This window comes from Acinonyx jubatus, chromosome D4 (assembly GCF_027475565.1).
Source record: "Acinonyx jubatus isolate Ajub_Pintada_27869175 chromosome D4, VMU_Ajub_asm_v1.0, whole genome shotgun sequence".
Lineage (NCBI taxonomy): Eukaryota > Metazoa > Chordata > Mammalia > Carnivora > Felidae > Acinonyx > Acinonyx jubatus.
Window position 1 is genome coordinate 40,097,294 of NC_069391.1, and position 144,179 is coordinate 40,241,472.

A 144,179-nucleotide genomic window follows, 5' to 3' on the forward strand; every position below is an offset into this window, starting at 1 on the left:
TTTGTTTCAGGTATACCATTTTTTTTGTTTGTTTGGTTTTCATTTTTTGATCCCGTAGTATGCACCAGTCACTACAATAAGCCCTGGGAATGAAGGAGAGTAAGAAAAATGTTCAGTGTCTTCCCCATGTCAGAAATGCCTACAGATTTTCCCTTTCTGTCCCATTTTGTAGTCACTGCTGTAGTATTATGTTAACATCACGTGTTTATAGAATTATTTTGACTAGCAGTTTTTTAGACTTTCCCACTTTATTTTTTTAGTGTTTATTTATTTATTTTGAAAGAGAGAGAAAGGAGGAGAGCATGAGCAGGGGAGTTGCCGAGGGAGAGAGAGAATCCCTAGCAGGCTCCACTCTGTTAGCACAAGCTGAATGTGGTGCACAAACTCATGAACCCTGAGATTATGACCTGAGTCTAAATCAACAGTTGGATTCTTGGGGTGCCTGGGTGGCTCAGTTGGTTAAGCATCCGATTTCAACTCAGGTCATGATCACATGGTTTGAGCCCTGCATCAGGCTCTGTGCTGACAGCTCAGAGCCTGGAGCCTGCTTTGGATTCTGTGTCTCCCTCTCTCTCTGCCCCTCCCACTCTCATGCTCTGTCTCTCTCTCAAAAATGAATTTAAAAAAAAAAAACATTAAAAAAAAAAGAGTTGGGCACTTAACCAATTGTACCACCGAGGTGCCCCTAGACTTTTCCCACTTAAAACCAAAGTGCACATTGTTGCAAATCATCTTAGGCTCACTCTGTTGGCAGGAGTAGAAATCAAGCAAGATTACTGAAGTCAGGATATCACCAAAAAATGAACCAAAATGTAGACAACAGTTATGTACATAAATGAATAATGGAATATGTGCAAAAATATCCATGCTATAATGGTCATCTCAGAACTGTTTATAATAGTGAAACAAAAGACATTAAGTCTCTATCGATATTATGGCAATGCAATAAACAGTATATATTATTCAAAATGATGTATCTATAATTTCTGACCTTTGTGCGTGTGTGTGTGTATGTGTGAGTGAGACAGAGAGAGAGAGACAGAACCCTGAAGAGATATGTATCAAACTGCTCAGATTGATTATTTCTGTGTCGAAGAAGTATGGTCAGCAACTGAAAATTTTTTCCCAAGATCGTTGATTATAAAATTTATCAAAATACTAATATAAATACATCTATGATTACAATTTAAATACAAATGAATAAGCTCGTATTGTAAAATGGGGTTTTCACATAAATGAAAACATTACTATTTGGTATAGTCAACAATATAAAAATGGATGTTACGAATACCTAGGAACATATACTTAGCAGTTTTCCCGTTGACATGTCTGTTTTATAAAATAAAATTTTTCTGCCACTGTTTTTCATTAGGTTATCATGATTTCACATTAAACTTTTAACATAGAGATGGCACAAAGTACCCAACAATTTGTAGGCGTTATTATTTAGTCAGGAAATCCACTAGGCGTAGAAAATATATTTGTTGGACAAGTTTATAATTTTGTGCAAGTGAATTTACCTTTTACCATTCCTTCAACTAAAAAAAATGAGTTTTTACGTTTTAAGCTCTTAACTGTGAAGATCTCTTTATTGTTTCTAAGTGTCTTATAAATATTTAGAGAAAGAAAGGTTCTTTAGTATAACTGATGAATTTGGTATAATATTTGAAAAAAATTTACATGATTACATTTTTCTGACAGTAATATTAGGTTGCATATAACCACGGTGAAAAATTAGTGTTCATCAGAAGTGTAGACAATAATATGGGATCAGTCTGAATATCCCTATGGATGATTTTTCTGAATTGTGTTATATTTTATCCAGGTCCTTTTATCACAGAGCTTAAAAGTCTCATTTGCAAAGAAATCATCATGAAGTATTGGGAGGCTTAAAGAATCAAAACTCTGATATAGGAAAGAACCCAACAAGATCTATATGAATTTGTATCAACCCTCCCATCCTCTTTGTAAATTGTTGGATGTTTTGTTATTTTCGCCTTGTGTGATTCACCTGAACTCTGGAGTGTGTTTGGGCTTACGATTTTTCTACTGGTTAGGTTCTTATTCAACAGAATTAAAGTTTCCTTTCACATCTTCCTTCTGCTTACAACCCATCAGTTTCCAAGTTCAATTGTCTTCCATAACAGCCCCCTTCCTTTCTTTTATGATGTTTGCCTCTGTCATAACAAAACTTCTCTCTTTTCTTTCCTTTAGGGACTCTAGTTTCCCATGTTAGATCACTTGAAGTTGTCTTACAGTTCAGTACATTTCTTTTTTCCTTTCTGTGTGTCACTTTAAATCATTTGAATTTTATTTTCAACTTTAGTAATCTTTTTCTGCAGTGTCTAATTACATATTTTAACAGATGGAACACAGTTACAATAATAATTGTTTTAATGTCCTTGTCTACTGATCTAATACCTGTGTCAGTCCTAGATTGGGTTTAATTGATTGCTGGTGTCTTCATTATGGTTGTAATTATGGGTAAAATAGGGAATATATTCTTCCAAATAAATCTGAACCATGGATAAATGAAGAGATGTGTTGGATTGGTAGAGCATTAAAGAATACAATTCCATGAAAGACATATCAGGAGTTCTGTGTAATCTTGGAGTAGTTGAGGAAGACTTTTTGATTGAAGGAAGATGAGTTGGTTCTTAAAGTTTGGAGTACTTACTTACCTTGATGATAGGGCATGTACCATTTGCAGAAAAAAAGCAGAAGGAAATGTTTACTTCCCTGTCAGATTTTTAGGACCATAAAAACTTGAGGGGAGAGGCAGAACAATGTTCATTTAAAACCATCAAAACAATAAAAAGTTAATTTCTAGCTAAAATAGAACTGAATTATATGCATAAAGATAATTGTAATGTTGCAGTTCCTTGGCAGGTGAGAAAAGGAAAGGACTTCATACTTTCTGAAGAAGTGTCCATCATTTGTCTTTGCACATTTATTTCTTACCTGCATGTTGCCGACAGAATGCATCAGGGATATAATCATCTTTCTGGTGTTTGCTCTGATGTTAACCTTACCAACAGAAATGATGGTGTATGTTTCTGTATAAAACAGGCCAAAGGTGGTCCAGAAATGAGTTCATGTTGTGCTTTCACTTACCTCATGTGACAAGATTCTTATGGTAACTAAGGCCTAAGCATTGATGTGGACTCATTATGTCCGTTTTATGATTGTTGGATATAAAGTTTAGAAAGGTTAAGTGTTGAGTCATAAAATAAGTCTATGAAGCATTCACAGAAAACCCCAGTTTCTGGTTTTATATCCATTACTCTGCCCTCTGCCTCAAATGCATTTAAGCTTGTGGTTAGAGGCAGTAGAAATTTTGCTGTTTTAGATAGCATCTGTGAAATACCATAATTTACACCTAATTATGTTTAAGGTACAAAGAAACTTTATTCTACTTTCATGTTTTTTAACTAAAAACTTTAGCTTGAATATTTCATTTAAAGAATGTTCATAGAAAATTTAGAGAAAATTAGAGTCTTTACTTGCAGAATACAAATCTGCATTTGCTTTGACAACTAATTAATTTACATATGTAAAGTAAGTACCTTTCTGTACAGTATATAATTAAGATGCAAGGCTAAGATAGCAATGACTATTTAATTAAGGCAATTAGGTTGTTAGTGGGTCATGGCACAATTTACCTTAAGCGGTGTGAGCAGAATACATCATAGATGATGATACAATAATCATTGGGTTCAAACTACTTCCCATGCAGTAAAACAAAGGATATTTGAATGCTTTGTTTCCTTCATTCTTAACACTGTAGATACATTAAGGTGAAGAGAGAACTTTACAGCTTTCCTGCTTTTCAAGACTTGGTACACATCGTGTTAAAGGACTTCCATACGCTGTGACCTATTATTCAAGGCAATGGAGTCCCTTGTAGAAAGCACTTGTTTGCCTGGTGTGTACTCTAAAGTATCTGTATTAGGAATCTTAACCAGTAATTGGTAGCTGGCTAAGGGTACAGAGGGACAAACCCTGCCTGTGTTTCTGTCTTTCCATTAGAGAACTATGGAGAAGAGTGGTGACATTATCATGGGCTTTGAAATGACTTAATCCTGGATTCAAATTCCAGCCTCAGTCATTATTTCCTGGTAAATTGGGTTCGGATGCATAATTTTTTTGTCTCAGTAATTGATACTGTTATATCTGCTTCATAGATAGAGACAGATCCAGGTTTTGTGGGACCTAAAGTTACACTTCTGGGAGTACTTTTTAAGGGAAACTATACAAAATAAAGGTGATTGTGAACATTTATTTAGAATTAAAGAGGTCACAGTGAAATTTAAATTTGAAGAACCTGACAAATTACACACACATGAACAAACTAAACTATTTCAGTAAACTGATACACGCTTTATTATACTTTTTCTTTGGGTGTGTATTCTCTGATAACTTCTTTATATTGTAACAGGTTTGAATTATTCTTTAGTGAAAATGGAAATATAATTTCATCTTTCCACTGGCATGGTTGATTATTTTTAAACTAATAATGACAATTTAAAAGTGTTCTTTCAGTTCACAAATAAGGATTGATTATGTAATGTGAATTTTGAAGATTATTTTCAAACTTGGGAACTCCCATTGAGTTTCTTTTGTATACAAAATGTTTCAGATATACTTTCTATAGTACTGATCCAGGTCTGTGTCCTGTCAACACAGCAATTTTAATAAATACTATTTCATGTATTTATTCTCATTTTTTAGAATGCATGATGCCTTTATAGTCCTAAAGGCCTGATTGAGTTATATGCCTGATTGACTATATGCCTGACAAATTTCTTGTGATTGGGTGCTGATGACAACGGAATACTCCTCTTCCAATTTTACACTTAACACTCCAAGAATATTCCAACAACAACAAAAAAACCATGTTTGAGCCTTGTACTTTCATGCCTCCATTATTTGCATATATCTGTTGACAAATTTATATACTATCATACATGGCCTTAAGCCTTGGTGACATGATGATTGGGTGACTCAACACAGTGGCCCTTCAGAGTATCCACCATTCTTATACAGTGTATTCAAAATGTCTTAACCATACATGAAAGGGATTTCATCTACTAAATACACATTTTATGTACCCCCAACTCAACTTCTGCTAGCCAGATGACAAAATTGCCCATGGCTGCTCCAATTTTCCCTGATAGAAGAAGAGATATGACAGATATGAGGTTTCTTGTTTAAAGAGACCATGAGTCTTAACTAACTGTGGTTAAAATATTTAAATTGTATAGACTTAACATAATTATAGGGCCATGGGAAGCAATTGCTAGTGTCTCACATTTGGAAGAAGCTCTGTAAGCAAATGACCCTGGGCTTAAGGTTCATTACATATATGGCATAATTGCTTCTGTTTAATGTTTACTGAATGTATAAATAAGAGTATATTTCACTTTACATATTTTTTATTTTATCCCCACAAAACTTACTGACATATAATACCTTAGAAAGAAAACCACCTATTATTTTCTATTTCAAATTCAGACATTCTTATGCATTCTACATAATATCTCAGTAAGATGTTTTTGGTCCTTACCAATGAAGAATTAATAAAATACTTCCAGTTTAATTTTTGTAAGTAAGCAAGTAGCACTTTATTAAAATACCACACTGTGTATTTTAATTACAAACCTCCAACTAATCATTGATTAAAATACACAAACATTTTGGTAAAATTAAGTACTTTCCTACTTATCTTGAAGTTTCTTTTTTACAATTTTGATTATTTTACATGATATAAAGACAGTGATTTAATAAAAATATTAGGACATTGTTAAATTTTTTATTGTCCTATCATAATCCCTTAATAATGAAAATGTCCTCTTTAGAAGAATCTGTTGTTCTCATTTTTAAAAGGCTTATCTCTGCTGGTTAATAGTTTTGCATGTAATTCTGGAAGTTCTCCAACATTTTTGTCAGTTTCCTGAAATCCGGTATGTTAGAATTTGCCATGTCACTTGATAATCAAGTTTCACTTCTTTTCCATTATATTTTGTGGTATTGAACATACAGTAAAAATTAGACAGGCTAAGCAGGCAGGGATACACATTACTACAAACTAGAGATGGCTGATTTGGGGAAGACTATATTAGTCTGCTTAGGCTGCCATGACAGAATACCACCAACTGGGTCGTTTAAACAACAGAAATGCATTTTGTGACAGTTTTAGAGGTTGAAGGTCCAAGATCAAGTGACAGCAGAGTTGGTTTCTGGTGAGACTTTTCTTCCTGACATTTAGATAGATAACTACCTTCTTTTTGGGTCGTCCCATGGCTTTTTCTCTGTGCATGCATGGAGAGAAAGAGAGAGAGGTCTTTGCTGTCCCTTCCTCTATAAGGTGGCAGTCCTATCATATCAGGTACCCACTTTTATGACTTCAGTTAATACTAATTATTTAAAGGTCTTACCTCTAAATACAGTCACATTGAGGGTTAAGGCACCAACATATGAATTTTGAGAAAATAGGTCAGTCTACAACAGGAACTAACATTATGAATGCTCATATTATTAATAAACATGTTCATGTTGTGATTATTTTTGCTTCTTAGTTCTGCATAATGAATACTTAGAAAGAAATACCCATTGTTTCAACATTGGGTAACATTAATGTTTGTTTCAACACCTGATTTCACTCTGCTGTCTTTTTGTTTTCATGTGTTCTGAAGAGAAATCCAGTAAAACTCCTATCTTTGTTCCCCCATAAGCATGGTTCCATTTTTTGTTTTTGATTTATCCTCTGCCTTATTTTAATATTTTTCACTTTTAAATTTTCTGTTATTTGATCATGATATGCCCAGGTGTATGTTCTTCTTGGTATTTATCCTGCTTGGTGTCTTTGAACTTTTTGGAACTATGGTTTTAGAAAGATCTCTGTCATTATTACTTCAAATATTTCATCTTCTCCTTCTCATTGTCTTCTTTTAGTACTTCCATTATGTATATGTTATATTTATTGACATTGGCTTGGAGTTCTTACAAATCCTGTTTTGTTTTTGGTTTTATTTTTGTTTTGAGAGAGAAAGAGGGCAACTCTGTGTGCATGAGGGGGCAGGGGCAGAGGGAGAGGGACTGGGAGAATCTTAAGCAGACTCCATGCCCAGCACATGGGGAAGGAGGGAGCCTGATGAGGGGCTTGATCTCAGGACTGTGAGATCCTGACCTGAGCCCAAATCAAGAGTCCGGTGGTCAATAGACTGAGTGACAGAGGTGCCCTCAAATTCTGTTTTTGTTGTTTATTCTTTTCTCTTTGCATTTCACTTTTTTTTAATGTTTATTTGCTTTTGTGGGGGGCGGGCAGAAAGAGAGGGAGACAGAGAATCCGAAGCAGGCTCCAGGCTCTGAGCTGTCAGCACAGAGCCTGACGCGGGGCTCGAACTCCCAGACCACGAGATCATGACCTGAGCCAAAGTGGGACACTTAACTGAGCCCCAGGGCTTATTTCCAGGGTTACTTTTCCCCTGCCCAGCCAGCATCTTTAGGAGATCTTTCTTGGTTGTTTACTTTGAGAATCTGTTGGAGTCAGAGGTAAAAGGCGGGACTAAGTGGGGGCCTCCTTCAATCCCCAGGGGTTTCTCACTTTCCAGTCTGTGTACACTAATCTCTAGCAATTCATTAAAATTGCTATTCACATATTCCTACCAGCTTATGACTCCAGGGGCTTCTCTTCTGGTAAACAGACCTTTGCTGTGACTCTGTTGATTTCCAGGCCTCTCCAGGTTTCAGGGAAACCCTCTGCTCTGTGACCTCAGTTCTCTGATGAGTCCAGGAAAACATTGAATTTCAGGGACTTTTTCTTTTTCATCGTGTCTTACTGTAAGGGTAGGTCTGATGATGACTTCTAAGTTCTTTACATCAATGTTGGAGCTGAAACTAGTAGCTGTGTTGAAATTTGACTTCTCTAAAAGTTATACCAAATTAAACATCATAGTGTATTAATTTTTTTAAAAATTTTTTAACGTTTATTTTATGTTTGAGACAGAGAGAGACAGAGCATGAACGGGGGAGGGGCAGAGAGAGAGGGAGACACAGAATCGGAAGCAGGCCCCAGGCTCTGAGCCGTCAGCCCAGAGCCCGACGCGGGGCTCGAACTCACGGACCGCGAGATCATGACCTGAGCTGAAGTCGGATGCTTAACCGACTGAGCCACCCAGGCGCCCCTATTAATTTTTAATAATAATGGATATCACTTGAGAGCATACTTTGTGAGAATCATTGTGCTAAGCAATCTTATGCCCAATTTGATAGAAGTAACATGCATAGTAGATGCAGATACCTAGTTTGGAGTTAGACTAACTGCATTTACATCAGGCTATATCACTTATTACAGGATCTTGGAAAGTTATTTAACTTTTCTAAGTCTCAATTTTATCATCTTTTCATGGGAACAATAATAAAACCTACCTCATAGAGTTGCTGTGAGGTTTTAATGAAGTAACACACCAACAGTGCATGACACATTATGAGTGTTATGTGTTCGCTATTATTATATCATGTAAGCGTATGATAATCCCCTGAAATAGGGATTCTTTTCACAGAGGGGGAAGTCATAGATAGTTTAAAAATCTTGACTAAATGCTATTAAATGACCAGTACAGTTTCCTAAATTATACTGGTGACTTGGAGATAATATAGAAGAAAAGTCTCCCATCCTAATTCCCACAATTGGCCACACAAGTTTTATAACTTAATGTAATACTCTTAGCCTGTAGTAATGGGGGAATGCTATTTAGAAATTAACTTTTATGTATGTGTAACCTAAATATTGTGGGTTAATTACATGTATCTTAGGGCCTGGCTTTACTCTGCACATGTTTTGCTTCATAAACATACGGTTTTACGTAAAAAAGAAAATCTGAAAGACTCCTGCAGAGTCTCCATAATTTTCATTACCTGGTTAAATATCCGGTTTTCACAAGGCCACTCATTACATATTGATAGGATGTTTTCAACTAGCAAGATCATGCAGGCTTAGAGGGCTAAGTATTCTCTAGTCCCTCCATGCACCCCTTTTCAGTTCCCTGGAGGACCAAAATGTGTATTGTTCTCTGAGTTATCTCTTTTTCATTGTGATTTTCTTTGCCATTAAAAAAAAAAACTTTCTATTTGGGTAAAGACAGTCCTTCACTTCAGTCACGTCTTTTTAATAACGTTTGCTTATACCAGCACTGAGGGCAAGAGTCACCAATAGGGTTTATACAGTGTGTATAAGTAATCAGTGTTTGTACCACAAAAAGCTTCTGGCTTTCTGATGTCGTTGTTACTGACATGATGCCTCTTTACCAATTTTTGTGCTTGTTGGAAGATTTTGGACATTGCTCCACTTTCCCTAATACAGCAGAAGCTGAAAAGTATGGTTTTCATTCTCAGGCAAACTGTAAAACCTACTGTAAGGGAAAATGAAACGGCCAAACTCTTCTGAGGGGGGTTCCCACGTGGTGAATCTTTAAAAGCCCATAAATCCAGAATTATATTGCCTTTGATGCAGTTGTCTTTCAGGGGATTCACCACCTTCCTCAGTCTGTTAAGTATTGTATTAACCTTTTCAGATATACTGCACCCTAGTAGGATTTCACTGAACTTTGGTAAAATCCCAACATATTAATAGCTCTTTTATTTCAGTGGGTATTCAGACCTCCTTCCTGAGCATTCACTTCATCAGAATGGAGCCTCCAATCTATTACTGCTTCAATATATGTTTCATAATAACTTGAAGGAGACATAGCACTTAAGCAGTTTTACCTTCCTGCTTTTTTTTTTCTTCCAGAAAGCATTACTACCATTCAAAAAAAAAAAAAAAAAAGAAAGAAAAAACTAACTTAAATAAAAAATTAGAGGGGCGCCTGGGTGGCTCAATTGGTTAAGCATCCCACTTCGGCTCAGGTCATGATGTCCCGGTTTGTGAGTTTGAGCCCGGAGTCAGGCTCTGTGCTGACAGCTCAGAGCCTGGAGCCTGCTTCGGATTCTGCGTTTCCCTCTCTCTCTGCCCCTCCCCCCGCTTGCACTCGGTCTCTTTCTGTCTCTCAAAAATAAATAAACATTTAAAAACTTTTAAAAATGAGATACTGTAGTGTGTGTGGAAGGTGGGATCCACGTACTTTCAATAGCACGCACACACACACACACGTGTGTGTGTGTGTGTGTGTGTGTGCACCAAACTCGATATTTTAGCTGAGCAGAGGAATGAGGTTTTTATTTCATTGGTGTGTTGAGTTAGGTACCATCCTTCTTCCAATTTGTCAGCTTGAGTCAGAGATTTTGTTAAAGCTAATGTGTCACAAGGCAACACATTTTTCCTAGATAGACATTTGAATTCATTGGTTCCTATAGTGGAGTAAAGGGTCTTAAACCTTTGTCTGGTAACATTAAAACTTATGCAAAGAAATAAAAATTCTTGCTATGGACAAAGGAAGGTAGGCCCTGTGGGTGGAGTTGATGGGTGTCTCCTTGAAGAAAATGACAGTGAGATTTCCTGAGAGTGAACCCAGCATATTCTAAGGGAAGGTAGCTCCTGGGAGTAAACAGGATTCAGCATTAGGACTTCGGTGTCAACGTATAACCAAACTCAAAGGGTTTGCTGCTTGGGATGCGTTCAAATTGAACGTAACCCAAGGAAATTTTGAAAGCAAAGGATTTTTTTGTTACTTGTTATAAGGAGACAGATAACTCTCAAAGTACTGTCTCCCCATGGGGTCAGTGCAAAAGGCTTTTATTCAGTGTATTAAGGGGTGGGGGCAGGGAGCTTATTGAGCTACTTTTGGTGCAGTTGCACATGACCTAACCTGTCAACAGGCTAGGGCATACATTGTATCATCAAGAAATGATGGAAAACCCTGCCCACAGGAGGAGATCTTGGTATTATGAGCTAAAGGTAACTTGAGGACAACTTGGGTCCATGTCCTCAGTTCCAGTCTGGCTCAAACTGGCTCATATAAGGGGCTATCAGGCAAGGCCACCTAGCAAGGGGCTATTAGGTGAAACACCTAGTTGGTCGCATCCCTGGCTAGAACAGTTGGTTCTACAAGACAAAACATATCCCTTTTCTGCTTTTGTCGATTCCCCTTCTCCCTTCTGCTGGTAGTAGCTTTTTTAACTCTCTTATTTGAGTAACTTCCTACTGCAACCTAGCTAACAAAAGGTTGGGTTTATTGTTGTTTGTTTTTTTGCTACCATAACTGTTTCTTTTGTGACCTGGTCACTGGGAAGACGTGTGTGTGTGTGTTTGTGTGTGTATGTGTGTGAATTAAAAGAGCACAGTGGGACATTTTTAGAGTTTCAACTGGTATCTTAAGTGATGGTGGTGATGGCTACCCACTTCCCTCAGTATCGAATGGTATATATTTCAATGTATCAATTCTTTACCTTTGAATTTGTTTGGCACTTGAATGTACCCTTAGGAATTCTTCCGAAATATGTGAAGATGGGTATTTCAGAAAAAAATAGAGAGTGTGGGATAACCAATTAGGAGAGAAGCCTGGAGCAATTGGAAATGGAGGTTTTAATGAAGAGGTAATCTCAAGTTTATGCCTGGAGTTAGGAAGCCTTTTCAAAGCAGTTGTATACTGGTAATATTTGAAACTATCATCAAAAGTGCCATTACAAGAAAAAAAATTGAGTTCAGTATTATAGATGTCACATTTCTGTTTGCTCTAGCTGACTCCTAGCAATGTAGTAAATCCATTGGGTGTATTTTTGTATATAAGTTCACTGATACCACTGTCATACAAGCAGTGACAACTGGACAGTTTATTCTTTTGTCATTGTTGCTGGAAAGTAATTCCTTTATCTACAAGAGATTATAATTCAGAAAGTCATCTCTCTCATCTTCGGCCTTGGCTTGTGTTGTCAAAGTACCCGTTTTCATGTCGACCAGACTTGAATTTAAATCTATGTACTAGTTCAGCAATTGGATATGTTATGGAACATTTCTGGCATGCCTGTTTCTTTATCCATATATAAAGATCATAGTGGGATAAAAATTTCTAGAATGCAAGGTTATCATTGAAGAACGAGCTTTAGTAAATTGTGATGCAGTGATTGGAATATGATGCTATTTAAATTACTTGCCTCTCTCTTGTATACACCATTCCCAAGGGTTATGAAGTGACATCTTCTAGCGACACTCTGAGTCTTAATAAAACAAAGCTGTCTTGGCTGCATATTAGTCATTGGAATAGGGCACCAGGAAGATTTTTTTGTTCATTTATGAAAATAGATAAATCGTTTTACTTTAGAGTTTTTTGGACATACTGGAACATTTTAGCATTAACTCTACATACTCTGATAGCTTGTACATCATTTGTGTCCTCCTCATTTTTCTGCTATATCGTTTAGAAAACGTTGAAACTGGCTTCATTCAACCACAGATGAATTGGCCAGAACTGCCAGGGATCTGATGTGTGGGGGCATATAATACAAGTATGACAAAGAAACCATAAAATTCATATAGGTAATGAGAGTTAAAAAATAGAATTCATCAGTTAAGGTGTTTCATAGAATGATCAGGATATGAAATACTGTATCAACGGATGAATTACTTTGAGCTATCATTTAATGAGAGTAATTTTTCATAAGGATTACAGTTATGAAGAGATTTACATAAACAGGGTTTCAAATAATGAACTATTTGGATGTCTCATAGTATCATTTTACTAATTGAACTTCCCTTTTTTTTTTCTTTCTGAGAACGATTCCTTAGATATAGAGGCTGTAGTGATAGTTACTTTTTAACACATGATATTGATCTTTATTTGGTCCCTGGTACTTATTAAACACTAGGTGAATACAAAGCAAATCTACTAGATATTGGTTGATGATCTAAAGAGATAATAATATAAGTTAGATTTTATTTATTTAATGTTTATTTTTCAGAGAGAGAGAGACAGGTTAGATTTTAATTTGCGATATGAAAGTGACTGTGAACTTGGCAGTGGCCAAGTTTGGACTATGGATCGACTGTGGAATTATAAATTGTAAACTTGCACAATCATATACTACCATTTTTAATATGGGAATATAATTAGAATTAGATTTTGCTACATGCTTTTAAAAAATGATAGAGGCTTAAATGAAAGCAGTTGATTTTTGTCATGCCTAAAATATTGTTGGTCAAGAGTTGTTATGGTAGTTGGGATATCATCAGGGACTATGGTTTCTTTGTTTCTGTTCCTTAGTCATAACTGACACATGGCTTCAATTCTCCAAAGTTACTATCTAAAGAGGGGTCACTGTATATAGGCCCATAGGTCAAATCTGCTGTTTACCATATTTTTGTATAGAAAGTTGTTTTGTAGCATAGATACTCCCATTAGTATGTGTTGTCAAGGGCTCCTCTCATGCTACAATGACAGCTGGCATAGTTATGACAGAGACTATGTGCCTGATAAAACCAAATAGGTTTGCTATCTGGCCCTTTATAAAAACACAGTTTGGTGACTCATGGTCTAAGAAAGTTTTATCCATTAGAAATATAATGTGAGTCACGTGTAAATTTTCTAGTAGCCACATTAAAAAGTAAAAAAAGAAAAAGAAAATTCAACTTTAATGCGATTCATTTAAGCCTTTAAAAATTATTTCAATGTGTAATGAATTTAGAAAATGAGATATTTTACTTTTTTTCAAAGTCTTTGATATTTGGAATATATTTTTATTTGAATTTCTCTCACTTCAGTATTCACATGGCCACATGTCTCAAGTGGCTACCATATAGAACAGGAGAGAACTAGTATGTCAAAATGAGTACAATTTGGGACGACTGGGTGGCTCAATCAGTTAAGCTTCCAACTTTGGCTCAGGTCATGATCTCCCAGTTTGTGGGTTCGAGCCCCTGCATAGATCTCTGTGCTGACAGCTCAGATCCTAGAGCCTGCTTCAGATTCTGTGTCTCTGTGTCTCTATGCCCCTCCCCTGCTTGCGCTCTGTTCTTCTCTGTCTCTCAAAAATAAACATTAAAAAAATTTAAACGAGTACTACCTATATCCTTTGTGTTATTGATAGTAAGAAGGAGGAAGGGGAGAAATTGGGAGAACAAATAAGGTAAATATAAACCAAGTAATATTATATATTAGTTATATATATTATATAATATAGTAATATTACATATATATATATAATAACAGAATCATTAATATTAACATTAAAGGTACATGATTTAAAGATATCAGTTAAAAGGCAGAGGTTGTCCAGTGCGTAAAAAGGAAGAACAAACTATATGCTGCTAAAAGGAAAACAACTTTAAATCTAAATACACAAATAGGTTATAAGTAAAAGAAGGGAAAAGATAGTATTCTGCTAACACTACTCAAAAAAGGCTGGAGTGAGTATATTATATCAGACAAAATAGATTTCATAGCAAAAATATTACCAAGTATAAAGAGGTACATTTAATTTTGATGAGCCAGGTTTTATCATGAGAATATAATAATGATAAATGTTTTGTTGTCTAATAACAGTATTTTGACCTTTGTAGATACTCCACCTGATAACAACAGAACAAACTCTTCTGTTTGTTGTATACAAAGAAAGTTTACCAAGATGGATAATTTCCTGGATCATAAAAGCAAATCTAAATAAAGGTCCATGCAGTCTAATCACAGGAAGGATGTTCTAACACCATAAAAGTAATAATTTTAAATGAATAACAAATAAATTTGAAAAATTCTCAAATATTTGTAAATAATACAATTTTAAATGTATTGGTCAGAATAGCAATCATAATGGTGATTAGAATATATTTTTTAACTGAAAGAAAGTGTAAATAAAAGGTACCATAATGTATAGGATGCAGGTAAAGCATTACTTTGAGGTAAATTTATAGCATTGAATGCCTGTATAAGAGAATACTGAATACAATAGAAAACAGAAAAATAATAAGTAAATCAATAAAACCCAAAGTGTGTTCTTCCAGAAAATAATTTAAATTAATGAACCTATCATTAGACTAACCAGGAAAAATGAGAGAAGACACATGTTACTAACATGAAAAATGAGAAAAGTGACATTGCTGCAAATTCTACTGATAATAAAAAGATACAAATAGAATATTGTCAATAACTTTATGTCAACAAGTTGAATTGTATAAAATGGACAGATTTTTCAAAAATGACAATTCCAAAGCTCACTTAAAAATAGATCAGCTGAGGGGCGCCTGGGTGGCTCAGTTGGTTAAGCAGCCGACTTCAGCTCAGGTCATGATCTCGTGGTCCATGAGTTCGAGCCCTGCGTCGGGCTGTGTGCTGACAGCTCAGAGCCTGGAGCCTGTTTCAGATTCTGTGTCTCCCTCTCTCTGACCCTCCCCCGTTCATGCTCTGTCTCTCTCTCTCTCAAAAATAAACAAACATTAAAAAAAATTTAAAAAAATAGATCAGCTGAGGGGTGCCGGGGTGGCTCAGTTGGTTAAGTGTCCGAGTTCGGCTCAGGGCATGAACTTACAGTCCGTGAGTTCGAGCCCTGCGTCAGGCTTTGTGCTGTCATTTCAGAGCCTGGAGCCTGCTTTGGATTCTGTGTCTTCCCCTTTCTCTGCCCTTGGTCCACACACACTCTCTCTCTCCCTCTCTCTCTCTGTCTCTCAAACAGTGAATACATGTTAAAAGACATTAAAAAAATAAATCAGCTGAATACGCCACTCTATATTAAATAAGTCATGTGTGTTTAAAAATATAGGTCCAGATGGGTTCACTTGTGACATCCATGACATTTTAAAGAAGAATTAGCATCAATTCTGTATAAACTTTCCCAGATAATTGAAGAGGAAAAAGTAATTCCCAACTTTTTCCATGAAGTCACCAGTTCTTGGATAAGACAAACTTTTCCACAATTGCTGGACCTAATATAGGTAGATAGACAAGTATATAGATTGATACATACATCCATATATACATGCATACATACAGAGATAAATAACTTTTGATCCATGCTGTGTATCATATGCAAACTCTTAACATAGGGCTAAGTGCAAAACCTAAAACTTTAAAACTTCTAGAAGATGATATAGAGGAATATTTTTGTAATATATGTGAATATTTTGTGATATTTGTAAGTCTAAAAATTCTTGGATACAGTATCATGAGCATGATTCCTCAAAAATTATAATTTGAATTTCATCAAAATGAATAATGCCTGCTCTTCCAGAGATATGTTTAAAAAAATGAAATGGCCAGGCATAGACCGGAAGAAAATACTTGTGAATCCAATGTCTGAAAAATGACTTCTATTTGGCAAAATCACTAAAAATAAAGACTTAAACGTACATTATATAGAAGATATGTACATAATAAAGTACGTGATAATATCTGCATGAGTATAGTATTTAGGGAAATGCAAATTAAAACTACAAGAAGATACCACAGCACATCTAATAGATTGTCTAAAATTGAAAACCACTGAGTGTATGGAGTGTTAGAGGTGTATATGGTACAAGTATTTGGAAAAGGCGTTTAATATTTCTTTAAAAGTTATATATGCCTTCCATACTACTTAACAGTTACACTCCTAAATATCAACTAAGGGACATGAAGGCATATATTCACATAAATATTTATATACAAAAGTTCATAGCATCTGTATTTGCTAAAAAAAATGATACAACAAATGTCTATCAATAGGTGAATTGATAATTAAATTGTGGTATGACTATGAGTGAAAAAACTACTGAAGAATAAAAAGGAATGAACTAAGGTGCACTGAGAATAATGGATGAGGTTCTGAGTAATTTTATTTACTAAAAAGAAGCCAAACCCCCCCCCCAAAAAAAGTATATCCTCTACATTTGTATAAAATTTTATAAAAATGCATCTATACTGACAGAAAGAAGATTAGCAGTTGTCTTGGGGTGAGAAAGGACAGAAATGATACAGAGCCATGAGAAGTTAAGGGTGATATATATATTAATTATGTTTTTTGTGATGATGGTTTCTCAGGGATATATATACACACATGGGTATGTTAAAACTTAGTAGATGGCCCACTAAAACTGCTGAGAAAATATGCAGTCTCTTTGACTCCACTATTCTAAATGAAATGCATTTGAAATAAAACATTTCCCATGTAAAATGTCTTGATCCTTCTTTCAAAATATATCTTTAAGCCTCCAATCCACTTTTCTCCCTCCCTGCCCCATAAACCCTAGTTGAGATCACAGCCTAACCTAGCAACCCTGCTAAGTCTCCTCCAAATTTTCCCTTCTTTTGTACTCACCTCCACCTAGAATCCTTTTCCCCCTGGCAGCTTCAGAGATCTTTTTAAAAGAAAAGAGATCATATCACTCCTCTAGTTTCAATCTGGCAATAGATACCACCTTAAATAAAGTGTTTGTAAGTTATTCTGTGCAATGAGTGTCTAGGAAGTAGGAAGACAAGATAGAAAAACGAAGCAAATTGGGCAACCAAATAATAACCCCTTACAATTAAACCTGGGTTTACTGATGTGACAAATAGATCAACTACAATATATAAACAGGATGTGTCTCTTTTTAATGCTTCTTGGACAGCTAGCATGTTGATCACGAGACCTATTCATTTGTATTCTTATCTGAAATACTTACCAGAAAAAAGGAGAGAGTAGAAAAAGAAAGAAAACATTGCTGAACGGGTTGCCCTGAATGGCGTTAAGCTCTCATTGCGTGTGGTGTGTGAAAACGAATCTGACATAGCTGATTAGAGGATCAGTGCAGTTGCTTCATGCAGGCTAGCAGGAAAACCTGGCTTGTATGCTGACACGGCTGAAAGCATTGATATGAAGGAAAAGCCAAGCACTCCCTGGTGTAATACACACTATGATGTGTGGGAACAAGGAAGCTTGGCTGCACACAATTGGGAACAAGAGAGCAAAATCTTTTACCCGTGACTTTATGCAGATGCTTTGTTTTGCAACACCTTTTTCACTTTGCCTCTAGAAAGGTACTAAGATTTCCACACAGCGTGCAGTGAGTAAAACAGTAACTTCTAGAGGGACATGTTTTGGGGTGAGTCAAATGGGTTGGTTCAGCACAGGGATGTCTCAGGATACTCTATTGGCTCGACCTGCATTTAAGGGCCTGGGATCAAGAATCAGATTAGAAAGGTGTATTCTTTTTTTAATGTTTTATTTATTTTTGAGAGAGAGAGCAAGGAGGGGACAGAGAGAGGGAGAGAGACACAGAATCTGAAGCAGGCTCTAGGCTATGAGCTGTCAGTCCAGAGCCCAACGTGGGGCTCAACTCACAAACGGTGAGATCATGACCTGAGCCGAAGTCTGATGCTCAACTGACTGAGGCACCCACGCACCCCTGTTCTTTGTTTTCTAACTGATGGGGCTGGAGAGTAGGAAAAGGAAATGAACAATTTTGAGAAGAGTAGGAGACCAGGAGGTTAGCTAGAGACCTTAGTATGGCAGGCCTTGTCAGAGAAACTTACCAAACTCTTAATTTTATGTTGTCGAGAATGTTGTAGTTATAGTGTGCATTGATGTATATCTCTTCATTTTTGCTTTTCTGATTTGCAGTTAATGTATGATTTAAGCATTATAATTACATAATCAAATGTCTTTCATTAGGTTAATAGGAAAAAAGTAACTTTAAGAAATGAACATGCAGTTAGCTGTGTCTTCTTTGTAGTTTAGTTCAATTATTTGTACATATTTTTGTACAGTATAGTGATCTCTGAATTTCATGCTTACTGTCTCTGCTCTCACATTGCTTACTAGACTGCTTGTATTTTGCTATTGGTCTCTTTTCCATTTCCTCTGCTAAAAACACATGAACAAATATTAGTTGCTTGCATGTGGTACATGTGTATCAATAAGTCAGGGGAGGAAACTACATGTATACTTTGGAGAAATGAAATCATTTCAACAAACCCTGCATTACTTATGATTCTAGTCAGATGTACTCAGTCACAGCACTGCCTGATACTTTTTCTACTTGCACAGAGTAAGGTCTGTGACCAGTGATGTATAACTCATAGAGAAAGGAGGCAGAACTGATGTGAATGGAAATTCGGAATGGCCCAATTCTGATTCAGCCTCCTTAAATTAGACAGCCATGCTGATCAGTTTCTAATATTACTAGTGACGTTACAGAAATAGCCAGTGTTGTTAAATTCTTAAGACATACACTTCATGCAACTGCAGTCACGTAATCACCTGGCTCCCACAGGACACAGAAAATAGGCAATCTTTCAGACCCAACCTTTCAGTTAAGGAGATGGGAGGACCTGTCGTATGGAGCAATGCAAAAGGGATAAAGAGACTATGTTTTAAAGTGAAATAAAGTGACTAAAAGGCATGGCCACTTGTGTCAAATTCAATCTCTTAACTGCAAATTTGATTGGTGTGATATTGTGGGATAGAGTTCTAGGTGGGGGATGAGGACCTCAGAGGCAGTGCAGAACCAAGTGAACTGAGACAAGCTTCTTCATCTACGAAAGAGAAATTACACATCTTTTTAGTTTGGTAAGGTTAAAAGGAGAAAATCTATATGAAAGATCTGAAACACGGTAGAGTGTAAATAGAACACAGTTTCCTCTCTCTTCTTCTTTTTAGCTCAAGATTCCTTCCTAGTAACTGGTAACAAATTATTCTTAAGTGTGGGGAATAAGTTTAGGAATTCCCTGAACCTACACAGAGGGGTTAACCAGGCATAAAGAATTAGAAAGCCTTAGGATGCTCACACCCAAGTTTGGGTAAACAAGATTAGGTAAATAGGTATAGAGAAAGTGGGGCACAGGCCCCAGGATAGCACAAAGATACATGAGGTAAACAAGATTGGTTATTCAGGGTGGAAGGTGGAAACACCCCCAACTTAGTACTGTAGCAGAAAGCTGCTTTCACAGGAAGGAAGGACTGAATTAGGTAAACAGGTAAATAGGGCTATAGACCCCTGCAGGGCGAAGTTGCCTAGAGGGAGCTAATTAGCCAAAGAAAGGTGCCTTGTTGACACTGAGGTCCCATGCTCTTTCTTGCCCCTAGACCAGTTTAGGTAAATGGAGATGGTGCCTCATGTCTGCTGTAAACACCTTCTGCCAGGCACCAGGATTTTGTTTTGTATTAACCGAAACCCCTAACTCCACATATCTTCAAAACCCCTTTCCCTCATGTCCATGAGTTAGTGTTCACAGTTTCATTGTCCCTTTGTGCACATCCATCACCATGTTTGTAAGCCTTCTGATCCTAATAAAAATGGAGCAAGGACCCTTAATCAGGGCTCTTGTCTTCTCCCAGACACTAGCCATCTCTCACATTTAATCCTGCGTCCCGTCCCTCTCTCTTATTAGACAAGAGAGAACTTTAGATCCAGAGTCTATGACACTTAAGGGCTCTGGAACGATTCACTAACATTTTCTATTTAATTAAGTAGCTATGTAATTTACACTAAATCCACCATAAGATGCAGGGAAGAACAATGTGATAGAATTTCCATTGTCCAAAGTAATTTTGCATTGACAATAACCAAAATGGAGTCTATAATTTATACAATGAAATGGAGACATATTTTGTTTTGGAGTCTCTAAATAGGTTAAAAGATAAGATTGAAAATTGTCCAGATAGTGATTATTGTTGATGTAAAAATGTGCATTTTCATAAGTGGGGAAACAAATAGTCTGTAGGGAGGGGAAAAAAAACAACTTCTAATAGGGTTAGATGAAAGTAGAGAAATTCTTAAGAGCTGAGGTCATTTTCATAAAGGAATAGCACCTAATATAATTGGCAAAGTGAAACACTGTTCCACAATAAACACTCAAGGTTAGCAGGATAAAAAAGTTCCAGGATTTTCAACAGCAGAGAAGCAGAAAGTTTAGTTCATTATAATTCAAAAAACATGTATTATTTATCAAATGGCAAATACTGCCCCGACCATGAAATAGTCATAAGATGTTTCACCCCCTGTCCTACAGAAGCTAATATTTCAGTGAGGAAGAAGGGCAAGTCAGCAGGAATTTCCAGTACTATCTCATTTTAAGAGTTTGCTAAGTAAAGCCCCACAGTGTAAGCTCTGTGAAGGCAGAAATTTTTGACATTTTACTTTTATTTTGTTTGCTTTGTTTTATCTTAACTGACACACCTACGTTAACTCAGTTTATATAATTGGTACTTAGTAGGTTTACATATTGACTGAAAGATTGAGTAATCAAATGTAAAAGGAAACAACGTTTTGCCAAAATGGAAAGAATTTTAAATTTGTCATGGAAATGTTTTCCAAACTTTACACCATCCACTTCATTAGTAAAAATGTGTTCATGAACATCCCCACCCCAGTCATATGAACATTCTCCATTAAGAATATGAGAGAAAGTAAACTAAATAGAGATGAAAATAAGATACAAATAAATGGAAATAGAAGATCTAATACTTTTTTCACATTCACTTGTAAATCTTTTTTTGTGTGTTTTTTGGGATGCATGAAACGAGTTTGTTTTATTTGGTTTTGTCTTGAAGGAAGAAATATGGGAGTAAAATGTTATCTGATGGTTCTATGACACCAGGTAAATTTAGGGTGTTCCATACGTTTTCAATATATATAATCCTGAAAGTGAGAACTAAAAGAATACATGCTCTTTAGTTGGTAAAACCGAGTAAATGATCCAGTACATTTCACTTGGGCAATGTCAGTGAAGAGAAGAATATGTGAAATGACAGTTCTAATGGTATTGATTGCCTCCTTGAGTGAGTTGATTCCCAGTTTGTGAGTAAAGGAAAACTCTGCCTGAATAATAGAAAAAGGTTCCTGGTAAAACGTATCAGATTGTTTAACCTTTGAACATAGTTAAACAGTTTTCTCTTTTACTGCAGATTTCTCAGATTCCAATTAAGTAACTAATACTGAAGACAATACAGGAAACAAAAAAAATGCATTAAAATAAGTAGAATTTAGCAGCATACATAAAATGCTTGATTAGATTTAAACTTGTATTGAAATTTTTTGTAAAAAATTGGTTACCTCTTTCATGATTTTTTTCCAGCGTGGTGTGATTGGTAGAATGTGGCCAACATAACCCAGGGAAATGGATATGACTTACTTGAGTGTAGATAAAAGATGTAGTGAAAGATACAATTACTAATCACCAACTAGCAGGCTTGAAGATCCTGCCTGAAAAGTTGTTACTGTTTTATGGGCATTGTTCGACCCTACTGGTCTCTGTTATCTGTTTTGGAGATTACGTTTCCCTTTTTAACTATGTGTGCTGGTTATCATAATACCTTTAGGGATTGTTATCAGCCAGGTCTGAATGTGGGCTAGCTGGAGTTATGGCAGCCTGGGGAAACTGACATTGGACTCTTCCTAACAGAGAACACTCAGAATATCCAGGGCAAGTAATAGGAACAAGCCCAGCACATTTCAAGTATCCCCTGCATGGAGGAGTCTGACATCAGTTTCCCAGGTGCACCATCACTCCAGCCAGCCTACTCTTAGCCTGGCTGAAATGTATTCCTAAGCTGTTAGGATACTGGTGCATATTAGTAAATTTAGTCTTAGGAATCTATGACAATAGAATAGGTGGGGTTTCCCAGATGGATCTAGAGACACAAAGGGTGTTCATCCATAGGATCCCGTCTCATTTCTGGCGGTGGTTTTCTTTTTACGGGCATTATCACCAGCTACCATGGTAGCCCCGCACAGTGGTGATTCTACCACCTTTGTCATGAATAGTCTCAGGAGATAGTCTCATTGCAATAATTTCATCAAAGCCCATTATTGAGGTATAGAAGATGAGATTAGGTCGTATGTGCATCTTTGAGTAACCACGGTGGCCAATGAAATACACTGCTCTTATTAGCAAGATACTATTTCCAACACTGAATGTGTAGCAGCAGTTTAATCTACCCAAACCACATGTGCTATAATGATTTAGGGAGAGCTATTTTCCATTTGAAAAATTAGTGCCTCTTATCTGAAGTCAAAATAGATGAGGGGTAATTAAAATGATCAGATTTCTTCTATAAAGTAAAATCCTAGGACATTTCTCTCTTCAGGGAACTATCATCTGAATGGCATTCACTTTTATTATAATGTCATTCTTCATGGGGAAGATATCTTGATGTAGCCTGGTCTGAGTTAGTTTCCACCCTTTCTAAGTAGAAGAGTTTTTTTTTCCTAAATGTCCCCTTAAAATATTTGTCACATATCTACCAGCTATCTTAAAGCACACCTATTTTTCAAATGCAGTGGCAAATTTACTTTTATACAATTAGTGATTTCATTATTACATAAAGTCTAACAATTGATATAATTAAGAAATTGAATTGAGACTATCCCAGTAGCAGAAAAACTTATGAACATGTAATAGAGGCTTTTGTTTTGTTTTGTTTTGTTTTGTTTTGTTTTGTTTTCCCTACCCAAGTCATTTTTCCTCAAAGGTCATCCTTTTGAACTGGGAATTAGCAAATCATTCATGCTTTATGGCAGTATATGCTTCTGAGATTCAGAGATCACAGAAGTTAAAGAAGAAAAGCCCTTTAAAATGACAACAAAGTCAAGCTTATGACTTTCTGTCACAGCAGGAAATAAAGAATTACTGATCTTTATTCTAAAATATATACATATATATGTATATATATATATGTATTCTGTTAAAGTTGTAATGTAGTGTTGTAATAAAATCACTCTCAATTGCTGATAAAGACAACATTTTTCAACATTTTTAATTGAAAAATGTTTGCATTTTACCATGATGTTTTAGTATGTATTTTCTTTCTGCTTAGTTTATTTTAAAGATACAATTTGAATTATGAAAAACCCTTTACTTAATAGCAGAAATAAAAAAAACTTGATGGGATTTCAAGCAGTTACAAATATGTTAAATATATGTATATACATATATATGTATATATATATATATAATTGTGTATATGTAGGTATAGATGAACTTGTATGCTTGTACATATTTAGAGCATATGTATAGGACTGCTAGAGGAAATATAACTAGATAGTATCTTTGGATTTAATTGATATTAAACTATTATTTTGAATTTTCTAGATTTTTGGGCTATTGATACTTTGTAGGATAGGTTTTTCTTTGATTTTATTCCAGGAATAAAGTTAATAATTTCAACTTTATTTACCTTTATATACATATGTGTGTGTGTGTATGTGTATATATATGTATGTATGTGTGTGTGTGTGTGTGTGTGTGTGTATATATATATACCAACTGTATTAAATCAAACCATAGAAGCCCAGAAAATTAGGCTATCATTAGCAATATTATTTTTTGTTTCTGAAATGTTATATTTAATTTTTATATTTGAAACAATTCTCTAAGTTATGAAAGTATTGGTCAAGCAGCATGTTGCTCATTTGGATAAGTGAATGTTATTTCAGAAAGCATAATTGTATTATCAAGACAGTGTTTTTTCTCTTTCATGTTCATCCTCCATCACACATTATCATAAAACTGACCTCAACATGAACTCAATAAAACTCACTTGTCTAAAATTTGTAATTTTTGAAACTCTAGTATTCTCAAAATTACATCAATAAATCTACAGAAACTGTATTATAAAATGAGTTTTTAGAAAGCCCTTTAAGTTACTTGAGACCCATTTACTAATGTTTTATAAAGATAGTAACAAGTTTATCTATTTTCACTGCTCAACTTCACTGAAATATGTGTGTGTGTGTGTGTGTGTGTGTATGTATTATTAGTCTGCTAGGGCTATCATACCATTGTGCTACAAAATGGGTAACTGGGTTGCTTAAAATATGAGAAACGTATTGTCTCACAATTCTGGAGTCTAGAAGTCCCAAATGAAGGCATCAGAAGGCCATGCTGCCTCTGAGACTTTGGGTAGAATTCTTCCTTGCCTCTTCTTAAATCCTCGTAATTCTTGATGTTCCTTGGCTTATACCTGTTTCAGTGTAATGTCTGTCTCTGTCATCACATGGTCATCTCCACATCATGTTCCCTTTGTCCATGTTTGTGTCTGTGTTCAAATTTCTACTTTTTGTCAGGCCACCAATCAGTTCAGGGCCTATACTAATGATCTCATTTTATCTTGGTTACCTCTGTGAAGATCCTATTTCCAAATAAGATCATGCTGTGGGAATATTGGAACTTAGACTCCAACATACCTTTTTTTAGGGGAGGTAATTCCATCCGCAACAGGGAATGACAGAGGACCATGTAGTGATATCAAAAAGAAGAAAATAGAGATAACTTGGTAACAAATAAATCTAGATTTTGAGAACAATACAACTTTAACCATTAGGGGCAAAAAAAAAATAAGGAAAGAAAAGATTAGAATACAAACGGAAAACAAAACAAAACTTTAAGCATAAACGAAGTGGAAAAATGCCCTATGAATCTCAATGGGGCATAATAGAATAACTGATATTAGAATTAATATTTGATGTCCATAGTGATGCTAAGCTATCAATAAAGAACTGACTTTCAATACAGTTTGTTTAGAGAGATAGTAAAGTTTATGATACATATTTGGGGGAAAAAGCCCTCTATTTTTTTTTTTAATGTATACAATCCCTTGTTTTTAGGTTACCAGGAAAGTATAGTGAAAATCATATTTCCCATTGGTCCTAAATGTATGTAACAAAGCATTATTATGATTCCATTTTAGTTTTAATTTTTGTTTTGTCAACACAATATGAAATTCTATCATCTAACTTAATATTTTTTAAGTTTATTTACTTATTTTGAGAGAAACAGAGACAGTGCAAGTGGGGGAGGGGCGGAGAGTGAGGGAGACAGAGTCCCAAAAGGGCTCTGCACTGTCAGCACGGAGCTTTATGTGGGGCTCAAACGCAGGAACCTCAACATCATGACCTGAGCTGAAACCGAGTTGGACGCCTAACCAACTGAACCACCCAGGCGCCTCTCTATCAAACTTTAAAACAAAGGAAAGAAAAATTTAAAGCATACTGATAAAAATAATGTAAAAATACAGGATACATAAAAAAGGAAATCATTAGAATATATTTAAATCATTTGAAAAGTTTCTCAAAGTAACATTGTAAAATGGAGCCTTGAGCTCAATATAGTGTTCTTTCGTGTCCTAAAATATACATTCTTATGAAAAATAAGACCATTAAAAAAAAACTTTTTTTTCTCATTAGTCACCAAGTATGAATAAGGGATTAAAAAAGTATTTTAATGATAAAATCTAGAAGCATTTTTAAAATCCTCAGTGCAGTCACAAATGCCATTACCCATTTAGTTCTGATTACCTTATCATATCTGAGATTTTTCTGGATAAACTGAATGTAAGAGAAAGCATTCTAATATTTTTTTCAAATATCATTTTTGAAGATCTGAGGCTTTGAAAATGTGCCACTTCTTCTAAAGGATCTCAAAATAAATTGCAACCCTGATTCATTTGACCTATTGTCATGATCTAGATTTGTTTTTAATCTACAAGTACAAGTGATTTTAATTTTTAAAGTCATGATTAACTATATAAGCCATTTATTTTCCCAATAACTGGACAAAAAATGAAAAGCATTTAAAAAATCTGAACCTCCAATCAGCTCTCTGGGATTCTTTCACTTTGCACTCTAAAAGATTGATGCAAAATAATGATTATATTTTATCATAGTATTTATTTGGAATGGTATGCATTACATATTTCAGCAAAAGTACATATCTCAACATAATGCAACCTTAAATGGTATTTTACACAGAGTTGGGTGGATTCAAAAGATGATACTTAAGATGTTTAAAAAACCAAAACTTTGTAAGACCTATTATCATTTTTTCTCTTCAATATCAAATTTTGGAATATGACTCACACAAAAGCTGACATAAGAAATTCTAAAATAATAATCCCTATGTCTGTAGAGTGAGTAGCTCAGTAGAAGTCACTTGCACAATATTTCATGTTATCCTTATGGTACCATCTCATATGCACTTTGTATACATTGGCAATAACGTTTATGATAGTTATGTTCAAAAATTTAGATAATATGGTCGTGACGTAGCAGTGCCATTATACCAAATATTCCTCATCGCCTGCCTGTTATGCCATTGTTTGCGAGAGGATTAGGTTATCCCTTTCTCTTTGATGGCACTCTTGCCTATACAAATTAATTTGGCCGGTAAGATCGTAAGTGTGAGTGATGGTTATGTCTTTTCTGAGCCAATAGTTTCAGAGTTACCGTAAAGCCTGTCACATTACTTTTTCTATTACACCAAGACAAGGAACATTCCAGATAGAGGCTGCTACAGCACTGTGTATTCTGGAGAGATCGCATGAACCAGAGATGCAGTTGACCACTTGAGATTTGTCCTTCATATAGCTGTGTAAACTTTAACTCATTACTTAACCTCTCTGACCTTCAGTTTTCTTACTTAGAGACATGAGTGTTGATATGTTGTCATGTCATTTTTATGTACAGTTGAATGAATATGAGTAAGCCTGCTAAGTACCTGGAAATTAGTATAGAAACAATGAATGGTGGAAATCTCTGTTATTAAAAAAAAAAGAAAGAAATCTGTTATTAATCTTTGAAATTTAGCTGGAAGAAAGTTACTCTAGGTTTTCCTTTAATATTATTATATGAATTTTTAACATTAAGAAAAAAATGGAAAATAATATAAAGAAGCCTTAGATACACATTCAACAAGTATCAGTGCTTATTACTCATTAAAACAATTAAAATTATAATTTTATTTCAATAATAAGTAATTAGTAATTAGTAATATATTGCATTTTTCTATTCCACCCATATCTAAAAACAAATTGCAAAATCATATCATTTCATTACTAAATAGTATGTATTTCTAAAATTAAGGATGTCCCCAAAACAGTGTAGTTGTTATACTCATCAAATTAATGATTTCTAGATTCAGTTAATATTTTATGGATTTTTGAATTTTGCTAATTGTTTATAAAATAGTTGTGCATTTGGTTTGTTAGGATTTAAAGAGGTTTTTATGTTACCTTATGTTTCTCTAGTGTGTGTGTATGTGTGCGTGTGTGTGTGTGAAAGTTTTTGGGAAACCTTTCATGTATAAAGAAAAGTAGAAACAGGTAGTACAATAAACATCTGTGTACCTGGCATCTAGATTCAATTGCTAACATGTTGCTATATTTAATAAATCTACCTACCTAATCATCCAACTATATTGATAAACTATTTTAAAGTCGATTGCAAAAGTCCTAACGTACCCCCAAAACTCATAATACATCATTAAAAAAATAGTATCCAACATGTTTTATACCACAAACACTTGAAATCATTATCACTTATGTCTAATACCCAGTTCATTTTAATATTTCTAAGGTGTTTCACATTGCTGGGATGAAATGGCAGAGAGGTATATGATGAATACTGAGTGATGAAAGAAACAAACAAAAACAAACTCTCAAAGGAGTTGGCCTTCAGTCCTGGCTACCTACAGCATCCACGTGCACACTATCATGTCCTGATGTGAGGCGAACCCCCTAAAAGCAGCTTGGGAAGGAGGTATATAATAAATGCACATCATGCAGGCCATGAGACCAGAATGACAAGGTAAAAGACACCCATGATTGGCAGGAAACTGGTAAAATACTGAAAATAGACATTAAACTCCGCAGGAGAGAGTGAATAGAAATAATTAGAGAGGCAGTTGTTGACTGAAGAGTGGGTTAGCATGAGATGGGAAAGTCTAGTGACATGTACGGAAGGGGAACCATTTGTATAAATGTATGCCCGTGGCCTTAGGAAGTTTTGACTTTATTTTCTGAGAATCTTCTACAGAATACCAGAAACTGTGTAAAATAGCCTGGTAAGAATGAGTCCAGTCACATCAAGTCATATTAGAGAAAATCCAACTTGGATGCTCATCCCTTGTCCCTCATGGGCCTTCTTGTTGCAGAATCGAGGGCTACCCCCATCTGCAGACTTAGAGAATAAAGGTGCAATACAAAGGCAGTTTCTTAGATGCTGTAGCTCATGGATTAATTTCTGGATAAGGTACGATAAGGAGTTGAAGGAGAAGTTAATAAATATTGAGAAGACATGGGAAAAAGTGGGTTTCTAAAGACACTTTAATAATAAAATTAATCCATTATGCTCATGTTTAGGCAGGGTGTTCTTTTCTGCCTGGCAGATGGTGGCACAATAGAATTCCTTAAACAATGTTGGAAGTGGCAGTGAATGCTGATGGCTGCTGATGTATTACACTAATACTTTTTTAGAGTGACAGCCCTCTTCGTGATGAATTATAGTAATGCTGTAGTTTATCACATGAGCAGTACTCTGATGATGCATTACAGCAATATATCATCAAAGCAGTTGTGTTTATTTTCTCTCTCACTAATCTAAGTCAAGTCACAAATTCTGTTAAAAGGGTAAATCTTTGAGTCCAGTATGGCTTTCAATCTGTTGGGGGGAAAAATCTTTGAAAAAGAGTATGGCACTTGTAGTTACTATTAAAAAAAAAATGCAGACGACTGCAAAAAAACTCAATTGCATCCTATAGGCTTGCTTTGAAAAGTCATAGTAGATATTTTTTTCTTTGTATTGGCAGAACAAATTTTATATCCACTGTATCTATAATAACTTGCATGTTCTGCTAGAAAACACTGAAGGCTAAGGACTGAAACAATCTTTAATTGAGGGACTGTGATAAATGAAATGAGGTCAATTTTTTTGTATTAATTGTCTTAATTTAAGAAAACTAAGCACTACCATTGTGTAAGGAGGAATTAGCACCTGAAAATACATCATTTTCTCCAGTAACCAGCAGATTTTGATAAGGATGACCATGTGGTTAGGAGATCCAGAAAGAGTGACTTAATTCAGGATATTGGGGAGATACTGTGGTTTATTGGTTGGGTGGGCATTGGAGAGAGGGCAGGAGAGGAAAAAGAGAAGATCAGAGAAGATTTGAAACCTCAATTAGCAGGAAGTTGAGGCCCATCAATTATGGCACCAAAGACAGATTTGCTCTGAAGTTTAACATTCATTTTCAAGGAAACTCCGACCGTAAAATGTATATATATAAATGAAAATTACCAAAATGACTCTTGCCTGAGCACTAGTCAGTGCACAGAGGTGATGGGTGGAAACTTAGTCTCGATGGACAGAGAGTAAAGATCAATCTTTAGAACACTCTTGACTGATAACCTCTCACTCACACTCAGGTTAGGGAAAAAAAAATGTTTTGTTGGTTACAATGCATATTGTATATGTCCCTGCTAAGAGGAAGATCATCAGGATACAGACCATGTAGGATAATTTGTAAATTAAATGAGTTAAATGAGAAAAGAGGGCTGACACTTCAAGAGTACATAATTGTTTAATTCTTTTTTTTTTAATTTTTTTAAGGTTTATTCATTTTTCAGAGACAGAGAGACAGAGCGGGAGAGAGGCAGAGAAAGAGGGAGACAGAATCGGAAACAGGCTCCAGGCTCTGAGCTGTCAGCACAGAGCCCGACGTGGGGCTCAAACTCACAAACCATGAGATCATGACCTGGGCCAAAGTCGGCCACTTAACTGACTGAGCCACCCAGCCATCCCTCTTTGTGTGTTTTCTGAAACAAGTAGAGACCTCTATGAGCTCACTGGCTATGTGAATTTAGGGAATGCTTCTTAGATGAGAGGTATTTTCCATCTTTTCTAAGAATCATGGTAGGACAGACAATTAATTGAATTCGTGATTAAAGTTTTCCTTTCTTTTTGTACATAAAACCTGACTTCCTTCATGAGAATGAAAAAGAAACAGTTACAGTGATGTGTTCTCCCAGTTGGAATGGAACCCAAGTCTTGGAGTTGAAGATGGAGACGTGGCAGGATTGGTGTGAAGGGAAGTAGAGTTTCTATAAAAAGAGAAAGACGTGTTCAGTTTCTAAAGGGATTCACACATAGTATGCTGGAAAGGGATTTCCCCCAGATGATTCTTGAAGGGAGGAAGTGGTAGGATAAGCCCTAAGAATTATGGGTTTGGGGTGTCTTTTTAGAAGACGAAGAGACACAAGGCTTTGAAGTGTCCACCGTCCAATGTATTCATGTGACATTTGAGGATGAGCAATGACCCATGTGAACTGCAGAGCAGGGCACTTACCCTGTTTCCTCTGAACTATATATTTGTGTGTATGCATGTGTGTGTATAAAATCACATACGTGACTGCGCAGAAGGAGGAGTATAGGAAGCACAGATAAACACTGAGATTAAATACCCCATCTAGTAGGATTTAAAGCAAACTACATTAGAATTGGTAAACAAGTTTGTTTTTTTATAGAGAGCCTGGGTACCTTGATTGTAGCACAAAATCAATTGCCAGTTTGGCTGATGTCAAATACCTGTATGTTGGGGCAAAAGCTTGGGCGAATTACTTAAATTTTACGTGCTTCAGTATCCTTATCCATATGATAATATTAGCTATGAAGAATATAGATCTGTTGTGAGAATGTAGCAGAATTCTATCTAGCACAGTTGTGACCCTGAGGCTTTCCTTTCCAGGAAGCAACTTTATTCGTGTCGGCACTGCTCGGTTGGGTTCGTACCCAAAGAACTGAGCCCTGAATGCCGTGTGGCATAGTTTTTATGTCTTTTCTACTTCGTTGTTTCTCATATATGTAGTAACGCACACAAACATGCAGTCTGATTAAGTGATCTCATGTCACAAGGTCATGAGGGATGTCGTCATGTACGCGCTTAGTTTGTAGTCACTGTATACCTCTATAAAACTAAATTCTGCTTCTATTACTTAATAAAAAACAACTACAAACCAGACTGAAATATTTGCATGATTTTATTAGTAAAGATAAGCAATTATCTATTCTTCTTAGAATACAGTTTCTGTGAAAACAAAAGGGTAATGCATTTTAGAAAAGTAAAATCTTGTGTTTAGTTTGTGAACTTTCATTTACTGGGTGGAACTGGAGAATCACTGATAATAATTAATATTAAACAGGAACCTACCTAAGTATTTTGATAATATATATGCTCTCAGACTATGAAAGACTTTGGCCAGTTGTTATTTTGTGGCAGATTTCAAGATAAAATTTCTTTCTAAAGAATGAGTTTATATGCATGTAGGCAATGTATTTATCTAAAAATTAGTTTTACCTGAGCAGCTCCCAACATGATAATTGTCAGATAATTAAAAATAAAATAGTGATAATGGAATTATAAACATAACAAAAACTTTGATTAGGTAAGTTAAACTGCTTGCTATTAGGTGTTTTCAAATGCCATCCTTTCTATATTAAAGAAAAATGTTATATGAAAATTCTTTTGATGTATATATTTCCAATTACACAGATTTTAAAGTATTTTTTAGGAGTGAATATTTATTGCAAAACATAATCCTTAAATTTAAGTACTTTGTAAAAATTGAATTACATTTATAAGGTTATAAGGTCCTTTTTTTCCCTCTCTTGCTATTAAAATACAGTTGTTCATATTTTTTCTTTTCCCCTCTGGAGGAGATACTTATTTAATTAATTAATTAATTTATTTATTTATTTATTTTTGTACTGCATCAGGAAGTGTGTAAGTTAGACATATGGAATGCTGTGTTTCATAGTTCTAGATTACAAAAGGTCATCAAATATATGCTTTTGAAGAGATTTGCTTCATTTAATCCAAGCTCTCTACTTTATAGATGAGGGAACAAAGTCCCCCAAAATGATTTGCAAAATGTCAAACCAACCATTGGTAGAGCTAGAAATGGAAATCAGGCCTATTTTTTCCCCAGGTTGCAAAAAAAATTGTATTTCTTTATAATTATTTTATTTTAGAGAGAGAAAGAGCAAGAGAGCTGGGGAGAGGAACGGAGGTAGAGAAAGAATCTTAAGCAGACTCCACCCTCAGCACAGAGCCCCATGCAGGCTTTGATCCCACAATCCTGGGATCATGACCTGAGCCCAAATCAAGAGGTGGCCGCTTACTGGACTGAGCTACCCAGGTGCCTCCAAAATAAATGGTATTTATTTTTTAATATGTAGCCTTTCTGAAATTATTTACACAGTTATAATCAAACACCTTTGAGATGGGAATGTTTGTGGAAGAAGGGTGCATCGTTCTTTAATGTGAGGGGGTTCACTTGTACTCCATGAAGGCTGCTGCATAAACCAATTGTGGCTTTCTTCACTGTCAGCCTGCCCTTTCAGCCACAGGCTAGACACAATGGAATGTCAGTGCAACGGTTGTTTGAAATCCATTAGTTTCTCATGAAATGAGTTGCTCATATAAACCTCATAGACAGTTAAAGACAGAAAGAAATGTGTTTGAAAGTGAACATTAAACAATAATGGTATTTTCCTCTTTTTTAACTTATGGGTTCTTTTCATTTCTAACAATTAAGTTAAATGTCGAGTAGAAGGAAATGATGAATGCAACCGTCAGTGAGATGCTATTAGTGAAATAGACTGTGTGTGGCAGTGAGCACAATTCTACTTACATTGTTAGGATTAAACATTGTATTTAAATGAAAGAAACAGACACAGCCTAGTGTTATATGTAACACCAACAACACTGCAGTTTGTAGTTATTTGAGAAATCAGATGTGACCTAAATTCCACGAGATGGTCTGCATCAGTGCACATTTTGAGACAGCACGTTGCAATTCTGAGTTTGAGTCAAGCCTTAATGCGATTAGACAGAAGAGAAAAGGCCTCATCAATTTTTTCCTTTGGGGCCTCATTTCGCATTTGTATTTTCCCAGCTTCTCATTCATTTGTCTTCTGTGTCTGATCTCCCAAACTGTGTTACCATCCAGATTCTAGGTTATTTTCATTTAGTTCATATATTTCCAATTCTGCAGCCTGCAGAGGTCATGATTTTCTTTAAGAGCCACATAACGTAATCTAAGCTTCCTTCTGAGGTACCTGAGGGAATTAACCCTGACTTACCAAGGCTTTTCTCCTAAGGACTCCGGCAAATCCTTGCGGAGCGCTTACATATTCCCCAAAGATTTCCTGTTTGCTTAAGACCACTATGCTTGTTTCTACTCTAGTTTAAAAGAATGTTAATAAGGAACACTGGTCTGGCTGAGCTCACCAATTTAGGCCGCAGAAGAACTTTAGTAAGCATTAACGCCTGAGCTTGTTGGGTGTCCTTCTGCAACTGCTTGAAGGTCTCTCCACTCAGATTTGGCCATACCTCCTTTCTCATCACAGACAGGACTGAGAGAACAGCCCAGAGTTTGCCTATAACTCTGCTCTTGACTCCTACCCCATCATGACCCCCAGTCTCCGAACTTCTTAGTAGAGAAAAAGTCTCCAGACACGACCACATTTTCACACGTGGCAGAGCTCAGTTCAAATCATACTTTATTGCCATTCATGTAACTGTAGCATGAGAGAAGGCCAATTACAGCTTATTGGATTCTTAAATGATACAGAAAATGAAGTGATCAAAACATTGTTTGGGGTTATTGTTAAACCCACTGAGTAGAAATGCTGCTCCCTATTATTGAACTTCCCCATCGGGAAGTACTGCCGTACACAGACAAAGACAAGGTGAGGACATAGAGAATTAGAGTGCAGACAGTTAAACACACCTAGTGATAATAAATTTGCTCCTAAGTAGCTCTAAGTAGCTCTTCCTCCTCTAATCCCCTTAATAGTTGATTTTCTGGTCAGGTGCACTATTGATCAATTTGCACTGAAGCCATTTCTTCCTCATTAGCTTTCCAAACTTTTCTTTGCCTCAATTTTCCTCAGATACAAAAGCCTCACATGATTATAGAAGGCTTGTTGCTTAGCAACAGTCTCATTCCTATAACTGTAATGGTTGAGCACACAGCGTCACCTTTTTGGGGGGAGAAGTCAAATGTTCTCCTATTTCCATTTGATGTTTACTCCACTTAATTACCAAAGTAAGACGTTTAGTTCTTATTAATGATAACTTTCCTACATGAATGGTTTCAATTTTTGTAATTGTACATAGTTATGGTGAGACAAAATAATGCCTTCTATACTTCCTTTCTAAACACATCCAGAAACTTAGTCCTGTTTATAAAAAAAAAAAAAAAACCTAGTAAGAAAAATGCCTGTTCTATTTTATCCTCAAAAACTCTTTTCACACTTGAAAAGAGAATTTTGGCACTTCTTGTAGCAATAATAGCTTTTTGGTATTATGTCCTCATGGATTGGAGAGTATAAAAGTTTATAGGTAAACAAATTTCCTGTAGTAAATTCTTGTAATAATAGAAAGTTACTTTTCATAAGTTTTCTGTTGTCCATCCACACGTGTACACCTTTTGTACCATTTGTATGTGCTCGATGCAAAGTATCTTACCTGTTTTTTGTAAAATATTTAAATATAATTTGAGGGTATCCAGAAACACAACTAAGTTTTGTGGTGTGATAATATATTTTTGTACAAAGTCGAACACACGCACGAGTGGGTTGTTGAAGTAAGACAAAAAAAGTGGAATAATATATATAGGTGTGTTAAAGAAATAAAACATTCTAGGTTACAAAATACCGTACCTCTCAGTGGGGACAAACCAAACTAGCTAGTTCATTCTCTTCCCATATGGTAAAATAAATGTCAAGGAATTTAAATTTGCAGAGTTGGATTAAGAACATTATACTAATGTCTTTAAAATTATGGACTTCAACATAATTGACTAGAATGTAAAACAATTTATAAAATTTTTGGTTTTTTAATGGGAGGACAGAGGTTTGAAAAATAATTTAGGAGATAATCAAGCATGAAAACATACTAAGTATCCTTTGCGCATATTTGTTGGGTGATTCCTGTATGTGGAACTCTAGATTCCCCTAATGTGTTTTTTAAATTTTCTCCTGTTATTAACCCATTTACAGTTATATATTTATTTATTTTTTGCATACTACAGTTACCAGGTGATAGACGTTGTACATGCTTGTACACTGATATTGCTTTTGTCAGATGACTGTCCTTGTATCTTGTGGGAGGGCATTCACTTGAATTAATCCTCAGAGCTGACTGATGAGGCATAAGCGTTCTCATAATCCTTTTATTATTTATTCAAGTTAGTGGAATTTTGGAGAAGAAAGGGGATAAAGCAGATCTTCCATAGCAACGTTTAACTGGAATCCCATGTTCTTATTTTACAGACGAGGACTAGATTAATTTTCTTAGTATCAAAAAGCCATTCATATAGAGATCTAAAGTTTTTTTTTTTTACATTTACATTTTTTTTTTAACACTCCTGTTAACCAGGTGACTAAGGGAGTATGATACTGTGCACGGAAAGGAAATTGCTTGTCAGATACCTTCCTTGTATGTTGTGTTGAGGAAATTTATTCAAATCATACCACAGAAGGGACTGACAATGAGCTGATACTCTCTGCCTCTAAATCTTGGCCGAATGCCAATTACCAAGATTTTGTACATTTGATGTGAAAAGCGTGTTTCTTAGATGGTGCATTAGTTTACTAGGGATGCTGTAAACAAAATGGCACAAACTGGGTGATTTAAAACTAGAAATTTTTCTTTGGCAGTTCTGGAGACTGGAAGTCCAAAATTAAGCTGTCAGCTGGTGGCAGTCTCTAGAGGAAGATCTTGTCTTGCCTCTTCCAGCTTCTAGTAGTAGCCCTAAGTATTCCTTGGTTTATAGTAGCATAACTCCGATCTCTGCTTCCATCTAGATGTCTCCCTGTGTCTCTTTCTTGCCATAACCATCTCATTATAATGGTGTTGGTCATATTAAATCAGGAGTTTACCGTACTCCACTGTGACTTCATCTTAATTAAGTCTGCGAAGACCCTATTTCCAAATAACGTCACATTCTGAGGTCTTGAGGGTTATGATGCCAGCGTGTCTTTTTTGGAAGACCTAGGAGAGGCCAAGGGCTGGACAGCTTTGACCAAGCGTTCTTAGAAATGCCTCCAAGAAATGGAGGTTGCGATATTCCATTAAACTGCTATATTTTTATTAAAAAAGAAGAAAGGTATTGCAACAAGTAGAAAGTTAATCATTTTTAACGTTAGGAGGTGAGTACGTGGGAACTCATTGTATTTCTCTCTCTGACTTTGTGCATAGTTGAAAATTTTAGTGGTAAAAATTAAAGAATAAACTTAAAGGAATAAAATACAGTATGTGCCTCTGAAGAGAGGAAGGCAGAATCCATTTTATTTTTTCTAAAACTGACAGTAATTCCTTAATATCACCAAATGTCTAGCCAAGGATCAAATGTCGTCATTTTTTATACTGAGGTGCACGATGCATCCATTTTGACAAATACACGCGCTGTGATGTAACTACTGCCACTGTCAAGATACACAACAATCTCATCAGCCACCAGACTCCCTTATGCTGCCCCCTTGTGGTCAACTTCTCCCGCACCACTCCTCCAAGCTGCAGAGTAGCTGGCAGTGGAAATCTATCTGCACCCGGACAACAACTACACCAGTAGAAACTGTGTGATTTAACTCCTTTGGGACAGTAGGGTCTATTGAATGCTTTCAACTTGGAGCAGAAGGCTTGGACAGTAAATTGCAGTCAACTTTGTCAGTTTCAGCTCTTAGCACCTTAGCAGCAACCCAACCCATCCTGTGCCCTCAACCCTGTTGGCAGGCAGCGTGTGTCCCTGGAGCAGTTTTCACATAGGCTGAGAAAGACAGGGTAAGCAAAGAGCACTCACCTTTCCGGTGTCAGAGAGCTGTGCTCTGATTGCTGATTGCTGGTTCTAATCACAAAAGTGCAGATGAGGACGCCTCAAGACACTGTGCTTTTACTTGCCCCAGTATTTTGCAAGCCCTTCCTCCTGTGGCTGAAATATTTCCTGAGGATTTCAGGGGCTGGTGTCTTTTCCCCCTATTTTTCTTTCTTTCCCCTCCCCCCGCCCCCGCCCCTTTGGGAGCCAGATATTGAAGACTATGGTATTCAAAAGCAACCACAGGAGTGTGGGGAATTAGATGTCATTATGCACGCCCAGGAGAAGTTGCAGGCTCAGAAAAGATTTGAAAATACTCTAAACTCTAAGGGAGAATCCATTTCCTTCCTGTTTTCAGCTTCTAGAGGCTGCTTATATTCCTTGACTGGTGGCCCCACACTTCATCTTCAAAGCCAGCCACTAAGTGTCTTCAGATCTTTGGCTGTCAAGCTGACTCCTACCTTCTTTTGTCATTTTTTAAGGACTTTGTAATTATACTGGGACTACGCAGATAATCCAAGGATGATCTCTCCACCTCAATAAGAGCTGATCAGCAATCTCTATTCTATCTGCAACTTTAATTTCCCCTCTTCACAGAACATTACTTGTTCACAGGTTTGGGAGATTAGGATATGAGCATTTTTTTTTTCTTTTTGAAGGGAAGGTATATTTTTCTGCCTTCCACGATGTAGAAAGCAAGGAAACAGATTTTTCTCCAAAGCGTCCAGAAGGATATGTGGCTCTGCTAAAAACCTTGCCCAGGGGCGCCTGGGTGGCGCAGTCGGTTAAGCGTCCGTCTTCAGCCAGGTCACGATCTCGCGGTCCTTGAGTTTGAGCCCCGCGTCAGGCTCTGGGCTGATGGCTCAGAGCCTGGAGCCTGTTTCCGATTCTGTGTCTCCCTCTCTCTCTGCCCCTCCCCTGTTCATGCTCTGTCTCTCTCTGTCCCAAAAATAAATAAACGTTGAAAAAAAATTAAAAAAAATAAAATAAAAACCTTGCCCAATGAGATACACATCAGTTTTTAATTTGTATAAGTGTAAGATAATAATTTCATATTGTTTAAACTACCAAATTTGTGATAATTTTTTATGTCAGAAATAGAAAGCTAATATAGACACTTATGGAGAGTAGAATTCAATGATGTACACCTGGAAGTGGGAATACTTTCTGATTTTATTTTATAAGACAGATTATTTTAAGAAAAAAATTGGAAGGGGAGCCTGGGTGGCTCCGTCAGTTAAGCCTCCAACTTCGGCTCAAGTTATGATCTCATGGTTTATGGGTTCGAGCCCCACGTCAGTCTTTGTGCTGACAGCTCAGAGCCTGGAGCCTGCTTCGGATTCTGTGTCTCCCTCTCTCTCTGCCCCTCCCCCCATCATGCTCTGTCTCTCTCCTTCAAAAATAAAAATAAATATCAAAAAATTTTTAAAAAGTAGCTTTCTGTTAGAACTATAAGAAATTACCCAAAATTTTATCTTAGAGCTAATTGACAGACACATGATAGAAGATTCTTGAAAAGAAGAGAAATAACAGAAATCTGAGTTCCTTCAGTATGTTGGGAAATGTAAACTAGAAGTGAGGAAATTTGGGTAAGGAATGTAGTTTTTGCACTAACAGAAGAGACCTCAAATACTCAATGGGGTACTAGTGCTGGCCTGGGACAGAAGTTTCGTGGTCTCTTATTCAGGGAGTATTTAGAAAAGTTTAATTTATTAATTTTAAATAATTTGTTCCCTCTTGTCCGGTTACACATTTTCTTGATCAAATATTGGCAACACGTTGCCATTATAATTGTCAGTATCTTTATTATAATGTTACAGATGGTTGTCAACTTTAACCCAAAGTCTCACAAGATCATTTAATCGCTTGCATTTTTTTTAAGTTTATGTATGTATTTTGAGAGGGAGAGAGACAGTGAGTGCATACACACTTGCATGTCCTTGGGGGAGGGATAGAAAGAGGGAGAGAGAGAATCTCATGCAGGCTCCTGATGTCAGTGTGGAGCCCTGTGCTGGACTGGATCCCACCAACCGTGAAATCAGGACCTGAGCTGAAATCAAGAGTTGAGCGCTCAACCAACTGAGCCACTCAGGTTCCCCAGTCTCTTGGATTTCAGTTTCTTGATCTGTAAACTGAAATAGGATCCTTGATTTTCCAGCTCTAGTGTTTTTTGTGTGCAGGAATGAGTTTTACCATTTTGCATTTGTTGGTCAGCACATAGACTAATTCAGATGTTTCCAGATGAATATACTCAATTTGTAAATTTCACTTGGAAGATTATTCTTTAAAATGCTCATTAATACTGACACTTGGGTGGCTCAGTCGGTTAAGTGTCTGACTTCTGCTCAGGTCATGATCTCACTGTTCATGGGTTTGAGCCCTGCATTGGGCTCTGTGCGAACAGCTCAGAGCCTGGAGCCTGCTTCAGATTCTGTATCTCCCTCTGTCTCTCTCTGCCCCTCCCCTGCTCATGCTCTGTCTCTCCCTGTCTCAAAAATAAATAAAAACATAAAAAAAATTTTAAATGGTCATTAATATAGCCAACATAGCAGTAAATTATATCCCTTTATGTCATCCCTAAGCAGATCTATTAGGGTGAACAAAAATATCTTCATGTAGAAACCATCTACTTTCTTATTTTTTAAGAAAAGTCTGGTTTTAGCCTTTATTCTGGCATTCTTGGGAATTTTCAATAAGTGTTCCAGATCATCAAATTAGTCTAATTTATAGAAACTAGATATTCAACTCAGATAACAAGACTTAGACCTGGCTTCCCTCCTTTTCTCACCCTATTTTCTGACTAAAGGTGTTTCTTCTTAGTTTACTAGTATAAATGTTATTAAAATTTTATTACAGTAGAGTATTTATTATACCCAGACACATTTTTTATGTTCAGAATGATTTTTATTGAATGTTATTTCATAGCTATAAATGCTCTTTTATTGAACTTTTATTAAAATATTCATATGTGAAGAACAAATGCATAAAGGTAACATTTAAAAATTAGTCACAAGAATTCAAAATTTAGGTTTTCTTTTTCTTCTTTAAACATTTTTTCTTCTAAGCTTATTTATTTTGATAGAGAGAGAGAGCGAGAGCAAGAGAGAGCAATCATGAACAGGGTAGGGGCAGAGAGAGGGAGAGAGAGAGAATCCCACGTAGGCCCTGCACTGTCAGTGCAGAATCTGACGTGGGTGTTCAAATTCATGAACCGCGCGGCCATCACCTGAGCCAAAATTGAGTCTGACGCTTGACTGACTGAGCCACCCAGGTGCCCCTATATTTTCTTTTTTCAAGAAGATACAAAAGATTGCCTTAACCATGCATCTAACTAGTTTATCCTAAGAGATTGAGGCTGATTAATTTACGCACTTGTATTTCCGGGAATAGATGAATGGATACATAGATGAATTGATGGAGAGATAAATGAATGATTGGATGAATCACAAATTTATAGATTTACTAAGTCTTTGCCAGTCAAATATGCATTTATCTTCTACATTCCACATCAGAGGCTCACACTTTAAAAAAAACTTGTGCAATAGCATATACCAGTCTATTCCTAGTACAAGGATTTTATGATTTAAAAATTGATTTTCTTATATTTGCTATGTCTAGACAGTTTTGATATGTAACCATATTTCATCCAGGAAACACTTATTTTGAGGTCAATAGAACTATCATTTTTATTTCCTTTATCTTACTACTGGTTTACTTCCTGTGGGCATAAAAGGAATATAGAAATATTCATGAAAACCTACAAAATCTGGTTTTATTAATAATGCAATAATATACATAGACACTAGTTATACTGCCAGCATGCTTTGGAGCATTTAGAATTCTTTTGGGTAATTTGTTTTGCTAAAAATATATAGCTCAAAAATTCATACCACTAATATTGAACTTTCCATCTTCACTTTAAAAATAAATTCTCTACAGACATTGAAATTGTGAAAATCTCAAAATAGAGCCATTAAAATACTTTTAAAAGTCATTACGGTATTTCCTCACTGCACATCTTCTATAATGATTTTGAATTATGGATCAGAGTAAGAATCATTGAATAAATACGGGATTCCCATTATGCACACAAGACTCATTCAGGGATGGAGAACTTGATGTTCACACTCAGGAACTTAATTCTCTACTGAAATATGCAGACCTAACCCACAAAAGGCTAATAAAAAAGAATGTAATTATGTGACCTATGTGTGTATCTTTAAATTTTTATTTTTTTAATGCTTATTTATTTTGAGAGAGCAGGGGAGGGGTAGAAAGAGAGAGCGAGAGAGAGAATCCAAAGCAGTCTCTGCACTGTCAGTAGAGAGCCTGATGTAGGGGTCGAACTCACCAACTGAACCGTGAGATCATGACCTGAGCTGCAATCAGGAGTCTGATGCTTAACAAACTGAGCCACCCAGGAGAACCTGTATATGTTTTTAATGTATTAATTCAGAAGAATATGACAGATTTTAAGAAAGCAATGGACTTTGGCTCTTGAGAGTGAAAAAAGCATCAACATGATAAATATTAAAAGCAAGTAAAGTCTCAAAGGCAGAAATTAGGGAGAATATGATGACCTGTGTAGGCTTCAGGTAATTTAGAGATCTGCTTCATCAAAGGGAATCATGTATTTTGGAAGTTAATGCAACATAAATTTGGGTGGATTTATGGAGGGTTCTGAAAGTGAGAAAACACATTTTTGTAGTATTTAGAATGCATTGTTCTACTGAGTAATCTGACTTTAGAAAAGATGAGTATAATATAAACATATTAATATTATAGATTACTCTATCATTATTAATGATTATTTAAATAATATAATGTTAATACATAGTAATAATATAATAGAACTTTATTTTTCCACAAGTTTCAATTCTAATGTTCTCAAATTTTCATTCTTTACCTATGGTTGAAATAATTATAGGTACTTTAAGTTTTCCATTTAGTTTCTGTGTTATCAGTCTTATTTTTGGATGGCGTCACATTTGGGAATCTGCTTTGGTTATTTGTGAAGGCATGTAAGTGTGTGCGTGTGTGTGTGTGTGTGTGTGTGTGTGTGTGTTTGGATGGTATTTTGATGTTTGGATGGTTCCTTAGAAAACATGACGAATTCATCAGTGGAGACTTTAAGCTCCTCCAGTATGAAGTCCTCTGGTGAGGGATAGTTCATGATGCTCTTGGTTGCTTGATCACATTGTTGGTGAAAGTGCTTCGTCTCCTCCAACCCAGGGCTCTCTTTCTCTGTTTTGCTACCACAGATATTCTAGTAGCAGCTGTAAGTCTTAGATTTCTTTCTGGGTAGCAATTGCTAGCTCTTCTGAAGTCCAAAAGAGATTCCACACACTCCTATTGATTCGCCTATGATATCATTCAGTTTGCCTGCCAATAATTGGAGCAGACACTGTGTTCCATCAACAGTGCAGCTAAGAATTCTAATGAGTAAATTCTGTATCTTTAAAATCTTCAAGTCATTTCTTAAATATTCACCAGATAGCAGTAAGCTAATGCTACCATAATTCCCTTTAAATATATTCTGTGAAGACACTGTTCACATATGGGCATATATATACTACATGATTTTTTGTTTTATTTTTATAATTTGGGGACTCAGACAAAATTCTAATATTGCACATACTCTATTTTAACTAACAGTTACACTAGCAGGAAATAATCACTGATTTGGGAGCAGACTAAAGATAGAAAATGTGGTGATATTATTTATTACTGATTGAAAGAATATCTTAATCTGGAACAATCCTCAGGTTTTTTTAGTTAATGATCTTTATATTTTCAACAAATATAGAGTATATTTGTAGAATGTCTCTACGTTTGGAGTTGCCTGATACTTCCTCGTGATTAAATTCTGATGGTGAATTTTTGGCAGAGTATCAGAAGTAATTTTGTGTTCTGTATATCATATCAGGGACACATGACTTCTCATATTCCTGGTGATGTTAACTTTGTCACTTCGTCAAGGACTTGTCTGTTGGATTTCTCCACAGACAAGTTACTATTTTTACTGCATTTTTTAAGTACTATGTGGGGATACATGTTGAGAACAAATAAATACCTTTTATCCAACTTTCACCCACTCATTTAAAATTCATTGATTCTTAGTCTCTGAATTATCATGATGATGAATTTTCTAAGTTTATCATTTTAAATATACTTATCCTTTGACATTCTTCTGTGAGTATGGTTTCCATTCTTTCCCCGTACTTATTCATTTATGGAAAATTTGATTTTTATGAATTCTGAGTTTATTTGATGGGTTGTCAAATTGTCACAGATTTGTCTAGTGGAAGAACCTTGAAGCTGGCCCCTGTAATTTTTTGACATATCTTTATCATTCTTGGAACACATTTTTAATTTCCGGCAGAATATATTATAGGCCCATTTTGTACTTCCACTTTCTCAGCCCTAGAATTGCTCATTTCTCCTTGGAAGACTGTTTCTTTCAGTAATAGAAAGTATCGGTAACTAAGCTCTGGGGAGTGGGTGCTCAAGTTTACTGGCTGCCATTGCTTAGAGACCTTTTTAGTGAATTAGAAAATAAACGTATGTATGTATTGGCTTGTATTTATTTAGGTATTTCTCAATTTCTCTGCATTTATCCATCTATTCACCTATCTAAATCTGTCTCTTCAGAGTAAATACAACTGTGTATGTAGAACAAATTCTTCTTAAAACTCAAAATAATGCATATTGAAAATAAAAAAAACAATGCACGCAGACAAAAAGAACATTAGTGCATTTAGACAAGGAGTTTCTGCAATGTGTTCTCATTGTTCATAGTGGTAATACTCTATGATGTCACTGCCAACATTGAATTCATGAACACTGAAGCATTTCTCCTCGAAGAAATAGAGACTTAGGTTTGTACAAGCCTCTGGTCGCAACGTTATCATCAGCTAATCAAGACATACCTTTGTTTTATATGAGTTTGTGTTTAAAGAAACTTTTTTAAAAATATATTGTTGATTTGTTAACGTTGAAATCACGACCAATAATTGTAACATATGTATTTTCTCCATAAAGCATACCAGAGCCTTCCTATACTTGAGACTATCGGCCAGTACGTCAGTAATACACTTGGGACTAATATTAAACAGCATATTTACAAAAAGCACAGGAATACAAAAATACAAATAAAAAAAGGCACAAAATACATTGTGACAAGGACATTTATTTATAAGGTGAAGATTGAGATAAGGAAGCAGAGCACTGCCTTATTAGACCTTAATTGGAAACATGCATGACTTGGCAACTCGAATTTTTTGCCATGTTTTGTGTGTCTGTGAATGAGAAAACACAATGAGCATTGATTTTTGGATTACAAATAAATTTTAACAAGTAGGAAAATTCTCAAATAGGGAATCTGAAAATAATGAAGGCCAACTGTATATTTACACATCACTTTTTATATAGTTTTTGTTTTGGGGATATGATGATATTGGTACAGATAAGAGGCATGAATAAAAAAGAATCATTACTCTGTAAGGCACATAAAGTAATGGAATAAGCAGCTGTGTTGGTTAATTTTATGTGTCAACTTCACTAGGCTGTAGTGCCCAGATGTTTGGTCAAACACCAGTCTAGATGTTGCTGTGAGGTTTGTTTGTTTTTTTTTTGTTTTTTTTTGTTTTTTTATGATCAGCATTTAAATCAGTTGACTCTGAGAAAATTAGATTATCTTCCAAAATGTGTGTGGGCCTCACTCAGATAGTTGAAGGCCTAAAGAGAAGCAGAGTGAAGTTTCGAGAAGAAAAACTTGTACCTGCAGATTGCCTTCTGACTTGAACTGGATCATCAACTCTCTCATGGGTCTCTAGCCTGCAGGACTCTGCCCTGCAGATTGCCAGACCCAGAATGTTGTGAGCTGATTCTTTAAAAATCTCTCTCTCTCCATATAAACACACACACACACACACACACATCCTATAGCTTCTGTTTCTGTGGAGGACCTTGACTAATATAGTAGCAAATGTCTCTATCATGTTATAACAGTGCATTTTATATGCCATAGCAAGTGCTGACAAACAAGTGGACATTTTCCACAGTAAGAATGCATAAGGATTAGACACGATAAATAAAATTGCAGAGAGTTTACAAGTCAAAAAAAAAGTTAAGCTTAAGGATTTGATGTTTAATTTCAGATATGCTCGTACATTGTCCATTGTTAGGAAGACTACTTGACCAGAAATTACTTTGGATATTCTGTCTTCCTAATTTATGTCTGAGATGACCTAATATTAGGTAATCAAAAACTTTGTACCCCAAGGATTCATGACCTGCAAAATTGTAAAATATAAATTACTTTCTATTGACCATATTTTCTTGGAGTAGGGTGTCTAGAAGTGTATTTTCATTAAGCCCTGTGAGGGCCATTATGCACAGAATGGTGAGATGATGACCTTTTACTCAGAAAAGGTCAAGAAACATGAAATCAATCGTTAATAGCACCCAATCCCGTGTTGTGACTTGTTCAACTCTGATGTAATTGTGGGATATATTATTTGATTTAACAAAGATATATATCAAAGATAATGATTTGTATTGATGCTTCTTTATTGTAGCAGTCTGGCCTATTCAACAATTTACAGTCCTTGAATTGGTATCTTTGTGTCTAAAATTGCCACCACTTAGAAGTGAGCTCTTAAATTCTATTGATCAACTTTAATGTAGAATATGCCTTCCTGCTCTGATTTATAGTAGAGCAATGGGTTATAGGGGCTCACTTGTAAGGTGATCATCTACACGGACAAACTATTCTCTAGCTATTAGCCACGAGCCGGTATGGCTTTGCAATCCTGGAATTTGAGCACACAGCAGTTATGATTTAATTATCTGTCTGGAAGCAGACAATAGCACCGACTGACATAATGCATAAAGAATATGTAATAAACATCAGTTAAATGTTAAAAGAATTAATTCATGACCAAGTGGTAAGTTGTTATATAGAGTGTAGGCTCTGAAAAATATATAAGAAATTCTTCCTAGAGACTTCAGGAAATAATTGCAAATTTTTGTGTTCACAAGTTAGTGGCTTGCATAGTATAAACTTATACCTGCAGGAAAGAAGCAATTTAGGTTGTCTAAGAATGTAGGAAACCATGAGTTTTCATGAGTTAATAGGAATGGTCAGAGAACTATGCCTGGACCAGACATGGGAAGTTCTCAATAAGAGAACTCAGTTCTCACTGAGTTTAAGCAAGGTAATTGACTTGGGAAGCAAAATATGAAGAACGTTTTGACAGAATTATATAAGGGGGGATTATAGTGTACAGAACATAAAAGAATCATCACAAGAAAACATTTAAACATATTAAAGGAAAATGTGTTAGAGAAAGATTTTAATGAAAAAAGTCTTAGAGGCTGGGTTTCACCTTCTTCCTCCTTTCTCCAACAGAACTCATGAAATAATAAAAGGGAAAATGTGAGTCTTAAACAATGTGGGCTGAGCTTTCACACGTAGAGAAACCCCCATATAGTTCAGTTTGTGGCTTTGTTTATCACAAACACTTGAAATTCATCTTGATTCATTCTGGTTTAGAAAACTCTAGTCCCCCATGAGAAAACTGATTTAAAATCTCTATTTTTTTTTTTTAATAAGCTAGATTGTCATATCTCATTGCGTTAAGTACATTAAACTTTGCCCTATTCCAATTCCGAGGGGGTTAGAAACACAGTTGTTGTTGTTTTTTTCAATTTTTTAATTTCTTGCAAGTTTTCTGCATTTCAATATGTTTCTTCATAATTTTTATCAAAATGCTGTCTTGCCTACTTTCTCTGATAGTAAGGGACAGCAGATATCCCAACAAAGATTAAACAAACTGCATCCCTCATCCCTCCCAATGATGTTGAAGTCTTAACCTCTGTACCTACGAATGTGATTTTATTGGTCACTTTATGGTCTTTGCAGGTGAGCAAGTTAAGATTATATCATTAGGGACCTTATAAAAATATATGTAAAGGGAAAATTTGGACACAAAGACAGAAATGTAGAGAGGAAACATGATATGAAGACAGAATTCTTTCTACAAGCCATAGAACACCTGAAGCAATCAGAAGCTAGGAGAGAAGCATGGGGCAGGCAGATTCTCTCTCTCATCCCCCGTAAGGAACCAACCCTGCAGACATATTGATTTTGGACTCATAGCTTCCAGAACTATGAGACAATAAATGTCTGATGCTGAAGCAACACTGTTTGTGGTACTTCGTTACGACAGCTCCAGGAAACTAAGACAAGGTGTATTTAAAACATATTCATATGTATGTACAAATTGCTGTGAAATAAAATATTTTAATGATAAATATAAAGATTGTAAAGTGATAGTTACTGGGTTATCCTCAACAAGAGTCTTATGTCCACTTTCTATACATATTAGCAGATACTTTTAACATAACTTATGGAAAGTATGTCAAGAATTTTAGAGAAAATATTTTCCTATTTAAGAGAAAAGCTGGAAGATTCAGTTCAATGTTCTGTGTAAGTTTCAAGTCTAATTTAAATTTATGAAATCTGCTTATATCATTCTATTTCTGAAAGAGTTTCCAGATAAAGATTTTTTTTAAATAAGCATTGTGCTAACATGTATTCATCTGTTGTTTTCACTGAATTCCTTTCTCAGCTCTTACATAATATAAATCTGCATATGAACCTCTCTTTTTCTCAGTAGGTATTTTTGGGACTATGGTCAATTTTGCTTTGTATATAATGAGGCAAACTTTTGTTCATTATCTGCTCTATGATTCATATACTGTCCTTCCCATCAGGATCCTAGAAATATCTCTTAAGTTTCTGTTTATTCTTTAAAATTTTATTTAAATTTTATTTTCTAGCAATTAAAATAATTCTCCATTTTTCATGGATTGCTTACCTTTTATAAAAATGCCAAACATCATATTTCTTCAGCATAATTTTTAATATATTCCTGGTAGTATGTGATACTTCCATTTTTTTTTAATTTTCACTTCTAATTTTTACTTTCTTTTTTCTTAACTTTCACTTCTAATTTTTACTAAAGTTTACACTTAATTTCCTCTGGATGTTTTGCATGAAGGCACTGACAAGTGCTGGGTAATTTGTTATTTGATGCTTTGGCAGCAACCATAACAGTAGTAAAAAGTTAGCAAGTGTGATGGACCAAATAATGGTCTGCAAAGATAGCCAGCTATTAATCCCTAGAACCTGTGAATGCTACCTTATATGTCAAAACTGACTTTCAGGTGTCATTAAGTTAAAGATTTTGAGATGGGGAGATTATCCTAGATTATTGAGGTGGATCCTGAATGCAATCACATGGCCTTATAAGGACAAAGAGGCAGATCTGACTACACACAGAAGATGAGAAGATAACACAATGCTGCTCCTGGCTTTGAACACAGAGAAAGGAGCCATTGGCCAAGGAGTGCAGCTCTAGGAGGGGGAACAGGCAAAGAAACAGGTTGTATTCTAGAGTTTCTAAACAGATGAAGCATGGCCTTGCTAACACTTTGGTTTTGGCTTATTGAAACCATTTTCTGACTTCTGGATTCCAGAGCTGTAAGAGAATAAATTCATGTTTATTTGAAACACTAAATGTGTATTGTTTTAAACCACGTCTGTAATAATTTCTTATACACCACAGAAAACTAACACAACAAGTCTCCTTGGAAGGTCACCATAACTACTTATGAAGAATATGGAACCTCCCTGAACATCAGACGTTTCATGCACATCTACTCTGTGGGTTTATTTCTATCCAGAAAACGAATGTAACAGGAGATGAGACCTGTGAATTGAAGGTATGGGTGAGATAGAACTGAGGAGCAAAAATGGAAAGGTGTAAGGGATTGCCATTGCAACTTCCCTTCTCTGAATCCTCTGTGAAAAGAGTTGGTATATGTTCCCATAAGAGTTCTTTTTAAGTAACAGATTTGGGTGGCCCAGAAATGTCATTTGGATGTTCAAGTGATAAAATGTAACACAGAATAGAAGAGAAACTCATTCTATCACGTTGGTCAAAGAAATGAGCACACTTTAAGTCCAGTAAAAAATCACAGTGGGAAAAGACTCCCTCTAGAATCATAAGAAATCTGCCGTTTTAGCACTTAGGAAGATGGACCGTTGCTGCTAAACCCTTATTATGATGGTAGGCTCCATCCATGGCAACAGTAAGCATTGCCTCTAAGTGGATTTCCATGCAGCAAGCGTAACTGATGGGACCTGGATCCAAAGAATATGGGAGGTCTGTTCATGAACTCAAGTGTGTTGGACATAAGAACTCTGAGTAATAAATGGATGAGAATTTAAAGGAAATATGGAAGTCCTGGTCATCTAAACGGGGTGAAAACATGTTACTGGGACACAGTCTGAATTAGTTGATCCATCTTTCAAGACCTAAAACTAAATATTTGAGCCAAATAGACTTTTAGTTGTTGTCTGGAGTCACAAGGGCTCCTTTCTTTAAAGTTGCATGGTGGGGCACTTGGTGTTTGTCAATTACATGCATAGTCAAATAATTATCAAAGCTAGCAATAACAGTTCAATAACATTTTCAATATTTGAAGCTAAAACAATAAAATTTCTTGGCTTCCCAAAATTATGATGAAGTATGACTGTTGTAGGTTTAAGGAGCCTATCACCAGTTAATGAGAAATTATTCACATACAGAAGAATATTTCAGCAAAATATTTTTAGCATTTCCTCCAAAGAAATCTCTGCTTCCTCTCCTGCCTAATCAAAACTTTCCTATGTGCACTTTTCCAACTTTCAGGTGGCATCCCTAAAGCAGCTCACACTGACAAGTGACTCTAGCATGAATGGGAAGAGCACACACAATCTGTAGTCAGTTCATTAGGATTTGTGTTCCAGCTTCTAAAGAAAAAATTTTAAAGATAAAATTCTAACTTTTATACAATGACCACCAAACCTTTTATTTAACACATTCATTAACGAAAGAATGAGTAAGGTATTACAGTCAGTGCAAAGGAATATCTGAAGTGCAATAACACAGATAGAGATGCACAAGGAAAACCAGTAATGACAAATTGAACTTGCCGAGATATGAAATGTTTAAAATCTAAGGGGCTATAAAATACAATATTTGAAATCACCTTTTCAGTGAATAGAAGACAGTTGTACCTCTGCCTGAAATTTGCATTTCTATGGACAAAAAAAGGCCCAACTTGCATTATCTTCAGTTTTCTGTGACTTACAGAGAAATAGTCAAAGAAAATGAAAGGTGCAGATCCCATAGAATTAAATAAGTCCAAAAAGTATACTAAAGCCCCAGATACCATTTAAAGGACCCCTACCAATCTTTTGCCCATCTTAAAGACCTTCACATTTTCTTCTGAGCTGCCTATTACACACCAGTTATGTGAACATAGTCAAGGTATTATAACTCTTTGAAACTCAAGCCCTTGTACTATAAGAATAAAATAATTTCCAGATCCCAGGATTATAAGGCAGAATAATTACTGTGTGTAAAATCACATTTTGTTTAGAATCACTGTATGAGGTAAATTTAGTGTTTATAAATACTATGTATTTCTTAAGTAACACTTTGCTTTCACATCAGAAAAAAACAAAGAAAACTTGATCCACCTTTCCATGTAAATTTGTGAAGTCCAATTTCCACAGCTTCCTTTTCAGTACTAAAGAGTCTATTAGTACAGTTTCTAAAAGTTATCATATTAACCTAACAAAGTTTGCAAATAACTTTTTAAAAATATAATGGCTTTTATGTTGACAAATGTGTTACAATTTATAACTTAGATGAATTTGTACCACATACTAACCACCAGATTAATATTGAAATATTCTCTAAAGATTTATTTTTGGAAACTAATTCACTGAAAAAATACATTAAAGATTAATCATGTACCAGATACTATTCTAGACAGTAAATAAAAACAGATTTGTCATAAGTGTTACCATTTAGAAAGGGGGAGGGCATAGAAAACAAAGTAATCAATTAAGTGAACTATTTGTAAAAGTGCTGTTAAATAAATAGTATTTTTAAGAAAAGTTTATGAAGAAACTATTTCACAGAAATATCTCTGAATATTTAACATATCATATGAGAAGACAAATAAGAAATATAACCTCTGAAAAAGTAGGCTGAAACAATTTTTGTAGAGTGGAAATAGAAAATGTAGAATATTTTGAAATAAGAAAGAGCTTGGTATATTCAAGGATATGAAAATGAGTAAAGAAAAAAGTTAAATGACCCAAATTTGATGAAGAAAGAAGAGTGAAAACAGATGAAGTCCCAGAGGTGGATATGGACAAGAACACACAAAACTTTCAAGATGTTTGTAAGGAATTGGTATTTTATCCTACATGCAGCGAAAATCCACTGAAGATTTTTAAACACTGGTGTAACTTAACTTTTGTTTAAGATTTGGATTTAAACAAACAAACAAACAAACAAACAAACAAACAAAAACTAAGTTGGGGCTAGTGTGAGTGTGATTCAAATTGTTATCAGGGATGAAGGTTGTTGTAGTAATAATCTAGGTATTTGATAATAGTGTCTGAGACCAGAATATTGAAGTAGAAATATGCAGTTGAATTTGAGCCATGAGTTAGTAGAAAACAAACAATTTCTTCATGGAGTAGATGGGTGATAAGAGAAAAAGGAACCAATGGTGAGATTTTAGCTTTCTTGACTGACACAGGTAAAATAATACCGTACCATTTACTGACACAGGGATGAATGAAGGTGACAGCAGAGTTCTCTGTGTATGCATGTCAATGTGTCAATAGATCAACTTAGGAATTTTACAACTTAGAATGTGGAAGACATCTAAACGAAGTGAAAATAAGGAAATAAGGGATCTGAATACTTAATCTCAGGCATAAAGAAGATGTATACATTTGGGAATTATTGACTCAAGAGAGGCTCACCAATGTAGACAAAGAAGAGAAAGAGCACCTGCAAACAAGTACCGGGGTGCTCATTTTTAAAAAGATTGCTAAGAATATATTTGAATGTTAAGGGATCTATTTACGAAGAGAAGGCTGCTTGAGGATATAGGAAAGAGGAGATTTCCAAGGGAAGGTACAGTTTTAAATGTTTTATTACAGAAAATTTTACATATAACCAAAAGTACAAAGAAGAGTATGATAAACTTCTATGTCTCTCCATCCTGGTTTTAAGTTTTCAACATATGGCTAATCTCGTTCATCCCTATTTCCTGTGCTTCCTTCCCCACTCCCCCAATGCCAGCTGTTGTTTTTAAAGAAAATACTGCAAATGGTGGTGGCTGGGTGGGTCAGTCATTTAAGCATCCGATTCTTGGTTTGGGTTCAGGTCATGATCTAATGGTTCCTGAGATCTAGCCCTGCATCAGGCTCTGTGCTGACAGCACAGAATGTGCTTGGGATTCTCTCTCTCCCTCTCTCACTGACCCTCCCCTGCTTATACTCCCTCTCTCTATCTCAAGTAAATAAATAAATTTTAAAAATACCCAAAATTGTATTATTTCTTCCTTAGACACTCAATGGGATGAAATATTGAGAAAGTAAGCCAAAATGAGATCCTGAGCACAAATAAGTTGTGTCCAGGTACAAATACCTGGTCAGAATTTGAAATAGAAGAATTTTTGATGGAAGCTTAAAGATAATAGCATAATTCAGAAGAAGCTACTATAGGGAATAAGAACAATTGTGAGATAAAAACTTTTCACTATTCTTTGAAATGATCTATTTATATAAAATCTATTATTTATATAAAAATATAACCTTTTCATGATGAAAAATAAAAAATAACCTAAATAACAAACAAAAGAGAGCTGGCATTCACACATTCAAAAATGAGGTGTATGAATAGAGTACTGTCTGTAGTATAACTGTAGATAAGAAAGGAGTTGATGATTATGCTTCCTAAATTTTTCTCTGGCATCCCTGAGAGTTTAATTATGTCAATACATTTCCATAAATTTCAATTAACCTCTGTCGTAATTACTTTCTACACACCTTATAAATTACATTGACATTTACCTGTCTTTCAAAAAGATAATTATCCTTTAAAAAATGATTAGGAAATTTCTTTGGAAACTATTCTTTTAAAGTGAGGAATGCCACCTCTCCAAGTAGTAAGATAGATACATAGATAGATAGATAGATAGATGATAGATAGTAGATAGATGGTAGATAGAGATGGGGATATATAGATAGATACATGAAATTTCAAATCAAGTATGATTTGTGAAGGAGATACACATAATTGGACATTGGTATATTTAGGGTGTTTTATTGAGGGGACAAGGGACATTAAGCAGGAATACCGATTCTTAAATTCACCATTATCCTTGTTTTAGTTCTTGTACAGCTGGTATTAGAGCTACAGGGGAGTTATACATTTGCGTAATCAAACATTGACCTCCCTCAGTACATCTCAGTCATCTTCTCTTCTGAAGAACCAAAGGTTTTGCTAAGTACTATTTACTGTGGGACTAGCCATAGACATATGAAGAATGAATTAGAATCAAAGAGTTTCTAAATGAGCCACATAGTAAGAATTTCATCAGGTCTGTGATCTGGAATAACATTGAAGGAAAAAATACATACAGACATTTAAATTAAATATCTGTTGTAAGTTAGATGGATATCTGTGTTGAAGTAAAAATGTCATAAAAAGAAAAAGTGAACTGCTAAAAATTGGGGAGGAACTTGGTGTGTCTTGATTTTATATCATTTTGTATATTGCTTAAAGCGGTGTGTGTGTGTGTGTGTGTGTTTGTAAATTTTAAAGATAAGCAGGAATAAAAATGTCATGTTTTTTTTAAAGTTCTTTATTTATTGGGGTGCCTGGGTGGCTCAGTTGGCTAAGCATCCAATTTCAGCTCAGGTCATGATCTCTTGGTTTGAGCCCTGCATCAGGCTGTGCACCGACAGCTCAGAGCCTGGAGTCTGCTTCCGATTCTGTGTCTCCCTCTCTCTCTCTCTCCCCCCTCCCCCATTTGTGCTCTGTCTTGCCCTCTCTCAAAAATAAATAAACATTAAAAAAATTTTTTTGAGGTTATATATATATTTGTAAATTGCATAATAAAGTCATTCCAAGGTTGCTTCTGAGTTAAGAATTCTGGGAGTTCTTATAATAATAAATTGTACTTCTCTAATATGTACATAGCATGAAAATCTTAAAACATTTAAAATATATGTAATAAGGAAAATATTTAAATAGTATAAAGAGGCAGTAAAATTGAGAACTGGATATAAGTAGTTCAAATTAATTTGGGACAACACTATATAATCTGCAATAACCTAAATTTGTCTTCCAATTTCCAAATTCTTCTTATCTCTCCTGGTACATGTAAACATATAAATGTTCCTTCTTTGTCTCAAGGCATATTGAGAATCATGATGACTGTTATATAGTGTGTGTGTGTGTGAGTAAGTGGCAAGGAGGAAGTATATTCTAGTTAATAGTAACAATCCAACTTTGATATGCCAGGACTCCACTGGTATCCAGGTTAAAATGAGCATTTTGTTCTAGTCATCCCTTAATCAAGACTGAAAATTGACCTTCGTAGCCATCTTCCAGGGGCTGCTGCTGGTGTTGTTGGATAGACAATAATCTGAGTATCAAGAGAATCATATTGAATGTGTCTAGGGACTTTTGTCTTCCGATGATAGAGGAAGATAAAACCTAGCCCTGTGACAGTAATAAACTTTGGACAAAATATGAAAATAAAAAGGAGTACAACCAATTTAAGGGATTGAGGAGTAATGAAAGTATGCACACTAGTGTACATGTGAAAGAAAGAAATAGCAATTGGTGATTTTCCTTTTTTTTTTTTTTTTTGTCGATTTTCCCCTGAAGAATGGTCCCTGTTAATATCTGTGTATTTTGTGTCTAAAACAGTAGAGATTTATGTAAATGTTTTCCCCAGTGTGCCTGAGACGAATGGTTACCTCCAAAACTGTATGTTCACATCTTATCCCTCAAGCCTGTGAATATTACCCTACAAGGGGGGGGGGGTGGGGAATGGGTCTTTGAAGATGTAATTAAATTAAGGATTTTGAAAATTGATCATCCTGGGTTGTCTGAGTGGGCCGTAAATCCAATACAAATATCCCAGTAAAAAACATACTGAGCAGAGACACAAAAATACACAAAGGATAAGCATTGTGAAGATGAAGACAGAGATTAGAGTGATGTTACCATAAGTGGAGGCACTCCAAAGCATACCTGGAGTCATTAAAAGCTAGTAGGCCAAGGAATAGATTATCCCTGGCTTCTGAGGGAACACAGCCCTGATGATACTTCTCCTTTTCTCCTGTGGATTTCTGGAGTTGTCTCCACCTCTTTGCTGATTGCTCAATTAGCCATACCCATAAGAAGCACAACAGTTCTCTAGGTTGAGTTTCAAAACAACTGGGAAGCAATTTTCTGGCTAAGTTTTCCAGCAAAACCACTGCTGCAGCTTTCCTTTGTGTGTCAGGTGTCTGGCCAGTGGTGGCACCGCATAAATGATATTGGGTTGGATAGTGTGTGTGGAGGAGCTGGTGGAGGTTGACTGGTCTAGATAGTACTACTGTTAGCCAAGGTATTACCCAAGGACCTTTATACAAGAAAAAATGCTGGGCTTTAGGGGAATTGAGCACATTTTTTTTTTTTTTTTGTCCTCTTGATCCTAATATATTTAGTGGTCTAATATAGCAGGATGACTTATAATCAGAATTCTTGATTTTAAGTCCCTGCCTTGCCATTCACTAACTGTATATACATGGTAAATTTTCGAATGTCCTTGAGATTCAACTCCTCTATTAAATAAAAAAAAAGTATTGAGTCTAGCTTTTTGTTAGAATTCTATGATAAAAATATGTAGCTTTTTTAGTGTAGTATATGCCAATTTACTAAATTAAATTATAGAAGAATATATGCCAGTTATTCTAAGGTATTCCAAAAGAGGTAATTCTTTACTTATTATTATAACATGTTTGTATTTATTTATTTAAAGTGCATATACATTTGCTTGCCTATTATTTGCGACTTACCATACAGAATAGCCTACTCGGTCACACTCAGTCAAGTCCATGAACATTTTGTCTGTCTGTGGGGTCTCCGATGGAAATATCAGGTGGCATATTATGAAGGATTATGACTTTACCTTCTGCTGTTGGCTTCAGGGACTTGACAGATGCCACATATTGTGGTGAGCCATCATGGTCTCAAATGAAGGAGTTTTTCCAAAATCTTATAAATCTTTCCTTGACTTTGTCCTGTACCAGTTTTTGGAATATTAATATCAATTAACTTTTAAACAAAGTCCAAGTGTTATTTCAGCAAGTCCTGGTTTAAATGGAAAGCTAGCTCTGCCACTTACTAGCTAGCACCTGGTAAGTTCAGTCTCTGTATCTGTGAAATCAGGACACTCATTTCTACCTCATGGGGTTATGGTGAGATTTAGATAATTAATTGGATGTGAAACCTGGCATATGTTTGTTACCCAAAAAGTGATAGCTATTTTTAATATGTACTTATTTGTTTTCTTTTTTCTTTTCCTTTAAAATAATTTCAAGTAACAGGTTTATTTCTGCCTTCTGTTGTTTCAGGATTTTGCTTAAAGTTTTCTGGTTTAATGGAATTTGGGGGGGAGGATTATTTGTTTTAATGGATTTTTTAAATTCCTTTTTAGAGAGAGGGAGCACAAGCTGGGGAGAGGGGAAGAGGAAGAGAGAGAAAGAATTTTAAGCATGTTCATGCTCAGCGTAGAGGCTAACACAAGGCTTGATCCCATAACCCTGGGATCATGACCTGAACTGAAATCAAGAGTTGGGCACTCAGTCCAGTGAGCCACCCAGGTGCTCCTATTTTAATGGATTAAAAAAAAAAAGTTTTATTATTTATTTCTGAGAGCGAGAGAGACAGAGCACAAGTGGTGGTGGGGGAGGGGGATGGCAGAGAGAGGGAGACACAGAACCCAAAGCAGGCTCCAGGCTCTGAGTTGTCAGCACAGAATCCAACATGGCTCAAACTCACAAACCACCAAGTGGGACACTTAACCGACTGAGCCACCCAGGTGTCCCTTAATGGATTTTAATCATATTTTCTTTTAATCTTTTAGGCTAAAGAAATGACACTTTAAAGAATATTTTGTCTATCATATAACTCATTAACAAGTTAAACATTATCATGGTGTAAACACAGCAGAGAATGATAATTGTAGATAAATCAAGGGCAGAGATGGATGGACATATAGATATGTAAATAGCGGGTAGATTGGAAGAGAGGAGAGAGGCTTGGATGGATGATAGATATGTAAAAATAATGTAAATACATGTAGATAATTGGTAGCAGATAGCTATATAGAAGATAGGTAGAAAGGGTAGGTGATAGATAAAAAAAAATAGAGGTAATAGAAAAAATAGCTGGAAGATAGATGAGAGGGAGTGATGGTTGAATAAGGAGAAAGGTAACTGGATCATAATATATATGTTGTTTAAAAAATATGAATTAAACCTGTTTTCTTAAAATTAAAAAAGGAAACAGAAAAAATTTAAGTTTTAAATGATTTTTTTAGCTACATGAAGAGTCATTATTTCCTGAATATTTTTTTTACTGATTACAATATAATAAAACATTAAGAGTACAAAATAATTTGTAATTTTACTTTTCTGTAATTTTAATTATTTTTAATGTGATATTAGCTCTTGATTTGCTGTGTTGAAAGTGAATTAAATTAATAATTCTCAAATCCACTCCACCCTCCTCCCATCAATATATTTGAATAACTTATTCATTTTAACATGACCAGAGATATAACATTTATATTCTATTCTATACTCCTAATTTGCAACTATTTTTAGATTAATTCTATATTTAAATGTTTTCATTGATCTCTATGAGTTATTTTTATGTGTGCTAATTTTTTGGCTCATTTTTTGAGTCATTCATAATATACTGTATTTGCTGTTTTGCATTTTCTTTATTATGTATCCAGGATTATACATGGCCTTTTTTTTTTATAATTTTTAAAAAAAAAATTTTTTTTCAACGTTTATTTATTTTTGGGACAGAGAGAGACAGAGCATGAACAGGGGAGAGGCAGAGAGAGAGGGAGACACAGAATCGGAAACAGGCTCCAGGCTCTGAGCCATCAGCCCAGAGCCTGACGCGGGGCTCGAACTCACGGACCGCGAGATCGTGACCTGGCTGAAGTCAGACGCTTAACTGACTGCGCCACCCAGGCGCCCCAACATGGCCTTACTTCTTACATGTTAAAAAAATGTCTACTTGGTACTTGACAATAATATTTTCAGTTTACAATTGTTTTTCCTCTAAGAACTTTGGAGTTTCCATTGTTCTTTGGCATTAAATGTTCTTTAGGAGAAATGTGAGGCCAGCCTGATTTCTAACTTTTGGGAATGATGTAATATTTACTCTCAGATAAGTAAATAGCTTTTTCTTTTCCATGGTATGCTTTGGTGTTTTATATATGTAATGTGTATTTGTTGGACATGTGTAAATCTTTAGTGTCAGTTCTTTATTCATTTTTCAGTACTTTGTTTCCAGTCTCAAGTTCTCTCTCTCTTTCTTTTCTCTTTTTTTTTGTAATTATCATCTGATGAATTAGCTTTGTCTCTAATTTACCTTCTTTAAAATTGCTTTAATTTGTCTTGTGAAACCATGGTTTGCAAATGTTTCTCCTAAGTCCCTCCGTTCATTTTTAGCAACAGCTATTAGTTTGTACTTTATTTTTTTATTTTTATTTTTATTTTTACAAAACCACTCTTAATTTTAACCAATTCAAACAAACAAGGCAATTAGTACATAAAATTCAACAGAGCTAAAGTAAACTTCTATATCCTCAATTTACAGATTCATTTTTGAAACAGTTTGTAAATAATTTATAGGGACTACCAGTAGGTGGTGCTCAAACCTGACGGCTGCCTTCACAAGCCTATATTGCGTTGGGTTCTATGGAGTTAAGTACCCCAACTAGCCCAACTGAAGCGTTTCTGGATACTACTTCCACTTTGCTTCCTCCATTTAGTGGTAGGCATTTTCTGCAGCTAAGTGATTTCTTTGCGGGGGAGGGGTGAACAATAAATCCCTTCCAGTATATAAGATTTCTTATGCTGGCTACCATTTATTGACATGCTGTTTAAGAATCTTACCAATCTCCACTCCTCTAATCTTAAACCAATAGTAATCAACATATTTGTACAAATAAGAGGAAAAAAAATTAATGGTATTTTGGAGCTGTGGAGACAAAGTCTTAAGTTTTAATTTACACGGTCTCCGGTAATACTGTCGAGAGACCATAAATGTTAGCAGTATAAAATACAAGGTGTCCTGTGATTTTGCCTATTTCAAAGCAACTTAAAATTTAGGGGTCAAATAGGGTCTTACGGAATTAACGTCCAAATAGTCAAGATGCATGGAATGTTCTATCAAATGCACCAGTGTCCTTAAGAGATTTGCCAGCTATCCAAAACTAAGAACTTAAGACTACATTGTGGTCAATCAAAGAAAAGTACTGTTAATTTACCAGTCTACATACACTTTATAGAAGTTACAAAATAAACACAGTAGAGTTTAATGAGCTGTTCACTTTCCAACCCATCCATCAAATTCACTTGGAATGGCCATTCTTTTATTGCTTCTCATTAGGTAATGATTTTGGAAGGACATCTTTAGCAAAATCTTGAAAACATTTTCAACTTAAAACAAAGCTTACCCTACAGTCCAAGACAGGTCCTCATTTAGGTTGAGTATTGCCACTTTGGGTTTTAAATCTCCAGTGCAGCAATGTTCCCTCTTCACTCAAGTTTGGCTTAGATGAAAATTCCTATTGGAGGTGGGTTTCTAGTTCTCAAGTGACAGTAAACGTCCAGTATATACTTTGTTCTCCTACAGCTTGGATACAATGAACTCTACCATTAAATATAATAATGTTATTTAATGGCTGACCTTTCAGGGTACTTTAAACTACAAGATTTATAAATGCAGCAAAGCATTCCAGTAACTAAGAAACTCCATTATGACAATGTATCAAGTTTACTCAATAGTGATAGTATACAAATTTTATATGCAACACATTGAGTTTGGTATTACAGAATTTAACCATTTATAACCTACCTTAATGATGTTACTGTTCTAAACTATGTTGCAGATCCCCTTTTCCCATAGCTCTATGTGCTTGTTTCTTTCCCTTACCTGGTAAAAACGTTTCCCAGCCCAGGGGAAAACAACCCATTAACCCATTTCTCAGTTTCAGCAGATATTAACGCCAGGAACAGGTTATGGGCAACTCTTAATCTTTTACCTGAATAGTACAAGGTTACAGTGTTGACCAAAAGAAGACCCAGGTTTCTCATTAAACTTTTGTTTTATTGGGTCTCAAAATTCTATGACAGATTTTTGGTCAAGTTGTTTCCATTAAAAAGTACTGATTTTAAAAACTAATAACTTAAAACTGCCACACAAAAAAACCCAAATTGTCCACAAAACATTCTCCTTTCCTTCTGAAGGCTTGACAATGCATTGTTATCATTAACCAGTCTTTTACTATTACGCCTAAGTGGCCAATTGACACAAACAGTTCTGAGACTGTTCTTCCACCACTGATTAAGACTGGGGTAGTAGGTATTGGGGATAATATTCATTTAGCCTTCCGAGCTTTCTGGGCAGACTTGGTGACCTTGCCAGGTCCAGCTGCCTTCTTGTCCACTGCTTTGATGACACCCACAGCAACCGTCTATCTCATGTCATGAATAGCAAAACGGCCCAGAGGAGGATAGTCAGAGAAGCTGTCAACACACATGGACTTTCCCGGAACCATATCAATGATGGCAGCATCACCAGATTTCAAGAACTTGGGACCATCTTCCAGCTTTTTTTCCAGAATGACGGTTAATCTTCTCCTTCAGCAAACTTGCGGGCACAGTGCAGCACAGGTGCATATCCAGCACTGATTTGGCCTGGATGGTTCAGGATAATCACCTGAGCTGTGAAGCCAGCTGCTTCCATTGGTAGGTCACTTTTGCTATCATGAGCCACATTGCCACGATGAACATCTTTGACAGATACCTTGTTGACATAGGGGCCACCCAGGCGCCCCTAGAGGTGGTTTTAATGACGCTTGTGTTCTGGCAGAAAACCCGTTGCAAAACAGTTTGTACTTTATTTTTTCTTTAATCCTGTTGTTTTGGCCCTTGCTTATTTTCCTATTTGTCATTGGTTTTATTTAAATCTGTTTTTTTTATGATCTTCTAATTGACTTTTGTTTTATTTAATTCATTTGCTTTTAAGATATTTTGCAGCATGGGATAATCATTAAAGTATTATTTTATGCCTTGAATTATATATATATAATGAATTATATTTCCTTCAAGTCTCTTTGTTGGTTGTTGTATACTATTCCTATTCAACTTTGATTTGTGAGTCCTTGACTTCCTTCCCACAATTTATGGGCTGTTGTATTTCTTCCTTTATCACTTCTGTTTTGGTTTTGGATACCTTGTGATATTTTTGAAATAAGGAAGATGGCTGAATATTCAGTCTTCTTTTATGTACCCTTATGATGATATTGAGTGTAGATTAGTGAGAGATGGAGGTAATAACTTATATACTCATGAAGAGCATACCAGTATCACTATGAAACTCATTGTTGGTCAGCACTATCAGCAAGTGATTATTTTAAGAATCAAGGTCCCTGAGAGCAATAGGGAGGATGGGATCTCAAAATAGTAGAGGCCAGGTATTGGTGCTTAACAATCAAAGCATGGTGATGATATTTTATAATGAACAGCAAGGTCAGAGTGACATCAGGGACCTAAGAATTATGCAGATACTTAATAGAAAAAGGTAAAATGGATGAGTGACTAATATTGATGATATTGCTCAATATATGTTATCAAAAACAATCCAGGATAGATGATCAGGAGTCTGAGAGACATTGCAATAGAAAAAAAAAATCACAAACTTTTCCAGGCCTGAATCAGTTTTTACACCTGAAACCATTGACTGAAGGAGAGGCCAGATCCTCAAAGAAAGTAAAAGTGATCATGATTTCCCTTTGTTCTCTCACAAATGGACTGCAATTACTCTGAAAACTGAAAAAATAGGAAAAGGAGAATACAACTCTAGTGTTGTAGATTAAAAGTTTGGGTTGACAGTCAAGTTTGGGAGGTCCCTGCTCCACCACTACTACTCTGCCCTTAGAGGTAGGGCATATGAGCTTTAGGTAATAAAATGGGGTACTGTCCCAAGTCTATTAAGAGTAGATCCATGGATGGGGCGCCTGGATGGCTTGGTCGGTTAAGCGTCCGACTTCGGCTCAGGTCACGATCTCGCGGCCCGTGAGTTCGAGCCCCGCGTCAGGCTCTGTGCTGACGGCTCAGAGCCTGGAGCCTGTTTCAGATTCTGTGTCTCCCTCTCTCTGTGACCCTCCCCCGTTCATGCTCTGTCTCTCTCTGTCTCAAAAATAAATAAACGTTAAAAAAAAAAAAAAGAGTAGATCCATGGAATATTGGCATGCTTTTGGGCCTTGGTAGAGACAAAACATCTTGCCATAGAATGTCAAGTGGCCATGTGGCCAGAGCTGCTGTAAGTGAACAGATGTATTGTCTTAAGTTTAAATGGGGCATCAGTCCACTGAAAAATGGAACTTCTATTTCATAGATTGGTCACAAGCAAAGTTAGAAAGAAAACATAAACTGCAGGAGTAAGTAGAACAGATGACTATTTTTTGTAATTAATTTATTTATTTTTGAGACCGAGACAGAGCATGAGCAGGGGAGGGGCAGAGAGAGAGGGAGACAGACTCTGAAGCAGACTCCAGGCTCTGAGCTGTCAGCACAGAGTCCGATGTGGGGCTCAAACTCACTGTGAGATCATAACCTGAGCTGAAGTCGGATGCTCAACCGACTGAGCCACCCAGGAGCCCTGAGCAGACGACTATTGATGCCCCTTTCAACTCAACCCTGTGGCTATACTGGGGCAGAGTACTTCCATTATGAAGAAATGATGAAGGAAAGAAGTCAGACTTGATTCATCAATGAATGGGGTGGGTCTGTTGTTACAAGTCAGAATGTACTGTAACCCAGTTCAACAAAAACCTTGAAAGAGAAGGATGAAAATAAATTTTCATTACAGCTAGAACTTCTGGTAGATAAAATGGTCCTTCACTTTGTGTCCAAAGATAATGTGTGTATATATGTGTGTGGGTATGAATCACAGGCAGTGGCAAATGGCTGGTTGGTCACGTCTGGAAGGGAAAAGGATTGAAAATTTGGGGTCAAGTGTTTCTGGGAAAGTGGCATATGGCTTCTTCTTTAAAATGATTGGAATCGTAGATTCACTTTGTTCAGTGAAAACAGTAATGCTCATTATTTACAGCACATATATTTCCGATGTCCTTCTGTTATTATAAAATAAGTAGTATACTTCATATGTAGTACATTTATCCTTGTTTTGAAAGCCTGACGCATTCAGGCTTAAGTATTTGTTTCCTTATTAGATTATCATGCTCAAATCCTTACTCTAAATTTTTCTAGTAATTTGTTAAAAAAACAAAACAAAATCTTCTCATTTAGTTACATGTTCTGCATATATATTTTCTTAAAACTATGTGCAGTAAGATAATTTATTTTGGAATTTGAAAGTGTAGTATATGCTGAAAGAGATGAATGAATGTAATTATAGCTCATTACCTAAAATGACATGAAATTATGAGAACTGGTTTGGTAGTTTGTCTACATTTTTTAAACCTGAAGACAAAATTTTGTAGAAAGATAATTTTGAAAAAATTATTTTATCAAAATTATTGCCATTAAGTAGTATCTACAGGAATGATTGTATTTGATCAATGTGGTATGTGTAGAGTATAATATACACATATATATTCTGCTTCTTTAAAAAATCTGTGACAACAAAAGCATATTTCAAGAGACTCACCAAAATGGTGAATATTAATTGGGAATCAAGCTTACTACATCAGGGAGTTTTGAAACTTTGTAGAACTAGATTTGGGGAGAACAATATTGAGTGAATTTGACAGAAGAATAAATAGAATTATGTTATCATATTAAAATTACCATGTAGCAGAAATGATTTCGCCTTGTGATTTTAAACTGATATTTATAACCCTTGTTACTAGAATCCTGTCTTTCTCTTTAGGATTATATTATCTTGTATTGTTTGTCTCATCTTAGTTGGTTTATTATCCTCTTTTCCTTCATATGGCAAAGAAACACCCCACTTTGATTTATCTGCTTTAACAAGCATTTGGGTCTCCATTGTGTCTAATCTTGAAATTGTTGCTTGAAATTCCAAATTAAAGTAGCCTCATCTAAAGTAGCTAACACATGCTCCTTTTAATGGTAATAAAAAGTTAAATTTGTAAAGCGAGGTTGTATAGTGATAGAAGAATCTGGGGGCAAGAAGATTCATCATGTATTATGTGGAAAAGGCTAAGATGTGCCAGTGTGGTTATATTTGACAATCTATAAAGAAACCTTCAAAGGAGGATAATTTCTTCCAGTGTACAAGGCATATTCTTTTTTCATTTTTCCTTTATGAGTAGTTTTCAAGTACTTCAACACAACTGATGAGAAATCACTTGGGAGGGGCAATTAATAATAAGAAATAACTGCCTGCCTTATATCAGGACCTCTCAGAGTCCATTTTTACTGGGATACAATAATATGCGTGCCTATTTTGGGTAGTTGCATTAAAAAAAATCAAATGAAAAGAAAGAGAAAGAAAAGTAAATTGATAAATTGGGATGATAAAACAATAAGAAATATAGAAACATGCTCAGGAAGGCCATGTAAGCATATATTTAAAAATATAATTTGTTTCTGGCATTTTATGGTAATAAATCTTTAGGTATTATATGAAATACTTCATTTCCATTTAGAAGTGGTTACAATAAAATGTATAATATAAATATTCAGTTAACATATATTTTATGACATAAGGTTTGATATTTAATATATTATCAAATGACAATTATGAAAGTGTGTTGTCCAAATGTACTGACAATCTCCTGGAATTGATATTAATTATTGCCAAATCTCAGTTGATTAAATCCAAGATAATACAATATACAGCAGTCTAAAATTTTAGTAAAAAGTCATTATAACACATATAAAAAGTATATATTATGTATGTATATTATAATATATTACACATTATACTTGAAACATATAAAGTATATATAACATAATAATTATATAATACGTGATTATATGTTTATCTTTATGCCCATCTATATGCAATTATATTAAATGTATATAACTATACTATTTCTAAACTATTACTTTTGATTGACTTATCTCTCCTTATGTCAGACTGCTCTCGTAATAGGTACAAATTTATATTAATTCTTTTATTTTTATTATATTTTTTAATTTCTAGAGAGAGCGAGAGAGTGCAAGTAGAGGAGAGGGGCAGAGGGAGAGGAGAGAGAGAGGGAGGGAGGGAAGGAGGGAGAAAGGGAGGGAGGGAGAGGGAATCTAAAGCAGGCTCCCGGCGCAGCATGGAGCCAGATGCAGGTCTTGATCCTACGACCCTGAGATCGTGACCTGAGCAGAAATCAAGAGTCAGACACTCAACCAAATGAGCCACCCAGGTGCCCCATACGGTAATTCTTAGTAACCAGGAGAGATAATCCTCCTAACTTGGCCTTCTTTTAAAATTTATTAGATTTATGTATAATAAACGATATACATTTATGATTTATGTACAATAAGCCACATATATTTAAAATGTACAGTAAAATGAGTTCTGACAGTAGTTTCATCTCTGAATAAACAAAAATCTCAGTCAAATTTCAGAACTTTGATCACCCAAAAGAGATACCTCAGACATTTTTTTTTTGTTTCTGTTTTTTTATTTCAAGTTTTATTTAAATTCTAGTTAGTTAACATACAGTAATAATAATTTCAGGTGTACAATTTAGTGATTCCACACTTATATACAACACCCAGTGCTCATCACAACAAGTGCCCTCCTTAATCCCCATCACCTATTTAACCCATCCCCCCACCCTCATCCCCTCCAGTAACCCTCAATTTGTTCTCTATAGTTAAGACATTTTTATAGTCCATTCTTCCTGCTCTCAGGCCCAGCAAAACTGACGTTGTAGTCACTACAGATTAGTTTCCATTTTCTAGTGTTTTGAAAACAGATAATATTTGAAACCACATAGGATTTTTTTTTCCTATATGGCTTCTTTCATTGAGCCTAATGATTTTGAAATTCATCTATATCATTGCATGTTGGATTGTTTCAAGTTTGGTCTACTATTTAAAACCAAAGAAAAAAAATAATGAGAGGAGAAAATATGTATATTTGCATAGAAACAAAATTGTGAGAATTACTGATATCCTCACTTTAAACCCTATATTAAATGGAGTGAAAGCTCTGTATAGAACCATAGTAATATAGTAAAAATGAGCAGCAATGAAAATTTAACATGAAAGTAAATGTAAATATTTCCTTACAAAATAAAACTTGAAATACACTTTGGAAGTTAAAATCCATGTAGCATCCAAACATGGAAAATAATATAAAATAATGTCCAAACTTGGAGGGACATAGATGGCTATATAGTGTTCTAAGTTCCACTGCTATTAAGGTAGGATAAAATTAGCCTTTGGTTTATACTAGAGTTAGTACAGAATATATGTTTAAATCATAGACCAATTAAAATAACAACAAATAAAGTTGTTTTATTTTAAAAGAATTCAAAAATAATATTAAAGTAAAATAATAAAGTGTTTGATCCATCCAGAAGGAGGGAAACAAGGGGACAAAAATAATAGAAGATAAGTTAAATATCGCACAAATGGTGAGAAGGTAGATGTGAAACCAAATGTATCACTAAGCACATCAAATTAATATGAGGCCAGAAAATCAACTAAAAGATGAATATTTCAAATTGGAATTTTAATATGTTGCTTCCAAAAGACAGGCTTTAAATGTAAGGAAACGAAATTCTTGGAAAGTGAATTGATGGAAAAAGATAAACCTTGTATATACCCACCCAAAAAAAGCTTCTGTAACTTAATATAAGATAAACTGTAAGGAATAAAGCATTACTTTTGGCAAAGAGTAACATTTCATGTTGATGAAGATTCGATCCACCAGAAAGATACAACAATTCTAAATAGGTATGCACCCAATTAACGTGGATTCAAAACAGATGACATTCAAAACGTGAGCTGGACACTGGGGTGTGGTGCTGTGATCTTCCTGAAAGGCGTATTTGTGGTCCAGTCACTGAAATTCAGAACATATTTGCCAGCCCCGACAGGAATTGCCTCTATAGCAGAAAGCCCCCTCACGCAGTGACTTAAGGCTAGGTTCCTTGGGAATAAAATTATGGGGCATTGTTTAACCTGGTCCCTAGCCCTGCTTCATCAATTTGGCAGACACTGATTTGAGAAAGAACCATCTCTCTGCCTGATTTAAACAGCATTTGGAATCAAATCTTGTGGTATTATGAAAAAAAAAAAATTTCGCATCTAGCCCTGTTTTGCATCTTCTTCAGAATCCATGGTTGGGGGAATAGCAGTTCATCATCTGTCATGATCAGGGGTCTGAAGTCCGAATCTTGTGGCTGCTTCTTTATAATGTGGTAGACCAGTGATAATCAGTCTTTATCTGCCATCACTGAATGAGACCAGAATTCATTGACTTCAGGACTTGATTGGAGCTGTGCGTTAGGAAATAACATGTCATTTCTGAAATGGTTCTGCACTGCGGCCAAAATACAGTGAATCGTATTTGAATATGTTAAATCTTACCTCCCAGGTATCATTTAAAATTCAAAGTAAGGATATCCCTAAATGTGGTATTGTAATATTTCAAAGTTGAAACAAGCACCCAACAGTTTTCTCAATATATATCATACTCTGAGGCATTGGGATATACAGCAAGTCTCACTTATTCTGTAGGTTACAGGATAGTGAAAGCAGAGCTGTAGCTTTGCAGAGAAATGATCTAGGATGGTGGGCATAAACTAGATAGGAATTTGTGGGTAGACAGGCCAAAATTTTATTGGCTAAAACTAAGTCATGTTAGTATCTGGGGCTTTAAGATGGTAAGCAAATAGAATTATTGGAAAAGAAACCCTCCTTAGAATTGAATTAAAATGTGGAGTGATTTAATGGTGAGGCCTATAAGATCAGTCTTGGGCTACTCAAGTACCCATAAATTCCGAAATCTACTTAAAGTACTGAGGGAAAAGTTGAGCTAAAAAGAGAAACTAAGTATTCTCCCTGGAAGGGCAAAGATGAGACTACCAAGATCCAGGCTTGATTTTATTATAAGCCTGTGTGCCTTCAGGCTGTTTTTACCTGGGTCATTTCACCTTTATCAAGACCAAAATAATTTAGCTTAGTAGAATATGAAAAATATCAATGACTAATGAATTGATTATATAATTTGATCAGTAGTTGGAAACTGGTGGCTATTACACACAAACACACGGAGCCTCAGTGAAATAACCACTGTAAATATTTTCCTAGGTTACATTAGGCATGCATTGAAATGTTTCTTTCTTTTATTTTTAAACAGCTTTCTTCAAGTATACTTGATACACAAAGAACTGCACTTATGTAATGTGCACAATTTGATGAGTTTCAATATATACAAACATCTATGATACCATTACTCCAACCAAGATTATAGGTATATTCACCCCCTCCCAGAGTTTCCTTGTGTCTCTTTGTGGTGTGTGTGTGTGCACGCGTGCACATGTAGTAAGAATACTTAATTTGAGAGCTATCATCTGGGGTGCCTGGGTGGCTCCGTCAGTTGAGTGTCTGACTTTGGCCCGGGTCATCATTTCGTGGTCTGTGAGTTCGAGCCCCGTGATGGGCTTTTTCAGATTCTGTGTCTCTGTCTCGTTCTCTGCCCCTCCCCTGCTTGTGTTCTCTCCCTCCCTCCCTCCCTCCCTCCCTCCCTCCCTCCCTCTCTCTCTCTCTCTCTCTCTCTCTCTCAACATTAAAAGATAGGAGATATATCATCTTAGCAAATTTTGATGTGTTTAAGATGGTATTGTTAACTACAGGCACCATGTTGTATAGTAGCTTTCTAGGACTTATTGATCTCTTGCATAACTGCAACTTCATTATGTAATAGTTACCCATTTCCCCCACCCCATAGCCCCTGGCAACCGCTTATTAAATTCTATCCATCCATAAGTTGGACTATTTTATATATCTCATATAAGGGGAATCATGCAGTATTTGTCTACTTTGTTTCAATTAGCATAATGTCCTGTGGTTTCATTTATGTTGTCACAAATGGCAGGAATTCCTCCTTTTTAAAGGATGAATAATACCATGTATTCATTTTATCATATCCATGTAGTAATTGAAGTCCTATTTCTGAGATACTCTTATTTTATTTTTATTTAATGATTAAATTAGATTAAAATTGTGGACACTTAAATCTGAATTCTTCATTGTCATTGCATTTAGATGGAAGGGACAGATGCATTCCCCATCATAAATTTAGTGGTATTTCTTATTTTAGATAGGTGATGCTTTGTGTAATTAAGTGATGATTACATTTTAAGTTTAGGAAGTAGAAATATCCTCATTAAGTTACTGTTAATGGTCTGTTATTTTTTACTTTGGAGCTTTATTTGGAATCCACTGCAGATGTTTTTACTATAATCAGAGGACACTTCGCGAACAAGTGGCTAAGTAAGGATGAGTACAACACTGACGTTAAGAGTATTGATATGGCGCTCCGTTTTGTGAGAGTATAAAATATTGACTTAAAAGAGAGAACTGTAACTATTGATTCCTCTCCAAGGAGAAGTATTTAAGTTTATGTTCCTTGTTTCATCTACAAATACTTAAAGTCTGAATTCTGCAATTTATAGCTGAAAAGAAAACACAAAAATCAACACACAATAATAACAAGTGCTACTTTTTATATAATGGTAAAGTTGCCTCTTTCTTCCTGCTGGTGAGACCCTTCAATATCATTAGCCTGACTGAGCTGCTGATCCTGCGCCTCCTTGCCGATCATTATTTTATTTTATTTGGTAAATCTCTATGACAGTTTTATTGCAGGCTGAGAGCAGAATTGATCTTAGCCCTTGTTTACTTAGAATGTCTTTTCAAAGGATACAGATATTGCCCATTAATGGGAACTTTGAAGAGAAAGGAAATTAAGGACAATCTCAGCCTAATCCAAAGCTCTTTTCTGTGCCCATTTCTTCTCTCGTTATGCAATATCAGCTCTTTCAGTGATGTATCCATTAAAAAGAAAGAGAACTTATTTAGAGTAAAAATTATATTAAGCATCTAATTCTTTACTTACATAACCTCAAAATGATTTTAACTTTTCTCATTCTATTTTGAATTTCACGTTTAAAAACTAGTCCATATGGTATGGAATACTGCATCTTGGGGCACCATAGCACCTGCAGGAGCAATCTGCTAACTTCAGTGAAGTTAGCAGAACTTATAGCAATTAAATGTATCTGCACACTTCCTAAAATAAGTTATTGAAGAGTGGAGTTTGTGTCTTTTTTCTTCTTTCATGTAATAGTTAACAGAATGCTTGCTTATACTGTTACAGGTGTTATATCAGTAATTAAACATACATATGTCAATATCCTTGGTTTCAAAGATAAATGAACAGATATTTACCCGCCACTATGATAAATGCTTCAGTAGATGTTTGAAGAGTGTGCTATAGAACCACACTGAAGCATGTAACTGAGGATGGGAGGACACAGGGAAGCTTTCTGTAGAGAATGGTGACTTCACTGAAGCTAAGCACGTATGTGAGAATCAGAGTCAGTCAGGCAAAGATCAATATTTAGAAATAAGGGCCCAAGTAATAGCCTGAGTGAAACCCTGAGGCATGAAACACCATAATAGATTTTAGTAACAAAGGAACTGGCATAATTCAGTTCAAGTATTAATTTGTGCTTGAACTAAATTGATAGTAATGGAAGTGTCATGAAGGGGCAGTACTGAAGGAGCAATTATAGACAGACGTGATAGAATTTCATGAGTGGAGGCAGGGAATTAGACTTAGCCAATGACAGCACAGTTTCTTAGCTTGAGCAGCTGGGTAGATGGAGTATAATTCAACAAATTCAGAAATAAATAAATGTGGGAGACGGAAGATAGCGTGATCAGTTTGGGAACACATAGGAGTTCTCACTTAATATGCACCTTGGACCAGAAGTTGAGTGTGACATCCAAGCTGAAGAAAGATGTAAGTAATTTATTTGAATATAGATGGCAATTTAAACAATGGGACAGTGAATGGAGAGAGAGTGTTAGGAAGAAATATAAGGGGGAGCATCTAGAAAACACTAAAATGCAAAGGCCAGGGTATGGAAAAGGATGAGTTCCACGAACCATGATTATAGAAAGGAAAGCAGGAGTGACTACTACTGGAGCCGATGAGAGGAAATGTAGTTTGAAAAAGAAATGGATTGCCAATCAGGGGTCCTGAAGGCAACAGGTCGCAGACACAAATTTGGTAATTTGAAAATAACGAAGTAATAATTTTAAAAGATGTAGGCTATGTGCAGGGTAACAGAAGAGGTAGTACTATATCCCAGGGTTACAAATAGGGTAAGTGGGACCATGATTAACCCTCATATCCTCATTACTTAAAAGCCTAAGTGGAGGGAGGGGTTCTCTTAACTGGGGAGAGGCCATCTGATAGTCTGTGACTCTCTTATTCTGACCCTTCCTCCAAGTCTTCATGGGTGACCTTGATGAGAGTAATGGGAATGTTTTAGGAGAGAATCTAGTTACAGTGAATTGAAAAATGAGTACGGGTAACTCTTCATCTTAATTATCAATTTCTTGAAAAGTCCATTCAATTGTTAGAAGCAGCAGTGAATAATTACAAAAACACCAAGAAACATGACAAGTGGAGGCGAGGGCACACTAAGGATAATACCTTCCGTCTCCATTATAAATAAAATGTGGATGTAACTAAGTAATATTTTAGCGTAGGATGGATAAAGGTAGTAGTATTTTCTTGTTTTTCTTTATGTTTCCTTGAGGTCATGGCATGGTAACAAGAGGGAAACTGAGAGATCAAAACAAAATAACCTGGGCAAAACATATTCTTAGATTTTGAATACTGTAAACTCAGCAAAGTCAACTAAGTTCACTTTGACCAGCTGTCATTCTGTCATTGTCATTTATTCACATTGGGCTTGCATTATGGGCAGTAGGGATAAAATTACTAACACTATTGTGTGTGTATACAAATTTGGAAATCTATATCTGTATCTACTTATCTACCTGTCTAATCCCCGTGCATTAGAATAGCTACCATCATGATAGAATTTACCATGACTTTGTCAAATGTAACAGCCTTTCAACAATTTGGATAAAAATAGCTTACCAATTCAGTTGAATAACCAGGCAATTTAATCACAATGCATGAAGTAATACTGTTTATATGCTGGAAAAATAACCGGTACACCTGGAGACACTCATATTTAGAAGAACTTAATAAAATGTCTTTGTTTTTCTCACCTACAGATCTAGGTCACACTTTGTTTTTCCAGTTGTAAGCAATTTTTATGATGACTTCTTTATTTTATTGTAATTTAACTGAGAAAGAGAATACAATTTTTATCCTTTTCCTAAGAATTATTTTTCAGTTTTCCCAAAGAAGAAATATTGTGATATGTAAAAAAAAAAAAGTTGAGAAGGGATATACACTTATTTTTAAATAACAAGTGTATTATTAATAAGTATTAAGTGTATTATTATTGATTAATATTTATGGTTAATAAATATAATACATTTGTTTTGAAATAATAAGTGTATTAATAAGTATTAAGTGTATTATTAATTATTATTACTTATAGTTAATACATAATACACTTATTTTAAAATAATAAGCAGTAATAATACTGCTTTAAAAGCAGTAAAGTGATAACTAGAAAAGTTACAGTCTCACTCTTGATGTCTTGGAACTCTTGTTCTTGGTCTTAAATACTACGTGGATGTTCATACACATGCACACCCAAAGTTCCTCACACGGACTGTTATTACTACAGAAAAGCATAACAAAAGAATTTCATTGACTGATACCATGTTACTATGGTTCTGAGGTTGAACACTCCTCTAATTGAAAATATACTTATTTGCATTAGCATTTTCTTACGTTGCATGTACTATTTCTTATTAAGGCTTGGTAAAAACATTGAATTCCCTTTTCTTGAGATGCATTTTAAAGAAATATATTCCTTCTTAGACATATTCTCTTCAGAAATTTAGAAGAACAACTTTGATCTTAGTCTTGTAAGCTTACAGTGCACACAATTAGAGATCTTAAAACAAAAATAGTTCTTATAAGAAATACTGAAACAAAGACTGTTAAAAGTCTTAAATTTGAATTTTGAGCCTTAAACTTGAATTAAAGTATTAAAAATATGTACAGAGAGTCTTTGTAATTATTTATACATAATTGTGCAGGGGGATATATGTATGAATATTTATCCCTTTATTTTCTTTTAGTTATAGATAAATTTAATTATGCTGTCTTGAGAATGAATAAGCAGGGGCACCTGGGTGGCTTAGTCGGTTGAGCAACTGACTTCGGCTCAGGTCATGATCTCATGGTTTGTGAGTTCGAGCCCTGCGTTGGGCTCTGTGCTGACAGAGCCTGGAGCCTGCTTCGGATTCTGTGCCTCCCTCTCTCTCTGCCCCTTCCCCACTCATGCTCTCTGTCTCTCTGTCTCAGAAATAACTAAACATTAAAAAAAAAATTTAAAGAATGAATAGGCAAAGGGGCACCTGGTTGGCTCAGTTGGTTAAGCGTCCGACTTAGGCTCAGGTCATGATATAACAGTTTGTGAGTTCGAGCCCTGCCTTGGGCTCTGTGCTGATAGCATGGAGCCCAGAGTCTGGAGCCTGCTTTGAATTCTGTGTCTCCCTCTCTTTCTGCCCCTCCCCTGCTCACGCTGTGTCTCTCTCTGTCAAAAATAAATAAACCTTAAAAAAAAAGAATGAATAAGGATGAATGAATTTATTAGATCTGCAATAAGAAAAATATAAATATCTCCCAAAGAGAAGCTAGTGAGCATTACTCTGTATAAACCAGTTCATACAGTTTATTTTAAATTGCAAAGGGTAATTACTATTATTTCTGTTTTTATTATTTTTCTCTATGTTCTTTGTAATATAACATAAATATCATTTATAATATTGTGCTTCTATGACATACATACATTGACATAATTTATCAACAAAAGGAAGCTGACAGAAGCTACATGTGAAGTATTTATCACATACTATATTTTACTTTCTGAAATACGTATGGTTTTTAGTCCTTATTGCCTAGGGAGAAGCTTGAATAAGAGCATATAGAACTTTTTCGCTCAGATTAGTTTTATGGAGGATGTCATCTCCAAAGCATCCCTTTGCTAAGTATGTCTACTTATAATGGAAAGAGAGGGAAAAACCTTATGTGATAGAAAGATATAATGGCCAGATATGTGAATTTCTAGAGAAAGCCTGTTGTTTCCTAAGATAATGACTTTTTAGAACATAAAGGGAGAAAAAGGAGGTATGCAGACTTCAATTAAGTGATTTGAATAAGTGTCCATCCACCATCCATCCATCCATGTATTATACAATTTTTGGAGGATAAACTGGCATAGAACAGAAAAAAAAGATAGTGTCTTATTTCTCTCATATACAGTTTGTCTACAGAGTAGTCATACAGGCAAAAATAAATAAATATTCCATAATCTCATATGGGAGCGTGAAATTCAAGAAAATGGAATAAACAAACAATAATGGAAGTAAAAGGATGCTTTTCAGAGAAGGTGGCATCGAAGATGAGAATTAAAGAATTACCATAAGCAAAGTTGATGGTTATATGTGGGGAGAATGTTCGAGCCAAAAAACCCAACATTTACTGGTATCAGGAAAAAAAAAAACCAAGATCCTAGTACAATAAGAGATCATATTTTTTTCTTTGTTTTTAACCATTTTGGCTTTTTGTGTGTATGTGTGTGTGTGAGTGTCCAAAAGAGTGATTTCAAACAGTTTTATGATACATGTGTAGTTTTTTCCTTCTTTATACTCTTTCAGTTTTACTGTTGAAAATGACTTCGTATACTTGAAGATTTGGCTCTAATCTCTTTTGGACCCAGAAAATCATTTGGTGAGTCTTGTAAAGCCTGGCATCATATGTTGTGCCAGTGTTTGAAAGGTGGACTCATCGAAGCAGATATGATTACCCGATAAAAATTATGAGCACACAGACCTTCATCGATTAGACGGGTCAATAGTCACACAAATGACCGAAATATATATGATACATACTTTAAAAAATTAAGATGACACTATCACAAAGGTCATTATAACGATTCAAAAGGGACCATGTAATGTGTCAAATTAGAATGTAAATAACTTGGCAGAGTTGGAGGAGATAATTTCCAAACTTCAATGAAAATGAATTTGTTAGAAGTAGGGTATAAAAATGAATGATTGTTGTCATACCTATCACAAAATTTTGCATTTCCTGAGAAAACAGAGTAAGTTAAAAACAAAGCAGATGCTATTTAGCATTGCGATGCTAGCCTATGTGCTGATTTATAATAGGATTGAAAGGAAGAAATGTGTTGTTTAGTAGAAATTTCTGTTTCTCGTTACCATTGTATTCTTAAAATGCAAACACAGTAAGGTAAAATGGAACCATTAACTTACGAACTTCTTAGTTTAACAAAAACATTGAGAGAATTAGAAAAATATAATTAAGTTCCACTGAGATGTTTGAGATGAATCTATTTTGAAGATGGGGATAAAAGTAGGGAATGTGGGTTAGTCTCTTGGTACCATGTATGGTTGTACCTTGCTTTTAACCTTTGGAAAGATGCAATCATGCATAAATCATAACATTCTAAAGGTTAAGGTAAAAATCTTCAAACCTTAAAAGGATTGGATGTTACTAAATTACTTTCCAGTCTTAAAAGCTTTAGACTTATAATAAGATAAAGCTTACCGAAGATTAAATCACTTAAACTAAATAGAATTGAGGTATTTTATGAACATAGATGGCATTAAAATGATGTATATTTTCATGAGAACCACTCTCATAAGAGAAATATATTGATCTCAATATTGGAAATTATCACAAGTTTACACCGATTTGTATTCATTAGCATGGTCATTATTTGGGTTGTTTTCAAATTCAGTATATTTATATAAGCCACATGCTGCTTTCTCATTTTATCACATTGTGAAGGTATGAATAAAGATGGTCTATTTATAGTCTTATGAGATTTAGACAGACAATAAGTAAGGCTTAACATTTGGAAAAAGATTCAATTGGGATAATCTTTAAAAGTGATTCATAATCCAAAAGGAAAAGTTAAGAAAATAATCTTAAGACATCAACTAAACATCAATACTATGAATATTTCTGAAAAACTGCACATATATCAAAACTAAAGAAGTGGGAATCCGAGTGAATGTGATGATGAATCATTTATATAGATAACAATGCTGTTTTTGTTTTTTCATTGCAAGAAGTAAAACTCCTTTAAGATCTGTACTCAAATTTCTTCTGTCTTCTACTTAGTAGGTTTTCTTATTGTTTTGATTTAAAATGTATTCAGGGGCACCTGGGTGGCTCAGTCGGTTAAGCATCTGACTCTTGATTTCTGCTTGATCATTATCTCACCCTGAGTAGGTCTGAGCCCAGCGTCGGGCTCTGCACTTACAACGCAGAGCCTGCTTGCGATTTTCTCTCTCCCATTCCCTTTCTGCTTCTCCCCTGCTCGCTGTCTCGCTCTCTCACTCTCTCAACATAAATAAATAAACATGAAAAAAATTAAAATGTATTCAAAGATGCTTTATTAACTTTTTTCTTAAACTTGCAAACTCTTGCGATACACTATTCAACATGTTATTGCCTCTTGATCAAGAGGAAAAACAAAACAAAAAACAAAACCATGTATATATATTGATAAATAGCACTTAAATGTATAAAATACTATGTAAATATGCATACTTATATCTATACGAAACAGTGAGAATATTAAGACATGGTCAGTAGAATCAGACTGTTGACATTGGGACACTGGCTCCCCTATTCACTAGATTAAGTAAGCTAGGGAAAGTTAACCTCCTTGCTTCAATTTAATTATTAATCTAATAAAATAGCTACATAGAACATTTTGTTTTTATACTATAGTATTTTAAAATTGGGAAAAGAAAGTGAATAGATGTTTCAATAAATTATCCTGTTGTCACTTAGACCTTTGCTATATATTCTTTTTTTTTAATTTTTTTTAATGTTTATTTCTGACAGAGAGACAGAGCATGAGTGGGGGAGGGGCAGAGAGGGAGGGAGACACAGAATCCGAAGCAGGCTCCAGGCTCCGAGCTGTCAGCACAGAGCCCGATGCTACGCTCGAACTCACAGACCGCGAGATCATGACCTGAGCCAATGGCGGACGCTCAACCGACTGAGTCATCCAGGCACCCCTTTGCTATATATTCTTAAACGTTAATCCTTTTAGGAATTCACATTAGTAATTGTAAGGAATTAGCTAAGCATTCAGGTTTAGACTTTAGTTGTCATATAGCATCATTTCTGAAAACTAGCGTTCTGCCTATTACTATCAACTGTTATTTTTGACATTTTCAGTAGTCAGTGATATTTGGATAGGGTTTCATGGTGACAGATGGCAGCTACCCTTGTGGTGAACATAGCATAACTATGGAGAAGTTGAATCACTGTGTTGTATAACTGAAACTAATGTAACGTTGTGTGTCAAGTATACTCAAAAAATTTTTTTAATAAAGTGTTTATTGCAATTGGGAGCTCCAAATCTCTCAATTTCATCATTCCTGAATGAAGGAAAACAGCGGCTACCAGTGTGATCCTTAAAGCCAAGTATAGTGTCTGCATAGAGACCATTTTACGGATTGCCTGACACACAAAAGGTGATCCATTAATGTTTGATAAATGCATTAATGAATAATGAAGTCACTGAATACAGATGGAATTACTAGGATTTTTAAATATGTTGCAAATGAAAGGATTCTGGGCAAGCTTCCAAAATTTAGTTGAATCTCTGTTCTGTACCTTTATTTTAAGATGAGTACATTCTGTTTAACCATCTAAATGAATTGATCCAAATGTTTCTTTGTGCTTCTTCTCAAGAATCAGAGGGCATAACTGAAGTAAAATTTTACCCCATTTGACGTTGATTCTCCATAGTTAACTATTTCCACTAAGGGCTGTGTCACACAGGACAGTTTCTGATTAACACTAGCCATAAGATATAATTAATATAGTAAAATATACAATTTCTAGTCTGAGGGCATTATACACGTGTATGTGTTTATAATAGTATGGTTCAGTGCAGAGGAGTCAAATCCATTGATTATATAAATTTATTAAATAATGGATTAAAAGACATTGCATTGTTATCCCTAAGTGGATTTTTTAAATGTAATAATTTCAAGTATGTCCCAGATTTGGTTGAGACTATGGCATGTTACTAAATTAATATTATCCCAGAATGCTCTTATTATGAGTCTGTTTATGTATTTTCCTATTTATCAATGCATTTCTGTTGCTGACATTTGTTTCCTAGGAATCAATATGTTTGTTAAGTCTTTCAGACCTAAGGGAGGCAAATAAAACCAGAATTTTCTTGTGAATTTTGATTTAGGGGCATACATTGGATTGGATTGTGCATGTAATATTATCTGGTCCTATTGAAGATGAGATACAGATTTACTCTAAAAGCAGCTAACAATGAAAGTAGATTCAATATATTTGTTTTAGAGTTTGTTTTGATTTAATAAGACCCTAATATTTGAATGTAAGAAGAGATACAAATATTTTGTCCCTTTTCCTGGGATATGTAGCTATAGGAACTTTAGCAGGATGGAAAAAGAAAATTATATAACAGGAATCAATAACCACAGATTCTCCTCTAGATCACGTTCTTATATAGTACAGTTTTTTCTCTTTCATCAATCAAAGTTAGTCTACTCTTCTGCCCAATGTCACAAGGGCACCATCAATCAAAACGGGATTTTTTTTGAGCAAGTGAATATCACAAATGACTACTCACCTGAGAAAACCTTTTATATAAACTATTAGAGACACAAAAGAGCCCATTGAATTTTTCTCTAACACAGGTGTTAAAGGACCAGGACTTCTGATACCTCTAAAAGGAGTGAAAGTGTTTTGTCACAAGATTTTGAGCCTCATTGATAGTTAGGCTTATGACTGTAAGGTCATGCTTTGAAGTACATTGAGATCAACCAAAGATGAGAAGTAGAACCATGTTTTGCTGTTTTTTTTTTTTTGTTTGTTTGTTTGTTAGTTTGTTTTTGGTAATTTAGATTAATTTCTTTCTATCTCTGGCATTCCTAAATCCTGATAAATTGTGCAACTTTATATACATATTTATATTCTCTTTGAAAGAACTTTTGGGGAACTAGTATTATTTCTGAATATATATAAACCTTGAGGTACACAGTGAAAAATGAAGGAATAACCAGGGATTTTGTTTACACTGGCTTCTTCTTTGTACAAATGTTAAAGTTATGACATGACATATATTTACCACCTAATGTATGGGCTTCACCATTTTAGGTACCACTGAGTCTTTGATGTTTTAGATGTTCCTTGAGGAAAATATCTAAATCAAACTTTATCAAAGCAAATTTTTGCCCCATATTCCTATGTTACTGAAGTCCCAGATCATTTTTGTTTCATCCAGTGAAGCTTCACATTAATGGATGATACTTTGTTTTATTTTGGGGGTGGGGTCAGAATTCTAATTTTGTGATATTCTTTTTCTGTGGTTGGTATGTATGTATGTATGTATTTTGCAATTTATCTATTTTTGAGAGAGAGAGTGAGCATGTGCATGAACAGGGGAGGGGGCAGAGAATGTGGAGAGAGGGAGAGAGAGAATCTGAAGCAGGCTCTCTGAAGCCTGACAGTGGGGCTCAATCCCACAACTGTGGGATCATGACCTGAGTGGAAATCAAGGGTAAGAGGGGTAACCGATTGAGCCACCTATGTGCCCCTCTGGGGGACTTTTAATTTCTACCTCTTGCATCCTTCTTTTTTTTATATATAATTTTTATTTTATTACTGGTCCTCTGAGAGATATCTCCTCTTCAAAGATATTTTACCCTCCTCATGAAACATTGCCTTCCAAGATTACCTCCTCTTGTCCCATTCACTTTGAAGTCTTTTTCTTTGGGTTGTTTAATTGACACATATCTACTCTGTCAGGTCTCAGACTAGTATTTGACATATAGGTTGAGACTCTCTTTTGAGGGTAATTATATCTGTGCTTTGCTTCTGCTAGAATTCCGCTGCCCCCTTCTCTGCACAGTCTCTCAGTGCAGAGAGCAATCTAGTTCTGCTGATTTTACGTGTTTCCTTCACATACGTATACAATGGCATTGTCCGCTTAGGTATATATTGAAGTTTACTGTTTTCTTTCTGATTATGATATAGACCTGAACATTTGCATTTCATAAGGTTTTTTGAAGATTAGGCAGTTTTATGTCATGGAAAACTGGAAATTGAAAGGAACATACTAAGTCATTGCCTTTAGACCCAGGAACATTGTAGAGATACAATGATTTTAATTAGTTAAATCAATTTTTTAAGTTCTATAGAAGTACATCAATTAGAACACAAAGTTTAAAAGACTACATTAAAAGACAGGATTCTTCCTCTCTCCATCCCTCTTTTCTCCCTTTTCTTTCTTTTCTTGTTTAAGTTGTTAAGAAAAGGTTTTTAGTTAGGAGAATGTGGATGAAATTATAAAAATGGGATATAATAAAATCAAGACGTCTATCTCTGTATGTATCAGCTTCTTTATTAGTCAAATGTGAGGCAAGCAGTTTGTGTTTTAATTAATTATAGAGTATGCCTCTTGCAAGAGTTTTTGACTGAAAGCTCAGAAATAGTCTGTGAACCATAGATTTTTACTGATACAAACTCCCTCTTTTTTTTGTATTCTAAAGGCAGAGAAGACAAATCCTGTCATCACAGCAGCATTGCCAGAGTAACATTGATAAAATCCTCATATTTTGTGACTTCTCAGAAAGCAGTTTGCATTTTTCATACTCTGCCAAAGTGGTTCTTGGAGATTTTTAAGTAGCTTAAGCACATGTTTTCTGTTGTTATTTGTTTGTTTTTGTTTTTGTTGTTGTTGGGGGGGGGCGGTTAAAATAGGCTTCATTACTACAATGAATTGAATGTGAATTGTTTGGAATTTCAAAATAAAATAATCCCCAATGCCAGGTAAAGCTACCTTCAAAGGTACTAGGACAGGTTGTTGTAATAGCAGCAGTCATAGTCAACTTCACTGAACATTTTTTTTTCTTCCTGCTACTCTTAGTCTACCTACGAACAAGTGTAATGAGAAGACTGCTAAAGTATGTTTCTGGGGCAGTGGCAATGAAATTCTACTGTATAGGCATGGTTTACTTTTTTTTTTTTTTTACACTTATTTATTTTTGAGAGATGGAGACAGATAGCGTGAGCAGGGTAGGGGCAGAGAGAAAGGGAGACACAGAATCCGAAGCAGGCTCCAGGCTCCAAGCTGTCAGCACAGAGCCCGACGCGGGGCCTGAACCCATGAACCGTGATATCATGACCTGAGCTGAAGTCGGACTCTTAACTGACTGAGCCACCAGGCGCCCCGGCATGGTTTACTTTTATCTGGCAATGGGAACTGTTTCTTAATAAGCCTTTGAACATTTTTTGAAAAGACTATTTTTCCTCTCATTAAATTATCCTGGAACACTTGCAGGAAATCAATTAATCATATGTACAAGTGTTTATCTCTTGGTCTTAATTCTATTTTATTGATAGACACAAAGGACTGGTATTTTGATAGGAATTATGCTGAATTTGAAGCTAAATTGGGAAATTATTGCCATTTTTAAAATGCTGTCTTTCAATTCATGAAGACGGGGATCTCTCATTTATATAGATCTTATTTAATTTCTTTTAACAGTGCCTTACACTTTTTAATGTAAAAGTCATACACTTCTTTTTGTTAAATTTATTCCTAGGCATTTTATCCCATTTTATCCCTTATTCCTTTTCCATTTTATTCTGTACAAATGAGATTGCTCTATTTGTTTTTAGCTGATTATTACTAGTGCGTAGATATACAACTGTTTTATGTATTTATCTTGTATCTTACCTTGCTGTCCAACTCATTTCTCAACTCTGTTTTATTTAGTAGATTCCTTTTGATTTGATCATGTCCCTTCAAATAGACATAGTTATAATTTTTCCTTTTCAATATGAATGTCCTTTGTTTCTTTTTATTGCCTAAGTGTGTTGTCTAAAATCTTTAGCAGAATGTTAAATAGGTACGGCAAGAATGGGCATTCTTGTTTTGCTCCTCAATTTAGCGAGGGAAGCATTCGGTCTTTTCCATTAAGTATAATGTTAACCATAGGTTTCTCATAGATTCCTGATATTCAGTTGAGAGAGTTCCCTTATAGTCTTGGTTTGTTGAATGTTTTTATCATGAAAGGTGCTGGGCCTTTCTAAAATTATATTTTGTGTGTGTGAATTCAAGTTATTCAGTGGCCTGACATTTCAATCTGAAGTACTTCTTTAGTTTTTCTTTCAGGTAAGTTTACTCTGTTTTTATACAAGAGTGTCAAATTCTTTTTCTGCTTTTATATTTTTCTGTTTGTCTTTGGTTTTTGTCAATGGGACTATGATAGGCCTAGGTGTGGATAGTTTTTTCTGTGGGACTTTCACTATGTGTATGTTGGTATATATGCTTTATCATGCCGCACAGGTCTATGAGGCTCTGTTTATTTTTCTTTGTTAATTTTCTTCTACTTCTCAGATTGAAAAATACTGAACTAGAGGGCGCCTGGGTGGCTCAGTCGGTTAAGTGGCCGACTTCGGCTCAGGTCATGATCTCGCGGTCCGTGAGTTCGAGCCCCGCGTCAGGCTCTGTGCTGACAGCTCAGAGCCTGGAGCCTGTTTCGGATTCTGTGTCTCCCTCTCTCTGACCCTCCCCCGTTCATGCTCTGTCTCTCTCTGTCTCAAAAATAAATAAACGTTAAAAAAAATTAAAAAAGAAAAAAATACTGAGCTATCTTCATGCTTGCTATTTTTTTTTCTTCTGCCCAATTAAATCTACTGTTGAGCCACTCTAGTGGATATACCATCTGGTTATTGTATTTTCCACTGCAGAATCTAACATGGCTAATTTTTTTTAATAATTTTTCTCTCTTTAGTGGCATTGTTTTGTGAGAAGTTTTTGGCATTCCTTCTTAGACATGGTGTTCTTTAGTTCTTTGGACATGTTTAAAAAAGCTCATTTAAAGTTTTTTTTCCACTAAGTTCAAAATCTGAGCCTCCTCAGGGATATTTTACCTTTCTCACTGCCCCCTCCCCGCCATATACATACCATACTTTCTTGTTTCTTCTTCACATCTCATTTTGAACACTGGATATTCTAGGTAGCATAACAACTCTGGTGTCAGATTTTTCAACTCTTGAAGTTTTGTTGTTACTGTATTTTTTGGTCATTTTAAATATTTTGTGTGTGTGTGTGCGCATTGTTCTTGCTTGTTTATCAACTCTGTTGCACTAATTTTATAGATTCTGTATTCCCGGTAGTTTGTGGTCAATGAGTTGTTTATTAGCTAGTTGTTGTTCTTAAGTTCTTGTTTTCCCTTTTAAACCTGGCTTCTTGTGGGGCACACCCAAGTCAGTATACTTTAGTGTTCAGCCAATGATTAGTCAGAATATTTCCTTAATTACCATGTCTATAGGTTTTCTACCCTTTGTAAAGTGATCTGTGTGAGAAGAGCACCTTCACATTTCAAGCACTTTTTTTTTAAATTTTTTTTTAACGTTTATTTATTTTTGAGACAGAGAGAGACAGAGCGGTGGAGGGGCAGAGAGAGAGGGAGACACAGAATCGGAAGCAGGCTCCAGGCTCTGAGCCATCAGCCCAGAGCCCGACGCAGGGCTTGAACTCACGGACCGCGAGATCGTGACCTGAGCTGAAGTTGGAGGCTCAACCGACTGAGCCACCCAGGCGCCCCCATTTCAAGCACTTTATGACAGTCTTAACTTTCACTACTTGTGTAGTGTCTCAAGGTCAGCCTTTCCTTTTTCATGGTTTTTGGTTTTTTGTTTTGTTTTCTGGTAATACACACAGCCTTGCACATATAAGAAACCTTTTAGATCATCAGGTATGTGTTGGATCTTTCTAAAGTTCCCTGTTGTCATCTAGCTCTCCAGAATTTCCTTTACATTCTGGCCAAACTACTCCAATTGAAAGCACAGCTGCAGGCAGCTGAGATGTTGGCAGCAATTTTATTTTTTTCAGTAATGTTCTAGAAGTTGGCTCACCTTACCTTGCTGGTCTGAATTCTGTGTCAAATGAAATAGGCACTACACCCTGAGGAAAAGATTTTCCAGGAATCCGAGTGTAGACAAAGTGTAGAGTATTTCCTGGGGATGGTGCTTTTAAAGGAACTCCAAAAGAGGTCAGTCATCTTCTTTGGCTAGAAGCCGTTGGCTTTTCTCTGCTCCCGCACCACTGCTATGGGAGAGTGGGTGGGTGGGAATAGTTCCAAGTTAAAATGTCACAGACCCCACTGTCTTACCAAGATTAGTGTTTTCTCTGGGATAACTGAGGTTTAGTTCATTTTGTAGCATTGGTTAGTTTCCAGAGTTCTAAAAAGGTACATTTTAGATCTTTTGTCTACATTTGTGTTAACTTTGAGGGAGAACAAGTTTATAAGTATACTTATTTGGCAATTCTGGAAGTCACTTGCAGCCCTACTTTTTTAATGGCACCTACTATGTCACCAAGTCCTAGCTCCTTTCATTAAGTCTCTGTATCTAATGGGATCCAAATGACACAAAACATGCTTTTGTCTTGGTGGCCAGGAAACTCCTCTGCCTCAACTGAGGCCAGGGTGATCATCATGCTGTCTCCTGATGAGCGGATCAACACATTTCCTAAAGGGGTTCATTTTCTCAGTCACTTTAGTCTGGTCTTTTTTATACCAGTATTGATCAGGATGGACAAGTTTATGCTGTGTCAACATCTTAAAACTTAATGTAATAACTATTTATTTTTTTACTTACACTATTATTCATTTAGGTTGATGTGGAGGTATTCTGTTCCATATAGACACTCGGGCCCAGTGTGACAGAAACTCCTTCATGATGTAGCTGTACCAGCTGGAACCTGCAGGATCCACTGGCTGCTGGTTAAGTGTTGCAAAATCAAGTTTAAGCCATTTCCTCTGAGTCTCCTCTGTGCATGGTCTACCACTTGCTTTTGAATGGGGGCATGCTCGTTATCTGTTATTTTATTGTTAATCTGCTGGTGCCTAAACTGGAATGAAAGAAAGAAAATCTCATTTTACTTTCCTTCTACAGACAGAAGAACATTTTATAGTTACAATATTTTCTCAAATGCCTTTTCAGAAACTGTCTTCACAACTGCCAGCAAGAATTGGCATGCTAGCCAACCCTAGTCGAGGAATGAGAGCAGCACTATTTCTTTTCATCTTTTTCTTCCAAACTGGTTCAGAGAATGAGAAGTTGCACTGATAGAATCTGACAGTCTGTCTGGCGGCATCTACCTAAACAAGAAATGGTTTTCAAACATTATTAGCAATAACTTTTGCGTTGCTTTTCTAAAATTAATGTAGAGCCTTAGATAGGTCACTCTGTCCAATATAGAGCATTTAATTCAGAAAGACTATCCTGGCTAAACAAGCTTGCTTGGTTACAATACATATGGGGCCTCTATCATCGATCATTCAATGATGCAGTAAACAGAGAGGTCTTGTGTTTCTACTACATGCTAAGGACTGAGCTACAACCTTAGAATATAATGAAATGTACACACATTATTCTCATGGAATGTTTAGTCTATTACAAATAATATTAGAAAATAAGTATATCACCTTAATCAGTAATGCAGTAATTATGTATTTAATACATTGAACATTTATTAGATGCCAGCTTGTGAAATTTCAAAAGCAAATGTGGCATCGTCTCTGTCCTTAAGTTTTAAAAATTATGAAAATCTCATTGATTTATTCATTTCCATTTACAACAAACAAAATCATATCAGGATTTAAATATGCCACCCAAAATTCCTAATATAACTCTATACAGTTTCTGTTAATGTCCAGAAATTGTACTTCAGTTTCCTCTTCTATAGAGGGAACAGAATTTATTAATGGGAGAATATTGATTTTATTGACCCTCTCTCCAACAAAACAGCATTTAACTAGAGGAAATTAGAAAAATATCATTTAGAGATGATAAAATTTTTCCTAAGTGCATATAGAAAATGAAGAAGTGTTTAAGAGAATCTACTAAATCTTGTTGAGGACAGAGAGTCTGTGGCCTTTGAGCCCTCACCTACTCTCTTTGTCACCTCCTAGCCTGGTCTTATGGAAACTCTAGTTTGGATGGGTATGGTCAAGAGTATCAAGTTAGACTTAACAAATGAGATAATCACTTAACAAATGAGATAAACACATAGCTTCTTACTCAGATACCTCAGAGTCAAAATGTTGAAAGGCAAACATGAAGAGAAAATTTTGAAAGTATTATGAGAAAACCAACTCTTCACTTATAAGGAACCCCAATAAGATCAACACCTGATTTATCATCAGAAAATAATGTGACAAGAGGACAATGGGATGATGTATTTAAAATATTGAAAATTTTAAAAAGCCAATATATTTATTCACAAAAATTTAATATCAATTATCATAGAATAACACACTTCAAAATACTAGTCTATTGCCAAATGAAATCTACATTTCCCAACTAAATGTTCTCCATACCACAGAGAAAAGAAGGCAATGTAGAGTAGTGGAAAGAACATAGTATTTACACTTAAAGGAAACTAAATTTGAATGAATTTATTTCATTTCTTAGCTTTAATGTGGTGGGGAAAAGTTATATTCTCCATATCTCTAAAATAGGAATGAATATACCTATATCACAAGGTCGTGATGAGAATTGACTATTGTGATGGATGTGTGGTGCCTAGCACAGGGTGGATGCCCAGTGAATGTTCTAGTAAACTATCCTTCTTAATAGATGATGTGCATTGTACTAAGAACTTTGTATAAGTTTATCTCAATTATTTTACCTAAAAGCATTGGATGTATATTGATATTTATACTTTAAAGTAAATAAAAACTCATCCAATATTTTATATTTATAAGACATTTATTATAAGGCTCCATATGCTTCTAAGTGCTGAGTTGTAAGAATTTGGTTGCTTTGTTCACTGCTGATTTCCCCCTGGTGGTTGATAACCATAAGTATTTCTTGAGTGAATAAATGAAAATCTTAATCTCAGTTCAGATATAACACTGAGTCATGGTGAAACAGAGGAAATTGCTAAAAATTTTAATAATAAACCATAAGCCCTTTTCTTATTAACAGAAAATCTCTGGAGGTTTCATGTATTCTTTTTAAATTTTGGCATAATGTTCCAGTCAATATTCCAAAGAGTTAGTCTTTCTATAGTCCAGGAGAAAACAAAATCTAGCTATTCTGAATTTTTACCTGGCTTTACCTGAAGAATAGTTTGATTTTTGACCACCATATATTTACTGCATAAACTCCCCCCAAAATCTCACAAACCTCAACATGTCAACAACGTGATACCCACCAATTAAGAATGTGTATGTAAGATATATAATGGTATGTAAGCAATTATTAATTAAAATTGGACATTTCCCATTGGCTCACACTGGTATCATTCCCTGTCCTTGCTCCCACAGATGGTCTGAAGCTCAGCACATCACACATTAGTCCATAAAATTCTTCAGGGAAACTATATCAAATTTTGTCTGATTAATGTAGTGTCCACACTCAGGGAATTTCCACAAATGCTCTATTGCCAATTCTTGATTACAATACAGTGAGATGGTGTTTTGAAGTATTCTGAGTATTTCTTTATTCCATCATGTTTAAGGAAGCCCTAAAATGTGGAAATAAAGCAGGGCAACTGGGTGGCTCAGTCGATTGAGCATCCACCTTCGGCTCCGGTCATGATCTCAAGGTTGTGAGTTCGAGCCCTGCATCAGGCTCTTTGCAATGAACATGTAGCCTGCTTCAGATCCTCTGTCCTCCTCTCTATCAGACCCTTCCCTGCTTGGGTTCTCTCTCTCTCAAATAAATGAACATTAAAAAAAAAATTAAATGTGGGAATAAAGCAAATGCTCTGTGGTAATTGACACCTAAAAATAAAGCCACTGGAATCCTATATCATGACTCAGCAACAGAGTATAAATCAGTACATGTGGTAATGGGCAGTTAAAAAAAATAGCCACTGGAATCCTATATCATGACTGACAGCAACAAAGTGTAAATCCATACACATTGACCATGACTTAGATCTAAGTTCTCACAGTGACTTCAAGCTTCTTCTAGAATATCCACTATCTTTTATTACTGGGCACCCAGAAATGCTATTCTCTGTCTTCTCTGTAGTTAGATGAGACCATAAGTCTGTGTTCCCACTAATGAAATAGAATTATGTGTGACATTCCCAGACCAAGACTTCATGAAGCTAGTGTGCCCACTCTGTATTTTCTTCTTGCCTGGTGGCATTGTGGGAATAGGAGAGTTATTAATGTCACTTTAGCTTTTTTGTAGCAGCCAAGCTGACCCCCAATCAGATCTACTACTAATGGATACATGGTTGAGCATAAAATGTCTAGTATGTTTGACCCGTTGCATACTTTGGAATCTCTTTGTGTCTGATGTTTTTTCAATACAAACAAGGTGTGTATTCATAAGCAAGGCATTGATTAATACAAGCCCACTTTAACAATTGCAGTTAAAGGAATTTTATTGATCTATGGATTTGTAAGGTTTTTCATTGTATAGTAGTTACAGGCCTACTTTGTGTTAAGATTAGCATCAGTATTACGGATAAAATAATAAAAATAAAAAATAACTCTTGGTCCTAGCTGTCTGAAGATTTTATTATTTCATTCCCAGAATGAACCAATTCCTTCTAGTGACAACTCTACATTATGGAACAGTGAGCATGAATTTAAGTACACTGTCTCTGTTGCAGATATTTTTTGCAGAGTCTATAGTAAACCTGTGGAGTACTTTGGAAAGATATATATTGATAGTTTCAAAGCGTTTATGTCTTCAATGTCTAATAAAGTAAGCACTCTTTCAGGGGCCTTGGTTGGTTTAGCTCTTGTTTTAAAACTATGTCCAAAATAACCAATGTTAATATTGTGAGAATTATGAATTATACTAACTCCAGTAAAGTTGGACAACTATATGATGATGCTTCAGTGTGTGTGTGTGTGTGTGTGTGTGTGTGTGTGTGTGTGTGTGTGTGTGTTTGAAAGTGATCTAACAAAAGAAAAATGTCCAAACTTAGTTTGGGGATGCATGATACATGATAAACTTCTATAATTTCAATTAACAGTAGAGTATTTATTGTATTATTTATGTTGGCAAAGTGAAATATTGCAAATTGGCTTTATTTCTGGTCTTTATTTAACCAGTCTGGAAAACGGGTGGAAATATATTGGGTGACAAATGGAAGAAAACCCAGACTTAAACTTTGAGCTGTATGAACAAGTAACATTCTATGTAAATATTTTATTTAAAGACAGAAAATAATATAATAGACTGAAAATTCCACATAGAATGAAATGTTTAACAACAGCATTTTTCATACACTTCTAGTTTGAGTGTAAATGATGAAACTACTTTGGAACTCTGTTTGTCAATTTCTTATATGTTTTAACATACAGTTACTCTAACTCTACATTTCTACTCCTAAGTATATATCTAAGAAGGATGATTAAGTCCATAAAACATTTTATACAAGACTGTCTACAACAGTTTTATTCTTCATACCCAAACCAAGAAAAATTCCAAATGTGTTTGAATGGGAGAATAAGCAAATTATGATGTATTAATGCAATGTAGTGCTACATTGTAATAATAATGAGCAGACTAGACAGGTCAATGCAAATATGTTTCAAAAATGTGTTGAATGGAATAAACTAAAAATAAAGGAATTCAAAGTAGGATTGGATTCATTGACGTGTAGCTTGGGAACTGAAGAAATTAATTCATATTAATATGGCTAGAACGAACTCTCAGGAGATCGTTAACTGGGAAAAGGCATGAGAAAACTGCTCATAGGCACAAAAATACCCATTATCTTGACTTGGTTAGTGGTCACCTAGGTATGTTAATATGAACAAAGTAATTTAAAAAATAAATAATAATTAAAATACTTTTGGAAACATGGTATCACATCTTCAGTTGAAATGTCTGGGTCTCAGATGATGCATTTTGTCACTCAATATACATTAAATATTTATTAAGGATTTACTATGTATCAACCACTTGGCTCAATGGTGGGAATTTTAAAGTGAATAAGGTATTGATTCTGTCTTCAAGAATCTCCTAGTCTGTGAAGAAAAGGAATAAAATAATTCATAACAAATCATTGATTCCTTATTAACAGTATTTGATTGCATGTGGTACATCCCATGTAAAATGTGTGACTATGATGATGGCACAATGGAAAAATTGAGGCATATGGAACAGGTTTCATCTTCACTGTTACATAATGCACTTAATTATCACGAAAATAGCATCCTCCCAAAGCACAAATGTGGGAAAGCTGTGTGGCTAACCGATCCTGTGTGTATTAGCTCTGTTTCCTTAGTTAAAACCAGTAGTCTCAAAATGAACCCCATTTCTTTCTAACAGCAGCCACCAGGAAAAATGGATTGCTCTAGAATGGCAATTAGTGAAAATGCTTCTGTAGACCCTAGATCTCAAATTCTTCATTGGAAATGTTAAGATGACTTATCGGGGGAAAAATCCCTAACCAAATTTAGAACGTGAGGATTTAATAGAAACTTACAATGAAAGTATCTAAAACTAAATGACATAACATATACATGGAGAAGATTTCCATTCTGGCCTCCGAAGGAAAAGCCTTCTTTCTTGCCATTCTACTCCTTTCTAGTCTAGAACACAAGGCCCATCTTCAATACTCTTTTGGCCAGCCCTCTGCTAACAGCCCTCAGATAGTCTATTCCACTTATTTCTTTTAGTGGACTCCTCCCAGACCTTTTGTTTTCATTGCAGGTGTTTGCAATTCCAGCACTCTGCATTTTCAGCTGCAATGAGAAAGGGCTGGATACAAGGAGGGCCCTTTCATGGGTCCTTCCCAACTGACTCATGGTTAATGTGTAATATTTCAAATTCCTTTTTCAAAGAGTAGTTTGAGTGTTGTAGTGTTCTGAAATAAAATGAGAACACATCGTTTATGCAAACTATAACCTCTCTGTCTTTAATTGCAACATCAATAACTTCAGTGAAAAATAAATAATTGAGCTAAGAGCTCTGGCAGAATAAGGGTTAGGCTTATTTTGAAATTTCTTTCTTAAAAGACCAAAGCATTAAACTGCATGGTTATAAACTCACAGCTCAAATAAAAAACCAAGTCACGCAAGGCAAATACTATTCCTGTAAAAAAAGTCATATAAGTAGAGAAAAGCTGAATCAAGTGCAAAGCTTGGCAAATATGTAAATATGCTAACAAAAGCTATTTTCTTACCAAAGCCAGATTGATGCTCCCTGTAGTTAAAAAACAAACTATATTACCACCTAGAAATCTCAAGCTTTATAAAAATGTATGGGTACAGAAAAAATGATCTAAGCAATGGCGCATGATGTAATATATGCTGAATTTTACCTAGTAATGAAAATTGAAAAATGTAAAACCAAAAAACAGTGGCTTTCAAAGAATTTTTAGAAACAGCACTGAGTAGGTTCTATTTGTATTACCATTGACAAGTGAGCCGCAAACAGATTCTGCACAGACCCCTGCTCCTTCACCCACTGTAAACTTTTCAGTGGCATACACATCGCTACTGGCCAAGAAACAATCCACTTAAAGGCATCCATGAATGACGGGGACTGTGTATAAAGGCGGAGAAATAACTGTTACTTAATCTGTCAAATTGTTCTTTCAGAAGAAGTTATGTTTAGCACATTACCCTGGGAGCTGGGCTGGGGAACTTGATCTCAACAGGAAGTTGCCCCACTGTGTCTTCAGCACCTCATTGTGGGCCAACAGTGGGAGTTTTGTTTTACCTCTTTCTTAATGAGAAAGCACCTCATGAATTTTCATCGACTATCCACATAGGCAGGCTGCTCTCTTGGCGGGGGGTGAGAGGGTAGCGTCATTTTAATAGGTATGGATGCATGCCCAGGAGGATTTGCTTGAGGTTTTGGGGATCTTTGTTGTCCCATTTGTTACCTGCTTCTCTAGAAGTGAAGAAAGTTGTCCCAGTATTTTTGCAAGGTCTTTTCTTCAATGCAAAAGAAAAAGCAAGGAATATTTCACTAGGGTGGAATTGATTCTAGACGTTTGAGTGCTTTCTTTAAAAATAAATACCTTCTTATCCTGGCGAAATCTTCAGTCATTTGGCAGCATGGGATAAAATGGGAGACTGTGTGAATAAAAGTGAGGTCTCCAGAAAGCCTGTAGTCTTTTCCAACCTATTCTTCCCAAAGTGCTTCCTTTTATTCTAGCAATCTCAGAGAAAGACTGGAAGTGCCCATTTGACCTTTTTTTCAAATAAACATACAACGTATTATAACTCTTATAAATATAAAAAGCAAAGTTTGTGTCCATGCCAAGAACCCTCTCATTGTAGTACAAATTAACACTGAAGCAAAAGCTTTCACCTGGTTATCATGTCTATTCCACTTATTCTCTTGTCTCCAGAGCCTTTCTTTTTTCTCTTCCTTCACCTCATTGCCAAAAGATTTTTACTTCTGAAGAAAACATAAATTTATATTGCAGAACTGAAACACTGCTGTATTGCAGATTGTCGTTTAGTCATGGTAGACCAAGGCTCTTATAATATGTTCATAAAACAGAACATCAAATAGTTACATTGCCTACAGGCAGTTTAGTGGAAATTATAGATTCTTCTATTTACTATAAGGACTGCTTATATTTCTTCAGTATCCCTTATATGAGCACTTATTCTTTTAATTTCTCTCCTTGGTTTTAGATGTTTTCACCTTGAAGAAAGGAGTTTCCTACAAATCCATATTTGTTTTCTGCTGTACTTGATAAATCACAACAGTATTTTATATAGTTTTAAAATTAAACATGAATAATCACTCTTAATTATAAAGATGTATGCTGATGTTCTAAATCTCTCCTTGTTTTTAATTATGCAGTTATTCCAAATAGAAAGGTTATTTTCATGGAAGGTTGCCAGATGTTTCACTGGCTTCTATATACTGAATTTTGATATAGTAGGAGAGGGGCACTTGGGTAGCTCAGTCGGTTAAAGCATCTGACTTCGGCCCAGGTCATGATTTCACATCATGAGTTCGAGCCCTGCTTCGGGCTCTGTGCTGACAGCTCAGAGTCTGGAGCCTGCTTTGAATTCTGTGTCTTCCTCTCTCTCTGCCCCTTCCCTGCTCACTCTCTGTCTCTGTCTCTCTCTCTCTCCAAAATAAACATTAAAAAATAGATATAGTAGGAGAATATATTTGGCGATAGTTTCAAATTAATGGTGAATAAATATCATACGTTAAATAGGGACAGTACCAGGCTTACAGAGTTGATGAGTATTCTTTTTGATAAGAAATTTCCCCTTCAGGGGAAAAGTCATTATATAACATTTACTTTCTGATGAAACACCAATCAACACTTAAATCTATAACTTAAGTCATTGATTTCATTAAAGCACTCATACTTTCTTTTATTTAAGTGTCCATTTTAGCATGAATTGATGTGTATCCCTTTTTTTTCGGGATGAGCAGAGAGTTTATTACTTCTTTATTACTTCCAGCGTTATATACTAAAGTTCATCCTTAGCAACAATTATTTGTTATTGGCCTTACCAATCCACTTTCCATCCGTAAGTAAGTTTACCCCTGCATTCTTTTTCTTCTCTTTCCAGCATGTAGTCAGTAGTCTATCTTTATAAGCACTCTTTTCCAAAAACTGTTAGCTCCCTCCCTCTGTTTTTCCATTTTCCAAATTAGCAACACAGCCATCTCTTTTCTCTGTGTTCAATCATGCAGCTGAGTACTGATGTTGACAATTCCACAGCTCCAGAAAGTGATGTTTAGGTTCAGAGCCACAAATGTTATGGAAATCAAATAGGCAAGCAAAACTGCGTCAGTAAGATGACTCTCCTAATTTTAAAGGAGATTGTTTAACATCTTTTCTTATATCTAAATCTCATATCAACCTTTACTTGCAGCCAGTTTTAGCTTTACAGTTTTACTTACAATACAGTCACCAGGTTTAGACTCCCTGGTCTTTCAATCAGCAATTCCAAGCTTTCCAAGTGCAATTCCATGCTTTCCAAGTGCAATTCCATGTTAACTTGACTAAAACACTGGTCTTTTTTATTAGTTGAGCTTCTCCTGAGTCTTACCGTGTTTCCCTTTCCACCTGGCGCATTTGGATACCACCAGTTTGCCAGGCACCTTGAATTCAAAGACGAGTCAAACACAGTAATTGAAGGGTTGCTAGTGTCAGAATGGTACTATGAGCAGTGCAACAGAAAAGGCAATAGAATGCTTGTTTAATTAATTAATTGATGACCCCCCCCCCAAGATTAATGAAGGCAGGCATAGTGAGCATTTGTAAGGCTGTGGCAGAGATGTGATTTTGTTGTTTTAGCATGAATCATTGATTAGATAATCTGTTTAACAGATTACTTATTAGCCTCTATTCATTGTTAACAGAAACAAGGAAGACTTTAATCAATGATACAGTTGATGGAAATTTTTGACATTATTTTGGCTTGATGAGGAGCTATGCAAATGATAAAACCAATAAAACCAAGAGCTCTCTATTTTTCATCACTTAAGAATTTACTTGATGCCAGTCACTATGTAAGTGTTTTTGAAGTATTATATTATTAGATCTTTACTTCACTTTGAGGTAGATGCTCTTATTAAAATTCACTATCACACCGCCATTTTATAGATGAATAGTTGATGGTTAGAGGCAGTATGTAACTCACCCAGGATCATTCTGCTGGTGAGAATACATCCAGGACCTTTGAATCCAGCATCCAAATTATTAATCATCTCTTCCTTACCTAATACTAAAATTTGAAAGTTCTACTCAGTCACATGGAGAAAGAACTTTATACTCTTATGTAGCTTAGAAAAGACCTACATTCAGATTAGATAGTAATGAGTACTGTCTAATAATTACACTTTTTTTATGTCAACAATTGTGATATTCTCTCTTAATATAACCAGTGAAAGTTAATGTCTGAAACACTATTGTGTTCTAAATAATCTACTATCTTAAGACAAAGAGTCCTAAATGTAAATATCCACATATAGTGTTATCACATTGAATTTGTTTCATTTTAATCTATTTCATTTATCTTTTAAATACCTAGGGATCTATGTCTCAGTCAATACTCTGATCTTTTCAAATTAAATTATCCTCCTTTAGGGAGATAGCCTGATAAAAGTGATTTAAGTAGCTCAAACGATTTGGGTTCATTTCCCTTTCCTAGTTTGAATCCTATTAAAATAGTTGGCTTTTTCATTTTTAAATTGAATTACTGATACCTGTAGACATTGCTCTGAATGACTAAGGACTTAAATTAGAAAAATAGACCCTAGATATTTAGGTAGTTACTTTTTTTTTAACCTATTATTTTTTTTTCCTGAAAGATGCTAGTGATTCTGTATGCTTTTTTTCTTTATTTCAGTACATTTGCTTTGCAGTTCATAAAACCATGTTTCTGAAGATAATATAAATAAAATATTGTAGGGGCACCTGGGTGGTTCAGTGAGTTAAGCATCCACCTTCAGCTCATGTCATGGTCTCACGGCTGTTGAGTTTGAGACCCACATTGGGCTCTGAGCTGACAGTGCAGAGCCTGCTTTGGATCCTTTGCCTCTCTCTCTGCCCCTCCTCAGTGCTTGCATGCTCTCTCTCTCTCCCAAAAATAAATAAACGTTAAAAATAGAATAAGACAAAAACATAAAAGAAAATACTGCAAATTAAATGTTATTTTAAGCTTACCAAATTGGTGTTCTAAGTTTACCAAACTGTGTTTCACATTTGAAGTTGTCTTGAGATGAATTCTCTTCAGAAGCAGAAAATCTCTTTTGATAACCATCCTCATCAGTAAATATACGTTGTAAGTTGTGACATCTGGTTTAGTTAGTTGAGACTAAACCAGTCTGATACCAGTTAGTATCAGATGGATTTTGACTCTCCCTGAATATTAGATTTACTAGGCAATAGTTCATCTCACTTGTACTTATAAATAGAGCAGGTTCATATTTTTAAGAGTATGACCTCCTGGGGCGACCTTCAGAGTCTACAATATAAAAGGAGAAGACAATGTAACTAATTAAATCAAATGGCAAAATAGTAACAGACACAGATTTTTCTCTTTAACCATAAGTTATTAAAAATTTAATTTTTTAATTTAAAAATATTAGAGAAATAATATTGAAACATTGTTTTATTATGAGGTAGGATGTAGTTAAATGAAAATAACTCCTACCCAGGTATAGCTTGCTAAAAGCTTTGCTCCCATGTATCTTACTTCTGCTGTTTAATACTGACAATCAAGAAAGAATCATCATATGTTAATTTGAAACGAAATCAGAAAGACATGCAGAAAGTATATATGGGCACAACGAAAACCTAGGGAATGAATTGAATTTTAAGGGCTAACATTAAATATGTCAAAGTTTATGCTAGTTTTGTTCAAATATTCTCATATTTTTCTTTATATAAGTATAGGTAAATAGTTTGATTTTTTAATGTTTATTTTTTTAATTAATTTTGAGAAAGAGAGAGAGAGACAGGGACAGAGAGGGAGAGAGAATCTCAAGCAGACTTCACACTGTCAGTGTAGACCCAGATGTGGGGCTTGATCCCACAATTGTGAGATCATGACTGGAGCCGAAATCAAGAGTAGGACGCTCAACTGACTGAGCACCCAGGCGGCCCGATAGATAATTTGTTTTCATTGGAACTTGTAGAGTTATATTCATTTACTAATTCACTCCCCAAGAAGTGAGTTCTACAGTGGACCATTGAACTCTGAACATATTGACTGAAATGTCCCAAATTCTTTCTTATTTCAAAAGTTAACTGTAAAGGAATATCAGTGCAACTATAATATTATTTCTTATTTAAGTTGTGAAGAATATGTGTTAGAGCAAACACAAATCCCTACCAAATTATACTGAGATATATTCAGTTAATGAGACTAACAGCTTGTTTCTTAAAATACAACAGTATTTTTGAATTTTTGAACTAAAGATATGAATGACTGTAAACTCACACACACACATCTAATATAAATACCTGTTTGTGAATACTTAATGTTTGGAATTATATGGTTTCTACTGAATTTGACTACAGTCTCACTTAAATTTTGTAGTTGGTTGAGAAATTTTGTTTAAAATAAATTATTTCTGATGCAAGAAATTTCATTTTCAAGATGACTATATTTATGTTCTTTTATATGGTCTCTGAAGTCTCTAAGCAAGAGTTTTTAGCTTTTTTGGACCAAAACTGTGAATGCTCAAATCTATACCTTTTTTTTTTCTCCTCTGTATAGTCTAGTGAATGGACAACACAAGAAGTGGTAATTATATCCCCATCCTGAAAGAGACATGCTGAGTTATCAGTTCAGTTGGTAGTGTATCGAGTTAATCTAAATGGTTAGTAATTTTTAATTTATTTTAATTTATTTTATTTTATTTTTTATTTTAGAGAGAAAGAGTACAAGTAGGGGAGAGGGACAGAAGGACACAGAGAGAGAATCTTAATCCACACACAGCATGATAACCCACATGGGGCTTGATCCCATGATCCTGGGATCATGAACAGAGCCAAAATTAAGAGTTGGACATTCAACCAACTGAGCTACCCAGACATCCCTAAATCCTTAGTAATTTTTGAATGAGTTTGTAAACTGGCTTTTGTAAAGAATACAAAATAAATAATTGAGCTAAACCGTGCCCAACCTAGAAATAAATATTACAATGTTCATTAAATAATTATTTTACCCAAAGTTGATCATACACATCCCTCTTACCCATCCCTCTTAGTCCTGTTGAGTTTACTTTCTAACATTTGTTGAATCTTTCTCTTCCTCCTATATCCACTCTTACTGCTTTAGTTTATTATGCTGTCACAAATGTCCCTGTGTCCCTGCTTGTTGTATTTTGTCCTGATTTATTTCTCTAAATTTATAATCTTTTTTCTTCTATTTCATTTTGATTCCATTTTCTATTTTGTTATCAGAACAGTATTTTAAAAACACAATTGTTCATTCTTTTTGAGAGGGGGGATACAAAACAAAACAAGAACAAAACTTGCCCTGGTTTAACAGTTCATTTACAATTGGTCTCTTGTTAACATGTTTTTAGCTCCTGCATTGCTCATACATTACCTGCACAAGGCAATACTCAATTATTTGATATTTCCCAAATATACATCCACATACTTTAATGCTTTTCTATAATTTGCCTCTTTTCCAGAAAAGTCCTTTCCTTTCACATAGTTAACGTTCTTTGAGGCACTGCTTAACATACAGTTCTCTGGAAACATTCTCTGAGCTCCAGCAACCCTTCAGCATACCTCTCAATATCAGTACCTCTTGAGTATTGATTGTGTTGTCATAAATGGGTCTTTGGAGTCTTCACTTCTGTACCACCAACAAAGTACACAGCATCAGACAGGTCATAAGAATCCAAAAATATTTGTAGAATGTAAGATTTTAAAAATTGTATGTTTTACCTGTATGCTTTAGCGTGAGCTCATTGAGAATTAGCATCAGGTTTAATTCACCATTATCAACAATTGAGAAAGTATTGTTCTTTTTCTTCAATTTAAGCCCTATATAATTTTATGAATCAGAAGTAAAAACATTCCATTTTCCCAATTTTCCCAGCTTTGCTCATACTCCTTAACTCATAACCCAGTCTTCACCAGAAATAGTTTGTTAATAGTTGCCATAACTTTCTGATGTCTTCTCTGCCTATTCAAACAAATGTTTGTAAGCATACACAAACAGTAAGACATTTTTAATTTAAAAATAAATTTTATTATATTATAATTATTATATATATGTGTGTGCATATATAGATAAGTATATATGTATATGTACATGTGATTATGTATCTATATATCTGAAACTTGTCATTTTTCATTTTTATTATTTTATATAATAATACTAGGCGCATTTTTCCATGCCATCCTATACAGATCAACCTCATATTTTTAGTGGTTTTTTAGTATTATATTATTTGGAAATGCCTTACTGCAGTTGTTCTGAGTGATAGTGAAAATAAATAGCTTTTTCAGTCATTTCTTCAAGATTGTTGAAGTGAGAAGTTTTACTTGAAAGTTATTTTTACATGATATTTTAATATCAGATAATACCACTTGGCTCCCTGAAAGTTTAAATTATGATTCTTTCATATTTTCCTCATATTTTTCTCATATTTTTCTCTCCACCTCTGTTTATCATAGTGTTTATATTTATATTTCACTTGTAGCCACAATTTCTCTGGTATTCAGTTATTTTTTTATTATTTGATATTTAGCCAACAATTCTTTGTTTTTCCTTTAAAAAAATACTTCTAGGCTTAATTTCATCACTAAATACATCAGACAAGAACATTCTGTGAATATATTCAAGTTTGAAAATATCCTCCCATTACAAAAACCCTGTCCAAACATACTACAATATTTTCAGGTCATACTTTTTATCCTCTGGAACTTACAGACATGACTTAATTGCTTTGGGGCTTTGAACACTGCTTAAGGGAAGTCAGGGGCCAACCTCATAGGTAAGTTGTTTGACAACCTGGAAAACTGAAAAATCTTTTCTTTATTTGACAGTATATTCCCCAGAAGGACATATACCATGAAGCTAATAAAAATTAAGCTTCAAGATAACTCACTAACCGTGTATTCACATAGGTCCTATATTTGTGAAAAAAAAAATTGGGAAAGTAAGATACTTGACTTTCAATCAGTTGAGACTTGGTGTCTTACTCTACTCTTTCCCTTTGTTGGATAAAGTAAGGTGGTGTAGCCTTATTAAGCATTTTGGGAATTGGGTTAAGTAAAAATTTAGTTTGCTTTAGTTTTAATGATATTTTTATGTGATGCACAGTCAATTTTTGTGTATAGTTAATTTATTGACAGCTGTCCTGGTGTCACAGTTACTTCCAGGAATAACCCTACCTCTCACTCTAATGACTGACCAGGCATCAAGTCATTAAAATACAGACACATTGATAACAGTACAATATGAGTGTGTTCCGTAGCATCTAGTGACCAAATTATGTAGGTAGGAAAAAGGCAGTTTGAAAAGTATGAAAAAAGAAGCTACACTGTGAAAAACTCTTCTGAGTGTTGGGGGGAGGGTCTGCAAAAATCACCAAGAGTCCTAATAAATACATGACATTATAAATGACATGTTGAGAAGCTGAAATAAATTATTTATTTCCAGTTCTCTATATTGAATAGTAACCTATACTAAAGGAAATTATAACCATTATGTTCTTTTTAGAAAAAAAGTGGCAATATTGTTATTCTATGAAAGATAATAAAATTAATGCTATCTATAAGTGTAGGGGAGAAAAGTATTGTAATGGTATATCAAGAACTTAATGGAACTGCTATTTTGTTTTTGGATTTTGTGGTATTAGTCAAAAGATTTCAAATTTATAACTTTTCTTAGTCTGAATGTTTATACATAATTTTTTATTCGAATTTTTGTGGTCTTCCTCTTAAAAAGAGACATTAAATTAGATAAGCTTCATCCAGTCTCCCTCTAAATCTTTAAACCTCTCATGCTGAATTAAAATTTCTTATTTTAAGGTTTAATGTTTTTAATGTTTATTTATTTTGAGAGAGAGGGAGGGGGAGAGAGAGAGAGAGAGAGAGAGAGAGAGAGAGAGATGGAGAGAGAGAGAATCTCAAGCAGCAGCTCCATGTTGAGCATGAAGCCAGATGGGGGGCTCAGTCCCACAAACCATGAGATCTTGTCCTGAGCTGAAATCAAGGGTCAGGTGCTTAACCAACTGAGCCACCCAGACTCCCCAAAGTTTAATTTTTAATATGAAGATACACTTTTTCTTTCATTTCAGTGAAATTTCTCTTTAAATTTCCCCAGTACTTTTTGGTTTCAGTTTCATTTATTGGGTATTCTACTTTGGAAATTATTTTTTGTTCTTTGCCCTTCATATATTATATTCTTCCACATAAATGCCTTAATATACATCTTAGATTATGGAGTTTATTGTGATATTTCTAGTCTTTTCTCTGTGTCAGATGCTGAAATTTCAGCCATATCTACTGTGTTCTTGGCCAGTACTGCCAAATCAACTCCAGGAAACTCTAAAAAATGGTCTCTTGCCTCAACTGCGGCTGTGTTGTTGTTGTTTTTCTTTACCTGAGACAGTAAAGAATCTAATTTTTGATTGAAGTATATCAATGAGAAATCTCAGAATTTGAATTTTCTTGCTGTCTTTTCTAAGAAGTGCTTTGTGGTATACAGGAAGAGATTAGAAACTTGTCATGGCAGAATTTCCATATTGGTGTTTCTTCATATGACCACCCATATTCTAAATGTTTAAAATAGATTTTTTTTAGCTTTTTGTGTGTTTTTTTTTAGCTTATTAAGAAATAGAAAGCATTTGATAAAATTGTATTCCATCAAAATTATATGGATTTTTTATGGTTATTATCTTATTTTTCATGTATTTATGTTTAACCATACAAAATATATTTTGTTTGTGTAGATTTGCGTATAGTATAACTCAGAGATTAAACTTTTTAAGATTAATTGGCCAACTTGTGAATTTTTATACTGTTTTTTAATCATTTTTGTCTTTTAAGTAAAAAAAAAATATCAGGTGTATTATATACTCGGTCTTCATTTTTCCAATAATTATACATGTACTTTCTGTTCCTTATCATATTACAGAGGTTAAAGGAGTGATTTCTATAGTATTATCTGCAAACCCAAAGGTAGGAAAATGATGGAGCTTTGGGTTCACACTCTTGTTAAAGCTATGGCACTCTCACTCCTGTGTGATTAACCTATGACATCTACAAATGGTTTAATTTAACCAAAGTATTTAGCTGCAGAGTTGCTTATTTTTCATAAATAAATATAAAAATGATCTAAACAGTAGGCTCACAGCAGGAATTATTTTCTTTTCTATCTCTGTAATTAACATACATGTCAAGTATTTTCATATATTTTTGGAAAATCTTGATCTGTTTTTCTTCTTATAATAATTTTATTATACAGTTATTTTTGTTATGCCTCATAATCTGTCTTCGGTGACCTGGACTCTGTTTTACTATAAGAGTACTAAATATTTACATTGCATATTAATTAATATTAAATTTTAATCAAATACACGTAAAATAAGCAATTAAGAGTTTGTAGCTGCCTTCCATTATGAACATATTCCCTTCATGCCTTCCAAATTCCTCCTCTTATTCAGTTACAAATTTTTTTTGTAATTTCTACTTGGAAAATTATATTTTCTGAATTATTAACAGATTATTCTGATTATTAACAGAATAACATATTTTCCATTTCTGCAAAATAGCCCTTTTCTTGTTTGCTTCTTGTATCATTCAATTAACTCTCCTCCTATCCCACACCAAGAGTTTCACTGGAATAACTTGTGTGTGTGTGTGTGTGTGTGTGTGTGTGTGTGTGTGCGTTTTTATGATAGGTCTGAGTCACCACCAAATATTAGTTGATATGTTACTATGGAATAGTGCCTAAGCCATAGATATGTTGAGGAAGTTTTTTGAAAGTCATATTGGATTATTATTTTACACATTATTATTATTATTATTATTATTATTATTTAGTTATTTGGCTATGATAAAGTAAGACTAGTACAATCTCACTCAAAACAACTTCCATATCATTGCACATGACTGTTAAACTATGTGGAAGCAACTTAGTACGTAGTGCAGTACATAGCTTGAATTGGTCATACAACCATTATGAGGATATATTTAATGATTTAATGTTAGTATTTCAATGCTGGAGTATGTTGGTTTTCAACAGTTGACACAGTGCAATATTGGTATATTTTTTGACCTATGGTTTTTGTACGTTCATTTTGGTGAAATGTTTTCAACATTTTGAGTTTCTTCACTTACCACTGTAATTTTATAGCAGTAAATTGCCTCAGTAAGTTTTATGAGATAAGTTTCAGTCTTTGTATTATTTGAAAGACTTAATGGTTCACAGAAAATCAGAGATACATTTTATGTGTCTGCATTTAAAATATCCACTTCATTGAAAATGAAGCCAAAAAGAAACTGGATCTTATTATATTAGTGACAATGGTATCTATGAAAGTATAATTTAGATTCATTAATGGAGTTTCATTAGAGACATGTTTATTGCGAACCTACCATTTTGCCAGGCACTTGGGATAGAACAATGAAGAAGTGGTTAACCACACATATCCTGCTATAATGGAGAACATAAAGAGTGTGTGTGTGTGTGTGTGTGTGTGTGTGTGTACACACACATGTATATGGTGGTAGGGAATGATAAGTGCTGTAGGAGGAAAAAGGAAGCAGGAAGGTGGAGAATGAATTTGCAGAAGGGAGTTCATTTTTAAATAGCTTGCTTAAGGGAAAGCTCACTGAAAGCTCTGTGCTAGAATAAAAATGAACGTGAATGAATGACCAATGAAGGTATGTAGTAGAAATAACATTCAAAGCTAAGAGCCAGCTCAAAGGTAATGATGTTGCAATATGCTGGGGGAAAGCCGTGGAGGTCAATACAAATGTAGCTGAGAAAGTGAGGGAATGAACAGTAGGTGAATCCAAAGAGGTAATGGAGGACCCGACTGTCTTGATAATTGTGAGCAGTGATCAGATTATGAGTAATGGCATACTATTGCTGGTAGAGGAAAAATGGATGGACAAAGACAAGAACCGAATTAGGCAGATGAATTGAAATATTATAATAATCATGACAAGAATTATAACTAATGTATCAACTCTGTGGTGAGAGAGTCATTGAAAGTTGTTGGGATATATATATATATATATATATATATATATACATACATATATATATGTATGTATGTATATATTATTTTGTATATATGTATTAAAGTTAGAGCTAACAATTTTCTAAGAGATTAGATGAGGGATTTGTGAGAAAGATTGATCAAAGATGACTATAAGAATATTTTCACAAGAGTAACTGAAATCTGTAAGAACTTTAAAATGAGAAGGTTTTTGTTTGGGGTTAATAATTAGGGATCAGTTTGCATATGTCAGTGTTAAGAACATCAGGAAACATCTAAATGGAGATGTATGCAATGGATAGGAACCTAGAGCTCACACATAGAGGCCTGAGATGAAGATACATATTTGGTGTTCATCAGCCCACACCCGTGAGACTGAATAAGATCACCAAGAGGCGAAAAGAAAAGAAAAGAAAAGAAATCCAAGGACTGTATTCTGGTGCACTCCACATTCAGGAGATTGTTTGGATGAGGATATGGGGGGAAAAAAAGAGAAAGACAGCAAGAAAATTAAGCAAATGTGGTGTTTTGGCAGTCAAGTGAAAAAGGGTTTCAAAGACGAGTGAAGAGTTATATCAAATGGTGTTGATAGATCAATAAATTGAGGACAGAAAATAAACACTTTTTTAAAGGAGACTATTTTTCCACTTGATTATGGGTTTTTAATCCTTTATTTGTGACCCACCCATTTCGAAATGGCAGAATGTGAAAGCAAGTCATACGTTTAAGCTCTAAGCTCGGAGACAAGGGGTAAAAAAGTAAACTGCACCCACTGATGAGAGGACATTTAAATATACATTTCAAAAGAGTGGCATGCAGAATTGAGAAGAGTGATCAAGGCCATTTTTATAAGCACTGTAACATGAATTGAGATGCTATACATAGTAAAAGTTAATAAAATGACATTGTGGGCATTATGCTCAATATCAACTATTAGAAATGCAAATGAAAACAACAGTGAGATACCACGATTTAACTACTGGTTGGAAAGTAAGTAAATAGAATGGTTAAAATTACGAAGACGGTACCAAGTGTTGACAAGGGTGTGGAGCATTTGGAAATCTCAGACACTGCTAGTGTGAATGTAAAAGAGTTACAGCTACATGGATAAATAGGTTGTCAGTTTCTCATGAAATTAAACGTATACTTACTATATGCCTCAGAGAATAAATTCATAGGTAGTTTTTCAAGAATAAGGAAAATCCATGTCTGTGTAAAAGCCTCTATGTGAATGTTCACAACAACCTTATTCATAATTTTCAAAACTGTAAGCAACCCAAGTATTCCTCACCATGTAAATCAATAAGTAAATTGTGGTATATCCTTGCAGTGGAATGTTACTCGGCTATAAAAAGACATATTAATACATACATCATCATGGGAATGTGAAAAGTACTCTGAAAATAAAAGAAACCAGACACAAAGGATTGCATACTGCTTTGTCTTGGAAATTCAATAAAAGTCAAAACCATAGGGAAAGACAGATTAGTGGTTTCCTGGGGATACGAGGTGGGGCAAGGGAATTGCCTCCAAAAAGGCACAAGATCACTCTTTGGGGAAATGGAAATATTCTATATCTTGACTGTGATTGCCTTGACAGTATATATTTGAAAAGACCCATTGGTGAATTTTAAGATGACAAAACTATAGATTTTTCATATGAATTACCCTTGGGCAAAAATTAGTCTTGCATTGCAGTGTGCATTTAAAGTGGGTGAAATTTATTATAGGAAACTTACCATTATTATAACTGGTGACATGCTTTGCCTGTGTAACATAAGCAAAACTAACATGTAACATGTTTAGTGCAAGCATTTTTTTTTAAGTTTTCAATTTTAAGTATAGTAAGCATACAGTGCTATGGTAGTTTTAGATGTATAGTATAGTGATTCAACAACTGTATACGTTACTCAGTGCTTATCATGAAAAGTGTACTCTTTAGTCCCCTTTACCGGTTTCTTTGTTTTTTTTCAAGTTTATTAATTTTGAGAAAGAGAGAGGAAGAGAAAATGAGTGGGGGAGGGGCAGAGAGAGAGGAGAGAGAGAATCCTGAGAAGGCTCCACACTCGTTGCAGAGCCCTACATGGGGCTCAGTCTCATGGCCATGAGATTGTGACCTGAGCCGAAATCAAGAGTCAGAAGTAAAACTGACTGAGCCACCCAGGCATCCCTCCATTCACCTATTTCACCCATTCCCCAAGCCACCTCTCCTCTGGTAAGCATCAGTTTGTTCTCTATAGGTAAAATCTGTTTCTTCATTTCTCTCTCTTTCTCTCTCTTTTCTCTTTGTTCATTTGCTTTGTTTCTTAAATTTTACATATGGTTTTTGTCTTTCTTTGATTGGCTTATTTTGCTGAGCATTGTAATCTATTCCATCCTTGTTGCAGATGGCAAGATTTATCATGTTTATGGCTGAATAATATTCCTTTGTGTGTGTGTGTGTGTGTGTGTGTACACAAAGACATACCACCTTTTGTTTATTCATCTATCAATGGACACTTGTGCTGCTTCCATAATTTGGCTATTATGAATAATGTTGCCATAAACATACAGGTGCATATATCTTTTTGAGTGAGTGTTTTTGTATTTTTTGGGTAAATACCCAGTAGTGTGATTACTGAATCATAGGGTGTTTCTAGTTTCTAGTTTTAATCTTTTGAGACACCTCCATACTGTATTCCACAGTGGCTGCACCAGTTTACATTTACACCAACAATACATGAAGGTTCCCTTTTCTCCATGTCCTCACCAACCCTTGTTGCTCCTTGTGTTTTTTATTTTAGCCATCCTGATGGATGTGAGGCGATATCTCATTGTGATTTTAATTTGCACTTCCCTATTGATGAGTGATGTTGAGCATCTTTTTATGTGTCTGTTGGCCATCTGGATGTCTGTTTTGGGGAAATGTCTATTCATGTCCTCTACCAGATTTTAAATTGGATTATTGTCTTTTGGGCGTTGAGTCGTATCAGTTCTTTATATATTTTGGATGCTAACCGTTATTGGGTATGCCATTTACAAATATCTTCTCCCATTCATTAGGATGACTTTTAGTTTTCATTGTTTATTTTGCTATGCAGAACCTTTTAGTTTGGGTTAGTACCAATAGTTTATTTTTGCTTTTATTTCCCTTACCTCAGGAAACATACCTAGATAAATGTTGCAATGGCTGACGTCTGAGAAATTACTGCCTGTGCTCTTGTCTAGGATTTTTATGGTTTCACGTCTCACAATTAGAGTCCTTAATCCATTTTGAGTTTATTTTTGTGTATGGTGTAAGAAGACCTTCCAGTTTCATTCTTCACATGTAGCTATCCAGTTTTCCCGACACCAATTTCCCATTGAGTATTCTTCACATTTTTGACAAAGATCAATTGACCATATAATCATGGGTTTGTTTCTGGGCTTCTGTTCTGTTCCATTGATCTATGTGTCTATTTTTGTTCTAGTACCACACTATTTTGATTACCACAACTTTGTAGTATAACTTGAAATCTGGAATTGTGATACCTCTAGTTTTGTTTTTCTGATTCAAGATTGCTTTGGCTGTTTGGGGTCTTTTGTGGATCTATACTAATTATAAGATTATTTTTTGTAGCTTTGTGAAAAATGTTGGCATTTTGATAGGGATTGCATTAAATCTGTACATTGCTTTGGGTGGTATGAACATTTTAACAATATTTGTACTTCCATTCCGTGAGCATGGGATATCTTTCCATTTGTTTATGTCATCTTCAATTTCTTTTATCAGTATTTTAGTTTTCAGAGTTCAGGTCTTTCAACTTCTTGGTGAAGTTTATTCCTAGGTATTTTATTATTTTTGGTGCATTTGTAAATGGGATTGCTTTCTTAATTCTCTTTCTGTTGTTTCGTTATTAGTGTATAGAAATACAGTGGATTTTTCTACATTGATTTTGTATCCTGTTAATTTATTGAATTCATTTATCAGTTCCAGTAGTTCTTTTGGTGGAATGTTTAGGGTTTTCTATGTATAGTATAATATCATCTGTAAATAGCGAAAGTTCTACTCTTCTTTACTAATTTCAATTCTTTTTATTTCTTTTTGTTGTGTGATTTCTGTGGCTAGTACTTCCAGTACTATGCCAAATAAAAGTGGTGAGAGTGGACATCTTTGTCTTGTTCCTGACCATAGTGAAAAAACTCTCAGTGTTTCACCACTGAGATGATGTTACTTGATAAATGGAACATTGCCAAACACCACCTAGAAAAGCTGCAGGGGTAGCAGTTATAGTCAAACTATAAATCACCATCTAAATTAAGTAAGAAATAGTCACAATTGTTACTAGCTGAGCTTTGGGAAATCAATCATTAGTAAGCATAGCTGACCTATACATAAATTTATCTCACTCACTGAACCATTAGATATATTCCATTATAATCTGAGTTACATACTATGAGAAAGAGTTGAATATTAAGAGAGAAAATAAATCCTAGAGATTCCAGGTTTACATAGTTCAACAAATATTCACTGTGTTCTTATTTTTAGGAAAGTGTGCTAGGTTATCCAGGGAGAACTGAGATCCATTTCATGTCTTTGAGGAATTCATACTCTAGTGTGGAGAAAACTCACAAACATAATTACTTTAAGATATGTTTCTGTACTTGGTTCAAGTGAAGCATAATTGTGGTTCCAGAGGAGTACTAAGAAGGAAGGAGGAGATTTTCTCCAAATTTACTATGAAGGAAGATCTCATGAAATAAACACCATTCATAAAGGCTGAGGAAGGTTGTACTTGATGCTGAAATGGTTGTACTTCCCCCTCCTGGGTTGACCTAACTCCTTCCTTTGCTCTGTCTCAGTGTGTGCATCTGTTTCTTAGGGTGTCTTGCCTTGTTTTTTTTTAAACAGTTTTTTTTAATGTTTATTTATTTTTGAGAGAGAGAGAGAGAGAGACAGAATGCGAGTGGGTTAGGGGCAGAGAGAGAGGGAGACACAGAATCTGAAGCAGGCTGCAGGCTCCGAGCCATCACCACAGAGCCCAATGTGGGGCTTGAACTCACAGAGCTGTGAGATCATGACCTGAGCCGAAGTCAGACGCTCAACCAACTGAGCCACCCAGGCGCCCCTTGCCTTGTTTGTTCAGAGTTTTTGGATGACGGATTCAGTTTCATTGCTGGTAATTGGTCTTTTCAATTTTCTATTTCTTCTTGATTCGATTTGGGGAGGTTATGTTTCTAGGAATATAATTGTTCATAGTATTTCATAATATTCTTTTATGTCCTTTGTATTTCTGTGGTGTCATTAGTAAGAAAGAGACCCTACAATCAGGTGGAAAAAAATACTGAAGGAAGAGTTAAGATTTAAACCAAAGTCTTTTTTAATTTTTGTTGGAAAATCATATTGCACATGACTTAAAATTCCATAGCAATCAAAATCTTATCAAATAAGTGCTGGAGTATTCATTTTACCAATTTTTTTTTCCAATTTCATATTCAGTGGGAAATGGCAAACAAGTAGAGTAAAACTAAAACCTAGTTTAGGGAAGAGGTCTTTTCTTCTCAAGTTACAATAACTTGTTGACTAAAATTCCCCAATTTATTTTCAAGAATGAATGAAACATATGAATAGTCATATATTTGCATAACTTATATAACTAAACATACTCAGTGCTGACAAAACTGTGTCCATTTCAGGTGATTAAATACACATCTCAACATCTAAGCCGAGTTCATGTATCAGTTTTTAAAGTTACCATATTCAGAGCACGATTGCTTGTTTGAGTTAAACAAATCCCTGATATAAAATTATGTTCAGTTTAATAACATCTTCAGCATTATTCAGATATGTCAGGGACTTGACAAGCTAATTTATAGATTTGAAGTGTTGGAGAGTTTATTACAGACAGTCTTTTAAAGCCACATCTCATTAGAGTCTAGGAAATTGAGGACCAGGGAAATTAAATACTTTCTCAAAGATGTAGAGATAATTAGTAATATAGCTAGCCTTATATATTCCAATACCATTGTCTTTTCACGATACCTCAGGTGTGTATGTATGTATATGTGTGTGTGTGTGTGTGTGTGTGTGTGTGTGTGTGTGTGTGTGTGTGTGTGTATGAAACATTATTGTCTCTGTTTCCTCATAAACTTCATTGGTTAAAGGGCAACTCCAGTAGGTTGAGGCTGACCAGGATGACCTTAGCAAAGTTCTGTCTTTGTATAGTGCACCCAAAATCTCCATGCCATGTCTGTCCTGTTCTATCTCTGGGCTGGAAGAGAATTGTTCCAGTCCAGAATACTTTTTTTAAACCTTTCTTAAAAGGGGAGAGCAGTCTCAGAGGTCACTAAACCAATTTAGATTGAAATATTTTGTGTCTATTATTAAAAAAAAATAATCAGTTTGTACTTTCTCAAGAATATGTGGGTATTTTTTTAATGACTATTGATGTGGAAAATGCTAATGTATAATGACCTGGCTTTTGTGAAGTTAAAGAAAATTTTGGAGTAATCAGGACTTGGCATATCAAGGACATGGTAATGTGACTATGGTACTCAATCCATAGCACTAGCCTCCAACTTGATCCCTTTGAGAACAGATGACACAATGTATGTTATTTTGGCTCTTCAGTGTTTGAGGCAACAGAAACTTCTTTCCTTCAGGAGATAGGGACTAATTGCAAGGATACAAAAGTTATGTGGCCTGGCAGAGAAATGGAACATAATTTATTTATATTCAGGGTTAAATAATAGATCTGGGAGCCTAAAAATATCCTCGGTTCCTCTCCTCTCTTGTCATCTCCTCTCAGGTGGGTTTTACTTACTTTTTATAGTCGTGACTCGTCTGATGTGAATTTCCGCTTCTCCTGGAGTCTGATTTTCTTCCTGCCTATATGATTTTCTCTAACTTTGCTGCATTCCCTATGTGAAATTTACACTAAAAGCACTTGAGACGCTAAGGCTGATTAGAATGTCATCATCTATTTGGGGAGATTTACTTTGTTGGACACCTTAGTAAAACAAAGATATTATTTCCCTAATCCTTCTATGGTACTCTTTAGATAGCATGCTGGTTTCTGGTTTTCAGTCCCATGTGGCAAGGATAACAAGACCATATGACTGACTCATAGGCAAACACACGTAATTATGGTGATAATAATGAAAATGACTAACGTTTGTTAACTGCTTAGTATATACCAGCCACATTTCCAAGCATTTTGTGTATACTCTTCCATGCAATCTTTATGACAAATCTATGAATTTAGAACCACATGACCAATTTATGAATGAGGCTCTGGGGGTTTAGTACTTTGTACAAGATGGTATAAATACTGAGGGATTATTTTTCACTTAACTTTTTAGCAGGAGACAGGAGCTCATTATTAAATTATGCTTAGATGTACACTCTTAGTTGTATCGTACTCTGCTGCTTATATTTATGTTCCTAAATTGTGCAATATCCATGTCCACACAAGAGCAAGTGTTCAGAATTTCTAATGTAGAAAACAAGAACAAAATGGGAGATATAATGGCCATCTGTTGCTTCTTTTCTTGACATCTCTTCTTTTTTCTATATGTAAACAGCACCACTTCTTGTATGGAATAATCCACCAACCACCCAGTATGGTCTCGTTACAGTGGAAGTTCAAAAGCCACAGTATTCCACTTGTGGTCCAAACCTTGACAATCATGTTGCTGTTTCGTTGCTTTCAATGCTCAGTACGAAAATGCAGACTTACAAAGATTCGTTCGTTCGTCCATTTCTTCTTTCACTTAGGCAATATCTGATGCAGCAGTGAACAACAACAAAATGCCTGAACAGATGAGCTGTAAAAGAAATTATTATAAAGAAGGCATAAATTATATACAACAATCCACTAATAATACATAGGAAACCAAGAAAATGCATATATTAGTTTTTTATGCACTTTTATTAGTTCCTCACTAAGGGATTTGTGAAGCATGAGACAAAGTAATGCAAACTATAATATCCCTTTCTGGTCCTCAGTGAAGCATTTCAAGTATTATATTTTTTCCCCTCAAGCTATTGTTTTACCACAAGGACCAATTTTATCTAATTAGTGTTCATTTACTATCTAAAAGTCAATAACTATCCATGGAACTGGGATTAAAGGAATCCCAAGATTCATTTCCAGAGTACATGATCAATGAATACAAAGATGGGAATTTGAGAATTCCTCTTTCTGGCAAATGAAACTTTATCACATGTAACTCATCCACCACAAGCTTGTATTCCTAAGCCCTTGACAGATTAAATGTTCATTGTCTAAAATTGATTGTATCTGCTTTTAAAATTTAATCTAAATCGTCTTCTAATTTGATTTTAGAGGAACTGGGTTTTGTTATATTTTTCTTAATTTCAGAGTACGGCATATTTTGTTCCCCGCAGTGTTTTTCAGAGATGCCCATAACTGCCAAGGCATAGAATGGAATATATTAGGCCTTCTCCTCTAAATTAGAATAAATGGTATCTTTATATACACCATTTTATAGTAATAAGGAAATGGGTTTGTTGCAAAATCATACAAATTCTCTCAGAATCTGAAATCAGTAAATTCCAACTAATAATCTTAATCCCAAATTTGGTATAGCATATATTGTTTTATTTCACAAATATTCTTCCCTCTTAATTGTGAAATTCTAGAGATAAACCATTGATTACCAAGGTCAATGCCTTTATTATTCAAATGAAATACAGCTGTCATTTACACAGAGATTTGTGTCAATCAGACTATTCACTGTGTTTGCTCTGAAATGAGTTTCACATTTACTCCTATGCCCAAGGGTTTTTCATAAATCCATTCTTACTCATGCAAATTTAGTCTACCTCTCTTTCTGCTTTCTTGGCATCAATACCAGTCAATACTGCCAACTCTTGATTGTCTGTGTTAATGAAGTGTAATATTAATGCAAATAATCCAGAACAGTGGCAAAATGTCATGTGCTTTGGAAGTCTGTTCCCACAATATTTCTTGGATCCTATGCTACTCAGGTGATTGTATAAATTAAGCTACATTCCCTTGACATAGAGCAATAGTGTGTAATATTGTCCTGGAAATGTTCTGTATGATTAGGACATCCGGTGTGAAATTAAACTGTTGGCATATAAACTCCTTCAGAAAATAAAACATTAAAATATACCATATCTATATGACAAAGCTTGGCATAAAACATAAACTTTTTTGAAACTTTTTTGGGGGCATAAAAGAAAGAGGAAGTTATTGAGAGAGCTAAAACTTCTTGACCTTTTTCATAGGTCTCTGTTATCCCTTGAATCTTTTACAGCTAAAATAAAGGCATATTCTAAGCATTGACTCACTGTGAGTTATCCTCCCCACTAACCCAGATTTCTTTATATCAACACACAATTCCTGCTACAAAACTATTTTATTTTTTTAAAACTTGACGTTCTCTACAGGCCTACATTAGGAACAAATACAGAAGTGATGTTATGTGAATGTCCCTGATTATTTATCTATCATGTTTATGAAAGAGAATGTTCTTTTCATCCACTGGTCACCTATACAAAAATAATTGACATATGGATTGGCTCCTGGTGTCCTGTCAAAAATCAGAATTTTAAGACTACCCGTCCTGAGACTTGGGCAAAATTATCAAGTTAATCCAGATCTGAGGGCTGCTCGTGTGCTGCATATTGTTTCCTAGCTAGCACCTCTCTAATTTATTACATACCTTATTGCACTGCAGTGTCTCTATTACTTTAACTTTGAAATATTATATAAACTAATCTTGCTATTATGAATTTTATACTGAGAAGGGATATAGAATACCAAGATATTTAACATTAATTTTCCTTAAAATGATACTATATATAATGGAATTATTCTTTTTTTTTTTTTTTTGCATTTGATTACCTCTACAAGTAACTCAGAGTCATGAGCTTTTGAGGATTTATATAATTCAAAATTATACTAAAATCTATTTATTAGAGTATACATCAGTATCATCCTAATGGACAGCTTAACACCTATGCTTTTTAACCCATCTGGTCTTTAGATAGTCACCCTCAGGTGGAAAAACAAAACAAATACATACAAAGAGTTTCACTAGAAGAATAGATCAATATAGTACTGTTTGTTTATTTATTTTTAATGTTTATTTTTGAGAAAGAGACAGAGCTTGAGTGGGGAAGAGGCAGAGGGAGAGGGAGACAGAATCTAAAGTAGACTCCAGGCTCAGAGCTGTCAGCACAGAGCCTGACCAGAGGGCTGGAACCCACGGACTGGGAGATCATGACCAGAGCCAAAGTTGGATGCTTAACCAACTGAGCCACCCAGGTGCCCCTATTTTTTTTTCTTGTTTTTATTTATATTCTAGTTAGTTAACATATATGTTAAAATGGGTTTCAGGAGTAGAATTTAGTGATTAAATTTAGTGATCATAACACCCAGTACTTGTCACAAGTGCACTCCTTAATACCCATCACGCATAGCCTATCTTCTACCTAACCCCCTCCATCAATCCTCAGTGTGTTGTACTGTTGAAAATAACAAAACTTTAGGGGTGCCTGGGTGGCTCAGTTTGTTAAGCATCTGACTTCTGCTCAGGTCATGATTTCACGGTTCTTGGGTTCAAGTCCTATGCTGTCAGCACAGAGCCTGCTTTGGATCCTCTGTCTCCCTCTCTCTCTCTGCCCCTTCATCCCTTGCACTCTCTCTCTTTTTCAAAAATAAGTAAACATTTTAAAAAGTAACAAAATTGTATAGGAAAAATTTAATGTTCAACCAAAAAGGATAGGTTCAATAAATTATAGTCCCAGGGAATATTTTTCAACTATAAAAAAAATGAAATTATACTACTGACACCCCTTTATCATTGAATTACTAATTATATGAAGTAGCACACATTCTGAGACCTGGAGAGTGAGATGTAATTGTCCAAGGAAAAAACAATAGGGGTGATGTGAAGAAGGGAATACTACGTGTAAGCCCAATCAGGCCATAGGGAGCATGGCATTTTCAACAGTTGGGAGAAAATCATACAGCTGCAGCATATAAATAAGGCAAGTTGTGGGGGAATCCTCACAAAGTGGCAGATTATACAGGACTACAGAGACAAAGTTAATGAATTGGGATTTTACTCCAAAAGGAACCTAAAGTCTCTAAAGGTTTTTTTTTTTCTTTTGGTTCAAGGGAGTACAAAAACAAGTTGTATTAATTGAATAGATTTTTGTTTGCTTCTCTAAGAAAATTGGGAAGTCAAGACATTTCTTGTTGTATAGACAGGAGATGATTCTAAGGCAGAGAAATTGGGAGAAAGGGAGATTGGGATTCATGACTAGATTTGTGAGATATATATATCTCACATAGATGTGAGATATATATATATATATTTATATATATATATACATATATATATATATATATATATGAGTAAAAGTATAGATGGTTTTTATTGTATCATTTTAATAATATCTGGAAGTCCACCTCATCAAAGTCATATAGTCATCCAAAAGTATAGTTCAAATAAATGCAGAAAAAAAGTGTAAATCAAGATCCTTGAGTTCACAATTTTGTGATTAAAGATAAGATTTTACTTTACAATTCACTTAAACAATTCACTAATAAATAGGCATAGGGACATAGATTAAGTAATCTAGTAAATCAAGAGTTTTATAACATTTTGTTACAGTAATCAGTTCCATGTTTAATTCCTTATTTCTATCTACTGGCATGTGAGATTGCTCATTTAATCCAAATGACTTCTGGTATAGAACAGAGGCCTTGGCATTCATTTAATTAGAAAGATAGGTTGATATGTGTTTTTGGTACAGTTGTCATTTAAGATTTGGCTTTCACCTCCATGTGAATAAATTTAATGAAATTTCAATATGTAGAATGTTAGGTGGTAGTATTTTCTGAACCTTTCTTAGATGATGACATAGAGTAAATATAACCTGTATTATGTAGCTTGGGTTGCAGTCTGTTACTATATCACATGGTACAGCTAGGCATGTATTCACTAGACTGAATATAATTGGAAGGTTGCAGAGTTAATGTAGGGGGCTGACTGCGAAGCTGCCTGCCATTATCCTAACTCCCGATTTTCATATTCTTCTGTGATCTCCTCTCCTTAAGGCTGTGGGAATCCTGTGATTTGCTTTTAGCCAGTAGAACATAGAGAGGTCACAGGACATACTTGATTGTGTCTACATGATTATGAGATTATGTTACAGAAGACTGTTGCCCTCATCTTTCTGGAGTCTCTTGCTCTCCTTTGGTTGCTTCAAGGAAGCAAGTAGCCATGTTGGGAAATCCAGTATGCAAGAGAACTGTGGGTGGTCTCTAGGAGCTGAAAGCAGCCTCTCATCAAAAGCTAGCAAAAAAGGGGAAATCTTCCATACCCACCAGAAAGGTAATCTTACCAACAACGTGCATGAAATTGGAAGCAGATCTTTCTTGAGTTGAGCTTCAGGTAAGACTACATCCTGGCCAACACCTTGATTGCACAGGACTTAGCTATGCTGTGCCATCTCCAGACTCCTAGAAACTGTAAGAAAATAAATGTGTGGTTTGTTAAGCGGTTAAATTCGGGACAGTGTATTTGCACAGCAATAGAAACTAACAGGGATGGCTTGTGAGGACCCTCGAGGACAAGTGAAATGACGGGCATGTATCCTCCAGCACAGTGACTTTACCTGACAGGGTTCCATTGGACTGCCAGATGGAGGCTACGTCAAACATGCTGACTCAGTGTAAACAGAGAAAACAAACAGTGATTTCATGCATGCTCCTCACATTTCCTGTTGCAAGGTGGTCACTCCAAATCGCAGGGTTGTTTGTGATTGAGATGCTCCTGGCAGAGACAAGTCCTTTTATTTAGCATTATTCTAAAGAAATGGCAACAGGAACTTCTTTACTTAAAGAGTTAACAGCGCACTTAGTTGCACTTAGGACGAACAGCAGTTCCACATAAATTTTCACTGTCTTTTTATTATAATTATTTAAAGAAAAAAAACATATAAGCAAAGGCAGATATGAATACTCTCTTTCCGGTAACATTTCAGCCTGCACTGAGAAGAAAGTTAAATCTAGAATAAAAAGCAGTAGGGGATTGTTTGCCATGTGCTATTTGAAGCTTGTTAATAGTGCTGTGTCTCCAAAAACATTTTCTATTTTTCCTTGACTTATATGTTTTCTTTTCATTTACTTACATATAATTAAGACGCTTGCCATGCTTCTTGGGTTCAGCATCCCGTCCCTGTGATAATTACACTGAAAATGGAGTCCTTTATTTGATCACTGACACCTGAAAAGGATGACGAGCACAGGATTGATGTCATGATCTAGGCAAGGCAGGGAGCAAGACCGCTAATCCCTGCAAAGCAGCAGACATGGTTGGGTTATAGCACATGCAGGGCAGGCATAGGCCAAAGGGCATTTACAAAGCACCATGAAAGAGAGCAGCTGTGTGAAAAGCATAAGGGTATGTGATGTGTGATACCATGTTTGCACACAGCTCTGCTCTTTTTTTAAAAAAAATTAATACTTATTTTTTGAAAGAGCGCAAGCAGGGGAGGGGCAGAAAGAGTGGGAAACACAGAATCCGGAGCAGACTCCAGGCTCTGAGCTGTCAGCACAGAGCTGGACCATGGGGCTCCAACCCACAAACCACGAGATTATGATCTGAGCCAAAGTCGGTCACTTACCCAACTGAGCCACCCAGGTGCCCCCACAACTCTGCTCTTTTCTACCAACCAGTTCTTCTTTCTGGAATTCCTTCTGTTTTGTATTCCATCCAGTAAACATCTACAGCAGTAGATTTTTCTATATTATTCAGGCATGGTTGGTGTGTGTTGTCCTGTGGGTCCACAGTACTTTCTACCTAAACTCATTCTAATATTTGTAACAAAACTGTAGCTTTCTGTCTCCCTTTCAGTGTAGGAGATACAAAGCTTCATGCTTTTAAATCTGTTTTTAGCATGCTACCTGGCATTCAGTAGATACTCAGTAGATATTTTTTTAAAAATGTTCTTATTGCTGATTGAAAACCTGCTGCGCAGGAAACAGGAGTTCATACTAGATCACATTTGGCCACATCATATTACATATTCTTGAAAAAAATTAATATACATACACACTCCAGTACATGCTCAGATTTGTACTTTAAAATATTGGTTTGGAATATCAAGTGGTCACATTAGCTTTTTTTTTTTAAACTAGCTTTTACCTAATAAGAATGTTTGCAATCTTTTCTTTTTCTTTTTTATTTGAGAGAGAGCGAGACAGTGTGTGATCAAGGTGGGGGCAGAGGGAGAGATAGAATCTTAAACAGACTCCATGCTCAGTGCAGAGCCCAGCAAGGGGCTCGATTTCACGACCATCAGACCACGATCCCAACCAAAATCAAAAGTCCATGCTTCACCGACTGACCCACCCAGGTGTCCCTAGAATGTTTGCATTCCTATGTGTTCTGAAAATGAATTATATTTCCAAATATATATTTCCAAAATTATATTATATTCCAACATTATATTTCCAAAAGTACTAGGAAGATTATTCATAACTGAATAAATACATTCTCTATCACTAATTTTGGTTATAGACTTACATACTTCCTTATGGAAATCAAAATAATAAACTAACCTTTAAAAAAACCTTTTGAAAAATAAGAAAAAATATGCCGTCGCCTCACGTGCTTGTGAGAAATAAACAATATCAGATTTCTTCAGCCTTCTACCTGGTGTATAAATGCAATTTGTTTATTAATAGTACACTAAGAGTTCTTAATCTCTTTTATTTTTTAATTAAAATAATGTTTGCATATCTTATAAAAATGTATACTCAGTATCAAAGGAAAATTCAGTAACCCATGAACATCATCATCTGGAAGTAATCCTTGTTTTTATTTTCATGTATTTATTTTTCTATTATACGTGTAAACATATACCTTTAAATAGTAGAGATGATATTAGACAAACATTGTTTTTTATGTAACATTATACCATGAATAGTCTTCTGTCATTGAATTAAAATATTTTATTTATCTTATATTTTCCAGATATTATTTGTATAAAAGGAATCTGAGTGGCATTTTTTATTTATTTGATGGGATTGTCTTTTTTAAAGAATTTTTTTAATGTTTATATCTGAGAGAAAGAGAGAGAGATAGAGTGTGAGCAGGGGAAAGGCAGAGAGAGGGAAACACAGGATCTGAAGTAGGCTCTAGGATCTGAGCTATCAGCACAGAGCTCAACATGGGGCTTGAACCCATGAACCATGAGATCATGACCTGAGCTGAAGTCAGACGCTTAACTGACTGAGCCACCAAGGTGCCCCAGGATGACTTTTTAAAAATTTCAGTATATTTTCTTTCTTTAAAATAATTTTTTTAATGTTTATTTATTTTTGAGAGGGAGACAGAGTGTGAGCAAGGGAGGGGCAGAGTGAGAGGGAGACACAGAATCGGAAGCAGGCTCCAGGCTCTGAACTGTCAGCACAGAGTCCGATGTGGGGTTTGAACCTACAAGCTGTGAGATCATGACCTGAGCCAGAATCAGATACTTGACCAACTGAGCCACCCAGGCGCCCCTGAAAAAATCTCAATATATTTTCATAATTTTTAAGAATGAATCCATGTGCAAGACATTGAAATGATATAAAGTAACAAGCTTTGTGCAAAAACATGTTTCTCTATTTTGTTAATTATGACCATTTTGTTAAAAAAGTATAAATATTTATAAAATCTTTAAGCATATTGCCAAATATCCATACATCTCACGACGTTTTTCCTGATCATATAAATTGCCAGTTTGAATACTGTATTCACACTGAAAAAAGAAACAAAGAATTCTTTTCCTTGAATAACTCATATTTAGATTACTCTGCCTATGACAAAACTGGTTCAAATTAAAACATTATGTAAGTCGTTTTTCCTTAATACTCTAAAATACCGTAATTTTCTAAGTCCAGTGACAAATTGACCTAGTTTGCCTGAGACTGAGGGGATTCCCAGGACTTGGGAATTTCAGTGTTAAAATCAGGATAGTCCCAGGCAAGCTGGAAGCGCTGGTTGTCTTATTCCTGTGTGAATGCTTCCTGCTTCTCAATTTTTGTGGCAGGGGTTTGTTCTCTGTTCTGCAACTCCCTTTCTTCCTCTTCCTGGGCACACAGCTAGACTAGATCTTCTAGCTCTCATGCAGTTAAATGCAGCCACATATGTGTAGAAGAGGAAGTGATGTACCCCACATTCGGGCCTGCCCCCCTGAGACCTCTCACAGGTGCTCCTTAAGGCCCTCTTTCCCTCTTGGCTGATTGGGCAGAGGAAGGGCACGGCAACCTTGGAAGTCACAGGCTGCGTAGCACCTTGGCCAGCCTGGGTTTCTGAATGACATCTTAGAGCAGAACCTCTCCTCCAACATAAACCCCTACTTTGGACTGTGGCGTACGAGGAAATAAACTTCTGTTGGGTTTGAACCACTACCAATTTTAGGACAGTATGTTACAGTAGGTGGAGTTAAAATATCCAATCAAATTTTTCACTATATACTTATTTACTCAGATACAAAGACTATCACTCAGCTGTTTGTGAGGTTTACAGAGGGGAAGAGTGATCTGAGATTGCTACATTTTTTAAAGAAACAAATCACTGTAGCTTGAAAAGGAAGTAAGTAGAATTAAAAGAAGCTAAATAATTGGAATTAGGCCAGAATGCCAAGGTTAAAAGCTGTTCTCTTCTATGTGAGGGAGAAAAAAAAATTACAGTGAGATTTTTATTATTAGTACCAATAATATGAGCAATTTAATAGCCAGAAATCATTCGTATCTCAGTTGTATAAATTTGTTTTAAGATCACCCTTCACAATTCCATCTGTACATTTTATGACTTGCCCGTAAAATTGGATTTAAAAATTCAGTCATTCAAAAAAGAAGTTCAACCATTGCTAAAAGTAAAAGCTTGTTCCCAAAGTCCTCACAGAAAGCCACAGCTCTACTAATAGCCACAGAAATATGAGCTTTAGAGGAAAAAAAAAACTTTCAAAAGGCATAACCAAGAATAATGAATCAGAAAGTTTATGTTTGCATTACTTGAGAAGAATATTTTCTGAAGGTAAATCAATAGGATATAAATTAATAAAAAGATGAACCACCCAGATGTAACATTTATTTTTTTCCAAATGAAATGAAAGCTGTGTAGGGGAAATGTGACTATTTTGTATTAATCTTCAAGCTCCATTTTTTATTAAATACTAGATATGAAATTAACATTGAGGAATATAAACCCTCAAAGTTGAATAAAATTGACTGTATTTACAAATATTAATTTAAAAAATAGTTCAATCAGGGTGCCTGGGTGGCTCAGTCAGCTGAGCATCCCACTCTTGTTTTTGTCTTAGGCCATGATCCCAAGGTCTTGGGATGAAGCCTCGCATCAGGCTCTGCACTTAGGTGGAGGCTGCTTAGGAGTCTGTCTGTCTGTCTGTCTGTCTCTCTCTCTCTCCGTCTCTCCCTCCCTCTCTCCCTCTCTCCCTCCCTCTCTCCTCCTCTCTCTCTCCTGCTTTCCCTCTCCCACACTTGCACACACACTCTCTCAAATAAAATAAGAGAACTGAGTCCTGGATCCTTAAAAAAAAAATAAAATAAAAAATAAAATGTAGTTCAATCAATGAATTAACCTGATATGTTCTTACTGTGATTCTAGTGGTTTCAAATTTCTTACCAGTCTTCAATTTGATGATTATTTTTCATGACTGAAAGAGAGATATGGATTCAGCTTTTCATTTAATATCTTTAGAGCATGCAGTATTTGTTGTTAGAAATATAAGCAGTCCGGTGGTTCCATGGCTTCAGAAAGCTTCTTCTATTTTGTTTTATTTTTTATTTGATACCCTTTTCCTGCCTGGTTTATTTCTAAGTCTCCATTCCAACAGCCTCTGCAAAATAATTAAAGGGAGCAAGATTGTTAAATAAGCAAAAGACCACAACTTGGGTATTTGGAAAATAAGCATTTGAGTATTTATTTCTTTATTTAAATGTGTATAAGCAACAATAAGACAGTCTAAGGCAAATGAAAAATATACTGCAGCACAATTAATGGTGCAGTGAGGAGAACCACGGCCAGGAAAACTTAAAGAGAATAATACCTCTGAATAAGCACGGAGGTAGAAAATAACAACAACAAAAGTTTCAGAGATCTGCTTTGCATTCTTAGTAAGTACAAGGTGATATTGCCTCTATAAAAATAAAACAGTGTAACATAAGACAGCAAGCGGAAATGCAAATACATAAATCTGAGAAGCAGGTTGCAAAGAGAGAAAGAACTTGCTTAATTAAAAACACAATGCAGGGGAATAAAAAATGCAATAATGATTATAATTCTCATTGGAGGCCGTAAAATCTTGAATGGAAATTGAACAAATGGGAATAGAAATTTTAGAAAGTAAACTTTATTCATTCTCTTAGAATTATTGTAGTAAAAAAAGAGGCAAATATGAAAAGGCAATCTAATCAAAATCAAGGATTTGTAAGGAAAAATCCTCACTACAAATAAAATAGCCCAATAAGTACATGAAACAAACAAAAGGATAAAACAAAATAAATGGAAGTGAAGATAAAGCAAAAATATCTGTATTCTAAAATAACCTGAACCTGTAGGACAAAACTACTCATCTTATTCTCGGCAGAATCAATGCAAAATTAATGGACTCTGGCAAGATGCTTCAATTTTGAAGATTAAGGAAAAATAATCAGGTCAAGAGGTTTAACAAACAAACAAACAAAACAGAAAAAGAAAAAAGAAAAAAGAATTCATTTCCCTTTGTGAAAAATCGATGTCAGGCAGCGATTTTCAAAAAATTGCTGTTAACATTTGTAAATAGTAGAATACTCTAATATAGGTATTGAGTTATCACTTCTTTATCTCTGACTGTTCTCTACAAGCTCCCTGAGGTATGGCAATAGCAGCTTCCTTGCAGTTTGAAAGTGGCAAGTGTCTTCCTGTCTCATTATCTTTGTACTTTTGTATTAGCTGAATTACTCTTTCTACAAATAGTCATCTGACTCCTTCAGCTGTACCCTTCAGATCTCAACTCAACCATCACTTTTGGAGAAGTCTTTTATGAATGTCTAGAGGGCATCCCCCCTCACTCATCATTTCTTATTTCTGCTTTGTTTATATTCTTTCAACTTATTGATAACTAGTGTCTTTTTAATGTATTTATTTCTGTTTTTCACAGAGATATTCACATATGAATGTTCACAGTTACATCGCCAGCACATAAAACAGTGTCTGGGAAATAGTAGGGATCAAAAAATCTTTGCTAAATAGTCAAATGAACAAAAGATATGTGGATGGGGGAATCACAGAAATGAGTTTAAATACAGGCCAACTGGGGCGCCTGGGTGGCTCATTGGTTAAGCGTCTGAATCTTGATTTTGGCTCAGGTCCTGATCTCAGGGTTCCTGAGATCCGGCCCTGCGTTGGGTTCAGGGCTAACAGCTCATAGCTTGGAACCTGCTTGGGATTCTCTCTTTGTGCTCACTTGGTCTCTCTCTCTCTCTCTCTCTCTCTCTCCCTCTCCCTCTCCCTCTCCCTCTCCCTCCCTCCCTCCCTGTCTCTCTCTCTCTCAAAATAAATAAACATTTAAAAATACAGACTAAAAGGATTTGTTAATCTTCCAGAGATTGAAAAAAATAGATGATTTAAGGTTATGGACAGCGTGTAGAATAGATACTACCAAAGACAGCCTGATAAAAATAAGTAAAATTGTGAATAAAAGTAATTTACAACTTTTAAATAAACCACTAAGCTATCACTGTAATGAGGAATCCAGAAAAGGATTAGGATGAAGTGAAAGTCGGAACTTTAGAGGTTAGAAGATCACCAAGGTCTGGAGACTTTGAGGTCCTACTGCAGTGCTATGTTAACTGTAACACATTTAAATATCTGTTTTCAGGCAGATATTTTCTGATGTCTGAAAGATAAAGTTTTACAAACAAGGAAATATAGATTGTTCCTTTGAGAAAAAAGAAACACAATGAAGTATTCAGCTAAGAGTCCATAATAAGATATTAACTAAAGAAAGTAGATTCAGACAGTAGAAAGAAGGGAATAGCAAAACAAATTAAGTCATCAAAGCCAAAAGTAGGTTCTCTGAGACATATTAGATGAACTTCTTAAGATTGATCAAAATCAAAAGGAAGATAAGCAAAATGTAAATGAAAAAGAGACACAACCATAGAACTCATTAAAAAATATAAATATATTTAGGCCAATAATTTGAATGTTTCAAAAAAAGAATTGCTTTGAAAAATACAAATTTCTGAAAATGACTCAAAAGATGTTAAAAACACAAAATGTTTTTATGGCCATTGAGGTAAAATTTTGAGCAGTTAAAAGTCTTCCTGGAACAAAATACTAGGTTTAGCTGGCAAAATCAGTCATTTATAGGACAGCTATCATTTACACAAAATTTTAGCCAATAAAAGTAGAAAAAGGAATATCTTTACACTAAAAAAAAAGAGCATTTATAACACACACACACACACACACACACATTTTTCTATATCACATTTAATTTTGAATTAACAAATCATTTCCTTTCTTTATAGTCAAAGCAATTTAAAAAATATTTATGATCCAACGTATCTATACGGCATTGTCACAAGAGAAATAAAATGTATAAAATTTGAAAAGGAAAAAGAAAAATATCATAATTTTCAAATTATCTTGTAGAAAGTCCAAGATGATTTAAGACATATTTTTAGTTATTTTCCCCTCCAGTTTTCTTATATGTGACTGACTTTTGTTGCCAGGACCTTCAGTATAAAACGTTGGCTATCACAGTCTTATTGTTGACCTCATACGGAGAGTTTTCAAAGTTCTGTCTTTAAGTACCATGTTTGCTTTAGTTTTTAAGATATATTTTATTGGATAATATAGTTTCTTTTTTTTTAGTGTGGTAGTTTTTTTTTAAGGAATCAGTATTGAATTTCATCAAATGATTTTTTTTATAATAAGATGCTTATATAATTTTTATGTTTATCCTCTAAATATTGTGAATTAAATGTTTTGTTTCTATTTTAAAACTGCTTTTCTTTTCATTACATAATAGTGTTGAGCATGTGATTTCATAACACTAGTTAGTAAATGTATCTGGAGCAAAATGACTGTGTCCCTGGAGTCACGTATAAGACTGTTTATTGAAGCACTGTCCATAATTACCCAAAAAAGAAAAAGAAAATTGGGAAACAATTCATCATCTATCAAAAGCACAATGGAAAAACACAATTTTGTTATACAATGTAGCACTAAAATGGATGGACTTCAGCTAACATGTAGAAATGGAGAAATTGCAAAATATTAGGCAAAATGAGTAAATTGCTGAACAATACATGTGCTATGATACCATTTTAATATTTTTAATGATAGTGATATTAACTACACAGGTAGTAAAATTATGAAGAGGTACAATAGAATTGGCAAAATATTTGTGATAATGGTTCCTTTTTGGAGGTAGGGTAGGTAGTGCTTTGGGGGCGGGACACAGAGGAGGTGTGATGTGTATGGAGAAAATGTTACTTCTTAAGCTGGGTGTATATGAGTGTTGGTTTTATCATAACTCTTTGAATTATTCAACATTTATATACTTTTCTAAATTAGCAATATATACCACAATAAAGACTTTAAAATAATAAATGTATGAATATATAGCTGACTAAACTATAGTATAATTTTATTTCAGTTAGAAAATAAGATTCTGTAGAAAACTAAATAGATAAATGTTAAAAATAGATACATCTCTGAAAAAAAAACTCCTCTCATGTTTTCTTTGACATTTTGTCATAGATTTTCTTCATATATATATATATATATATATATATATATATATATATATAAATTTTTAACTTGTTCTTGCCAGTCTTTTCCACAAATTTTTGTCTTCATGACGGAGAAGATCTTGCCTGCTCTGTTCAATACATTGTACTACACATATACCATGCTGCCTGGTGAACAGTTGTTTGCTCAACACATATTTGTTAATTAATGAGAGGGATAATGCATAAAAAACTCATGAAATGCAAGTGGAGACATTACTAGATTGGTAAATCTATCTCTATGTAAGATATATATCTATATAAACATATCTCTATAGATATATCTATAAATAAGGCCCTCCTTATATTGAGCCTTATACCCCATTATTTAGGGATACTTAATTTTTCTCTACCCAAGGATAGATATTGTATAAACAAAATATACTATGTCCTGTAGCCACAAAACGAGCAACAGTAAAAAATAAAAAATGTTTTCAGAATAAACTAGAAAATATAAGCTTACTTATTTAGCTGACTTTTTGCAGCTGCATTTCATAGTTCTCTTTGAATTATAGCCCAATTTAAAGGAGACATTAGCTTTCTGCAATGTCTGCAAAAATGTCTTTCTGCCATAAAACATTAAAACATCCCACATTTTCCTGGGGGAAATATTATTTCTCAATTTGTTATTGCAATAACGGAGACCATAGCTGTGAGTGATAATCTCAGAATGGGGAATAAAATTACTGATACTTTTTTTTCCTGTAATGATGAATGCCTCACCAGTAGAGTGGTTTTATCCCTTTTCAACAGAAGCGTCAACTCGTTTCACTGCTTATCTTTGTCAGAAGTATTCATATGGCCTCTGAGCATATACTGTAATTTCTGTTTAGATCCTCAATGAAAAACACGGAGCTTTAGTTAGTTGTGCCAATGATTAAACAATGACACATTTTCAGAAAAGTTATTCCAAAATGCATTTAGGGGTTTTGTATTAGGGGTTCTTCATTCTCCTTCATTAATTCTGTAAAGGGGAAAACATTGGCTAGTATACTTTCCAACTTCACTCTTGGCTCTTCAGCAAATAGTGAATTCAGTTGCTATGACACTGAGTTGCCAAATAATAAAGCTGCTTGCGACTGCCACATTAACATCGGTATTGGCAAGAAGGAAAAACCAGACATAAATATACCTGACCACATTAAGCTAATTAGGTACATTTAACCCTTCACACAGGGTTAGGGACACCAAGCCCCCCATGCAGTTGGATTCTGTGTATAACTTTTGACTCCCCCAACACTGAACTAATAGACTACTGTTGTCTGGAAGCCTTACCAACACCATAAACAGTCAATTGACACAGACTTTGTATGTTCTATGTATTATTATATACTGTGCTCTTCCAATAAAGTAAGCTAGAGAAAAAAATGTTATTATGAAAATCACAAGGAAGAGAAAACACATTGATGATTTTGTACTGTATTTACTGGGAAAAAAAATCCATGTGTAAGGGGACCCGCATAGTTCAAGGCCCTGTCTTTGAAAGGTCAGCTGTATTTCCTGAATATACCAAAGGTTTGGTGTTATTGTGAGTATTTTTTGTATCACAAGGAAGACATGGGGCACCTGGGTGGCTCAAATGGTTAAGCATCTGATTCTTGATTTCAGCTCAGGTCATGATCTCACAGTAGTGGGATCAAGCCCCATGTCGGGCTCTGTGCTGAGTGTGGAGCCTGCTTGGGAATTTCGCTCTCCTTCTCTCTGTGTCCCATGCAAATAAATAAATAAGCATTAAAAAAAAAGAGTTCCCTTTTCTTCATGTACAATTGTATTCCACCTTCAGGAAAGGCTCCCTGAATTATAAAATGCAGAGAGAGAGATGGCCGCAGTTAATACTATCCGGCTCTGAGGGACTGAGTGGTAACCCAGTTGAACCTACACGAGGAGGTAGAGAACAGGTATCTAAAGAATTAGTAGCGCATACTTCCTTTCCCCAGGACTCATCCTGTGGCTTGAGTTGATCCAATACCTGACTTTTCAAGTATTTATTAGGGCACAACCAAGGAAGACATGGTAGTGTCTGTATCTAAGCAGCTCCCCCAAATAGACCTGATTCTTTGTTTGGAAGACTTTAAAAAAAGGGTGAGAGAAGTATAAAAATCATTTAAGACTCCAAGCTCCAGTACGTCTGTTGGAGAGTCCAAGAGAAGAATAAGCGGAATTTGGCAACAATTCAGCCTCTTGTAGGATTTTTAATTCTTGGTCCACCTCAGTAAATGCTTCTCCCGGTTGCCTTGCAGGCGTCGGACAACAAAATGACCGGAAGATGGTAAAAGGGTCAGATGGTAAAAATGGTCAGAAGATGGAAAAAGCAAACTTTGCCCCAAGAACTTCTGTTTCATCCACATAGGGCCTCCTGGGAAGGAGAGCTAATGGGGTAGAGGTCATATGTATCTAGTTAGAGCTGAGATCTTGCATAAATGCACATGGGAGTTATTAATAAGTTTGAGCATCGATGGTTATATGAGCTCTTTGTACCTACAGATTGTCATGGCCTAAGGAAATTTTTGTTGCACTCATTATTTATAACCATATTCATATGAAAATGTTGTAAATTCAAGCCATAGTAATTTAAATTGTAGAATAATTGGCTAGAGTTAAATTTTACTATAGTTTAAAGATACTGTTTCTCTGTAAGTCCTGTGCACTGATAATGCAATTCAGATGTTGGTAACTGGTAGAATTTAAGCAAATTTCCTTCACTACACTCAAACACTTTATTTTATACATTTTTAAAGTTGCAGAATATTTCAAACAAAAATGGACAGGAAATATATCAAAAACACCTTTGTACTCACACAATTTTGCAAATGTTTCTGCATTAATACATTTACTTGAGATCTGTTTTTGGAAACGATAGAGATTCGATTAAGAAATACAATCTTTTTTTTCCCATTATTTCTCCCCAGAGGCAACTATCATCTTAAAGTTATTAAGCTTCTTTGTGGCCTCTTTTTATGCTACCCATATCACTATGTTTCCACATATGATATATAACATTGCTATGTAAATTGAAAGAATTACATTTGCATTCAGAACTAATTCATTACTGCAAATTTGTGCCTTTTTACTACCTTCTTCTAATCCCCTGTACCCCAATCCTCTGCCTTTGGTAACCACAAGTGTGATTTCTTTTTCTAGGAGTTGGGTTTTTTGTTTTTAGATTCCAAATATAGGCGAGATCATACTATATTAGTCCTTCCCTGTCTAACTTATTTCACTTAGCACAATGTCTTCCAGATTCATCCATGTTGTCACGAATGGTAGAACTTCCTCTTTCTTATGGCTGAGTAATATTTCAGTGTGTGTGTGTGTTTGTGTGTGTGTGTGTGTGTGTTTGTGTGTGTGTGTGTGTGTGTGTGTGTGTGTGTATACGACAACTTCTTATCCATTCATCTATTGATGGACACTTAGGTTTTTCCAAGTCTTGGCTTTTGTAAGGAATGCTGTTATGAATATGGTGGTGAAGATATACTTTTAAATTATTGTGAATATGATTTCATTTCCTTTGGATATATTCCCAGAAGTGGAATTGCTGGATGATATGGTAGTTCCATTTTTAATTTTTTTTAAGGACCCTCCATACTATTTTCCAGAGTGGCTATACCAGTTTACATTCCCACCAACGGTGCATAAGAGTTCCTGGGGCACCTGGGTGGCTCACTTGGTTAAGCATCTGATTCTTGATTTCAACTCAGGTCATGATCTCACAGTAGTGGGATCAAGCCCCATGTTGTGTTCTGTGCTGAGTGTGGAGCCTGCTTGGGAATTTCACCCTCCTTCTCTCTCTGCCCCATGCAAATAAATAAATAAACATTAAAAACAAGAGTTCCCTTTTCTTCATGTACATGCCAGCATTTGTTATTTCTTGTCCTTTTGATGATGGCTATGCTTATAGGTGGGATATGATAACCCAGCGTAATTTTAGTTTGCATTTTCCCAACAGCTAGTGATGTTGACCATCCTTTCACATACCTGTCAGCCTTTTGTATGTCTACTTTGGAGAAATGTCTCCTCAGATCCTTTGCTCTTTTATTAATTGGGGTATTTGTTTAGCTGTTGAGTTGTTTGATTTCTTTATGTATTTTGGGTATTAACTCTTTACCCAATACATAGTTTGCAAGTATGTTTTCTCATTCTCCTGATGGTTATGGTTTCTTTTGCTGTGTGAAAGCTTTTTAGTTTGTAGTGTCACTGGTTTAATTTTATTTTGTTGCTTGTGTTTTAGGTGTCATATCCAAAAATTCATTACCAACACCTATGTCAAGGAGCTGTATGCTTATGCTCTAGGAGTTTCATGGGATCCATACCTGGATCTTCCTGCTTTTTTGTCTGAAGGCATTTTCTGTCTGCAGAACAGTGTTCCATACCTGCTTTTTTTTTTTTTAATCTGAGAGCATTTTCTTTCTTTGGAAAGCGCAGCCATGATACCCCAGAAGTGCTAAAGAGTTAAAACCCCTGAAGGGTTAAAACCCTAAACAAATGAGAGATTACAGGAAAACATGAGGTTAATATATCCAACCATGATTTCATAGTCAGTATTTCCAGAGGGAGAATAAGTAGTTAAAGGATTTAAAGAACGATATTAACTAAATTATGCAAGGAGGATCACAGATACAGCAAAATTAACAAAGGTGGTTTGTGTGCATAATCTCGGAGCCCAAAAAAGATTTAATGCATGGAGGGGAAACTCGTCCAAGGATCAAGGCTCGGAATTATGCTGAGCTCCATCTTTAATTGATATCATTTTCCTATTGACATATTCATTCCGCAAGCATTTGTTGATTCTGAGTTATATTTCATATCTTTAAGAGTTCCTAGAAGAAATAAGATTTGGCCACAACAGTGACACACTCATTTACACACCCTTTGTTATTGTTGTTTTGTTTCCTTTATTCCTTTCTCATTTTTCTACTTTTTCTTCTTCTTGTGGTTATCTTACAAACTACTTACACCCAAGTCTTTGCTTGATGATACATGTTTGTGTAATACCCCAGACTAAGGCGCATGATCTAAAATGCCTTCTATGCACTTACTCTCCTTTTATTTCTAGCCATTTGTTTTTAGCCCAGCCACATTAACAGTAACCATACAGAATATCATTTGCTGGTATTCTGGAACAGGTGATAGTAATTTCCATCCCTGTACTTTTGCCTGATCTCACATATGGTCTTCGTAGCCTAACTACGTGACATGCATGTCAGCAGTCAAGACAAGCCCTCACCCACATGCCTGTGGCGGTGCTGTGGTTATTACCCCTTGTCTGAAACGCCCTTTACCATTGCCTTTGAAGTCCTTCTTCTCCTTCAGTATTTCACTTCACAAAATAATTCTCAAAGCTGAATTATTATCTCCCCCGAATTTCCATACTACTTTGTCAAATTTAGGAATTATCATCATGTTTTGTTCAAGATACTGTCATTCAGTTATACATCTGTGCAAATTCCTATACATCAGGAATTTGTGAGTGCCTTGAGAGCACGAGCCGTGACTGCATCTATTGTGTATAGTTGTTGTAAATGTTGCATTGCTGTCTGTGGAATAAGCTAATAATAATCTGATCAGATTAAATATCTATTTTGCAGATATTTTTAATAGTTTTGTAAGCTGGATTTAACTAATTAAATAGATGATAAATAAAGTGTAATTACAATTTTTGAATGCTTATTTATTTTAAGTAAGACAGAGGGGAGGAGGGTGAGTATGTGCACGAGTCAGGGAGAGGCAGAGAAAGAAGGAGAGAAAATCCCAGGCAGGCTCTGCATGGTCATCGCAAAGCCCTCTGGGGGGACTCCATGTCACACACTGAGATCATGACCTGACCCCAAGTCAAGAGTCACATGCTTAACCTACTGAGCCACCCAGGTGCCCTTGTCATTACATTTTTAAATTTTAATATTGCTACTTGTCTTAACTATTCTGAAAAATAAAAAGTAACATGTGGTAAAATGTAAATCATATGATTTGCATAGTAGGCAAGTGTGTTAGATTGAAACTTTGTCCATAATCATTTATCTTTACCAACATCACACCTTTGTATTTGCTTTCGTATATGGAGAGCATTCCCCCTCATTTATAGATTGTGGATTTAACTATGTTATTTGTTTTGGAAAGAAAGCATGTGTATGAAAATGGCAATGAACCATTGGCGAATCAAGACCATAAGGGGACTTGCATGATTTTGTTTGTATGTGTGTATGTGCATGTCCCTATCATTATCATAGGAACAGCTTCCCTTGGTTTTTGACTATCCTTTGAACCCCAGCCCCAGAAAGATACAAATGGTGAAGACCAAAGCCATCTAGAACTGCATTCTGGAGAAGTGAAACACTGGCTTGAGAGCATTATGTCAGACTTTACCACCCATAGAAATTCTAATAGTAGATTTTATCATGTAAGAACTGTGAGTCTAAAAAATGGCATGATAAAAGAGTAAGTTTGTTGTTAATGGCACTTTCCCTGATTTTATTATTTTTGCCAATTTTCTTTGATTAAGTAAACTATCTGCAGGTTCAGGTAAGTGTTAACCAGGTCATGTTTTCACCAACTTTTTACAAAGAGCCTCAAAAAAGATGAATTATCAGCTTTAATGACTCCATCTTTCAGTTAAAATCAACAGCAACAATAATATTAAAAAGCTCTAGATATTAAAAGGGAGATGTTATCAGTTTCTGTTGACTCACAGTTATAGGTTTATCACATAACCAACTATATTCCACTCAAATAATGCTTCTGGCACTGGAAAACTAATTATACTCTTTTTTTACACTTAATAAGTCCCATAAATCATAATGCTTAATTTTGTGGCACACTATTCCATCTTACACATGACGAAAAGAAATGTAGTTATCCTTAGTGGGAAAATAACATAGCAAAACTATTATTAGTAAATAAAAATTAGTAAATAAAAAAATAGAAGTCTATAGATGCACATTATTAGTTTATTTCATTGTTTTGGCCGCTCAAGGTTAATGTTAAATCCTTGAATCCTTATTTTTCAGTACACTTCTTTATTAAAACTAGAATGTAACCATAATTCAAACTTAGAACCACAGCAACACTTAAGACAGTCACACCCATTTCAAACCAAACAATTCCAGTCCAGTTGGTCTCTGTAGGCTCATTCCTGCATTTCAAAATAAGACAACCCAGGGCATTGGAAACTAGCTGAGAGAGAGTAGCAGCCACGCTTTGAAAATGCTCTGTGGAAAGAGGCTGAGTGTGCAGTTTGCTGCTATTTGAGTTTCATATAGGTTTGAAAGAATCATAGAAAGTTATTGAGTTTCAGAACTTGTTAGTGGAGATCTAGGAATATTTTTTAGTTTTTGCACCTTTTAAATTGTTCATGTTCACTACTTTTAAAAATACCTATAAATATGCCCCCCCCCATTTTTAATTACAAATGTGTATTACCAAGAGACCAAAGTTATTTAGGATCATAGTGTCTCAGGGTTGGAAAACATATAAAATATTATTTTTTAAGCTTTTCCTTCAGTCTTAGATTTCAAGGGTCAGCCAACTCCAGAGCCTGAAGACCAAGTCTACATTGCCACCTTTTAGTGAACTTTTATGGGAACACCGTTACGCTTATATGTGCATTATCTCTGGTGGCTTTTGCGCTACACTGGTAGAGGTGAGGAGTCGCAACAATGCTGAATGTGCTACAAAGCCTAAAATGTTTACTGTCTAACCCTTTACAGAATATGTTTACTGAATCCTGCGGTATTCAGTAATATTCGATATACATATTTACTGTAGAATTGTACACAGTGCAATGAATAAAGTAAGAAAATTGGATAATTAGAGCATTTAAGTAGTTGCTTAAAATATATAGTCAACTAGAGACAATTCAAGTACTCAGCTGTTACTGCATAGTTGTGAATTCAGTGTTTTTCTCTACTCCAAGAATTGGAGATGTGCCTTGTTAAGCTTCGTGAACTAGACTTCATTTAAAAATAAGGTATTTATAGGGGTACCTGGGTGGCTGAGTCTGTTAGGCATCTGGCTCTGGGTTTTGTCTCAGGTCGCGATCTCACGGTTTGTGGGTTCAAGACCAAGAGGGGCTCTGTACTAATAGCATGGGGGCCTCCTTGGCCTTCTCTCTCCCTCTCGCTCTGCCCCTCCCCTTCTCATCCTCTCTCTCTCTTTCTCTCAAAATAAATAAATAATTAAACTGAAAAAATAAAAATGTGGAACTTGTAAAAATAGTCATTAGCTCTAGCTGGGTGGCTGAGTCTGTTACAGGCATCTGACTCTTGGTTTTGGCTCAGGTCATGATCTCACAGTATATGGGTTCAAGCCCAAGTGGGGCTCTGTTCTAAAAGCTTGGGGCCTGCTTGGCCTTCTCTCTCCCTCTCGCTCTGCCCCTCCCCTGCTCATCCTCTCTCTGTCTCAAAATAAATACATAAACTAAAACTATGGCACTTATAAAAATAGTCATTAGCTGTTTTATAAAATTGAGATTTTTATTTGTCTCTAGATTATTGTATGTATTTCATAAAATAAAGTATATTTTGATGATTGAATCATTTTGGCTACATGATAATCTTTATCGTGATAATTATTATTATGTTCTTAGTTGAAAGTAGCATCTCGTCCAATACCCTGATGTCAAAGCTTCTGACTATCGCATTTCGCTCCTGACCATGTATTATCAGGAGCAAAACATCACTCATAGATGCTGGATGCTCAATTTGTGAAACAGCAAAATTATAGATCTCTCTCTGAGCTTTTATTATTACTCCAAATCTATTCCCTAAAAAACTGATATTTGTCTATCAAAGAATGCATATTCCTTTTGATTTGGAAATTTATTCCAAAGTATTTCCATCTTAAGTTATTCTTGCACTTGTCCACAAAAGTATGTTTTATTTTGTAGTAGGGGAAAAAGATACCTGCCAACTACCTAAACGCCAATAAAAATAATTAAATTGGTATATACAGCTATTAAGAATAATGAATTAGCTTTTTATTAAGTTATATCTATAGCTGTTATGTGTATTACGTAATCAAAAGAGCAGGCTGCACAAGTGTATTTCTTTTCCCCTGTCTCCTGTCTTCAATGTCATTGTCTATGTATCTTCTTCTATTTAGCTTGAAGGTGTTGCCTGAGACAGGTGCTCCAAACAGAAACCCAGTCCCCTTTGTACCTCCTCAGCCGTTAGCTATTATGAGTCAGAAAGTTTGGTGAATAATGTCGCCAAAAAGAATCTCAAACACAAACTCAAACCTTCTACTTCATTCTGTGACAGCTCTAGGACAAGCTCTTGTTTCTCTTTGCTGAGTTTCTGAACACCTGCAATAAACTCCTAAACCCTATCAGGAAGCAGTATTTTCTTCAGGTCTTACAATGAATTCCCCACAATGCCTTCAAGCAATTGTTCTGAAGAGACACTTGATTATGTCAATCTCCTTGTTCAAAACTTTGAATGACCCCACTGTTCCTTGCTACAGCCTAAGCTCCTGTCATGGTTTATCTTTTCTTTCATGACCTAGCAAGTGCTGACCTCTTTAGTAGGGACCACAAATCTCATATGCCGACAGGAACCAGGAAGGAGATGTAAATGAACAAAATGAACCTCATGGGGTGCATTTCCTGTTTCATTTGGAAAGCTGCCCCTCAGCATTGGCCAGTGTTGCCCCCTGAGTGTGTGTGTCCTGTTTCTGCCTTTTTGCTCACCGGTAATTACTGTTACTAAATAGGCAAGGCTAGCTCTAATATCACTTTACTTTCATAGCTGTCTGTGGCCAATGCTTCCTCTGTCTCCTGCCCAAGGTCAAATTAAAAGTCCCCTCATCTGTGTTCAGACACTCCATGTATAGTCTTAAGATGTTATTTATCACCGCGTATTTTAGTTTTTATTTGATAGGTCTTTCTTCCTAAAATGTGATCTCCATAAGAGTAGGAAGCATAACATTTATTTTGTATAATTCCTAATGCTGAGGCCTTGGATATATAATTTGGCATTTGAAATGTCAAAAAGTATGAATATGAGCAAAATGCTTCCAGGACTGTAAAGAAAAGGATGTGGTTAATTCAGTCTTAACATCCAGAGGGATGGTAACTGCTCCACAGGGAGATGATTTTTCAAATGAATCTTGTAGAGCAAATAGGAATTTCTGGGAGAAGATGACAGGGTGAAGGATGGGGGAAAGTCAGAGGAAGGGATTCTGTACTCAGGAAACAAGCATTTGCAGACTGACACTGAGTGTGGCCTGGGCTGGCAATGACGGCCATCCACAGTGGTCACTTGCATGGGTTTAAGAGAGTGGGAATTAGGGATGAGACAGCACTCTGAGTTCAAAGGGATGGGCACACTTTAAGTGTCAACATAAGGTCTTTGGATTTCATTTATGGGATGTGGGAAGTCAGGAATTTTGAAAGTATAATATTGGTGTGATTTATCTTGAATGTGTTACTTAGGAAAAAAAAATAAAGTTCTTTCATCTATGCAGAGATTAGCTTTGAAGACAGAAACACAGGCTGGAGAGAGGACACACAGAGGGGGTTGCTGAAAATATGAAAAGTACAAAGGATGAACCTCTGAGTTTGAAGAGAGATCAGAGTCACAGATGATAGACTCACTGAGCTTGCAGTGTATGAATTCTGCTGCCTTACCAAAGCGGACAAGACTTAGCCAGATTTTTTTTTTTCTGGCTAGAAAGCCGACTGCTAACACACATGCTTACTTCTTACTTATTCTTCAACACAGCCATGTCCCTTCTGGGAGGAAACATATGAGGTATGAGCATCTTGAGGAAGTTGCCTGTGAGTTGATTTATAGCATCTTTTTTTTAAACTGTATTTATTTTTGAGATAGAGAGAGGGCAGAGAGAGAGGGAAAGAGAATCCCAAGCAGACTCCACGCTGTCAGCATGGAGCCAATGTGGCACTTGATCTCACTAACCTTGAGATCATGACCTGAGCTGAAATCAGGAGCTGGCTGCTTAACCCACTGCACCACCCAGGTACCCCATAGTATCTGGTTTTAATACCAAGTGCTGTAGGTACCAATAGAAGTTCAGTACATTAATAAATAAAAGAAGGACTGATGAAATAATTGTGGTAAATAGGAGACACCAGATTGTTAATATAACTGGAGTTATTGCTTTTAAATCTTCCTAGTTTTGACTGCCTTTCTGCTATTTTGCCTCAATGATTTGAGATAATGCTTTCTTTAATAATTAAGTGTACCAATGGATTGTTAATTTTTACTTAATAAAACACATATTGTGTTTTAAGTGCCACATCATCAAAAACCTGATACAGATTGAGCTTTGAAAATTTAATTAAATTTTCTCATAAAAGCTGTCTGAAAACTAGTCTGTGTAATGTAGCTATATTATAAGAGAGCTCATACTGAAATAGTGCTAAAGATTTTCAGTCAATTGAAGTAAAACCAAGAACAAAATTAAAATTTAAGAAGATAATTCATTTCTTTATTATTGAATTAAAATTACAGAAAAATGTACATTTGCAATCAATTAGCATATACATCATCTTCTATATATTTCAGCATATATTCCTTAATGCTTTAATATACACAATTAGGAAAAGATATTCAGTTCATTGTTTTTTCTTATCTAAAAATGGTTAGGGGTGTCTGGGTGGCTCAGTCGGTTAAGCGTCCGACTTTGGCTCAGGTCATGATCTCGTGGTCCGTGAGTTCGAGCCCCACGTTGGGCTCTGTGCTGACCGCTCAGAGCCTGGAGCCTGTTTCAGATTCTGTGTCTCCCTCTCTCTCTGACTCTCCCCCGTTCATGCTCTGTCTCTCTCTGTCTCAAAAATAAATAAACGTTAAAAAAAATTAAAAAAAAAATAAAAATGGTTAATCTTGTGAACTTTATCTGTTTAAAGAGGACCATTTGTGTCATTTATGAATAAGCCCTTGGCATGTGTGAGCACCAGTTCTACGTGGCTGTTTTACGGTAACAGAAGTGAAATGAACACCATTTCTAACATATCGCTGTTGCATACGTCTCTCAGTATGACCCAGCTAAACATCACCAAGGCCACTTTATTTGTATCTATGTTTTCCTAATCATTAAAAAATATTATAGAATATTCATAACTAAAGTGGGGACAATGAAATTTAAAGTCACTCTCCGTTTTGAGGGGAGAATGAATTGTTAGTGTTTTAGAAAACATGACACTATATAAAAAAAGATTTACCAAAGTCTTCTGGAGAGGGTGTGGAGACAAACAGGCAGAGAGCATAGAGGATTTTTAGAGTGGTGAAAATACTCTGTGTGAGAATATAAAATAGATATCTGTAATTATATATTTGCCCAAACCCATACAATGCACAACACCAAGAGTGAATTCTAATGTAAACAGTGGACATTAGGTGATTATGGTATAACAATGTAGGTTTATCCCTGGTAAAAAATGGTCCATTCTCGTGAGTGATATTGATGATGGAAGAGGCTGTGTGTGCACCCTGGGGAGCAGGGGGTGTATGAGAAAGCTCTGTATCTCCTCTTAATATGGCTCTAAAAGAATGCAGTCTTTACCAAAATTATTGCTGGAATTATTTTTCATAATGCCAGAGGCTAGAACACGTATTTGTCTTCCCATCTGCCCAGAGAAACACTAAAGTGACTGTAACTTAGAGCTACAGAGTAATACTGAAAAGATTTTAAAAAATGAAAGTGAGAGAAACAAAAATGTCCTCTATAGAGGAGAGACCGAGTTATTGTAAGAGAGGGAGCACATGATATCATTTTAGCATTTAAACTAGATGGAAACTTCGAGATTGATGGAAACTTAGTAGTAGATGTTTCCATCTAGTAGATGGAAGCTTCAGGTTGAAAATGAGACTGAAGCTTTCAGAGAAGATGGGGCTTGTATTTTTCAAGGTGTCCATCCATTCCAAGATTAGGAAACCTTGCTGGCTACAGAACAAGATACAGAGAAGCAGGATCCAGTCACTTCTCTCCCTCTGCACTGCAGAAGTCCCGATCTGGATCACCACTTCTGTGTCGGGAGGACTGGAGTAAGCAGGTCTCCTGCTTCACTTGCTGAGTCCCTAGAGTCAGCTCTCAGCAGTGTCAGTGCAAGACCTTTCCAGCCAGATCTTGTTGCTTCTCTGCCCAAATCCCACGAGTTACTGCCTCTCTTGAACTAAAGGCCACATTCTTTGAGCGACCTCAGAGTCCCTAACCAGTCGACCCAGCCCATCTCCCTGACCTCCTCACCTCCCACTCTCCTCCTTGCCTGAGCCCCTCTGGCCGTTGGCTTTGTTATAGTCACATGGGCTGAGGATGCTCCAACTGCTGCTGTTTGAATGGACACTTGTGTGGGCCCACACTGTTCTTCCCATAGGTGTTCACATGGTTAACACTTGCTGCTTCCACGTCTGCACAAATGTTACCTTCTCAGTGAGATCTTCCCTAGTTACTGGATTTAATAGAGAACTTCACCCTTTGTTAACCTCCACAAACAGCATGATGCTCCTTAACTTCTTTCCTATGTGTTTAAACTGTTAACATACTGAACGGTGCCTTTATTATACTTATTACGTTTTTCTCTCTCTTGATGAAGTGTAACCTCCATAATGATAAGTACATTAATCTGTATTCCACAGCAAGAATCCCAGAACCTAGAACATTCTTTGCACATAAGAGGCGTGTTACAAATGTCAAATCAACCAGTAGTGAAAGGATAACTTGAGCCTTTAGATTTAAAACCACGACAACAAAAAAAGCTCATTTCCTGTTTCTCTGCAGTTTTCCCCAGCTTTGGGTGGTGACCGCTGCTGGGCTCTGGCTTCTCGTTGGCCGGAGGATGAGGTGGCCTGGACAGCGGCTCAGGCACCTTGTGCCCAGAGCCCTCTGCTTCTTGCCTCACCCAGCTGCCAACCCCCAGATCCCAGACATCACGGTCTGGTGGTGGGGGATGGGGGGCTGGAGGTAGATCTCACCTACTGACAGTTACACAACCAATGCATTTCCTGGAGAGTATATCTCCGCTGCCTTTGTCAACTATTCTGTCAATGTTATGGCAGATGGAAAACCACTGAATCTGGGTTTAGGGGATACAGCCCGACATTAAGATTACGACAGATTACACCCTTTATCCTCTCCGCAAACAGATGTATTTCTCTTGTGAGTCCTGCATCATTTGAAAATGTTCAAGTAAAGTGTTACCCTAAGGTGGAACACCACTGCCGCAACACCCCAATTTTCCTGGTAGGGACTAACCTAGATCTCACAGACGACAAAGGCATGATTGAGAAACTGAAAGAGAAGAAGCTGAGTCCCGTGATCCACGTGCAGGTTTTGGCCCTGGCTAAAGAGAGCAGCACTGTAAAATACCTGGAGGGCTCCACTCTCACTCACCAAGGCTTCAAAACAGTGTTTGATGAAGCTATTCAGCTGTTCTCTGCCTGGCTCCAGTCAAGACGAGAAAGAGAAAATGTCTGCTGTTGTAGATGTGTGGACCCTCGCCTGCCCTGTCCCCCTCGGAAGCTTTGTACATTTTGCTCAAAAATGATGAAGCCTTCTACTCAGTGCCTAGCTTCTGTTACAGATTAGTTTTTTTCATAGAACCATTTTGAACCAATCCACAGTTTTAGGTTTTATTTGTTTAAAGTATAAGACTTTACATAATTTGGCTATTGTTGAGAGTGCTGCTATAAACATTGGGGTACAAGTGCCCCTATGCATCAGTACTCCTGTATCCCTTGGGTAAATTCCTAGCAGTGCTATTGCTGGGTCATAGGGTAGGTCTATTTTTAATTTTCTGAGGAACCTTTACACTCTTTTCCAGAGTGGCTGCACCAGTTTGCATTCCCACCAACAGTGCAAGAGGGTTCCCGTTTCTCCACATCCTCTCCAGCATCTATAGTCTCCTGATTTGTTCATTTTGGCCACTCTGACTGGCGAATTATGGAAAGAGCCTAAATGTCCATCAACTGATGAATGGATAAAGAAATTGTGGTTTATATACACAATGGAGTACTACGTGGCAATGAGAAAGAACGAAATATGGCCCTTTGTAGCAACGTGGATGGAACTGGAGAGTGTGATGCTAAGTGAAATGAACCATACAGAGAAAGACAGATACCATATGTTTTCACTCTTAGGTGGATTCTGAGAAACTTAGCAGAAACCCATGGGGGAGGGGAAGGAAAAAAAAAGAGGTTAGAGTGGGAGACAGCCGAAGCATAAGAGACTCTTAAAAACTGAGAACAAACTGAGGGTTGATGGGGGGTGGGAGGGAGGGGAGGGTGGGTGATGGGTATTGAGGAGGGCACCTTTTGGGATGAGCACTGGGTGTTGTATGGAAACCAATAAATTTCATATATTGAAAAAATAAAATAAAATAAAGTATAAGACTTTAAACTTTCACATTATATTACATTTAGTCCTAAAATGGTAAGGTTTCTTAAAGCCTTTTGTTTTTTTTTCCAAAAAACAAAACTAAACAAAAACCCTATTGTCGCTCAGATTAAGAGTTGCCAAAATGCATTGTGAACCGAGTCACGTTGTTGTACTACGAACATCCAGCACTAAACCCTTGTTTTTAAGACCTTTGTTTTTAAGAAGAGATGACAGTGTGTCAAGTTTGGAAATGCAGACACTTTCTAACCAGTTTTTGCTAAAAAAGCAGCACAACCTCCTTCAAGAAATGTTGCCATCTAACCACCCATAATTAACCAAGCAGTGTTCACTCCCTAACACTGTACTGTATGTCATAATGGAATGAGTGTAATGACTCAACTCTTTGGGTCAGTCTTTTGATTGAGTGACATTAAAACAAAACAAAACTGTATATTCACTTTAGCTGAGATTTTGAACAACCCTCTTACTCCCTTGTTTCTCTGATGAACCATCTGCTCTAGCGGTGGGCGGACCCAGGAACAGGGGGGCGGTGTGTGGGCAGCCCAAGTCCTGTCGTGAATGAAGAATGAAGACAGTATTTTGACAAAATATGGAGGTTAATTTATACTACATTGTACATACCATAATTAAACTGAGTAAAAGTGTCATGGGTAAAATTTTAAAAGGTTAATTTCTGTCTAGTGCAGTGAATGATGAAGAAAGGTTGGTCTTCTCACTGTGTGCTTTAAGTTTTTCCTTTTTCTTAGACCTGCCATCCCTCCTGAAATTGGGCATTTAATTCATCTTTAAACTGGTTTTTCACATAGTTGCTTACTTAGTGTGCTTTTCTTACAGAAACCCTTATTAATGAGCAATATGCCTCCCTGTATTATAAAATCTTTCTGATAATGCATTAAACAGTATTTTGTAGATTAGTAAAAGTACGTTCCTGTTTCCTTGTTACTTTATTCAAAGCTAATGCTTTGCTTAGTTCTCTAGTAACTAGGTGTAAAAATCATGTTTTGCAGCTTTACAGTTTTTGAAATCTTTTAGATATTCCTAAACTATGAACTTTCTTAACCTCACTATCTTGCCAGATCACCAACACTGTACTTGACTAATGCTGACCCTCCTCTTTGCCTCACCCCCTTCCCCCACCCCCCACCAGACACATACTTCTGTTGCTCTGCCTATCCATATTCCTTTGGGTCTTTGAGGTTCTATAAGCCTGTGCTCCTGCTAATGAAGTTCTGTACAGCTTATCCACTGTCAAGAATGCAAGGTTGGGCCTTTCAAACCCTAGCACAAATTTTTTTAAATGACAGTTGCAGAATTGTAGAGTGTTTTTACAATTGATCTTTGGCTAATGCAATTATCAGTGTGTTTTGCATGTATGACTTAATAAGTCTTTGAATCATTAAAAAAAGTGCCCAACAGAATGAATTAAAGAAAAGAGAAATATGTAGATTGTAGTGAAATTAAATAATATCTGTGGATAAACAAAAATGTTTGAAAAGCTTCCAGATAGAGAATCAGAATAGAATCATTTTGGCTCCAGATTTGTCCTCAACAGTCTGAGTCTTCAGGAGGCATTTGATCTGTGCTGCCCAGGTTCTAAGTCAAAATACATTGGAATCTAGACTTACATACTTTGGCAGATAGTAATCAAAAATGAATGCAGAATAAATATTGTTTTTAAGGTTCATAGGTTGAGGTAAGTTTGACTCTCACCAAACATATCTGAAATGAGTATTAGTGAAAGGTATACAATACCAAAATCAAATTTTAGTCAATAATTGTGATTCAGAAAATAGCAAGTCACAACTAGAATGCAATGGAAAGTGAAGCAAAGCAGAGAGGGAAGCAATGGACCTCCATTGTAATTGGCTCAAATTAGCACACACAAGAGAACTCCAACAGATTTTTTGATAAAAGGACTAAAAAACCTTAATATTATAATTAAAAATACGTGTACATTTTGCCAATGAAAAGGCACTAAAAAGTCTCTAAGAGACACAACCAAACCACAGAAAATATTGAAAATATGGAGCAAAATCATGACACAATTTTGAGCTTTCACTGGTGTCTTAAAAAAACACACCCATTTGCTCTTCATGCCTGTGCTGGTTGGTCTCTTTCAGATTTCATAGGTACAGTTAAATGAAATTATACACTATTCAGTAGAAAGGTGTATTTCGATTCTTCTAATATTGGGGATTCTATTTAACTGCCTTTAATGTATATAATCAGCATTTATACAACCACAATAAACATACTTACAGATGAGATAATCAATTTTCTAAAATAAGACATCATGAAATGGGTATATCTGTCTTATATCTGGGTGGTAAAGAGGGAGATAGAGTCTTGTGTAGAGATGATGCTT

At 35.5% G+C, this 144,179-nt stretch overlaps 2 pseudogenes; one reads left to right on the forward strand and one right to left on the reverse strand.

The window, feature by feature from the left end:
- Nucleotides 1-60,848: 60,848 nt before the first annotated feature.
- Nucleotides 60,849-94,942, reverse strand: LOC106984257 (elongation factor 1-alpha 1-like; annotated as a pseudogene).
- A 44,364-nt stretch (nt 94,943-139,306) lies between these two features.
- On the forward strand, nt 139,307-140,901 carry LOC106977840 (ras-related C3 botulinum toxin substrate 1-like; annotated as a pseudogene).
- The last annotated feature ends 3,278 nt before the right edge of the window (nt 140,902-144,179 follow it).